Here is a 143877-nt window from a genome sequence, read left to right on the forward strand (position 1 = left end):
CACTTATGCAAGGGAAGCTAAGCGCTGTTAACGTTGTTCATTAATAATGGTGCAATGCTCCCCAAAAACCTGTGAAGCGTTCCTTCAAGGACTACTCACGCGCAAATGATGCAGCCATAATAGAACATATGGAAACATGTCTCACCGACTTTAACGACAGTGATGTGACAGCACTCTGGCACCGTTTTAAGAACATGTGTGAGTTCTGTATTGATAAATTTGTGCCTGATAAATACAAACTAGTCCGCAAACAAACACCGTGGATGACACGTGATATTATCCATATGACCCGCAAGATAAAAAGGTTAAAGAAAACACGATTACAACCTGATCGAGTTAAAGAAATGAAAGAAAACCTTGCGCGTGCAGTATGCACCTCGAAGGAACACTATTTCAATATAGTACTACCAAACTTTATTGTTGAACAGCCCGAAAAGTTCTGGAATTACTTGAGCGAAAAAAAGAAGCCAGTAGCACAAATCTGCATCGATGGTTCAATCATTACCGATCACAGGGAAATTGCGAGTCACTTCAATTATTATTTTCATAGTGTATTTTCTAACTCTGACATTAGTTCATCTACAGACAAAACGTTTCACCCATCCGAAGCTAATTTTATTTCATACCCTGGCTTAGTTTCGATGCTAGTTAACTTAAAAACTAAATCTTCTTGCGGTCCTGACAACCTTCCGAACATTTTTTTGAAACGTTATGCTGAAACTATTGCAAGGTTCCTTCTTATTATATTCCATGCTTCGTTGCTTGCTGGAAAATTACCGGATGACTGGAGGGTAGCCAGAGTTGTACCCGTATTCAAGAAGGGTGACTGTTCATTGTTAGAAAATTACCGGCCAATATCATTGACATCCTCATGTTGCAAACTAATTGAACATATTATTGGCAATCAGATTAACGAATTTCTAGATAAACATTCAATACTGTCTAATTTTCAACACGGATTTAGAAAAGGCTATTCAACAGTTACACAACTTGTCACCGTAATTCATTCACTCGCCTCATGCCTCGATAATAATGGTCAAATTGACGCCGTATTTCTTGATTTTAGCAAAGCCTTTGATACAGTTCCACATGACAAATTAATACTAAAACTTAGACATTTTGAGCTCCCTGAAATATTAATCGCATGGATAACAAACTACCTAACAAATCGCCGCCAGTTCGTGGAAATTAATCAGCAACAGTCTGGCTGTCTTCCGGTCACCTCGGGAGTTCCTCAAGGAAGTGTCCTAGGGCCGCTGCTCTTTTTACTCTATATAAATGATATTACTACTTCAATCCATCCCAGCGTGCAAATTAGGTTGTTTGCTGACGACTGTGTGCTTTTTAGGGAAATCACTTCAACCAATGATCAAACTGATTTAAATGCTTCTCTAGCTGGCATTACTGATTGGTGCAAAACATGGGGAATGCGACTTAACGCTGAAAAGACGGTCTTTCTTCGCTTCACTCGTCAGAAAGCTCCACTAACCTTTAGTTACACGTTAGGTTCGTTGGCCTTGCAGGAAGTAACAAAATATAAGTATTTGGGCGTCACAATTACTAACAACTTATCGTGGAATTTACACATTGATAATATCTGTTCTTCAGCCTTGCGTAAATTATACTTTTTGCGACATAAACTTAGAAATTCCCCACCTAATGTAAAACTGCTTGCTTATTATTCATTAATTAGACCTAAACTTGAATATGCATGTGTTGTTTGGGACCCGTTTACTAAACAAAATATTAAATGTCTCGAAAGGGTACAAAAAAAGCCGTACGATTCATATATTCTAAATTCTCTCGCTATGATTCCCCCTCACGAATAATGCATGATAATGGCATCGAAGTCCTTCAGCAGAGAAGGCAACACTTAAGAATTCGATTTCTTACCATGCTTATTAATGGAGACTTATCAATTAATCCTGCATCGTATCTGTTCAGTACAACGTCTAGGCCTACTCGACACCATCATCCGAATTCACTAACACCTTATTTTGCACGGACGGATGTATTCAAGTATTCTTTTTTTCCCCGAACTATAACAGACTGGAATAACTCGTTGTTGCCTGTTTCAATTGTTTGACTCATTGTATTACTGTTGTGTCTTACCACCTTACTTGATTGAATAATGCATTGTAATATTGTTGTGTTTAACCACCCTGCTTGGACCTGTTTTAGGTCTGCAGTATGAAATAAATAAAAATAAATTAGTGTATATTAAACCACCACCCTTGCTCTCCCTACCTGTGTGCCTGTTAAATATTTATTTTTTCAGTACTCATCTGCAGCTTAAAGAATAAAAGATTTTGGCAAACAATTTCACCGGCAGCATGTTCCTTTAATCTAGTAATGTGTTTTAATTCTGTGCAATCCCACAGGAAGCGTACTACGCTTCTCCTCTCCCCCCCCCCCCCCCCCTGTTTGCATCACCCCCATAATACCATCATGAAGTCACCAGGGATGAAGTGCCTTCCTGATGATTCTGTCAGATGGATTCTTACATTTGGCTGCTGTCTTCGCTAATTGGGGCTATAACGTCACAGTGACTAATTTACTTTCCCTCTTTTCACTCAATCATTCGATGGAGCTTGCTTTTATTCAGTTCAGGCCTCTGGAGTGTTGTTTAATGTCTGTGGACAACTTTCAAGCTTTTAGCGAGCCCTCGGAAAATTTCTCCAGTAGGATCCATTTGGATAGCTGTACTGCTCGATGGACGATTCCCACATCTCACAACCATAGCCCGGTGCCTGAAATTAAAGAAAAAGAAGTTATGTGAGTCAGATAAAGTGTAAAACAGCGAATGAACAAGGCTTTTCTCGAAGGATTATCATCCTTGCTTCAGGAAGGATGATAATCTTAAAGGGAACACTAAAGAGCAACACTGAATCAGTTTACATTGATAAAATATTCTTGAGGAGCTAGCTCCATTGATTTCGCAGGAATAGGTTGATTATTAATAGAAGAAATGTTGGTCAAAGGTTCATTTTTGAAATTCGTTGCCAGAATCGCAGTGCCAAGACATCAGTATGACATCACAAATTGCAAAGTATCCTTTCACGTTCGGCCATTGTGGTTCCATAAAGGTTCTTGAAGCTTTCTAAGTTCAGTGTTTGGCTCCTGTAGAATGCAATGTAGTTCATTATTACTAATAAAAATTTTAACTCTGCCTAAGCAGACGGCATCAAAATTCATAATGTCACCGTTAGCTAGTGTGGGAATTGGCATCGCCACTCAGGTTTTTTTTTCCCCTGTCTTCTCTGGCTTATCACCCATCTTCTTGTGGCAAGAGCGGCATTTTTTTTTATTATGGAAGGGTAATTTACTAACACAGCTGAAGTAATTTTTTTTCTCTTTCCTATTTCCTATTCAAGTGCACGTGAAGCACAGAAGGGCTATCAAGCAGCAACTCGTGGATCGCAACTCTCACGGATCCATTTCAGCAAAATTTGCTGCATTTGAGAAAGTTGAAGTCCAGCTACTGTAGGAAGCAGAATTTCGATTTAGGGCCTTATACTTCATCGCCGAAAATCAGTAAGTTTAAAAGCAAATCAAAGCAAAAGTTACACAAATCCATCTCTCTACACCAAAAATGGATATCACAGTACTGTAAGCTGCATCTGAAGTGGACAAATTCGATATGCAACTTTACAACTTATGTGAAACTGTTGCATTGCTTACAAGGGTATAGCTAGAAGGCCTGCTGCTCACAAGTTAGTGGTATATTTCAGAGCAGTGTATAACACATAAGTTTTCCCTGCTTCAGATGTCTTAAATTAGATTCTGTTTGCAGAATTGCGATGTCTTTACTTATTACTGATTTCGGAGTTGAAAACTTAGTACTTGTGGTTTCTTTTGCAATTTTCAGTAACATTTGTTTCAAAGTTGACAGCCTAAATAAACTATCTCCTTGCTACAGTCACAAGATTTTAGCTTTGTGCAACAAATGTAATCAAATTGGGTGCAGTGGTCGCGAAGCGCTATCATTTCTCTAGTCAGAGCTTCCTCTTAAGAAGCTGGAAGCTGCAATGTGGAAATTCTTACCTGTGGTGGCATGTAGCAGCCATTTTGAATGAGAACCGGGCTCTTGAAGTGCTCGTGCAGGTGGCTTACGTATTCAATTTCACTGAAAAGTGCAAAATAAAAATAATATGCGAAAGGCGTCGAAGCAAGCCAGGCGATCAATACAATACAATGACTTTGCTGTTGACCATTCCTGCGGTCATTTTTAAGTAGACTTTCGACCTCTTTTCACAAACTTGTGCTAAGTGGAAGACCTGCATGTCTGAAGCTGAGGCCCAAAAGGCGCAATTCACATGAGACGTCAGTGACCCTCAATGTATATATACCAGGTTGCCTGTTTTAATGAAAATGTTGGAAGACTTAAATATTTTGAAGCTGTGTTTCATCAGCTGGATTACTTCAAGTGTCAGACACTATAGTTGGTGACAACCTAAGAATTCGGTACAAGCTGCACCCAAAAAAGCGCAGTGCACCTACCCTTCACCTCTGAAAGAGCATCAAGCTGCATGGATTCCTCTCACAGCTTAATGACATTGCTCTCCTAATGTAAATGCTAGGCTAATTGCAGAGTAAGAGCTCCCTGTTTCAAGCTAAAATATTACCTTCGGCTGTGCACTGATATCGGGATCAGCCATAAAGTTTGACAAGGCATTCAGGTTCCACCCCAGAACTACTGACACAGAGAGATGTGTACATAGACAAAAAAAAGACGTTTTATATTTGAAACACACAAATTCCCTTGGCATCAGGGAAATAAGCAAACCTGGCGCATCTATGCAAATTGCGTTTGAGTTCTTTCGCGCATCTCTTTTTCTAGCACATTCGTAGCTGCGCATGACTATTGGTGCGGCTGAGCGCATAAGCAGCCTGCGCACTTTTTTGGATGTAATCTGCCATGTGTGCAAAGAGTGGGTGTGCTGCGATGGCATGGCATCATGTGCAATGTCTCGGTTGCATAATCTTGAGTTTCAGAGACTCATTGAAGCGAGAGGCAGAATACGCATTCACTCCCCACTTCCAGCGCTTTTGATGATAGCATTGTCTCACTGCGGGCAACACTGTTGGCCACAGGGGTGAAGTTGGCACGAAAGTGTGGCTGGCTTCGCTTTGTATTATGTACCACCACTGTGAAGATATTGTCAACATGGCATGAAACTGTATCTTTCTTCACCGACTCTCAAACTCAACAAAATGATTGTTTTTTTTCATTTACATTTGCTTTTTCCAACTGCTTGGTAATTTGGAAAATTTTGCAGCACCTTCCGTGTAAGAAGAATCCATCAGCGACTGTACTTATCTGCATAAAAGGTCGAAGTTCGGTATAGCGAAATTTCAACATAACAAAGCAAATTGCCAATTTTACCAACTTCGTTTTGTAGTTAGGTTTAACTGTAATACCCAGTTAGCAGAAGTTTTGTGCTCAGCTCCAGCTCAGGGAAATACAACCCCAATGTCTATGACAAAATGCATTAATGTTCGAGTTAACACTGATCAGTGCTCCATTTTCTGCAGCGCTGGTAAGTGTTAGCTGGAACATTGTTGCATTTTGCAACAGGTTCTTTAGGATGTAATTCTAGGCTCGCCCAGAGACTGCACCACCCAGCCAACACGATTGAGAATCAAGATTCAAGCACTAGAACTGCTTCGGCTCAATTTTGTTGGACACTTGGACATTTCCAGAGACCATCAGGGTCTCCAAGACAATCCGAGACTGTCAGGGTCTCTGGGTCCAACTGTCTTGGTCGTATCTAAAACCATCTGGGTTTGCCAAGATCCTGTCTGGGTGTTGGCCTCCTGTAGCATTAGCTGGCCAGTTTGCTAGGAAGTCACAACTCCAACTCGGCTACCATGACCATGCCTGTAGTTGAAACTGGTGCATAATTTGTGCAGCTGGGATTTGTTCTAGACACAGTCCATTTTTGAAGCCATCCATCCAGAGCTTGCAAAAGCTGCACGGATCATTATGGTGTTGTTTCTTGCTCACCGGTTGTCCTTGGTGCCCGAGACAGCAATGTAGTCCCAGAATGACAGGTGTTGGACTAGCTCGCAGAGGCCCACGCCACCAGCATGGGGGCAAACTGGCACTGCATTTGGCATGAAGAATGGTAAGAACTTGGCATTACAAACTCGCGTTTTCAAGTAGTACTAGTGTTTGCCACCCAAAAGCTGTCGTGTTTGCATTGATTTCTTACTGCTACCCGCAAATGTTTTAGTTGGCGTTATATATTGCAAGTCTGAGTTTCTTCTTTTTCTCTTTTTACACAGTTCCGTGAGCATTAGCAATGCACCACAATATTTGTCAGAGCTCTTTCGCTATACTTAAGGTATTGTATGTTGCTTGGAACACTATGGAGGAGCAATATTCTGTGTCTATATTTTTTTTTACTCATGCTCATTGATCACTGACTGTAATACAGTTGAATCTCAATGTCATAAATTATTAGGTATGGTGAATATTATGTTTCTCGATAATATCAGTGTGTAATGAATGTATTTTCGTGTTAAATGCACCTTCAGTATAATGACAGTCAACTTCAGAAGCAGAAGTTTTTGTAACATTATGTTGCATTTAGCCTATGCTCCTTCTCCAGTATGCAGGCAGTACACATAAACTTAAGAGTAAGTTTAACATATTTCCTATCTAGATTAACAAGGTAGTAAATTATGTGATCCTTTCTTAGTGCAGGAACATTGATTTAGATTATGGGTTCCACGAAAACCCGCAATGCAGAGGAAGATTCATAATACGAAACAAAGTCCTCATCTATGTGACTAGCATGAAGCTATGAATGAAGCTTGCCATTGCGGACACCTATGTTTTATAAAGCTCATGTCATCAGGGTGTCAAACCAAAAAAAATACCGGTTCGGTTCGAATTCGACTTCAACATGCTCCAATTTCATTCTATTTCAGTTCCAGTTTAGAGGCACTAAATGTTATAACATTTTGCGAGCCGGTTTGCGAGTCGGTTTAGCACAGTAAACTTTATCTTGTCCTATGATGGTGACACACTATGCAGTGCTAATGACTTGTCCACATGGCACAAGTGCTAGTTTTGTCAGGAGGTGGAAGGAATGGGGCTCTCTGGCTCATGGCTACAGTAGAAATTGATAGAGGGTTCGAAATACTGAAACTTTGTAAGTGAATCAAATACGAATATTCACAAAAAAACTATTTAAAAAGTTAAATGAAAAGTTTCATGGAGTCTGTTCAGCAACAAAAAGGCTCGTTTGCATTATTTCATACACATACACCAGATGTGATACAATATAACCACATCTGGTGCATGATGACAATAAAAGTATTGAAAAAAGCACTAGTACTACAAAAAGAGGCAATGTAGTCACGTTGTATAACGTAGTAGCAAGTGAACCTATAACGGCCAAATTTGGAGCTTCGGCAGAAACGGTGATTCTGTGGAGCCCCTGAAACAAAGTTTTGGCCATGATACAGAACTGGCGTGGTTGAGTTCAGAAGTTCCAAGTGTCTCTACCTAGGTCTACCCGCATCCTCGAGCACAACGCAACTCATGAGTCATAACCATCTCCTAGTGGGTTGTGCCAACTGAAGGAGTAAATATTTCAAAGAATCTATTGAGCATGAGTTGTTTCATGCCAAACTGGTAATAGCCAATATTTTTTTCAGTTCAAGTTCGGTTCGGGTTCAGGCACGTTGTAAGAATATCGGTTCAGTTCAGGTTGAAATTCCCGTTTAGGTACAGTTTTCGGTTCGAGTTCCATTCGACACCCTGCTTGTCATCAAGTGGCTCAATTTTTGCACAAAGAAAGGCAGCGACACTAGCAGTGAATCAAATTCCTAGTATATTACACCAACTTTTAAGCTTCTGGCCTTAATTACAATGAAGGCGCCAAATAAAACAACGGACGAAGGAAGGAGACGCAAGACAACCACGTAGGCACACTAACAACTGGCCTTAGTGTTTGTACTTTTTGAGGTTAGAAGGTCTGCATGCATTCGCATTCTGCACGTCAGTAAGCGGGTCTCACCTTTGCATTTAGCTGCCATCAAGATGACAGCGAGGATCTCGTTGACACCGCCCAGTCGGCAGCTGTCTATTTGGCAGAACTGCATGGCCCCTGACTGCAGGAACTGCTTGAACATCACCCGGTTCTGGCACTGCTCACCCGTGGCGACTCCAATGCCCAGCGGGGCTAGAGCCTGCAGCATAAAATACGCATTGTGTTGTTTACAAGAGCGACAGAAAAGCGTACAGAAACAGGTTCTGACATAATTTCTCATGCTCAAAAGCACGTGGGGAAACATTTAGTGCATTCAGCTTTTTCTTGCTGTGATCCGATGCGGAACCTGCTCTGGGTCAGAGCCAGCGAAAGCATGCCCAAGGCAAACATACAGGCACTCAGCAAAGCAATTGGAGGCCTGAAGCGAAAACAGCATTGTAAGCAAACACAACAGACCAGTGGCACGCACTTGCTGCACTGAAGACGCGGCGACAACAACAGAATTTGCAGCGGCCATGTGACCAGATTTCTGCCACATCTCGGTCACACTCCGAGGTCAAACGCTCCGAGCACTTTGAGCTGGACCATGGCGCTCTGGAAGAAGCAGCCGAGGAGTGCATGATTTCGACCAGGGGAATGTAAAGCATGCCACTGGAACACTCTAGAGTGCTTGGAAGCAACCAGCCAAATGTACCATTAGTCTTAATCATAGCTCACTGTCTCATGCACAGGTGTCGCTTAAGTGAATCAGCTTTTTGTTTTTCTCATGTAAGCTCACATTTCAGCGCCGATTTCAGGTAAAACATAGGTGCTGAAGGGACAAAAAGAAAAGTGCAAGACATCCTGAAATATTTAATTTCATTTTATGTTCTAGGCATCTCGTGCAGCGAACCTTTGAGATTGTGGCGTGACCAAGGATGTCGTCTGGCGACGTCGGCTCCTCAATCCAGTGAATTCCAAAGCCGGATAGTTCCTTCATCCAGTAGATGGCTTCCTTGACATCCCAGTACTGGTTGGCATCTACCATCTGTTTAACAAAAAGTGGTAATAAAAGAAAATAGCTAGCTGTGCTCAATACAGGTTATCGGGAAAAGGGCTGTTCAAATTGTTTACCAAAAGTTCAATTACGTTACTCACTCACGTGCTAACCTGCACCCAGACACAGAGTATGCAGTTCTTATTTTTAGCAAGTTCTTTTACTTATCAGTTGCTGCTAAGCAAGCTATCTCAGTGTGGTATAGTTCATCATGACAGATGGTGCAGCTGAAGATAATTAGTTTATCAACACACTCCCATAGCACATATAATGCTAGTGCTTCTGATGCTCTGATCTTGTAATGATAGGGATATAGAACTCAAATTCGGACAAGCACAGTGACGGGGAAGACATGAGACAACAGGTGGAATTTTCACGCCTTTTATTGCAGACTGTCGTATCAACAGGTGACAAGCACACTGATTTTTCCTCTCACTGTTGTTTTTCCAAATATATGCTCAACATGGCCAGTCGTTAAAGATCACAACCAACTACTTCAATTTTGTGCCTTTTCGAACTCGAGCCTCGATAAAATGAATTATGAGATATAATTAAGCAAATCCACACTGTTTATCACAAATATCAGGACGTAATGAACCAGTTATTTTAACCGATAGCAGCTGTAATAAAGGTATTCTCATGTCGAACGTGATTTCACTATAACGAGGCTCAACTATTGCTTCAGACCAGAGTCGCTATGTTAACTTGGCAACAGTTGCAAATATATTTGGAAATTCTCTGGACGTCCCGACTTGGTGGGTCACTTACATTTGGCATTCATCGTTTCGTAACGTCATTGTCTCGCCCCACACAAATTGCATAGTGCCTCCAGGGGGCTTATTCTGCAAGTGTCCAATTAGTGGCCTGTGCATTTCGACTGCTGCTGAAGTACTGATTGGCTGGGCTGAAGTACGAGTGAGAATGAGGCAGGCCTGCCTCCTCCTCGCTCATACAGCTACAGCCAATCAGCGGTGGCCGAAATGAAGTCCACTAAGTGGACATTTAGAGAATCCCCAACCCCCCTTCCCAGCCTTGAACAATTGATCTCACCAGCTTGCATTTGTCACCGATTGTTGAGCGGACAACTTGCAGCCGCCTCTTGTCATCAGCAAGGTTTCGGCCAACTTTCACCTTGAAGCTGTAAAAGAATAATTTTGTTACTACCTTAGTGCCATTTTCTTTTTTTTTTAACACATGAACTGTACAAATGCCATGTGCTCTTGAATGTACCTTTATCAAAATGCCATTTTACACCTTTCTTTATTTATGAAACAATGAGTACTTTCTTGCAGGCCATATATTCTCTCATATCACAGAAATGCTCTGTTCAACGATGTAGCTGGCAGCTTCTTCTTAAATTAAATATTTTGAGGTTCAATTTGTACATTGAGTACCACTTGTGTAATAATCGCGTTTCTCTTTCGTGGCAGCTCAGCAGTTGTGAAAGACAGCAGAACAAAGGGTGCCTGTTCTATTACCTGCCACTGTGGATGCATGAGGAGCTGTTAAAACTAAGGAAGACCTTTTCTTAAACGTGCCATTGTACGTTGCTTTGACTGTCGCTGCTAAGCAATCATGTATTTGTTTAGGAAGACATCTTAGACAGTCAGTCTTTATGCTCGAGTTTGTTGCAGGTCTTGTATGTTAGGAGAAAAGGGCATAGCTGAAACACTTGCCTCGTGAATCCCTCCTTAAGGGCGTCTTGACACAACTGGAAAGTAAGTATGTATTGTTGCTTAGCACATAATTTCAATCCATATAGCAATAGCAAAAGCAAGTTACATTAGGTCAGAAAAATTCTGAATGTGGAAGTTACCAACGGAACCTTGGAAATGCTGGCTACATATTCATTTGCCAAAGTGCATAGCTGAAGACAATGGAATTAAACAGCATTCAGACATCTTATATGGTACATGTATATGCAAGTTTTTCATAGGTGTGGCACCTCTTCTGTTATCACCTAAGAGAGCTGTACAATAGAAAGTCCTGTAGCTGTAAACTACTAGTGTGATATTTATATCTGTAGCCCTCTTTCCAACCCCTGTATCTCCCACTCCAGTGGAGAGTAGCAAACCGGACACTCGCCTCTGATGAACCTCCCTGCCTGTCCTCACTGTCTCTCTCTCTTTATATTTGTAAGTCCCTTAATTGGTACAGTCAATTCTCCACATAACAAACGCTGATATAACAAAATGTAGGATATAGCGAAATAAATCTAAACATTTTTTTCACTGATGTTAGGTGTAATGAATGCGCACTTATCACAAATTAGGTATTTGCATGTCGTATGCAAATGCAGTGAGGCTCGACTGTAATGTGCAATTGAATGAACCTTCAACTACCTCCCACTGTACCCACCAGACTGGCTTAGTGGGTGTGGCGTGCTGCCAAGCACAAGGTCACGGGTTCAACTCCCAGTCACGGCAGCCGCGTTTCGATGGGAGCGAAAAAACAAAAAACACTTGTGTACTTAGATTTAGGCACACGCTAAAGGACCCCAGGCGATCAGAATTAATACACAGCTCCCTACTTCAGCATCTCTCATAAACTCGGTGTTGTTTTGGAAAATTACAACACCACGAATCAGTCAATCCATGCTCACCTGTTTAATCTTTTCATCTGTGTAGCCAAGCCACCCACAGGCAGTTGTGTAGGCAGGAAAGCCACTTGCCAGCATTTCTTTCTCTGATGTTCGGAAAAAAGAAAAAGAGTTGTGCCAGCTTTTAAGCTCACTGTCGAGGGTTTAGAGGCTCCAAATATGTTACCCCAAAAGTTTATATTTCCAACATTTGCTTTTTTGTCGAGTCTTTACACTATGTTTGCGCTTCAGTTGGCTCTATGTAATGGTATGTGGTCGAGCAGTTCGTTTGGGCATAATGTTACTTCCAGCCCCAAGAGCAGGCGAGACAGTAAGAACAGATGAAACTGGATGCTAACTTCAAATAAGTTCCGGTAGTTGGTGTTTCTGGAATTAGACATTGCTGCTTAATTAATTAACAGGTCTATTGGTCTTTGCATATCAAACTGCAACGCGCTTTCAATGTGGCCTCTTAATGCTGCTGAGAAATATGCCACGTGAAACCTTGATGCAGACTTTTGTTCACTGCACTGTGCATGTAGTTCAGAAAGCACACATCCTTTTGTTGTTATTGCATATTTGCTTGTTCCAGCTAAGTATGTGTAATAAAGCAGTGCTCATGTTGCATCGGTCGCCGCAGTGCAACACCGCCGAGCATTCAGCGCCAGCAATCTTTCTTCTTTGGTACACTCTATTTTCTTGCACCAAAAACTGTTTAACTCTTACGCTTTCTTTTTTTTTATGCAACTAGATGAATTAAATGACTGATAACGAAATAGAACACTATGTGGCTGAGTAACATTCCTTATGTCACACTAAATAATTTTTTATGTGCAATCGTTTGTCTCATGTAAAAAAGAATGGCAGTGTTACTGAATAAATGAACAACAAAGTAATGAAATAGCTGCTACACAAAGATCAGCTACCCAGTTCAGCTGCTCTTTAACAGACTTTTTTATGCCTAAGGATTAGTTTGTTATATCATGTACATTTAAAAGATTTTACTATATACATAGCACTGCGTGTATATCGCTGCTGTGTAGCTACCGAAATAAGGTGTAGGTGTGTGCCATTCTGCTAACTTCAATTTATTATATTTACTACTAAAGGGTTGTTTCAAGAAAAATAGTTAATTGTAGTGGCAGTAACTTAAAAGTGAAAGAAAGCGATGTCAGTATTTCGTTAATGATGCTTACCTCTTTTAACCTTGCCTTGTTGCTTTTCTTCAAGTAGACCTATAGTTATATAAAGCATTATGAGCAGCAGCTATAAAAATTTTACAAAATAAAGACATATATGTAAGATTGGCTGAATTATTACCGATGGCCTCTTCTTTGGTCAGCAGGTCAGAACTGAACAGGAAGTGGAAAAAAAACATATCCTTTCATAAGCCAGCCTATCACGAGCGTGCATTTGCATGTCCCTAACTATAGTAGTTCGCTTCTAACTTACATGTAACGGAAATCAATGAGGGACACTATTTCCTGTGGACTCTGAAAGGCAGGTAAGAACATTCTACATCGACCAACACACTGAGAAAACTGGCCTAAATTGAATTATTTCTTTCATATTGGGAAATGCGATAGTAGCCAACACAGCCGAGACAATACATTGGCAGACATCGTGCTGAAAACAGCCATGCAGACAATCAAATGGTTGTGGACTGGGCTGAATTAGATCATGGCAGGAAGCAGGTTACATGCCGTTGCCATTTGTAAAGTTTCCCACAAGAGACTTAAATTCATTTTATTCTGTCAAAGTCACTGTACAGAATATTATATGGCTCACTAGGCATCAAAGCAAAGCGAGCAATTGGTGAATATAGCTATGAACAGTGCTGGTTGGTTGTTGCTGGTTAAATACTTCTGGGCTGCTAATAAATGCAAATTAACACAAACTACATTGTAACGAGCATGTTGTGGCCGTGTTGCAATTAATATCTTTGTACTTCAGTACATAAACTTCCATTGAAGGAGCATTGAAGCAACGTTTGCGGAATTTCATTTTTCGCTTCACATGAAGGACCTCGAAACCCTATGAAAAAAAAAATACCGACAAGCCTCAGAATGTTCTAAATAATTTGTTATAATTTGCTCTCCTATGAACCGTTTCGGTTTCGTTTCTCAGCAGCTGTACACATAATGACGCTTTCAGTGGCGTTCTGGCATTCAATCCGGCTCGTTTGCTGTTGCGGGGACGCTCGACTGTCACACGTCCCCTGTTGCTATATCGTGTCTCACGTAGTCCGGCTTCCCCGCGTAGCCTTACGCCGCCGGCTGTCGATGTAGTTGAAGAATAGCACTAAAGAGGGCGCGACTGTTGCGCCGCTAATGCCACCTAACGGCGGCGTTACTTCGGGCGAGAAAGTAACGCAAAATCGTGGCAAAATTAAGTAGCCTCTACTTTTGTTTGGTTTCGGCGGTGTGCGCAGACGTCTGGAGCGTTCGCTGGCGCGCTTCGAGGAACCGTCTCGCGAAGGCTTCGAAGCGGGGCGGCACCGGGATGGCCGAACGCGATCGTACAAATGCACCACCGTTCGCGTGACCGTTCACACGAACGATTGGTGTCCAGCATGGGGGGCGAACATATATCACTCGATATACCGTCGCGGCCGTGAGTCGGGCTTCTTCGATTCGTCAGCGCCCATCGGCGAATTGAATTTGTCGCAATTCGGCTAAAAGACTCAATAAATGCTCTTTGGATTGTTTGCACTACTGTGCTGTCATTCCTTTGTCCCAAGAGCACGTTTAAGACCGGACAGCTGCTATTCGTTATAATATGCGGCCCAACGTTGTGACTTCATGACGCGTACACCTGGTATACCGAAACCATCTGTTTTGATTTTGTTCCTGGCCAACCGAAATACTTTGTAAGATGCAGTGGCAAGGCGGCAAAGGTAATACGTGTGTGTGCGTGGCCGCCCGTACGGCAACGCGGCCGGTTGGGCATTGCCAGGGCAATTGACTGACATTTGGCGGGTGTTTTGAAATTCATTAGACGGGTTACTGCCAGCCTCGCACGCCGCCAGATTTCGGTCTATTTGAGTTGCAAAAAAAAAAAAATCTTCATTGTTAACTAAAAAAATTAGGTGGGAAACATTAGGTGGGAAAGCATGGCCGTTGCAGTATGTTCGCTAATTAACAAAAATTATTTAATTAGCTTCTAAGTTACCTGCATGATTTAAAGCCGTGCATGTTGCAATGGACAGTGGAACGTTGCACGAGAGTAGAGCAATTTACGTGATTAAAAAAAAACGTCATCCGTGGTTTGATATTCGACAAACATTCACCATTCTTTTTCTCGCTCGAGCCGATAGCCAGACGGAGCGCTCAAGCAGCGCCGAAAGCGCTGCACACGTGATGCTTTCCCGCCTTGTCATGCGCCTTCTGTCTGATTGTTTACGTCAACGGAGTCACTGACGTCAACGCGTGCGTCGAAATATGATTCGGCTTGCGTAGCGCAGACCGGGAGACGTCATTGGACGTCACCTTGCTGACGTTTGACGTGCACGTGGTTGCTCGCGCTCCTCAAGCGCCCAGTTTCGGTTTCTCAGCGGGAAAGAAAAAAAAAAGAAACAGCGAGAAACGTAGCTGTGCTACATGGATATATTAATTGCATTCCACACTGATTAGCAAGAAAATTAAAACACAACCCGTTTTTTGACGTCCGTGGTTCCCGATAAGCCGGCTTCTAACAGAAATTTCATTTATATATACATGTAGCGTCGCGTACGGCGACTGTCACTGCGTCGCAATGAAGATTGTTTTTATTTATTTTTTTCCCTTCCTTCCTCGGCGCACGGCACCGCACGCAAGTTCCCGCCATATATATATATATATATATATATATATATATATATATATATATATATATATATATATATATATATATATATATATACTTTTACATAGATGCTTCGACCATATATAGGATATGAGAATTCACAATCACGTTAGAGATTTTACACCAGGCTAAGGGGAGGGCTGCCTTATAATTACGGCATAAAAATAAAACAGGAAAAAGAAACTTCTTCATGTATCTGCAGCGGCCCAGCACAGTAACTCTGGTCCTGCCCGCCGCTGCCTGGGAACATTTGTTGAGAACTGTAGACGTTGCTAGAAACGCGATGACGGCATTTTATTAACGGTAAACGCGTTTGACATGCGCAAATGCCGCACTTCAAATATGCGCAAATATAGAGGGACACATTATATGCAGCTGTGGCTTTTTACATTTATGCACCATCAAACGCTTCGGCGTTTAGTAAAACGAGCTCGCAGCCGCCCAAGCTATAAGGTGCAAGCACGTTGTTGCGTGTTACCATGTCCGCGAGTAGCTTCCACACCGGCTTGCCCTCAATTTTCCCCCACAAGTCCCACAGGGCGTTGATGACTCCTGCTGTGGCTAGATGAATGACACCCTTCTCTGGCCCGATCTGGAAGGGAAGAACGCGTGTCAAGTGATTCTGCGAATGGACACGGAGTGAGGGGGAGGGGGTTAACATACGTCCCTCTAGTACTTATTGTAGGAAACCCTGTGGTCAACGGCATAGAGTTTCCTACGTAATTTTGTAGGAAACTCTATGGTCAACGGCGTACGTCTAACTAGAGTCACTACTTCCGCAGCACGTGCCACGACGCCAAGATGACGTCGCTTTGTACTAAGGGAACTCGACGGCGGGAAATTCAAAATGTGTAGCCCGTTTTACCATTTCAGGGGGAGTATTCTGTAAGTGTCCACCTAGTGGACATGTCCATTTCGTCCGCTGCCGAAGATCTGTTTGGCCGGGCTGGGTACGCGTCCGAAGGAGACAGTCACGGCCAGCCAATCAGCACTTCAGCAGCAGGTGAAATGGACTCGCCCACTGGGTGGGCACTTACAGAATACCCCTCCCCTCTTGTGCATACCACATTGTTCAGGACGGCGAATTGTACGCATACAAGTTTTGTAGCGCAGTGCAGTTGCGAACGTGATTATGAAGCAAAGTTACATGTGGTTACGATGAGGTCACGATTATGTATGGAGGCACATTTGTCATATGCAAGGCAGCGCCTCACCCATCGCAGCTGGCTGTCGCTGGTGAGTTTGCGCCAGAACTGTCCGAAGTTCATGTATATGGACTCCAGCGAAACGTCTTCCACGAGTGGAGCCAGAGCCCGGACTGCGGCGACCACTGCATGACGGGGCAGAACGTCGAGATTCCGTATACGTATGCGAATAACGAAAAAATAATAATAATGAAAACAGGCTACACGGAACAGCGCCCTTTTAATTGGTAAACTCTGCTATCATAATAATGATAAACTTATAATCAACGATTTGTTAAACTTGTCCAGGAAAATCTTAAGGTCGGAGTGCTGGCGCACCCGTGCAGCAAAAAAATAAAAATAATAATAATAAAAAAATAAAAGAAATAACGGAAGAATGTAAGTATTAAACAACACGCGAAAAATATGAACAAGAAACGAGAAAAGCTGGGCATAAGACCGCATAACAAACACATTAAATATAAAAGGACAATTAGGGAACGCTATAGTTAATAGGGACATCGTATTAATGCGTGAACAATGGCGTTATAGTAACACGTAAAAATAAGGCCGCATGTCGTGGCCATCTCTCTGTCTCTCTTTTTATTTCTTTGCTGGATCGAGTGAATTAACGACTCAAATGTATTCAAGTGATTTTCATAAATTCATGATTAAGTGAGTCGCTAAACGGACACTCTAGATGAGCTTTGCACCGACGTATTAACTGAAAACTTTACTTTCATTAATTTCGCGGTAACACGTCGATTACAGTCGACTCCCGCCAATTCGACCCTTCCGGGATCACGTGATTTGGTCGAATTATGCGAAAAGTCGAATTGAATAACGACGTCAACCCGATTTTAATTAATCATGTCATAAGAAGCCAACAAACACTGACACCAAGGACAACATAAGGGAAATTACTTGTGCTTAATTAATGAAATAAAAATTATGGGGTTTAATGTGCCAAAGCCACTTCCTGAAATAAATGAAATAAGAAAATGACAAATTAATGGAAATGTAAGTGGATGAAAAAACAACTTGCCACAGGTGGGGAGCGATCCCACAACCTTCGCATCGTTCCCCACCTGCGGCAAGTTAATTTTTTTTCATCCAATTGCATTTGCATTAATGCATTAATTTGTCTTGTCTTTATTTCATTTATTAAGCACAAGTAATTTCCCCTATGTTGTCCTTGGTGTCAGTGTTTGTTGGCTGAAAGTGGATGAAAGAACGATTTGCCGCAGGTGGGGAACGATCCCACAACATTCGCATCGTTCCCCAACTGTGGCAAGTTGTTTTTTCATCCACTTTCATTTCCAAGAATTTGTCATTTCTTTACTTCATTTATAAAGCACAAGTAATTTCCCCTATGTTGTCCTTGGTGTCAATGTTTGTTGGCTCGCTAAGTCTAGGGAAATCCAGTCAAGTTTAGCCTCGGCGTGGCACTCCACGAAACCAGCGTGAACAAATTCACCAAAAGATAAAAAAATAAATTTAATTCGAACAGCTCCAAGCCGTCTGCTGAATTTTCTTGTGTTTCCAAGCTTTTAGTAATCTTCGCGAAAACAAACGCTTACAAGTACAGTTTTTTCCCTCGAACGGTGAACGATTGGAATTTACTTCCCGTTAGTGTATTTCAGTCTAAAGATTTCATGGCTGCATTGCAAAATCATTTTTGTGCAATTAAGTTAGCGATGTTGACGTTATCATTTGTGCTTCTTTAGTGCATTATGTTCATTTCATGTTGCATTGTATACGCTTTTCTGTCTTTTCTTGTTTGTGATATGCCCCTCCTGCTTGGGCCAAAGTATTGGCCTGCAGTATTATTAAATAAATAAATAAATAAAATAATAACCGCTGCGAGCATGACGACGCTCTCGAATTCGAATGAAAGGATTTTTTTCCTTCCATAGCCAATGTATGATTTCTGGCCGGAAATTTCCACTGTTCTCGAATTAAGCGAGAAGTCGAATTAATAGATGCCCGCTGTAGAAAATAAAGAACCAAATTTCAGTATACACATTTGTTTTAAATTTCGCGCCGAAACCTTAATGCCAGACGTACGTCAGTGTGACGTCATCGATTTCTCGCTATTTGGACCGTTGCGCAACTGTGAGATTCTCGAAACTTGACAAGTTCAGTGTTTCACTCCTTTAGAATACTATTTCTGACTATGCAGACTATACACGACACGACAGACTATACACGACAGACTATACTAGTCTGTCGTATTTGAATAACACGTGACTACGCGCGCGCCTACGTGTAGTCACGTGCACGATATGTTTTCATATTTGGCGGGGTTTCGTTTACGCGCAAAAAAAAAAAAAAGAAAGAAAGAAAGAAGCAACGCAGAAGATAACACGCAGCAAACAGTATTTTCGACGGTTCTGTAACACCTATATGTTTGAATATCTGCTGTAACTATAATAAATAAATAAAGTTGGTCGATCGCTATGAACCTATTAATTTGGAAGAGCACAAATACGAGACGCTTCCTCAGGTCGTTGCTCACAACATACAACTATATAGATTCAAGCGTATATACAAGGCTTTGCACGTTTTTTTTAAACCTTGGTGTATGCTTGCTGGGACACCATAGATACCCGTCTGCGAATTACCTTTGTTACAAAAATGTAGGTTCCATTTAAAATCTCTCCCAAATCCCTTTCGCCGCACGCAAAGACACAAGCCGTTACTATGGTCTATAAATGTTCTCTGTTTCAATGTTATAAATGTCCGCTTTGTCACATTCGTGCTTTTACCCGAAGAGATAAAATAGGGCCATCTACCACAATTAAGCGATTTTAATTTTTCTTTTCCCAATAATATAGAATAAACAGCAGCGCTAGTTTTCTTTACCTTAAATAACGCGCCCCACCTCGACTGTAAAAGTTGCTTGTAATATGTGACATTCGCGGGCATTCTCGTTATTTTCGCTGCAGCATCACATATAGTTAGTATAGTAATACGAACTCTATATAAACAGACAAATGCGATGTATAATGCTTACCTATTTCGGTACCCCGTCCAATAGTGAAAGTCAAGCCATGGCCTTGGAAATCAGTATCGGTGCTAATCACGACGTAGGCGCAGGAATAGTCAGGATCCGTGTGCTTTGTGCGTCCGAAGAACAAGAGAGTGTTAAACGTAAAGAATGCGGCTTTTGTTCGGATCACAGATACACAAGAAAGTGCGGCAACAGGAATATTGGGTCCATATTTGAAACCTGGTTTTATAAATGACGTCTGAGCTGACACCTCAGTCTAAGACGAAGAAATAAGGTTGCACATACTGGGAATAAATGTTCGATACATATGCAGCCAATTGACATTTTGTCGCTAGGTGCAGCAACAGATCGCCAGCGCAGATCAGGCCGCAAGTACCTTGACCCCCCCCCCCCACATCGTTCTGACACCAGAAAAAACAGACAGAAGCTGTAAGACGAAACACGACCTCACAATAGCGTAATGTGGCACTCACCATCGCGTCAGAACCGTGACAGCCAAGCGACGTCGGAAAGCGCACATCGTGAACGTCCACCTTGGTGACGCGGCCGGCGACCATTTTTTCTCGAAACCTCGCTCGTCGGAGCCACTGCATCTACTGCGACAGTCAGAGGCGGTGATACTCTACCTCAGCCGAGGGCCTTTGGCCATGATTAGATACGACACGCCGTAGCTGTCACTCGATAGCTCCGAGAGGACAATCAACCGCACACGCAAAAACAGGCCCGGAGCGGCTAGCAGACGAGCGCACTTGGCAACGGCGTCGTCTGCTAGCTTTCTCGGCGTTCCCCTCCCCGCTACAGATAAACGCGAGAGACTCCTTTCGTGCATTTAGTGCCCGTGGCAAACAATAGGTGCACCCAAAATAGACTTGGGAGACGTTCGCGTGACTCGCGAGAGCTTCGTGCTTTATTTTATTTTCCAAGCGTGCGAAAACTAGCAGGTTGCATATCAAAACTCGAAGAAAAAAATGGCGCCACATCAGACTACGATGCGTTTCTTTTGCTTTCGCCAAGATCCTTAATTGTCTTCTTGTGACACGCACCGCAAGGTGAAACGCTGAACATGAGGAGAAAAATAAATTGCTCTCGCTTCACTTCGACGTTTTAATGATAGAAAATTATAAACATGCCTGCAGGCAAACCAATTTTTGCGGCGATCAGCTGATTGTTCCGAAAACGCGCCAATTTTCAACGCCTCCCGCGCGCATCGGTTTCAGCCGAAGGCGGCAGTCGTCAGGCGCGCAGTCGTCGGAGGTCGGTTGGTTTAGTGCTGTGAGGTGTTGTGAAGGTGGCTTGGTGGCTGTTCGGAACGAAAGCATCGTGTTGTTTGTGTGTGTATCGCGAAGATATTGTGACGAAGAGTGCGTGAGAGCAGCACGATTCTACGCGGAAGCGAGCGGAAAGTTTTCCCTCCGGTCCGCCGACTCCGCGGGAATCGTTAGGCCTAGGCGGAATTTGCCCGCGTCTCGCTGGTTATGCTTCGTTCGGCGAGTTGAACATCGAGCGACATGGTTAAGACGAGAAACAAGTCCTCCGCGGCGGAACCTCCGCCGAGGATCGCTACACGGAGATCTACGAAGGCCGAGGTCACCGAATCGCACAATTCAGAGGTGAGTCTGAAGCGCGGCCGGGAACAATGGTTGGTGGAGTGATTGGAAGGCAAGAAAGACGACGCTAGCCCTAACGACATCGTCGAGGAGAACCGCGTTTTTTCCGCTATCAACGCATAGTTTTCCAACGCTGGCACGTTTGTCTAGAGTCACAGCGGACGCTGTACTGCGACGGCGCGGATGTTCTCAGCTTTGTAAAGAATCGCAAACGCCGTGCCCATCGGGTACGTTTTTTGCGGGCATATCGGCGACGAGGAATTTGAGCGGCGCTAGCGGAAAGACCGCTTCTTGGCGCAGAATATGGGTGCTGTTGACCTTACCCGTTGCTCTAAAACGCAGTACTTTTACTGCAGTGTATGGCTTTTTTATTCCTACCGCGTTAATGCACCTAGGAGACGCCGTTACAGCTGACCGGGTTACAAGGGATGCCCGCCCGCTGCCGTCCTTTTTCGCTGATCTACGTATTTCTCCGCGCGCTTGGTCAGATGTTCAGCTGACAAAGTCGAAAAATGGGTGCGTATTGCTTTAAACCTGCTTGTCTTAACCGCGACGCGCCGTCGTCTTGTCACGTAGGAGCGCAGTTTTGCTTGACCGAGTTTGGTTACTTGCGTCATGCCGGACGGTCCCAGTCATGACTGTCGGCTCGGGAAACCCCCCTGCCGTGAAATTGTCTCAAGGCCACAAACTGCAAGCGACCGCTGGCGTTTGGGAGTAGGGACGCTCATTTCGACGGCTGCCTCGATCTGATCGCGTTTAAACGGTGCGCATCGTGCGACTTTTCGCAGTTCTTTCGATGGTCGCGACCCGACCTTCGCCCACTGTTTACATTTTTCGGGGAAGTCACATGGCGGGCATCTGCTTGCGTGTTTCTTTCGCTCGAATCACGTGGTCACTGCCGGTCGTCGCGCTGGAGCGGGGGCGGTGGGGTCACTGTAGGTCAGACGTCAACTCTGCGTCATTCAATTAATTTTTTTTTTCCCGTCGCGAACGGAGCAGCGAGAGCATTTGTAATTAAACTTGGGACAGAGTGTTCGAGCAACGCTAGAGTTTAACGTTTCTTTAAGCCACCGCGACTTAATTCGCGGGGAGGATTTTTTTTCGTATTCCGTTCGGGTTGCTGCCCGAGCGATGCATGTGCGGTCGGTATGCTTCTAGTTTTTAGCCGTTTTGCGTTGGAAAGTTCTCTGTTCACTTTCCTGCGCCTTCGACCCTGGAGGTCAGTGTCTTATCTCCCTTTTACGGGTCTAATTAAATGCGTTTTTTGTTTATTGTCAGTAGAATTTCCACTCATTTTTTCTACAAACGCCGGTACGACAGTTGATTTGTTCAGCACCGACCTGCCTCGTCGGGTCGCTAGCGTGCTTCGATAACTACTTTCATGCATTTGTCGAGGCGTTTAACTTGTTTGAGATAACCACTTGAGTGAGGCGTTTTCTTTTTTCCTAGTTATCTTTGACATTGATCGAAACAACTTTCGGCTCGCAGCTAAACGCAATTAGTAGCTGCAAGGACAGCTGTCCACATTTCAGCTTGCTTCGAACGGTTACTATGACGCTATGTTATGACACATAATTGAGCACTTCTGCACTATGATTAACTCCAGCTGGCCATAATTTTAAGCTCAATTCCGCATCCTAGGCGTGTTTTTATTCTGGTTTAGCAGGTTCAGCCCCAGAACTTGTCATAGACGCACAAATTTGTTGCTGTTCTATGGCATAACCGCGCAGACGTGTAAAATAAATAATTAGCTCGTCCAGGTGTATGAACAAGGGGTTAGAGCTTAGCTTACCAGTGGTCAACTTGTAGGTGAAACTCGCAGGTCCTTTTTGTGTGCTTCAGTGAAATCTACTAGGTGGTCTGCAGGCACTGTCCTTGCAGACACTGTTCGTGACCGGTGCTGCTTTGCTGCATGAAAGCATGCCAGGTGGTAAATGCTTTGCAGTTGTGACAGAATGGGGACACGCGGAGTGTAAAAGCAAAAGGAAATATATTGTGTAGGAGAGTGGCATCAGAGATGCAATAGAAAAAAAAAAGAAGCCTCGTACATATTCGAGCTTTTGGTAGCATAACTGGCAGCTTGGACTGCACTGAGAAAGCATTTTTGATGTCGGGTAAAGTGGCATGTTACTGGTGGAATAAAACAGTACCAAAAGTATATTTTCAATGTGGTGAAAGCGTATCAGCAGCCGGATCCAATTTAAGAGAGCATTTCTGATGTTTGGTAAAAAAGAAACGCAGCATGCAACTGTTCGGCTTGAAAAAGTATCAAAAGTGATTTGGAAGGTGTTGGAAAGAAACTATCTGTGAGGCTTGTGCATGAACTGCTTGTCTTTTGGGTTTTGTGAAGTAAGGAATGAAAAGACTGGTGTGGATCGAGTGAATTCGGAGGTGTGCTTACTCGTGCCAACTCTGTGCGTGGATGACTGCAGCTTTGCTCTAGCTGGCGCTGGAGCATTCTCCAACGGCCAGCTTTTTTTCGTTGATAGCATAGACTCTTTCATTTAGTCCTTTTATATATATATATATATATATATATATATATATATATATATAATGTAGGGCACCAGGATTGCAAGAATCTTGTAAAAGGAAATTTTGGGAAGAGATCTCCAGCCAAGTTTAAAACGAGACTTTGATTTTTTCAATTTTCAATTTTTTTCTAATTTAATAGCTTCTCAGTTGACCTGATACCCAGGTAATGGCATTTTTGTTTGATACATATTTACATGTATGAAATAATTTGTAGAAGCCCCCTCTTCTTTTTTTATCTGATGAACTATGTGCAAGATTCATATTTTGTCTAGAAATTTCACATTATCTAGAAATTGGAAATGTTCACTATTCAGTTAGAAATTGTGTGGTTTGAACATCTGGTGATTTTATTGCAAAATAGTTTAACTGTACAGTACTCGGCGATTGAAATGTGATATCTCAGAACGCGTGGCAGCTGCCACTTTATTTTTGCAGCACTGGTGAGCGCTGGGTGATCGCTGTAAGCGCACATTTATTCACAATGTGTCACAGAGGCTGTCTTCTGTTGTGCACCACACTGCGTCAGCTCTGTGTCCCTAGCACCCATGGCACCCATGCAGAAAGCACCGGAAGCCATGCAATCCCAAGTATCGCATTTAATACGCTGAGCGCCGCATGCGCGTAACCTTAAAGCTTCTCGCGTTTCAACATCTCAAAAGTACATCCCTGCAAATGACCAAATTACAAACATATTTCTTGGAAGAGGCTGATTGCCATTCATACAAAGTCTGAAGCTTTCTGTGGTTAAAAGGTGGGCACAACCAGAAGAATGTATCTGAAATGATGGCTTAAGACCTGTGTTACCGCAGCGCAGCTGAAAGGACATACGATGAGCAGCAAACATCTATTGCTTTTTTTTTTTCTGGGATCACCTGCAGAAGGAAATGCCTGTAGGTTGAATAGTTCTCATGTAAATGCCATGACAGATGCACATGTTCACCTAGCAGTGGAGTGTAAATGCCTGGCCTTCCATTCTTTGCCTCTGCGTGCTCTGTCTGCCACGTTGCCTCATGAACATGCTTGGCAGCACCTGTTTTATGCAACTCGCCGCAGTAGCTTAGTGGTTACGTGTTTGTGCTGCTGAGAGCTCAAGGTCGCGAGTGCAATCTCGGCCACAGCGACTGCATTTTGATGGAGGCAAAATGCAAAAGAATAACATGTACACACACACATTGTATTTAAATTTAGGTGCACTTTAAAGAAACCCAGATGGTCAAAATAAATCCGGAGTCCTTCGCAATGTCATGCCTCATGATCAGATCGTGGTTTTGACACGTGTAAAACCCAAGAAATTCTAAGTTAATGTATTTCATACCCATGTCACATGGGCAATTCCGAATGTGGATCAATTGCCGCTGCGTGATGGTCATTTTTGATTGGGACTGCATAATTTGGATCAAGTCTGTCACAATTCGTGCATCGCGATTCAAGTTTCTCAATCGTAATAGTAAGCTCATGACTGCAGTGCGATTTTTGCTTCTTATTAGGCAAATTTGTGGAATCGGTGATATTTCACCCAGCTTTTGTAGCTGAACAGAACTTGTTGGCCTTGTATCGTTCGGCTCTTGTCTTCCTATAATTTAGAAGTGCTCAGTGTTGTGTTCATATTTTCAGCATTGCTGTCGAAGAAGCAGTTAATCCCGTAAAAGAGGAGTCTTTTCCTTATTGATGCTTAATGCTAAAATTTTACTGCTATTGTCATATGCACTTTTTAAATATGCGAAGTGGAACTTAGATCAGTGCAGACTGATAAAGAATTTTTAAAACTACAATTTCATTGATTTCATGGTAACAGGTTAATTCCTAAAATAGAAAATATTTGGTAGTGGAAAATATTCAGTACACCACATTCATGCTTAGCTTGGAATCGATCCATAAGTTCTTTTATTGTCTGTTCACCTCGCAATCTGCTCTTGATAGATATACTGATATGCTTTAGGTATATACTGATATGCTTTAGACAAATTATTTTTTTGCAGCGACATGATCCATAGAAGCTTCAAGTAAGCTGTAGTAACCTGTTCAGAGATTCCATGAATGACTTGACAGGGATTTGACTGTAGTGTCTAGTCATCTGTTTTTCATTTTCGTATTGTGTAAAGTGAAAACTGATGCATGTTACTTGTGCATTGCTTCTACATATTTGTTTTACTTAATTTTGTGAGTGCAGTCTGTTTTGTACGCTAATACACCGATGTATGCTACCTGTGTTAATGTAGTATCAAGTGCCAAACATGCATGCTCCTTTGTTGAACCTTACGGCGCATTCAAGGTTGGCTGGCTTTACTTCTAGAACTTGGTTCTGGTTAACATGCCAAAGAATCTTGGAAAATATTTTGCCCCTCAAAGCTTTTGACATGCATGCACACATTTATATTGTACAATGGTGCTAACATGTTTTTAGTAGCATGAGGGCGGTGCTGTTCTAAAAACGATTTATTTTTTTGTTTATTCTAGGAGTCCGTTGACGATGAAGACAAAAGGCGATCGTCTCGAAGGTTGAAGTTCTCCGACGACGAATCTTCAGGCAAGTCCTCATTGAAGTTGAACATCAGCTTTTCCACCTCACCATTTCCCTGCAGATGCATTTGCAGGCTGTTTTGAGTTCTTGCATTATATCGTCTCCCTTTCGTTTGTGGTAACTCTGTTTCACTGTTGCATTGTAGAAAACAGTCCAAGGGGTTTTTGGGAGTGGCAGGCTCTTAAATGTAATAGCACCAGCGTCCTTGTCTGGTGTATAATGAAGTGTCAAGAGTAGAAAGAAATGGCAGAATGGCTGTTGTTTCTTTTGTGTTTCAAAAAAAGGGAGTTGAAGCTTCTTTACAGTAACTAACATCCCCTACCTGCCAAGGCATTTCACATCCATGTAAAGTTGCGATAAAGAGAAGGTTTAAAAGTGTCGAACCCACAATAAACTGCTGAATATGCATATCATGATTATTTCTGCTAGAACACCTTTAAGGCGACATAAAATAGTATTCCTTCATTGCGTTTAGGTTTCCATGAATACAATTCTTTTCAAAAATATGAGTAGACTCGGCAATCCGCAGTTCTTTTCAAAAATATCAATAAGCAATTATCCACGAGTTGAAAATGCCTGCTGTATGTGCCGTAACTTGCTTTTGTTAGCAATAGCAAATCGGCCAAATTTCGAACATAGGGTCTCAGTTCTGTAAACTTTCACTGTGGTAATTCATTGTGGTCTTGGGCTAACAAAACGAAGCGCACGGATACTGAGGGCTGTGGACCAATAGCTACAAAACGGCCTGAAGAAGTCCACTGTCCCTTCAACGTGGCACACATAGCTTCAACTTGGCAGGAACATAAGTGCAGAGCAAAAATATTGGCTACCCTTGGAAAACTAGTTATGCTACATGTCAGATGCATGCTAACACAAAGTAATGAAACGTAACGCAAACTATATGAAAGCAGGTATACAGACAAAAAGGAAATCTAAGTATGCTTAGATTTGTTTGTGTGCTTTGTAAGTATGCTTAGATAATTGTTAGTCTTATTGGCCTGCCACATTTCGGCAGATGGTCTGTGGTGTAGCTCTGGAATGCGACAAACAAGCAAATAGTAGACTAACAAGTGAATGCATCAGTTAACCAGGCGTGTTTCGAGTATAGGTTGGCATACTCACCCATGAGTGTACCGACTCGTACTCAATTCAAACATTTCACAATTGCGAGATCAAGCATTAGTGAATGACAAAGAGAGTGAGTGAATGTGAACGGGAGTGAGTGCGGGCTCGTGCGGGTATGAACAAAAGTCTGGGATTTTGAGTGGTTGTGAGTGACTGTCGCCAAGTGTGAGTGGGTGTGAATATGTGTGAGTGCCGGTGAGTAAGTGTTGACGCAAATATTAACGTGAGTGCACACGTGAATGGAAGTGACTATGAAGGCAAGTGAGTGTTGGTGAATGTCAGTAGGAACGGGAGGGGTTGCCAAGGAGTGTAAGTCCACGAGTGAGTATACAGCCTGTGAAAATATTAGTGAGTGTACGTGAGCTAATATCGGCCTATGCCGCCGACCTTTTGTCCAAATCGCCAGCTTTTCTCTGTCTTGCAGCGCGCCTGACGCAGTCGGTAAGGGGACACGTTCACCAAAACCACCTGCTGCCCAACGGCCGGGCACACTCCTCGTTGCGACGCCGTGAACCGCCACCACCACCAAATAATGTGGCTGTCTCAACGGATGACGACATGAACGAGGATGATGACAGCATGGTGCGACGGAGCACACGCCGTCGCAAGTGTATCTATGGCAACCTCAACCAGACATGGATACTAACGTCAAGCCTGCCAGACTTCAGCAAGGTCTGTCATCACTTCCTAGCTGTCATCTGGGCCGGGATTACGTAACAGATCTATTCCAGTGCTATTCCTTTTTGCTCTTCATTGGTTCAAGCAGCGCTCCGCCACCATTGTCAACACGATTTGTCGGCCTTGAAAGGGGGATTATAAGAAAGGAATAAAATAAAGCTATGGAATCGCTACGGTAGGCCAGTTCTTGTTTGGGCTGTAGGGTTTTTGCTGACAATGGAAACGGTTAAATTTTACAAATTTTTCTTGCTGCAAACTGTCAGTCAGTGCCGTGAGAGGCATTCGAAGGGCTAGGTTATTAAGGTTTCATGAAGGTGTGCTAACTTGCCTGCTGCTGAGGAGGGGGTTGCAAGCCCAATCCCCAGTTAGGCAATGTGACCATAACTTGTCTATTTATTTACACATAATTATGTTTATACATACTAATGGGAGTGGAATGAAAGAAAAGATTGCAGGTGGTCAAAATGAGTCCACAGCCTGGTACAGTGACTGTCACAGGCAACGTGTCATTTTTTTATGTATATTGAACCCAAGGAATTGCTCTCCCTCTCATCTTTTACTTGTCTACATGTGCATTACTCTTGACAGAATACTGTAGACATGGGCGGCAGCAGACACATTGGTAGTGCCAGCCTCTGACATGGCGTTCCAGCTGGACATTATAAGTGTTTGTTGTAAATGTTGGTTAGAATTCTTGTCGGGGGAAAAAACTAACAGAGCTGCCACTGTATGGTAATGATTATGCTGCTTTCAACGCTATGTGCCAGCAGCTAATTAGAATAGGAGTGATCACGGCACTGATGGCTCTTTGAGTTCATATAAACTAGGGCAATGCAAGGTATTGTCACCACCTTGGCTGCTCATGTCTTCATCTGCAGTGTTGTGTAGACGTCAAAATGTACACGGAGAGGCTGAAAGTCTCTGAGGCCCATGCTTGGGTCGTTGCTTGCAGCCACGCGTGTCTCAACTGACTGTGACGCTCTATTCTCTCGTCTCGCAACAGTCACCTACGAACCAGTCGGGTGCCGGTAACAAAAAGGACCCAACCGCTTTCCACCACTACCTCCGCAGCTCAGCCAGCCACCACCACAACAGCATGCCTCCTGGCGGCAATGTGAGTGTCAGCTTGCAACTTTATGTGCGTGTTGAAAAGTAAACGGGAAATCGCACGCTGGCCTGCCTAAATTCGCTGTGACCCTTTCAGCTGGTCTTGCTAACCACAGCGTGGTTGCACAACTTAGCTTGGCAATTCGTGCGGGGTTGAAGGCGACACAACATGGTGCTGTACTGCATCACCATGTCGTGTCGCCTTCTCGTGCCCCTGTCCCCTGGTACTTGCATTGCGTGTCGAACCAACAGGCCAACAGAATGCAGCAGCAGGAATACGCAAGCTTCTCGCCTCTGCCAAGAAAAATTGACTGCCTGTTCTAGTGGCTCTAATGGTTCAAACCATTGGAAGCTTTACTTAGCGTGGACATTCTTGATCTATTAAAGTTTATGTCTGCAAAGTCATTGTTCCATTGGAAGCAGCCTTGACTGCATTTATAAAGAATGTTTCATTGTGCCCATGTTCTTTCGAAAATTATGATGCTTGAGTATTGCTGAAAATTAAAAAAAGAAATGTCTGCAGTTGATGTTAGTAGAGCTGCACTAACAGTTTCTGAACACATCCCTCAAGGTGTGAAGTTAGGAACGTCAACATTTGGATTAAACAGAGCAGTATTTTCAAGCCGTGTTCGATACCGGTCTTGCAAGTGATTTGGGAACAAGAGCTAGCCTGTAACGGTGCTTGGACAGAGGACATCTAAGTGTCCAGCTAACATTACATGGCATCCTAGGTCCTATGCCCTGCACTTCAACAAAGCAGCAGAGGGCCTTGTATTTATTGTTCCAATATCTCTCAGTAGCTGTCCTTCTCAAAAAGCTTTACAGAAGGTTCACTTTAAGATATAGAAAAGCCTGCATTTTTCTCTATCGTCTCACCTGTAAATACCATTATCAGGCTTACTTGCGCATATTATATTTCTTTTTGTTTTTTCCCACCCTACCTTGCAATCTTTTAATCTACTTTCCTTTTCCTATGCAGAGTTTCATGTCAGCGGCCCTTAGCACGTCAGAAAAACACCTCTGCCTTTAGTTAAAGAGACCCTGACACTACAGTCAACAACCGATTTTTCGGACCCTCTAGGGAACGTAAAAACATCAGAAAATTCAGGCAGTCTGAAAAAATGAATGCATGCAAAAAAACGCACCTTTTTTCTTTTTTTTCTCTGATCTAGAGGTAAAGGGTGAAGTACCAGGCTTCCGAAACCCTGCCAAAGCATCAATGAACTGGCTATAAAAAGAGGCGTTCAAAAACTCTGCATGCAGCCGACTGCCGGTTTATTATGTACATGTGCATCGTCGGGCAGCCGGTGTTATTGCTGCAGTGGTTTGAAGAATTTGTTGTTTGGACAGCGTTCCGGTTACATGCGATCATATTCGTCTCGATCTGAGCAAGGATCATGTCACCACTGTACACTGATGAGAGTCAACAGTGCTCGCGTCAACTCTGCGCTTGTAGGCGGCGCAGGCATTGGCTCCTCATTTTCAACATCGGAGTCTTCTGAATCCCCCACAACCTGACAGACTATTTCCTTGTCAGTCAGCTCTGCGCAGAAGTTGAGCTCGTTGTCAGCGTCAACAAACTGTTCAAAAGTTATTTCCGTGGGCATGGAAACCCCAGCAGAGCGGAGGTCGTTGATCACATTGTCCATGGCGGGCACACGTCAATCGTGTTTTTGGTTTCAGGCAAGTCTGGTTCCTCTGTGGCGAGTACAAAGCCTATGTGGTGAAAACAGTTGCGAATCGTGTCTTGCCTCACTGCATTCCATGTGTCCGCAAGCATTCCAACAGCAGACCGAAGATCAACCGTTGTAGCCTTTGCCGTTTTCCACATACAGCACCATGCGGCTTAGTACCTGCAAACGGTACAAAAGTTTCAGATTGCAGACGCTGCCTTGGTCTATTGGTTGGAGGACTACAGTCGTGTTGGGTGGCATGAATTCCAGTTGGACAGCCTTCAAATTCTTGATGTGACCGTGAGCGGCGCAGTTGTCAATGAAGAGCACGACATGTCTGTTCTGAAGCTCAAACTTCCTGTCCAACCTGTGAACGTAACTTCTGAACAACTGCTGAGTCACCCATGCCTTTCTGTTGGCTCCGTACAACACTGGCAGCGTTGCCCCTTTAAAGCACCTTGGGTTCTTTGACTTCCCGATTACTAACAAGGGAAGCTTCTCTCTGCCAGACATGTTGCTGCCGATGAGAACGGTCAGCCGTTGTTTACTGTGCTTGCCACCATGGCGTGGGTCACCAGCAAAAGCGAGCGTTCTTTCCGTCAACATCTTAAAAAACAAACTAGTTTCGTCGCACTTGAAAATGTTGTCAGCAGAGAACTGCTGCAACAAAGACTGAATTTTTCCCTTGCGGTACTGCTCAATAACTGCACTGTCGACGGCGCCGCTCTCACCGCACATCTTCTTGAACTTGAGGTCATTCCGATGTTTAAAGTTCCTCAACCATCCATCAATAAATTTAATATCCTCAATGTCTATTTGAACCGCGAGAGTTTCTGCTTTTTCTTGCAAGATGCAGCCCGAGACCGGCAACCGCTTTGATATCATCGAATTAAGCCACACGGCGAGAGCTTCCTCAAGCTTTGGATGAACACCTTGGCTTGCATTCTTTTTTTTTTTTTTGGGGCACCAGATGGTTTTTCGGCCGCTTCCAAGATCTTGCCCTTGTTCTTGAGGAAATCCGAAACTGTTTGCTTAGTAATGCCGAACTCCTTGCTCCTGTCAGCCTGCGGTCGGCCGCTCGCGACTTGCTTAATAATGGCGGCTTTCTTCTCCATTGTTAACCGTTGAACTGCTTTCCGCGCTTCGATGCCATCGGCGAGGACGACGAAGACGGAGTTGGGGCCATCGAAGGCAAGCGAAGTCCCCAAGTTGCGAACAGTGGAGTTCGCTGACGAGCGTCGAAGCACCTAGGCCTAGCGTCGCGGAGCCCACTTGACACAACAGCACAACCACACACCACGCTAGCCAAAACGTGGCCTGCGCAAACAAACGAAATGGTGCCACTCCGGAAACTCCTCCGGAGACGGAAGTGCAACGGTGAACATAGCCAGCGTGGCCAGACCAAATCGGTGTGTGATGGCTAGATTCAGCTAGTTGTGATTCAAAGCGATGATATGCTTCGGTTGCAAGTCGATTTCCTTCGCAAGGGCGCTGCGCAAGGACCCAAAGGACCTTCAGTTGCATCAAAAAGTCCGGAAAATTGGATGGAGGGGGGTTCGAGCATCCGAAACTTCAGATGTCCTTATACATTGATTCTATGGGGCTCGTGGCGGTGCCGCGAAGACGTTCGAAATATCAGGCATGTCCGAAAATTCAGTTGTTGACTGTATTTTGACCATTTTGTACAAACATACAAAGTTCTTGGGGTAGGTCCTTCTGATCATAGACACAGTTAAGCGCTCCGCATAAAGCTTGTAATATGATTTTTTATATGTGCATCGCTACTGATAGCAGCGACGCTTCGCTCCCCTGAGTTTTCAGCCACTCTGTCCCCTGCTAGATATAGCGGGAGGGCGTGATGTCATTTGGTCAAGCTATCCGATGGCTACCCATGTTGTGTCATCGGGAATCCTTCAAACATGTCGCCATATTACGGTTATCTTTAATAACTTACGTATGTGTAGTAACTTATTTTGTATGCCCTTAAAAATAAGTACACAAATGTAATAAATCCAGGCGTTTCTTCACACCAATGGCTCACTTCCATGTGAGAATGTAGATCGTTTGCTGTTGCTCTGAAAGTGGGCAGCAGATGGGACGCGGTGGGGTTGTCACATGAGAATAGGAGCAGCGATGGCTTCTTTAGCAACAGGAACATCAATGGTAACTGCGCTGTATTACACCTTCGTCGGACAGCCAAGTTTTGCATATAATTTGTCCAGAATAATAGCAGAAAAAGACCATAAGAAGCAGAGATCCGGCAAAGAAAATTGTTGCGAAGGAAATTGAATGTGCTTTACAACTTGTCATAAGGTCCGTCAGAAAGCTACCATGTTGAGTTACATTGGTGTAGTGGTATTGTTCCCGCCTCCCACGCTGAAAGTGTGGGTTCACTTCCCGATTTGCATACCTTTTTTTTGTATCCATAACTTCATTCTTCTTTTTTTTTTTTTTGTAGAACTGTAGAGTAGTGACAGCATTGTTAACAGTCCATTTCGCCACATTCACAAGTTAGTGGCAGCACTTTTATTTTCTGCTAACGGCTACAGAGAAATCTTGCGAGTGTCATATAGCGACAATCATAAATGTACGTAATGGATATTTTCATATTATCAGGTGATTATCAAACGAAAATAATACCGAAACCAGCTGCATTTTATTTAGTTTGTACATTGCATATACGGTTGGCAAACGCCCACGGTGGCATCCTTCTCTTTTTGCTTCATGTGGCACTAAAAAAAGGGGGGGGGGAAGCCAGCAACATTGTAGTGCTGCCGCGCGCAGTTCGTCTTTAAACTTTACTCCATGTAGCCCAGGCTTAACAATAAAAACTGCATAAAAAACAGATGCGCGAACACACAGTTCAAATCAACCAAATTCAAAAAACACTGACGTCTCTGCTTGAAGGAGCTGCAACATAGCGACGGCCACACGGTATAAATGTTGAGGGGTGTGCAGCGGCTTGAGGGGGTCGTAATGTTCAACCACTCGTACCTGCGTTATTACGGCATGCTGATACAAAATTCTTGTGAGGAAGCATACTTCGAGAGATGCCCTCTATGTCTAGGCATATAAAAAAAACCGTTTCAGGGACCCTTTAAAGAGCTCTCTCTCTCTCTCTCTCTCTCTTTGAGGCTTCATGGCCAGTAAGAGCATTGCGAGATTGGTATGAAACCGCGGCTGTCTAGTTTTCATGGGCTTGCATTTGCTCACTCCAGGACTCTGAGACCTTAGACGGGGACAATGAGGACAGCCTCGAGTCAAAGCGGAGCAACGAGAAAGGAGTGAATGCCGAGCTCCGTCGTCTCGGCCTGTCTGAGATGCAGGTGAGCGCTGTTGCTTATCAGCTGCCGCCATGCGGTCTTGTAGGGGTGGGTGCAAATGGCAAATGTTAAAGGGGCCCCGAAAAATCTCATCTCGAATCTTGGCAACACTCTGGAATGAGGCCGATGTGATGTGTTTTAAAGAATATGTTTGCCAGGAAAATTATTTGAAAAGGAATTGGCATGCACGGAGTTGTAGTGGGGTCTCATATGTGATTGTGACACAAAGAACGACAACACAATAGTGCAAACACTGAGAAGAGCATTTATTTCGCCTCTTATTCGATAAGGCCAGCTATTTGAATCACAACCAATGGGATATACTGATGGGCATGCAGCTAATTGAGGAAGTCCGACTTGCCACGACAGGATATTAATAGAATATGTTCACCCCTTGCCAGACACCAACGCCTAATCGTTCGCTGGGGAACGATTAGGCATTGGGGAAACAACGGTGTGCCATTTGAACGATTGTGTTCGTTCATCCCGCAGCCCTGCTCTGAAGCTTCTTGCGGGACAGACCCGCAGAACGTACTGATATGCGTACAAGTCCGCACGCTCTGCTGGCCCCTAGCTAGAAAGGAAGATGCTCACTCCCTTTTGTGTCTGAGTAACCCTGCCGTTTCGTTGTGTTAGTAACACAACACTCACGCCATCTCTTATGCTGTTCTGCAACTGCTGGTGGCACGTAGCTATGCGGGGAAGCTGGATTAGAGGAGAGATGGGAGCCATGTGGGAAAAACATCAGGGGACGCGTGAGAATCGAGCGTCCCTACAGTGTAAAGAGTGCTGTGTTTACTTTTCCCCTTTTCTCTTAACTGATTCGTGGCCCTAAGCTGACCTGGCACCGATTGCAATGCCCTGTTTGTGGCTTTGTTTATCGCGTTCTTGTTTTCACAGTATGCTTACGATAACCCTTCGAGGTTGGCAACTGGCAAAGATGCCCTAGGGCGACAGAAAAGTGATGAACCGGATAGGCAGTATGTGTTAACAGTCGCTTTCCCAGTTTCCTCCAAGGTCTGAAAAGTGTGCGCTTGTGTTCGAGCAAGCTCTCGAATAGTAACTCATGGTCATAATCACCCAGTAGCTGGTGTCAAGCCGTCACACCTGCTGCAACATTATCACTGACGTCGTGTGAAGTGGATAAAAGAAAAACTTGGGCCTCAAAAGTCGGAGGAGAGCAGCTTTTACGCATGGTTTTAGGTTGCTCTTTGCATGGAGCAAGAATATTTGGCATGCATCTTTACGGAAGCATTTTCTACAGATTGGAAATGTTTTATTTAATCTTTTAGAAGTGTTTTAGCGCCTCTTATTACGCAAGTATCTTTGGAACAGTGTTCTACTGGGCAGCTTGTAAATTGGCAGGAACTAAAAGGTGAAATGAAAGGCTGACGCGGTTGCTGGTCCTTCTAGCAATCATGGCTAGAACAACCAATCTAGCAATCAGGCTCTAGCAATCACGGTAAACCCGATATATTCAGCCGTAATCAGTATTTGAAGGAATCAAATATTAAATTCCCGTGTCAAAAGTTTTGATTTGAAACGCTAGTGTTGAATGCTAGTATTCAGCACTGTAGTATTGGGCTAGGTTGAACTCATGGGCCGCCAAGGTGCCATTGCACTTGACAGCTTCTGTTCCTTGCCCTGCAGCATTTCTCGGCAGACGACATGTATTCACGGGTGAAGCGGACACGCCAGCAACACCAGGCGGCGGCTGCAGCGGCAGAAGAGCAGCCGTTCTTCCGCACAAGGAGCTCCCGTCGTGCAGCTGCGGAGGAGCGGCGCGGCCGCCGGCGAGAGGCAGCCGCGGCAGCGGGAGTGGCCGCCAGCGACTCGGAGCCCCGTGGTGGCAGCTCGGGAGTCTCTGGGGACAGTGACGTTGACGATGAGGAAGAAGAGGTGCAGCTGCCCGTGATGAATGGCTACCACCTCCGTCCCAAAAAGCCCGTCACGGAGCGCTTCCAAGTGCCTGTTGGTGAGTGCATCTCCTGTCAACTTAAACCAAAGAGTTTCATCCTGTAAGTCGTACATCGTGGAAATCATTGGCAGAGAGAGGGGGGGGAACATTATTTAATACAATGAAGCCTCGTTTCAAAGCTGGAGAGGTTTAACAAAATAGGATATGTATAGCCAAGTGACGTTCCCTTAGAGAGCTACATATGTTAAACCTTGTTTTAACAAAATAAGTGCTTTGCTAATGGATATAATCAACTTCATTCATCTCCTAAACCCAAAAATCCTTCACCGTCAGTGCGGAGTAAACACTTGACTGAACCTGAGGTCAGCAGCATCCTTCCCTGCATTCAACATTCTCATTAACCAGTGAACGTGATTGACATATGAAGCATTTCAAATGTAATGCTAGCAGCCAAAAGCGTAGCCCAATTATTTCTTATATCACAATCTGTTTTCTTTACGTAATAATGCATCCCTGCCATAAGCCACCAAGTAACAGAGACACACTGGGTCGTGAACGACCATTGAACAAGGGATTAGTTGTGTATAAAAGTAAAACATCAAGCATCTTCCTGTCGAGTACCGTGCTAATTGCAAAGCATGGATGACCTTGGACATATTCCGTGCTTGTCTGCAGGATCTGAATCGACACATTAGCGCCAATGAACGCAAGGTGCTGATGATAGTGGACAGTTGCACTGCACACTGCAACATTTTGAATCTGGGGGCAATCTGGCTTGTGTTCCTTCCTCCCAATGCTTCTGCTGTCCTCCAACTAATGGACCAGGGAATTATCCACTATGTCAAGAAAAGTTTTCGTAAGCAAGTGTTGGAATGCATGCTTTTCTGCATGGACCGGAAGCACCAGTACAACATCATGCTTCTGAGTGCGATACATGTTTTGAGGGCGAATAAGCTGACAGAAGTGGTGGCAAACTGTTTTAGACATAGTGGATTTGTGTGGGAGGAGACATCTGAAAGCCTGGAGTCTGCAGCGCCAGAAGACGGCGGCGGCGATGAGGCATTCGTTGGCATGCTCCCCTACGAAGTTCAGCTTGCCGACTATGTTGCAATTGATGACGGCGTCGTCGCTGGCCAGTTAAGTGATGATCAGATGATGAGCAATGCCCTCGGTGTGATGGATGAGGTGTCCAATGAAAACGACCCATGCGAAGAAGTTATATTACAGTCTACTCTCGTTACAACCGGATCCTGGTAATCTGATGAAAAACGTCCCCTTTTATACGAAGTCCGCACTATCCGAGGCGCCTTACTTCTGAAACTTTTGTTGCGATGTCTAACAACTTTAATGCAAAGAGTGAGTGACGAACGTCCAAAGTAAAAAACAACAACAACAAAAAAATAAAGTAGCAGTTTCGCCTGAAAGGTGAAGCGTTCATTGCAATAGCAAATTAAGCAAGATAAGTGTGGTAGCAGCAGCGAGCGAATTGACCTTTGTGCTCTCTCTTGCTTCAACACGAACTAAACGTTGAAAGCCCAGTATATACGAAGCTGCTGGCACTGGGGCGCACTTTGTCCACATCGCAGATCGCTTTCAAGATAAGGCGACTGCGCCATAAGCAGCAGCAGCCGGAGTAGAATGTCCCTTTCTCTCGCCTCCCCACCCCATGCCGCGCACACGAAATAAGACAGTGCGTTTCCACTCCGTCTTCCTACCTTGCGCGTGCAGTATTGAGCCTTGATCGTAGTGACCGTGTGACCTTCGCAAGTCAGTTGTCAGCTAGTGTTCACATGGCAAAAGTCTGTTTTGTACACCCGATTTTGAAATAAAATTGCCTCTAATTTCGTCCGGTGCAGCCGATAGTCTGTTGTAAGCTGGTCCATTAAAAGCGAACTTTGATGCATTAATAAAATAGGTGGAACTGACTAAGGTTGAAACATGGTCTGTTATATCCGAAAGTCTGTTGTTTGTGGGTCTGTTGTAACCAGCATAGACTGTACTCGTACTGCAAAAGAAGCCACAGATTCTCTCGCTGTTTTAGAGGAGTTCTGCCATGATGCTCCATGCAATACGCTTGCGCTTGAGGGATTGTCACACATGCGAAAACTAGTTCTTTCCGCCCAACTATCCACGAAAAAACCAACGAGCATCACTGACTTCCTCGCAAAGTGAAGGTATGCAATAAATGAATTGTAAATGTACCATTTTTGTTGTTCATTCGATAATTCAACAATTGGGTTAATTCGGATATATATATATATTTTTTTTACTCCCTTGATATCCGAATTAACAAGCTTTTACTGTACATGGATTCGCCTGAACTTCGTCCATCTGACTTTAAGTGGCTTTGTGACTTTGTAAACTAGTCCTTTTCAACAAAGTACCATGTAATAAGTAATGGAATAGACATTATTAAAATTGTCTGACGACAGGATTCACACACAGGAACTCTAGCGCAGAAGCCCAATTTTGAAACTATTATGCTACGAACACATGCATTGACAAGCAGCATAGAACACCCCTATGAATTTCTCGCAGGCAAGCTACCGTGTTTTACACTCTTGGTGTGTTTCACTTTGGCCACCTTGAGCGGCTGAACTGCTGCAATTAGCAGCGTTTGTGCATGCTTGCAGAGTCCTCTTCACTTTGTATACTGAAATTTAGGACAATGCCTTAAAGGGACACTAAAGCGAAACAATAAATCAGTTTAGACTAATTAAGCATTGTTTCAGAACCCTGCAGGCAGTCATTTAAAAAAATAGATTGATTATTAGATGAGAAAATGAAGGGCCAAGTATCAGTATTTGAATTTTGCGCTGAAACCCCAGCGCCGGTACGTTAGCGTGACGTCAGGGATTCCGAAGTATGTTTTCGCATTTGGGCTCCGTTGGCTGAGTAAAGGTTCCCAAAACTTGCCATGTTTAATATTTGGTTCCTTTAGAACACAATGTAGTCAATCTGTACCGCTATATGTAATTAGTAGGCCCTAGAAGATGCCATAAAAATCCATGACGTCACAGCCAACAGGTGCGGGAAGTTAAGTAGGCATCGCCACTCGTATTTCGTTCTTGCGCTTTTTCTGGCTTACCAAACGTCTTATCGTTGTAAGTGTGGTTTTTCTGGTGTTGTAGAAAGGTAATTTACTGATGCAGAAGAAATCATTTTTCACTTTAGTGTCCCTTTAAGGCAGACAAAAATGTAATAAGTCACAAGAAGATCAGGCAAATCCTCAAGCCCATGGCGGCTGGGCGATTGCAGCTGCGGAGTTTCCTCTGGTAATTATTGCAGAAAACTTGATGATCGCAGCTACCAGTTTAGGTCTCCCATTGTGGCTCTGTATGGTTTACTGCAAGAAAAATTGTTCATCTGGTAAGTGGTACTCGTCTCTACAAATGTTCTCATCTCGATCTGTGTGCAGCCGAGACAAAGCGGTCCAAGCGGATAGCCAGCATCTTCCACACACCAAAGCATGATCGGCGGAACCGGTCTTCCTACCATTCTCCTGCCCACAGGAGTCCCATGTACAGAAGGTGAGGATGCCAAAAATGTTCAGTGTTATCGGTACCTTTTCAACATAGTTGAAATTCGTTATACACTGCAGTCCACTTGTAACAATGACACATGTAATGATACCGTCGCCAATGGATTTTTTGGACTGCAAGAATTTGGACTTCAATAGATAATCTGGACTTAATAAATGCATCGTCAGGGTTCCCATAGAGGTAATGCATTTGTGCAACTGATTTTTTTTTGACAAACTTAGGCCCCAAAGTTAGAATTTTCGTATTTCTTCATAGACCACCATGTATTTAGAACCTCAATACAACAAAGTGTGTTTATACAGTTAAACCTCAATATAACGAAGATGATAAAATCAATATGGTTCAACATATTAAAATTAAACTTTTTCTACTAATAAGTGCAGTCGCCAGTGGATTTTTCTTACACGGAAGGGGTTGTACAATATTCAAAATTATCGGGCAGTCGGAAAAAAGTTAATTTAAACGAGAAAAAGATTCATTTTGTTGAATTTGAAAGATGGTAACAAAAAAATACGGTTTCTCTGCCGGCTATATAAATAGTTATTTCTCCCTCTCTCCTGCCGTGTCGATTACATTTTCACATCGGCAATACGAAGCAAGGCCAGCCACTCTTTCGTGTGTACTTTGCCCCCATGGATGACACTGTTGCCAGCATGAAAAGTGCCGGCAGCGTGAAGCCAATGCTTCGTTTACGCGTCTCCGAATCTCGAGATTACGCAGCCTCCAGTGCTAAACGCATGCGAAGACAGTGCACATGATGCCACGGCATTTTGTCATGCCTACTTGTACGTACACGCGGCAGATTACGTCTAAAACGGGGTGCACGGGCTGCATATGTGCTCAGCATCGCCGATAGCCATGTACAGCCATGACTGCTCTTGAAAGAGACCTGTGCCAAACTGCTGCCCCCTGCTTTCTCTTCCCCTTCCCTTGCACCAACTTGATCACGTTACCATGAGTGCGCTCCCCTCTCGCCCTTTCCCCTTGCTCGCGCAGTAAGACTGCACTCATCAAGCCACCACCCTTCTCGGCTCACCCTTGCACGATTTCACTCGCACCAAAGCATACTGCACATGGGGCATGGTAGCATCTTATTGTACTTGGACTTATCCGGTACATGAGGCTGCGCCGTGCTGGCGCTCGCTCTTAGTTGCGGAGTGAGCAACTTGAGAGGTGTGTTCATAAGCAGCCGCTTGTAAATTCAACCATTTGACTGGCTGCGTCCTTGGAAGTTTCCATTTGTTGTCTCGGTATTCCTTAGCAGCGGCAGTGAAATTCTGTTACAGTAAAGGCTCGTTAATTTGAATATCATGGGATTGAAAAAAAAATTTGAATTTAGTTAATGTTGAATTATTGAGTGTACCAAGAAAACAATAAACGCTTACTACGTCAAAACGCTTTTATTTACTGAATGAATGAGCAAATCCTATTTATATTCTGCACAAAAGCAGTGCAGAAGCTAAAATTCTCATCATCTCGTGGCTGGTTGGCTCTCGCAGCAGCAAAGGCCTCCCAGCTTCTGTCGCAGTGCTGCCGAGGCACGCACCTTCATCTGAGTCACGCTTTTCACTACTGTTCGCAAATGTTTTCGTCGATTTTATTTTTTTGCCAGTGAGCTGATCGCCAACAGATTGTCCGTCCATCATGATCTAGTCTGTGCTCTTCCTCCTCTGCAGCTTTGCAGAGTCAAAGCGAAACTGATGTTTACCAGAACTCCTATGGATAAAACCGTGGCCGCTATCGACACGAACATAGACGGCGATCTTGCAGTTGTGAAGACACATGGCTGACAGACGCACCGATTAAGAATGAAGCTGCTGTTGCTGCAACCGCTGTGCATGAAACCATAGTGGCTATCGATGGCGACCAGACAGTTGTGAAGGCGCGCGGCCAGCGTAGTGTTATCTGCGGCGGTAAATGCCAGAATAAAGGCTTTAAAGGAACAGATAGGCAGAGATGGTTCTGGCATTAGCATTCACATACGATTTTCGCTGATGACTATGGCAGTGCGGGCTCCTGCACTTAGTTTCGGTTGGATGCTGGAGCCTTTTTTGCTCATTTGCGGCGCGGCGCGCTCGCTGAGACCCAAGAGTTGTCAGAATTAATGAGAGTCTGATAGCATTGAATAATGCGTGTGCCTGCCAGGACCAGGGGAGGAGTCTTATTTTCCAAATTAGAGAGGGTCGAATTAACAAGGTTTTCCTGTATTTGAAGTTCGTTATGTCAAGGTTTAACTGTATCCGTATTTGCCTTATCGAGGTTCAACTGTAATGGCAAAGTCACTGGCAAGCCCTCTGCAGAATTCGGTAGATCTTGCAGACGCCCGACATTTTGCGCCTACTTGATTATTTCGGACCTCCCCACTTCAGGACGCACGGGGGAACACCGATCAGTTGTAGTTTTTGGCAGTTACAGGGACACAAGTTGCGACAGTCCTCCCTATTTGAAAGCAATGCCGAATGCAGCCTGCGTTGAACAAAATCGCCTCTCCTTCTGACGCAGGAAACGTCACGCTACGCACAACAGCTCCTCAACGAGCAGTTCGAGTGACGACGAGCGGCGTTTCGAGCGGCGCAAGGCACGCAGCATGGTCCGGGCCCGGAACCGGTGCCTGCCGTTCAACTTCCAGGAGAAGGACCTCTTTGAGGGCGTGCTCCGCGACCGAGCCAAGATCGGCTCCAGCCTGGCCGACGTGGACCCCATGCATGTCGACAAGGAGGCAAGTGTCGTACCCTGACGTGAGCCTCCGCTGTGCGGAGTTTCCTACTGGAATAGGTGGTGTTCAAAACGCGGCGACCGTGATGTGCTTCCAACTCCTGCAATTGATTTCGGCGCTTGCAGCATGCTGCAGCATGACCTTTGAGATTGTATTTGTTACTGTGGGAGAGCCATCTCTGGGGTAACCATTTGGACACCACCTGTTACTTAGAGTGAAGTTGCTAACTCTCCCGGATATCCCATAATGTTTGCTAATTTGGGCCAATTTTCTGATTTTACTAATGAAGCGTCAACACACAAAAGATAAATGCATTTAAAAAGAAAAAAATAGAAATTGGGATTGTACCTACAATGCCCCGGAACTATCGTCCAATCTTATTTATTCTCTCAGACTGCCAAAGTGCTCCATGACACCTACGGTGCTGGAGGGAAACCGTCTTTAGTATTCTTGTATATTCTTGTTATATAGAGGAAACCTAATAATTGTTAATAAAGTGCATGTGCATCCGACAGATGTGGGCTCAGTTGAAACTTAAAAAAAAAAAAAAAGAATGCATGCTATTCCCCACAGCCCGCTTCTATTGTGTCTCTGGGATTTTTTATGTATTTTAGCATTCACAAGGTGACAGGTATGCTACTGGCAAAAAGAAAAACGAAACTTTGTTTATCGTCGCCAGAGGGATTTGAGCTCATGTCTCTGCAGCAATGCGCGCTTGGGAGCTGAATGGGCCGACCATTGGGCAATCCCGCAGCTTTGGAATTTGGCAATTTCTACAGGGCTTTGCGCGCCGCAGAGGCTCTAAAAGGGGGGCAACATCTGTGCGTGTGTTTCGTAGGCCACAACAGGCAATACTGTAGCAGACAGACAATCCCATGTGCATCACAAAGTAGTAGTTCTTGTGTTGTGGTGCCCAATGCGAGAATTTCTTGCTGTCGCCAATAAACGAGGTCAGAGCTGATGGAATAGCTGAAGTTTGCCGATTATTATTTTTCCACCATCACTTTTCTCATGGAAGGCAGGTTCGGTGCGTGAAAGATTTAAAACATGGGCCTGAATGTGCAGGTCATGTTTGACCGTGTCGGTGGGCTGGACAGTCACATTCGGCAGCTCAAGGAGATGATCCTTTTCCCGCTCATCTATCCCGAAGTTTTCGAGCGCTTCAAGATCACCCCACCACGGGGCGTGCTCTTCTACGGACCCCCTGGTAAGTTCCTGTGCGTCCCATTGCATGGCAGTGACTCGCTTGTTCTTTATTTCTGACCGCATTGTGCAACACAGCAATTTTTCACTTATGTGCCTGTTTTATGTTGGACTGAGTTACGTGCAGTGTTGCGGAAGCCTAGGTGCTTGCCTATTTGTAGTTCTTTGCGTTGCAACATTTCAGTACAGAGAGAGAGAGAGAGAGCCTTTTAGAAAAAGAAATAAAAAGAGTGTGTGTAACCAGGTAGCATCATGTGAACAAATGTGTGTGGAAAGATAACTACAGTTGAACCTTGCTAAAACAAATTATGGGTGTAATAAGCTCGGTTGAACGTCTAAATGCCATTATGAGCATGTAGCGAGTATACAGTTAGAATGAATATTAGATCAATAAAGGCATCTTAGCATCAGATACGACATTATGATAATGAGGTTTGACTGTAGTAAAGGGTGTAAACTCACTGGTGTGTAAAGCAAGCTTGCCCTCCTGTCATGGCGATAATGATCGGGAGATTATGATGGAACAGTCGGCCTTTAAAGCACCAGGTGGCGGTAGCATACAAAGGACCCTGAGTAATTAGGATGTTTGTGGAGTTATATGGCCACCGCATAAAACAAGTGTTGATCCTCTTACACAATATTGTTTCTTTGTGCTTTGGTACTTGCTATGTTCTCACAGTGCTGATATCAGTATCTACATGTGTGGCCTCCTTGGTGGACGGCCATTTTGATTCTCACTGGCTAAATGTAGCGGCCATCAAGTTTATTGGGCCAACGGCCTTTTCATAGGCTGTCAGAACCCTGGAGAATCACATTGCAAAGGCTCCCATTGCATTGTTTGTAGGCACCCTCCACCACCAGTGCTGTTGGCTCTGTGGTTGCCACAAATCGCTTGCGTATGCATTGCAGGCACTGGCAAGACGCTGGTGGCACGAGCGCTGGCGAACGAGTGTGCTCGAGGCGACTCGCGGGTGGCCTTCTTCATGCGTAAGGGTGCCGACTGCCTCAGCAAATGGGTCGGCGAGTCCGAGCGACAGCTGCGATTGCTCTTTGACCAGGTGAGGCGGTCACTGCGAGGATGCTGCGGAGATTCGAGCACTCGTGACCTGAAATGTACAAATTCTTGCTAGTATCGCTAGACAGAAATGTGGTGCTACCATTATTCCAGCCCGCAGGGAAAACGGCTACTCATCTTACAGTTCTTGGCAGTTCAGCTGTGTTGTGCGCTAGTTGAACAACATTTCCTTGGCGTTTTACATTGACCAGTGCTCACTAAAGTAATTTCGTGACACTTCACAGGCCTACTCCATGCGTCCGTCCATCATCTTTTTCGATGAAATTGATGGCCTGGCACCCGTGCGGTCGACGCGGCAGGACCAGATCCACAGCTCCATTGTCTCCACGCTGCTCGCCCTGATGGACGGCCTCGACTCCCGTGGCGAGGTGGTCGTCATCGGGGCCACCAACCGCATCGACGCCATCGATCCCGCGCTGCGACGACCGGGCCGTTTCGACCGCGAGTTCCACTTTTCGCTGCCGTGCCATAAGGTAAGTGTGTGTGGTAAATTAGTTTGGCAGAAATCCACCAGGTGCTGGAAGGGTTGTGGAAGGGGAAAGTTGTCATCCACTTGGACTCCAGCACGAGGCTACAAAGAAAACCCATAAGGGTTTCTCAAAGCAAGGCTTCGCAGTAGAAGAAAAATGAATCAGGGTACGTGGATTAAACCCTGGGATCAATGTCTTTTTGGGGCTGTCACTTACATATCCTGTGATCCTCTGTGATCTGCTAGCCTGCTGGATAGTTCAGAGGGTGGAGCTACCGCTATGTAAAGGCGTTGGTCTTGGGTTCGATCCTCAGACCAGGGCAAATTTTTGTTCAACTATGAAAGCTGTTTGTGAAAAAAAAACTGTACGGGTTTCCTTTGTAACTTTGTGCTATAGTAAGATTTTAAAAAATTTTCTCTTCAAGCTAAGTACAGTCGCCGACTGATTTGCCGGACTCCAAAAAATTCGGACATGCCCGATTATTCTGTCAGCTTCGCGGCACCGCCATTCTCCCCATAGACCATAATGTATAACAACTGCCGAAAGTTCGGACACCTTGTAACCTCTCGTCTGATTTTTCGGACGCTCCTTGAGCCAACTTGATCGAGAGCACCATGCACCGACTCTGACCGGTGCATGGTTCGACTTGCTGAACGCCATTTTTGTTTTGAATGGAGCCTCCTTGCTGCCCTACGAAGTGGCGCTACTGAAAATCCCCGTTTATCATTATCGTTTCTGCCTGGTTCGATAGAGTGGCTCTACAGCAGTTCCGGTTTCAGCTTAGTAAGCCAGGTCACGACAATCCAACAGCTGATTTGTTTCTTCGCGCAAGACACTGCAAGCAGGCCGCGTTTTTCGTTTGTGCGACTGGTGTCGGCACGGTGATGTTTGCTTTGTGTGCTGTGTCGAGGTTTCGGTGATCCAACGCGGCATACGTAAACATCGCATCAAGGGTCTAATGGCGTCGACAGTGCCCGCGCAGACTGTGCTGGGGAATGCCGGCAAGCGGGTGCCGGGAAGCCTAAGATTTGTCGCCTTACGATGTGCTCCCTACTGACGCGGAAAATGTTCTGCCGAGACCTGCGCAGTAGTTGCATTGCAATTCCGGACACCGTCTCATTTGACAGTTTCATAGGTGCTGGCACTGCTGTATTGACATGAGCAGAACTCGACGACGGCAAGATCATTCGTCAGGTTTCTGCTGCACCGCCGGACGATGACTCCGAGTCGGAAGATGACGCACCATGTGCTACGCTGCCGTCACATGTGGAGCGTGCACAAGCAGTGACTGTGCTTTCAGCCGCCTATAGTGACCGTACGACCCTTTCCGAGATTCAGGCTTATCTGATTGCGCGTAAACGGAACAGCGTGCAACGGCGCATTCACGATTTCTTCAAGCCTACTGCCGAGCCCGAATAAGTGCGTGGAAATAAAGGAATTCATTTTTTTCGTTATTCTGCTTTTTTGGACACCTGTTTATTCGGACATTTCCGCAGTCCCCTTGAGGTCCGAATAAACGGTCGGTGACTGTATGCGAGTGGACCTAATGGTCCTTGCTATCGTTTGTTCAAGACCAAAGTGATTCAGAGGCCGAGATTCCAAAGCTTTATTATGCTCATAAGCACTGTCATTGGCCATTAACTTTCACTAATCATGTGTTTATTTTCAAGATTGGCTAGCACTTGTTCCAACTGTTCCAACTTGCAAACAGCTTTATGAATGCCGGCCCTGCTCTGTATACTGAATGTTGTGCAAGTAATGTACTCGAACCCAGATGGATCAAACCCACATATAATGAATTATTGTATATATTTAACAGCTGTAAAATCCCCTTGAAAATTTTTGTATGAAATGCTTATTTTATAAATTGAATTACCTATTAATCAAACTTTTTTGTGACCCCCTTCAGATTCAGTACGTCCGGGTTTGACTGTATTCGATTATAAGTGGCTCTTTCAGCTGAACCGCTGACTTGGTTGCACTCATATTTAATGTAGGGGTGGCACTTTTGGACGTATACATCTCTTAGTACCATGTCTTGGAAGCAGTACCAGCCATTCTTGTTTGGTATAAGCCCAGAGGAGTAAACATCATTTGGAACAATTCAGAACTAGAAAGTGATTGCCCCCCAGTGAAAGTTTTGCCTCCTAGTGTAGAGCATTTATTTTTGCTTGATTGGACCTCTGTCAATTGATTTAGCCTTTGCCATAATCACCATGAATGTGTTGTGGAATGTTGTTTGTTGTTTTCTCAAAACAGCATTTTCGATGGTGTGCCACTTTTGGAGTGCTGATACCTCGGATTCTAGTTATCTTAACGAAGTAATCAGCCCGAAAGGTAGACAATTGGATAGTGCAGGAGGCCTATAATATGAGCAAATATTACAACAGAAATTTTGAGAAAGTAATATTTTTGTCTAAGGTGTTAATATGGGCTCTCGTTTTAAAAAGGTTGATGTGCTGTAACTTTGACCCAAATCAGTCTGAGCATTGTTATTGTAGCACTGAAAACTCTTATCATTCATCATCATTTTGATGCCCCGTGCACCTTCATAACAACCAGCATTTCAGAAAGAGCTCACCCCCAAACTAGTATGCACAAAATACATTTATTAGTCCTTCGTAAATTACTTGTTACAAAGAAAAATCAATTGCATATTTGAAATAAGCACATCAGACTATTGAAGTAATGCAGGTTTGATAGAAATGCACTCATAAATAAAAGATAAGTGCTATCCCCCTTGAATAATGCCCAGGAACAGACCTGTAATATCAGCCTCAGGTCACTTAAAAAAAAAATGCACTAACAGCAGCTGGAAATAGCAGCTGACATGAAATGAGCCCCAAATGTAACTGGGCCACCGATTAACTTGTCAAGGAGAAGCATATGCACATTTGACAGTAATGTGCACTGTTTTCATTGTTATTACCTTACAGCTAATGTTTTTTTTTTTTTCAAAAGATGAAGTGTCAGCAGTGACGGCACACTAAGAAGGAACAAAGACAGGACAGGGTGCTTTGTCCTGTCTTTGTTCCTTCTTAGTGTGCTGTCACTTTTGATGCTTCATCTTTTGAAAGCTATGAACCAACTAGCCCCACAACGTGTCCTACTGCTTCCAGTTCACTTCCTGTAACCATTTCATAGTTGAGAGGAATCGGGATGCCTTTCGTTCTTGCAGCTAGCAAACCTGGCTGCGATTTCCCAGCAATGCCTTAGGCTCAATTTTGTGCCGCTATCACACACCGGCGGCAGATCCCGTTGATGACGCAGGCAGGGCATCAATCTGACCACTGACGAAGTGTGAAAAGGAATAGCATCGGAAAAATGCATCACTATGAGATCACTGTCCTAGCCAATCAATTAACCATTTAAATGGTTGGGAAGGGATACTCTCTGAGTGGCTGAACATCATCTGTGCTCTACTGGATTTGTAGGGAGTGAGCATCCGGCTCATTTTGGATAGTGAGAGTTTCACAGGACACTAAAGAGAAGCACTAAATCAGTTTGACAGATTGAGCATTCATTTTGTTAACTTTGTGGGTAGATGTTGGGAGGTCTCAAGCATGCTCTTGGGGCCAAGGAACCCCAACACAGTAGTGGAAACAAGCCAAAGGGTGTTTATTGTGCCTTCTATACGCTGTCAGCCAGCTGAATCGTAATTAATGGAACATGCCGATGGGCGATGACGAATCGAAGTCTGACTCACCGCGACAGGATATCAACTGAATATATTCGCCACATGCCTGACAGCAATGCTAAAGTCGTTCATGGGTGCAATCTCGCGAATGAGAAGGTGTCCACAAAGTGCCCCGTCGAGCGCGCACGCAGTCTGTTCATACAGGCAGAGTTCGCGAAGCCAAAGAGGAGTAGATTACCTCCCTGTGCACTCTGGTACCCCTGCCATATGGTGGCATTAGGGAATCAGGTGCCATCGCTCGTAGAATTGCGTAACCGCATGTGCTACATGGGGAAGCTGGATTCTGGGAGACATGAAGGCCATGCAGGAAAAACATCAAGGGAGGTGAGTGAGCTGAGCGCTACACAGGATTGATTGCCAGGAGATAAAGTCAATGTTAAATTTTCAAAGTTCTTTTTTTGTGCACTGAGACCACAGCACTGGTGCCTAAGCTTGAGGTCAGATTTCAGTGTTTTTTTTTTGTATTTGGGCTGTTGGGGTGTAGTAAAAGCTATCGAAACTTGCTGAATTCAGCCTTTGGCTCCTTCAGAGAACTGTTTAGCCCATCTTTACTGATAAAAACATGATGTGCTCGATGAGGTGGCATTGAAATTTGTGATCTCGCAGGGAGCTGGTGCGAGAACTTCAAGGTGGCAGTTGCCTCCCATCTTTCGTTTTTATGCCTTTTTTCTTTCTTGTGGAGCCCTTTCTTACAATAAGAGCAATTTTATTGGTATTGCAGGAGGGACTTCTAACTGATACGTCTCGACTAATTTTTCTTTCGTGTCCTTTCATAAAGCCCCCTCATCCGTATTTTCCTACCTTTCCTGAACGTTGCCGCGCTTTGCAGGCACGCCTCAGCATACTCCAGATCCACACACGCGACTGGCATCCGGCCCCGAGCCAAGCGTTGCTCTCGGAGCTGGCTGCTCGTTGCACGGGGTACTGCGGGGCCGACCTCAAGGCGCTGTGCTCGGAGGCTGCCCTGGTGGCTCTGAGGCGCAGCTTTCCCCAGATCTATGCTACCAAGGAAAAGCTGCAGCTCAACATAGATACAGTACAGGTGGGCGCTTCAAACGATACTGGCAGCCATGCACGACGTGACAATGCCACTGATGGTTGACGAACATTGTCGCTTACAGTAAACCCTCGTTACAACAAAATAGCTTTAGTTGACGCTTTCCTCCTCTCGCGTCACTGCGACTTTCCTTTATGTCCTCTGCGTTTAGCGAGATACTGCTTATGACAGACAGTGTCAATCAACTACTTCCAGGGCTAGTTTGCCGTGCGGCTAATTACGAAGGTGTCCTGTCCCAATGACTTCGCTGTGGGTGTTTTCTTGCATGTGTATCCTCTCCTCTAAATGCTAGCCACTACTACTAATTTTGATAATTTCACTGATACATAGCAAATGACAGATAGTTGGTTATGGAGTGAAACCTTAATGTACGGATGTGAAGTAAATATAAAATGTTTCTCACCAATAAAAACTGTGTGTAATGAATATTTGATATAATGAAGGTAGGACAGCGTGAGGGTCGAAGAGCAACTGTTTTCGGGTCAGTCTCTCTCGCTGCCTCATTTTCGCACTCATGCACTGCTGACCGAAGCAGTGCACGAGCATGACGGGAATACATGCCGACATTTATTTTACATGGCAGGGCAAGTTAGACAAGAACACGACTTGCAGGACATTTCAGTGTGGTCACGGTCAGGTGACGGTGGGCTTGACATCTGCACAACCTTTGCCGATCGCCAGGGTGAATGCCGCCTTAGTCCGGGGTCTGTTTCGTTGCAGTAGCATGCACAGTGGACAACTAAATAAAAATAAAGATACTGAAAGTTTTGTGTGCGAAAACCACAATCTCAATACGAGGTACTCTGTTGTGGGAGACTCTGGATCAATTTTTGACCACTTGGGGTCGGTTCCTTAAATGTGCAGCTAAATCCGAGTAGACTAGCCTTTTTGCATGTCGCCCCCATCGAAATGCAGCCGCCACGGCCAGGACCAAACCTGCGACCTTGAGATCGGCAGCGTAACGTCGTAGCCGCTGGGCTACGACGACGGCTAGCTCGTAGTGGACACATCCCTGTGCCTGCGTCTGTGCAGATCCTGCCGGAGGACTACGACCGAGCCATGCGCAAGATCGTGCCGGCCTCCCAACGCTGCGGCGCCTCGCCGGCGCGCCCGCTGAGCACGACCGTGCGGCCCCTGCTGTGCCAGCTGGTGGAGAAGGCCCTGGTGTACCTGCAGAACGCCTTTGCCGCCGGCCTGCACAAGTCGTCCATTGCGCAGCGACTCACTGGCCAGGACGGTTAGTTGCACGGGCCCCCAACCCGGTGGAGTGCCGGTCAGTGCACCCAGGGCGGATGGTCTCTCTTGAAGCGAATTCTCTGCGCGTCGAAAAATTTCACGGCCAGAAATGACAAATTGAAAGTCCCCTTGATTTATCTGCTTGCTATGTTTTCGTGCCAACGGAGAGTAAAGGGAATTTGTTTGTATTTGGACAAAGATGGCAGCCCTGCGACAGTGGACGGAATGGTGATGCTCAATCCACGAGGTGGATTGCGCATCACTACAGGGTACCTATTACTGTCAGCATACACAATATCCCATGCTCAGTGCCGTGAATTAATGCCCCTCCATTCATGTGCTGTTGCCCCTTTTTGCTAAGTGACACCGACCTTGTCCATCAGTGTCCTAAATGTCTTCAATGTCCGAATGATAGTTTGAAGCACACGTGGCTTTGTTTTTCTGGCTGCTATTGTCCAAATGCTATTGACAAGCATTTGTCCCATAGGTGACCTGTAGCAGCTTGCACAGAGCTGGCAGGGGGCAGGGACAGTAATGGTGACAAAGCAGTAGTCGTAATTAATGTTAATATTCATAAGGGCTGAAATGCAAATGAAATGGTCAATATGATCAAATTTTTAAAATTCCTAATGCATTTCCTTTTTATCATTCTCACTTTTTTTTAATCTCATGGTGGAATATTATAAAGGAATATGCCGAGGAAGTTAAGGGAATCGCACTTCAATGCAACGACCTTGAAACAGAGGAAAATCTATTTTGGGAGTTGCCATAGCACTGCGTACTGCACGACTTTTCGTTGATGCAATGCTGCCACCTTGATATCACCTTTAAACACGACAGGTAGGGGCTTAAGACAGCCACAGTGTGGGATTTTTCCATGTGAAAATCAAATTATAAAAGGCAAATCGCAAAAGGGAAAACTAGCGTTGTGATTCGTTACTGCACACCGAGCATTCCCATTGGCTGATGCAGGTTTGAATCGCTGGTGTGCTTGTTCTTTGGCAGCAGTGAGTTGCACATTTTGTGTGTTACGAAACTGACATTTCAAGATCTGCCTGGTTGTCCTGCACTTCCTTCATTGTTCCTTCTTAGCTGCTGCCCGGTAGTGATCAGGACATGATTTGTGAAAGATAAGAGATCTGCCTGCTTTTCTTGTGGTGGCAAAGCTATTTGATATCGTGGATGCGATCTGATGGGTACAAAGGTAGGAAAGTTTCAATGGGTGCAAAAGACTGAAAGCAGAGGTAATAAGGCTGCCCATGGAAGTGAATGCCACAGATTTTGATGCGTGATGGATGCGCTAGTGTCATCATGACGACATGCTCACATGTGACTGCTGGCTGCTAATAAGGTTTCAAGGCATTTGAAAACGACTGACAAGCCGCATGATACTGCTAAAGAAAGCCATGGATCGCTTGGAAATGTAAAGAAAACATGACCTCACTGGCAAAGGACTGCTGTCCCGGCAGCTTTTAGAGTCTCTAAGGCTTTTTTGTAATCATTGTGACAAATGAAATTTTGGGTAACACTTTCTCAGCTTTTAATTTTTGGCAGTTTCGGTCGCTGATCCCTTCGCCATTTCACAATCGATGAAGCTAGAATCGCTCTGTATCTGTGTGGTCTTTGCGTAGCTTGAGTTCAGCTTGTACATCAAGTATGCTTTCTTCTTTTTTTTTCTTTTTTTTTTAGGCAATCAGAGTGACGACAGCAGTGTGGTCTCCGATGATGAAGCCATGAACGGAGTCTGCAACTCTGCAGTTGATCTCACTGAGCAGGTCGCGGCCACCAAAAGCATCATTCCAAGCATCAGGTGAGAGTAACTTCTTTATTGTAGCATTTCTTGCGTTATGCATTTGATGGAATCTTTATTTCTGTGTTCTTTTCTTGACCAGCACAAGTGTATGTGCATATACCACATTTGCACGAATATAACACAAATCGTTTTTTTTTTTCTTTTTAAAATTTTGGGCCACTCGTCTCGCGTTGTATTCAAGTTGGTAGTGTTAAGCTTACGCATTTATTTTTTAATTTTAACCTGCTCACCATGCTCTCTCTGCCTGCTGCTGTGCATTTTGCGCGGTCTTTCTTTTCCTGATTTAGAGTTGCTTGGTGCTGCGTTAAGTGGTTATGGCTAATTATTGCAACCTTGAGCAAGACTATGGTAGTATCTTGGTGATGTTATCATGCCTGATACGAATTTCCCGTAAGTCCATTACAATGTGGTAAATTTCTAAGGTTCCGAACCGTTTTTCGAAACGCAGCAGATATGACAATTGAGTGCCCACGTGATAGCCGGCAGGGGTAGACACTGGCTGTTGTCCACTTCTGTTGTTAGGACGACCTACGTCACTCTGCCTTGACTCCACCAGCATGATTCCCCTCGCCCCCCCCCCCCCCCCCCGCCCCCAGAGGATGAAGCAATGGGGTAAAAACCCTTTTGCTTAGTGTATTATCACGCAACTTGTTGACCATGTTCAAACACCATGCAATGTTATCAAGAGCGGGCAATCACGTGCAACTCAATCTTGTCGCATCGACAAGATCGTCGGCATTCGCTTCAATGAGTTCAGCTTCAAAACTTTTCTACCTTCGCACCTGTTGGATTGTACGACCTTATCACATCCTTCTCACCATCGGCCAGCAGCTAGGGTGCAGCAGCGAAAGAAACTCGAGGTAACCGGGCATACCTTGAAATGTTGGTCTTGGAACATGTGAAGTTCGCTGGTGCCACAATGTGCGCGAAACAAGTGCACCCAGTGATTAAAATTTGCATTGGACAATAGGAATGCTGCCTACGTGCCACGTGACTGCCATAACGAATTGCAGCACTGGTTTTCCCTTTTCACGCTCGCATTTGTTATTTATATATCTGCATGGATAAATACAGCTGTCTGAATGTGATCTCGTTTTTACGGTGATACCAAGATGGCAGCACTGCTTCAACGGAAAGCCACATTTGCGCAATCAGTGGTGCTATAGCACATCCTAAAGCCCAATTTTCTTTCCAGTTGCTAAGACAGCACACTGAAAAAGAGCAGTTTTCTCTAATTCTGCTACGTATTACTTTCAAATATAGTAGAACTTGGTTGATACATTCCCGTCATGTATGTTTTCCCAGTGCCAGTGTTCACAATCAAGAACACAAAAATGGCCCAATAGAGTTCGTTCATATTTAACCGGTTCATATGTTCCCGGAAAACACGATTTTTAGCACCAGTGTTCAGTACGTAGTGAAACTGGGATCATATGATACATTTTCCGGCCACTAGATCCCATGTAAAGAAGAAAATGCGCTAGGCATGCGCGATCGAGAACAGGACGTAGTCTACGCTCGTTACAATGGACCTGCGTACAACAGACTTTTGGATATAACGGACCATATTTCAGCCTAGTTTGTTCTAACAATTTTATTAATGCAACGAAGTTCGCTTTTAACAAACCGTGCTACATCGGACTATCAGCTACAGCAGACGAAGTTAGCAGCAATTTTTTTCAAAATTGGGTCTATGAAACATACTTTTGCTGTGTCGACATGGGCAGGCAACTGACTTGCGAGGGTCAGCCAACAATTGCGGTTCCATATCGCGCGTGCAAGGAAGGAAGGCGGGGCAGAAATGCACTGTCTTCTATTTCACACGAGGCGAGTTCTATTTCACAGAGGGGGGGGTTCTATTCCGGTGGCTGCTGCTTACAGCGTGGCCGCCGTATCTTCAACGTGATCAGCGATGTGGACAAAGTGCTCACCCACGCGGGCGCTGTATCTTGAAAGCAATCTGCGATGTAGACAAAGTACGCACCCGCACGGGGCCGCCATATCTTGAAAGCGATCTCAACGACCCGTGCGACGCTTCGCATTACGTAAATGTTAAAACAGTTGAGTCTGTGAAATTTGTTTTAGCTACTTCGAATCGTTCGTTTTTTCTCGCATGTTTTTTTTTAAGAGACATAAACGAGGTTCTAGGGTGTTTCACGATGCGATAAAGGAATGTCTTAGGATTGCAGGAATAAAAAGTAAAATATATAGGAAATATTGAGCAAGTTGACCATTTTATAGCTGTGTCATTTCTTAATTACCTTTGTTTTGTTTTTCGAGGATGTGAATTTCAGGTGGTATGAATTCCTGCACCGAAGTTGGGCTTACAATCGCCTGTGCGGTGCAATCAGATACAAAACCAAAACCACCTTCGCAACCTGTGTACACTTTACCGCATAACACCGAGGTGTTGCCCCAAAGCCGACTAAAGTAACCATGTTGTGAAGCTGACCTTAGGGAACCATCTGCCATTGGGCAACAATTTTTCAATGTGTAAGCATTTCTGTGCCTACTGAATGAGAGAACCTGTCCTTCTGTCCCATAAGACAAGATCGCTTTCAAGATAGGGCCTGCAGCACCCAGTGAATTGACCTTCATGCTGCCTCTCGCTTCAATGCGAACCAAGCAGCTAGAACACAGCGCACACGAACCTATTAGCACTCGGTGCACTTTCAAGATAGCGCATGCGCGGCCATGCTGTACCTAACTGCCACCGGAGTACGGTCAGTCACGGTTGATAACAGTTCCACATCGAGAGGAGGCAGCGTCATCGACCACGTCTGTGCACGAGGTCTACCAAACATGACGCTGTTTAATTACTTTACATACTATGGCATACATCGGCCGGTGCTCATCTTCCACAAAGCAACGGCATCATCCAAACGCACCATCGTATAACATGAGTGAACATTGCTATTACTCCTCTTCTTTGTTGTCTAATGATGGTCTCAGTTCACATTTGGGTTTCGGTGTTGTGGCCACGCTTCTCCGTTTCCAGATTCTTTCGTGGTGTTTCTCGCAGTTATGCCGAAGACAGCGGCATACGATGATGAAACCACAGGTGATTTGTAGCAAATGCTTACGCATCATCTAGATAATTCCCGCAGGGGATTGTGCGTGTAACATTTTGCTAAGCAGACAGGTGCGTGTTAGATTTCTACTTTCGTTTAGGAGCTTTAATGTCATTTATACATTAGACACATAGAAAGTGAGCTCAAGTTTGATTTGGAGCCTTGTCGACATTGGGCCAATACTGCCAAATAAATCAGCGGTGTGTTTTGGAATTTTTTCTGCATCTTGTTTAGTTCGACCTGCTGGATAATTCGATCAGTTTTGTCAGTCCAGTCACCATCAAATTAATGGAAGCCAACTGCATATATGCTCTTCTTTTTCTGAGAAATTGAAAGTTCCCCTTCACATTATATCTATGGTTGCATTATTACGCGCAGTTCTGGTAAGTGCATACACACACAGGAAACAAGCAAACATGGTCTTTCGTGTGTTTGTGTATGTGCCTGGAGCGCGAATGTAGAAATAAAATGAAAACCCTCTGTAATCTGGACACTGTTATCCACCCATAATACAGATTGGGGACTATTCCTTCGAAGCAAGCCTGTCTCTTTTCTTGAAAGGCATAATTAAGCAACACCAATGCAGTGGTCACTAATCTCGTTTATTTATTTGCCATTATAGTTCTGTGTGACACTTTGCAACTTTGGCCTGAATAACTTTTGCAAAATGAAGTGAAATGGCAGAGTAAGGAAATCCAACAGGCTCGATATCTTTCTTCTAGTCACGATCATATAAAGGAAACAACGAAACCTAAAAAGGCATGGTCACAATGAACTGTTAACATTTCATTGAAATGTCAGAATAATGATGTAACGACTTGATGCAGGTGGGACCAAAATCCATGCCTCCCGCATTAGGCGGGCAGCGCTTTACAAGTTAAAACTGTTGCGGCAGGTCATTGTCCCGTCAACCTTCCTAGATATTTGTGCGTGTGCGGAAGAATAGGCCCGGGAGTGCCAGCAAGTGCCAGTTACAGCCAAGTGTTGTCTAAGCGTTCAATATTTTGTCTGTGTGCAGATCTCGTTTCGCAGCCAGCCGCAGTGCCAGCCACCGGCCCCGCCTTCTCATTTGCGGCCGCCCTGGCCTCGGCCAGACGACACACGTGGCGCCTGCCGTGCTCCACCTGCTGGAGCACCTGCCCCTGCACCGGCTGGATCTGCCCTCGCTCCATTCTGTCACAGCTCGCGCACCTGAGGAGGCCTGCGCCCAGGTATGGCTTGACCCTTGCCGTTACTTTTTAAGCCGATTTTTCGCTGCGTCGGTGATGGGCAGGGATGTGCAAGTGTTAGAAATTTCGACAATGAGTAACTGTCTTTGTGATTTGACATTGTATATGTTTGTAGAATTTGATACTTGGGAAACTTTTAATGCAGTAGAAACCTTTTCATATACTTCAAGGGGAGGGACCATGATGAAAACGCATTATCTGGGAAGGCTTAAAATCCGGCAACATCGTCAGCCATGTTTAGCTCAAGTCTTAAAAGTCTGCAGCCAGCACCTGCAAAGTGGGGGTAGAGGCAAAGAATGCTTTCCTTCAAAAGACGGACAAGTGTGCAGATCCAGTGACATCTCTCCTGTTCGAATCGCTTGTCCCATCGCCTCTGCTGTTTGCCACTTTCTGAACATCAGCTGACGGACTCTGCCGTTGTCGGTACAGGTGCTCCAGGAAGCGCAGCGGGTGCTGCCCGGAGTGCTGTACCTCCCGCACGTGTGCCAGTGGTGGGAAACGTTGGGCGATGCAGTCCGGGCCACGTTCCTGACCCTCCTCAGCGACCTGGAGCCCCTGACCCCGGTGCTCTGGCTGGCCACGGCCGATGTGCCTTTCAACCAGTTGCCTCCACAGGTGAGCGGGGGCCTTTGTTTGATCATCGAGAGCGGCGATTCTCGAAACTTGTGCGCGAGAAGCTTCCTTTACTGTAAATAAAAACTGTCTTGGATTTAGCATAAATTGTGCTCCTTAAACTTCGGCAGAAGAAATTTGGAGAAAGGTGTTTAAGGGGGGACGCGGGGATCAGATCGCGAAAATCGCAAAAAATATCGATTTTTGGCAACGACGCGTTTCGGTATCTGCAATGCCTAATCTACATTGTATCAAAATGGTTTGGCTGAAAACGCACTAAAAGTGCCCGAAAAAAAATAATTTATCAGTGTATAGGGCGAGAAAGCAGCTTCAAATCGCGTAAAATCACCGCAGTTCGCGGAGCCCTAACTCGTCTTTCCCGCCACCGAGCGCCGCCATCTTGGTATCGTTCGAAAGCTCGAAGTTTCGCCGTTCCGTTTCTGAATTCTTCGGTCGTCGCCATCTTGTAACAAACACACAAACACAAAAGAAGCGCGGGTCTGCTAGAGGCTGTCACACGGGCCCTGCGATGAAAGCGGGCCTCCGATTGGTTCCCGCGCTGAAAGGCGTCTCGCCATTGGTTGCTGCTGCGGCAGCGGGCAAGCTGGCAACCACGGCCGGCCGCAGTTGTCTGCTTTGCAAACCACGCCGGCGTTGGTCTTCATTTGACACTCGCAGAATTCGGATTTCTGAAAGCTCTCAGATCAGTGATGGATCGTCGCTCGTTCGAAAAGAAATTTTTGACGAAGCACGCCTTCGGAAAACGGAAGCGCAAGCCTCCTACGGCGAGAAAAAGACGGCGGCCAGCGGGAGAAGCGGAGCACCCTACTGAACACGCGGATAACGTGCCGTGCTATCTTGCACCGCGCGATTCCAGCAGCGAAGCCGACAATCGCCCTGTGCCATCTACCCCGATAACCAAGCCACCGGAAGACGTGCCAATGGAGGCTCTCGCACCTGTGCGTACGGCCGCGTGCGTCAGCAACAGAGATCGCGTCGTTGGAGGTGACGCGGGTCGAAGATCACCATCGCCAGCCGAGACGGTGTACCCTGTTTCCGACGCATCGTGGGACAGGGACGCGCAACCTGCGAGTGAGCCCCAACCGTCGACGAGCTACAGTATGGTGACTCAAGGTTCACCAGACGAATCTTCGCCCGAACGTTGCACGATTCAGGCGCGCCTCGAGCCGCATTTCGTCTCAGCAGTGACAGCAGAAGCGCAGGCGTGCAGCGTTCGCCACTCCCTTCGCGCAGTGTCCGCAACTGAGCGGAAGTTCAGTTTGATGGACCAGCAACGCCAAGAACAAATTTCGGCCCCTTGTGACAGTGAGTACATTATTGTGCAGTTTTCCGCGATTAACTCTTTGATCGCCAAAACTCTGTGCACAAGATGCCAACAGCGTTCTGTGAGTGTGCACTGCGATACTAGGCTCGGTCTGGCAGTGAAAATGGTGCTGTCATGCACTACTTGTGGCCCTATTGAGTCCCAGTGGTCCTCTCAAAGGAAGGAAAGTGCAAGGGTGTTTGATGTAAACATTCGCTCAATGCAAGCTGTTCAAGCAATAGGCAAAGGGCAGACAGCCCTGAACGATTTCTGGGCCACAATGAATGTGTCCCATCGTGGTTTGCACCACAAAACATTCCAGGGCCACTTGAAGGGACTGTTCAAGCCTGCTGCAGGGGAGGCTGCCAACAACATCTTTATAGATGCTGTAGCTGCTGTGAAGAAGGTGTACAGCGAGATGGAGGTTGGCTTCACTAAAAATGTGACCGTTATTTATGATGGCACTTGGCTCACGCGTGGTCACGGCTCCCACATTGGTGTTGGATGCATAACAGAATTTCATACAGGGCTTGTGCTGGACAGTGTTGTCCTGTCAAACTTCTGCCTTGGGTGTAGCCTGGGCCCAGCAGAGAGTGACCCCACATACCTTCAGTGGAGGCAGCAGCACCAGTGTCAAAAAAACACTGAAGTTGGCTCTGGGCGAATGGAAGTGGAGGCCGCATTGCAGCTTTTTGGCCGTTCATTGGCCAAGAACGACCTGCGATATACTGCAGTCATCTCTGATGGAGACAGCCGTGTTTTCCAGGCATTGCGAGACGAGCAGCCATATGGGTTTATAGCAGTCACAAAAGAAGACTGCATAAACCATGTGAAAAAAAGAATGGGCACTGGCCTTCGCTCCATTGTGAGCAAGGCCAAGAAAGGGGAACCACTTGGTGGCAAAGGTGGGCTCACACAACAGTTGATAAAAAAGCTCACCAACTACTATGGCCTGGCTATCAGCAAGAACACTAATGATGTTGCTGCAATGCAGAAAGCTGTCATGGCCACGTATTATCACGTGTCATCTACTGACAGTGACCCCCACCATGAGCTGTGCCCCCCTGGCCCTCTCAGCTGGTGTGAGCAGAGAGCAGCAGAAGCGAAAAAAGAACCACAGCCTGCTCACAAATACAAGCTTATGAGCAGAGTTTCCCAAGCCATGCTGCCTTTGTATCAACGTCTTTCAGACGTCCACTTGCTGGAGCGCTGCAAGGGTGGAAGGACCCAGAATGCAGCTGAAAGCTTGCACTCAGTTATTTGGTCAACATTGTCAAAGGATGAGCATGCCTCACGTTTTGCGGTAGAGACAGCAGTAAACGAGGCAATTTTGAAATATAATTCAGGGAGCCAAAGAGCTTACTCAGAAATGTGTGCTACCTTGGGTGTACATCCTGGTGCCCTTGCCGTCCAGAGGGCTCAAGAAAAGGATAAGGAACGCTTGAAGAAGGCATCCAAAGCCCACCAAACAAAAAAGCAAAGGTGCAAGAAGATGCCTGGCAGCAATGAAGCAAAATATTACAGCCCTGGTGCTTTTTAATAAATTTGCAGTGCTTTTAAAACTTTGCAGCCAGTTATCTCTGTTGCGTATTTTTTGTCAATGACCTCGCTCGTGGAAAGCGTAGCACAACAATGGCTGGGCCGATTTTGGTCCAGTTTGTTTTGCTGTGATCCATAAGCTGTGCTGTACTTAAAGACAGTCTTGAAATGTTTCTTTATCTTTCCATTATTTAATTATTTCACAATTACTACATGGCTCCATGCAGTGAAGCACAGTCAGGTGCGTGTTATGTTGAACAAAAAATTATTAGTGCACCAAAAAAAAAATCGAACACTGTCTTGATGTAGATTAGACATTTGGGCAAACATGCAAAGTATTCCTAGCTCCCTATCATGTTTCGTTACTGTGCCAGGCTTTCCACAAGCAAGGAACTTATAAATTCTTATAAAACAAAAACTAATGAAGATATCTTTATGAAATTTTAGATTTGTCTCTTTCTAGCAGTATGCAGTGTGTGTGCCAAATTTCAGCCCTTTCTGTCAAGAAACAAGAAAGTTAGTTCCGATCCCCTCCTCCCCCCTTAACACGTTACAATTTATAGGATTTACATGAAAATAAGCTGCATATTTTCGATTGACCTCTAAGAAATTACTTTCTGAAATTTTCATCTTCCTAACTTGAAAAGCAGAAGTATATTATATTTTATTCATAGACCCTCTTCTTTCCGTAACAGCCTGCCTGTGACATTGCTGGTTATTTATAAGCTCGCGCTCCTGTGTTAGGCTATCAAATCTAATGCGATCACGTCATTCAGAGAGTTGCGTCGTGGGTTGCTGCTAAGGGCTGGCATCACTTCCTTGTCTCTTACAGGTGCAACAGCTGTTTGGACCGTCGGAAGTGCTCGAGATGGTGCCCCCGACGGAGGCGGAACGGCGCAGCTTTTTTGCACCGGTATTCACCAAAGCGGCCACACCACCGCGGCCCAAGCGACCCCCTCCAGAGCAAATGCCAGCCTTGCCGGCAGCCCCTCCGCCCGAGCCTCGGAAGCTGACCCCCTCCGAACTGGAGCGCCTCCGACAGCAGGAGGAAGCAACGTAAGAGCAAAGTCATCCCAGTCACAGATGTGCCGAATCCCTTTCAGGCTTCAAATGTGATCAACTGCCAACAAGTGAATCGGAGTTAATTTTACAGTCAACGACCGATTTTTCGGACCCTCTAGGGAACGTAAAAACGTCCGAAAATTCAGGCAGTCCGAAAAAATGAATGCATGCAAAAAAACGCACTTTTTCTTTTTTTTATCGGATCTTGAGGTAAAGGGCGAAGTACCAGGCTTCCGAAACCCTGCCAAAGCATCAGTGAAGTGGCTATAAAAAGAGGTGTTCAAAAACTGTGTATGCAGCCGACTGCCGGTTTATTATGTACATTGCATCGTCGGGCAGCCGGTGTTATTGCTGCAGTGGCTTAAAGAACTTGTTGATTGTTGTTTGGACGGCGTTCTGGTTGCATGCGATCATATTCGCCTCGATCTGAGCAAGGGTCATGTCAGCACTGTACGACGATGAAAGAGTCAACAGTGCACGCGTCAACTCGGCGCTTGTAGTCGGCGCAGGCATTGGCTCCTCATTTTCAACATCGGAGTCTTCTGAATCCCTCACAACCTGACGGACTATTTCCTCGTCAGTCAGTTCTGCGCAGAAGTCGAGCTCGTTGTCAGCGTCCACAAACTGTTCGAAAGTTATTTCCGTAGGTATGGAAACTCCAGCAGAGCGGAGGTCGTTGATCACGTCGTCTATGGGCGCCGAACTCCTTGCTCACGCCAGCCTGGGATCGGCCGCTCATGACTTGCTTAATAATGGCAGTTTTCTTCTCCATCGTTAACCGACGGTACTGCTTTCCGCGCTTCGGTGCCATCGGCGAGGACGACGAAGACTGAGTGGGGGCCATCCAAGGCAAGCGAAATCCTCAAGTTGCGAACAGTGGAGCTCGCTGACGAGCGTCGAAGCACCTAGGCCTAGCGTCGCAGAGCACGCTTGCACAGCACAACCACACACCACGCTAGCCAAAACGTGGCCGGCGTAAACAAACGAAATGGCGCCGCTCCGGAAACTCCGCCGGAGGCGGAAGTGCGGCGATAAACATAGCCAGCGTGGCTAGACCAAATTGGTGTGTGACGGCTAGATTCGGCTAGTTGTGGTTCAAAGCGGTGATATGCTACGGCTGCAAGTCGATTTCCTTCGCAAGGGCGCTGCACGAGGAACGAAAGGACCTTCCGTCGCGTCAAAAAGTCCGGAAAATTGGGCGGCGGGCGGTTCGAGCATCCGAAACTTCAGATGTCCTTATACATTGATTCTATGGGGCTCGTGGCAGTGCCGCGAAGACGTCCGAAATATCAGGCATGTCCGAAAATTTGGGCGTCCGAAAATTCGGTCGTTGACTGTATTCCAATGCGGCACAGGTTTCATTAAGCCTTTCCTGGGTTAAATAATTCCTGTAGTAATGTTATATCCATTATTTTGCTATGTCCCGTTTCATTATTATTAGGTTACATTGCACTTTTATGGTAATGTATTGCGCGTTAAGCATACAGTAGATTTCGGTTAGTACGATCTCGGTCGAAGGTCCCGGCTGGTGTCCATGCATTTCTATGGGCCCAAATTTTCATTATTTCGATCCTAAAAATTGGCCTTCCTTGGATAAGTTCAACTTGATACCTGTGATAACTCGAATTGTAACACTTACTAGCAGCGTCTGTCTCAGCAGAGCTTAGGGGACAGTGAACGTGTTCAGCACATGTCATCTCTTGTTAGCCTATTTTCGGCCTGTCCTAGGAAGACTTTCAAGCAATAACGGTAGCTCACGTCTGGTTATGGTATTTACCAGGTTATAACGAGTGCCTGTTTTTCCCCACGAGAAGTGAAGTGTTCGTGATGTTTGTATGCTTTGCCACATAACGCCACTGTAGTACAGTGAAGCTGACATCAGGAAACTGGCTGCCACAGTGCACCGAACACATATTAAACCCTTGCCCATTTTCTTGCTAAAAAAAGTCAGCTGCACGTTAAGTTACTATTTTGTTTAGGAGCTTTAATGTCATTCCTACCTTAGCTTTCTGCTTTGGACACGTAGAAAGGAGTCACGTGTTTGATTCGACGTCGTGTTAGAATCGGGCAAGTACTACTGCCTGATGAATCAGCGGTGTATTTTGATATTTTTTCTGCATCTTGTTTAATTTGACCCACCCGATAATTCAGTTTCAGCGGTCCCGTCAGGATCGAATGAACGAAAGTAGACCCATTGTACTAATTGTGTAGCGAGTCTTATGTTACACCTCCGTACCCAGTGTCCCTCACAGGCCCCTGTAAGGTACACCAAATAAATAAGTAAAACTAAATACTGAGGATATCTGCACCAGTGAGCGCCGTATGCAAGTTCCCACTCCAAGAGGCCTGGAAATGCAGGCCTGAAATTGTATGGACCTGAAAGCTTGCAGATGGCATAGTTATAGTTGCAGTTGCAGGCATACCATACCGCCATGTTTGCACAGCGCCAAGGACGGGGACTGAAGGAAGAACACAACACACGCGCTGTTCTTCCTTCAGTCCTCGTCTTATGCGCTGTGCAAACATGTCGGCGTTGAAACACCAACTCGCCCAAGCTTCCGTCTCATCGTGTAGGCACACGTTGAAGCCCTGGAACCTTGTCTTGCGCAGGCTTCGGGAGTTGCGCCTGTTCCTGCGGGACATCTTGACCAAGTTGATGCGCGACAGGCGGTACAGCATGTTTGCCAAGCCCGTGGATGCGCTGGAGGTGCCTGACTACCTGGAGGTAATCAAGCAGCCCATGGACATGGAGACCATGATGGTCAAGATAGACCTGCACCAGTACCAGACCGTGGCCCAGTTCCTGCAAGACATCGAGCTCATCTGCTCCAATGCGCTCGAATACAACCCCGACCGGAACCCCACGGGTGCGTTTCTCTTTGTCTCTCACCGCTGACCCAACCTGTCGGTAACGTGTTTCTCATGTTGGGCGGTGTACCTGCTGACAACTTTCTGTGGTGACGACGAGAAAGCTACAGAGCCTAAGCGCGTGCAAATAAATGTACTCTTGAAAAAAAAAAAAAAAGTCCCACGTTCTCAAGAGCATTAGTCAAATTGGCAAAATTTTCAATTTTCCGATTAATGTTTTCTCGTGATCCTTGGACCTTTATTTACTTCATAGTGAAGCGTTATAACAAAGTACGGTAGATAGAGAGAAAACGGCACTTTCGTAGAGTGCTGTCATCAAAAATTGCGAAAAAATCGGGGTTCGAAAGGCGCAGTCACACCGTCGTTCGCTCAGCTATCCGTTGATGCAGCTCCGCCATCTTGGCATCATCATAAAGAGGAGAGATCGGAGCTCAATGTGGCCATAGCAACGTATTTCTCCACTGAAAAATAAACCAGCAAACACAAACAAAAGAAAAAGAGGCAAAAGCGGCATTGTGATTAATCGAAGCCACCACCACTGCCATTTTGATTATCGTGCTGCCTTGAGCCGACGCTCTCGCACGCAAATCCGCTGGCAGCCGTAGCCACACCGTGGCAACGCTAGGCCTAGCTACTTCGACGTTCGCTACCAGGCTTCTTGCTGTTTGGTGCCGTGTTTATTGAAACAATTCGCTGCTGTTAGCAATGGCGCCGACTCCGCCTTTGTAATCCTCGCCGATGCCTGGGCGCGCGTTACACAATACCAGTTCCTGAAAGTCGACTTCGCCCCGATACAGCAGTATTACGCGGTGAAACATACCAAAAGTTCGAAGGGGCAATTGTCACGAGGGCATGGTGTTTTTCCTTTAAATATACACACGTGCACTCGCCGTCCCCTATCACAGTACAAGCACTGATGCGACTAATAACTGAGTGTAATTTGTAAATATGTGTGAATAAATCTTGTGGAAATTCCCACTTATGTGTTAGCTCAGTGCACATGCATCACTGCAGGTAAGTCCTCCATTCAGTTAGCTCCCTTTAATGCGAACTTCCTTTTAATGCGAACTTCCTTTTAATGTGAACTTCCTTTTATTTCGATCAAATTTTCGGGCCCCTTCGAGTTCGACTTATCGAGATTCGACTGTACTTGCGTTGCAACACGAAACTTGGCTAAGTATTCTGTTTAAGTGTTGTAATGTGAATGAATGTGTTAGCACGGACTTCATATTTGGCATTGGATTTCTACTGCTGACTACTCTGCGTTTTCATGGCTTTCAGGGACCTCATCTGCTCAGCAGATGAAGAGTAAGTACACATGCCATAAGGAATTTCTTTAATGAACCATCTGGCGACTTTCTAAAGACATGGGGTAAATTTTGGCTACCTTTTGAAGCACTTGCATCTCAGCATCAATTTCTGCAGTCTATTTGCTCTCACTTAGTACTTTTACAGCGTAACAACTAGCGGTATGTCTTGGTAGAATCTGTGGTTTGTTTAGCGCTTGACAGTGTCAGCATTTCTTGGTTAACTTTCATGCAACCTTGTAATTAGCATTGTTCGCATGCCAATGTATCGGCATGGCATGCTGCCGACCGACCATGAGAAACGGTAGGAGAACCTATTGTTGGGCCTTCAAAGTGAACACACGTAGGACTCTGTCCTGATCTTTTTTTTCTTGCCCTGACAAAATCAGTGTGGCTAATAATGAAGGTATACAGTTGAATGCCTTTGTAATGCAGCAAGTGGGATCCAAAATAACTAGGGGTGTGCGAATACAGTCACCGACTGATTTTCCGGACTCCAAAAATTCGGACATGCTCGATTATTCGGTCTGCTTCGCGGCACCGCCATTCTCACCGTAGACTATAATGTATAACAACTGCCGAAAGTTCGGACACCTTACAACCTCTCGTCTGATTTTTCGGACACTACTTGAGCCAACTCGATCGAGAGCACCATGCAACGACTCTGACCGGTGCATGGTTCGACTTGCTGAACGCCATTTTTGTTTTGAACGGAGCCTCCTTGCTGCCCCACGAAGTGGCGCTACTGCAAATCCCCGCTCATCATCATCTTTTCTGTCTGGTTCGATAGAGTGGTTCTACAGCAGTTCCGGTTTCAGCTTAGTAAGCCAAGTCAAGACAATCCAGCAGCTGATTTGTTTCTTCGCGCATGACGCTGCGAGTAGGCCGCGTTTTTCGTTTGTGCGACTGGTGTCGGCATGGTGGTGTTTGATTTCTGTGCTGTGTCGAGGTTCCGGTGATCCAGTGTGGCACATGGAAACATCGCGTCAAGTGTCTAATGGTGCCGACAGTGCCTACGCAGACTGCGCTGGGCAATGCCGGCAAGTGGGTGCCGGGAGGCCTAAGATTTGTCACTTTCCGATGTGCTCCCTACTGACGCAAAAAATGTTCGGCCGAGACCTGCGTAGTGGTTGCATTGCGATTCCGGACACCGTCTCATTTGACAAAGACCTGCGTAGTGGTTGCATTGCGATTCTGGACACCGTCTCATTTGACAGTTTCATAGGTGCTGGCACTGCTGTACTGTCATGCGCAGAACTCGACGACGGCGAGATCATTCGTCAGGTTTCTGCTGCACCGCCGGACGATCACTCTTGAGTCGGAAGGTGACGCACGATGTGCTACGCTGCCGTCGCATGCGGAGCGTGTACAAGCAGTGACTGTGCTTTCAGCCACCTACAGTGGCCGTATGACCCTCTGCGAGATTCATGCTTATCTGATTGCGCGTAAACGGAACAGCGTGCAACGGCGCATTCGCGATTTCTTCAAGCCTACTGCCGAGCCTGAATAAGTGCGTGGAAATAAAGGATTTCATTTTTTTCCCCCCTTAATCTGCTTTTTCGGACCCCTGTTTATTCGGATTTTCGCTGTCCCCGTGAGGTCCGAATAAATGGTTGGCAACTGTATTTGAAAAGTTCGAATATTATCGAATATATTTTTAATAGTCATATTCAATTAAAAAAATATGTTCGGATGTGTTAGAATATTTGGTTGGATACGAATATTCGGATCAAATCGAGTATACTGTTGGGTGTGCGGGAGCAAACACGGTTCTTAGCGTTTGTTTCTATCAAATGTAAGAATATTGGGGCAATTTTGTGCTGAATTTTACGATTAATGCTACTAGCGAAATTTCGCGTGTAAAGTGCACTCAACCATTAAACGTCTGCACTCTGCGGGAAAGCCAGCTTCTCATTAGCAAGGGGCACGGGTTTGCAGACAGCGAGGGCATACTCTTTTTTTTTTTTTTTTTTTTCATCACCACCCCCACTTCTGAGCTTACTGCTTGACATCAAGTGCGATGAGTGACGACTGGAACAGGATCAAATGCCCTGTTCCAGTCGTCATGAGTGCATGGGCATTTGATGTGGTATTATAAAGCACAGGCTGGTGAGGACAGCTAGTGGGAATTGCAAAATTTTCCAAGTTGGTGTGAGCCAAATACACAAAGTTTAAGTATAACAGCTTACTAGCATAATGGCTTAATAAAGGTTGCCTTCCTACCAGCACCTAGTAAGTAAAAATGAACACGCTGGTATTAAGCAAAACTGCCGTATAAACCAATTTAAAGGCTGCACCCATGTAAAGGCCGCACCCCAACTTGACAGCCCAAAATTTTGAGAAAGAAAGAAATTCTGAGAAGCAATCGTGTTTGGTGTGCTGATGCCACATGCACCCATCACCGAAGTTTCACGCACTGTTATTGGGTGGGGGAGAGGTGTGCTTATACCTCTCGCAGACGAAGGATGACCTCTGGCATCTGTAGCGCAGCCACGACTGGCTTCCTTGCGTTCCCCCGTGGCAGCACGCAAACGGCGTGTTGTGAATGAATGGAATGAATGAATGACTGAATTCATTGTGAAAGGGATGGTGTTCGCTTTTGCGGTGGTGGGTGATCATGGAGTATTACGGCAGATTTCGTACTTGCGGTAAATATTAGACTGAATGACGTTTAAGCGCCACACCTTGTCAAAATCTGGGAAAAAGGGGTGCCTTTAAGTGTGTCTGCAGTAAAACTTTGTTAATGCATACCAACCTAATACTACTATGTTTATTTGAATCTGGGCCGATAGTTTTCTTCAAATAAACATATACTAAACTCTAGGGTCGGCTCAGATTCGAGGATATTAAAAAACTTGCCAGTTTGTAGTTAAAGATAATAAATACGGTGCCATCATTCTAGCGCCATCTAGAAAAGTCAGTATTGCAGCCGCTATAGCCGCGTCAGTAGCCAACTGAAGTACATGAGCGACGTCGCTATTTTGACCTGTGTCGTACCGGTGTGTGGCGTGGCCCATAGCGTGGCGTTAGCGTAATGGCACCAAACAGGCGATGTTTTCAAATGAACAGTTGTCCTAGCTGCAGAGGCATTGTCAAACATTCAAGCCGGGCGGGACTAAGGCATCGATGAGAAAAATGCACGTCGTTGGAGGGGGCAACGGGGGACGCTTTCCGCGAGTGTTGCATTGAGGGCATGACAGCGATAAGGAAAATAAAACCACGATAACAGAGAGGAGCTGTTCATCAAGATCGCGCCGTATTTCGATGCGTGCGAGCTGTGCCGCACTGTCTGCGCATGCAAAGGCGCGCCAACACGAGCTTGCGCGCGCCCGCAAACGTTCCCGCAGGCATGTTCATATTGAATACAGTGCCGACCGTTTATTCGGACCTCACGGGGACTGCGGAAATGTTCGGATATACAGGTGTCCGAAAAAGCAGATTAAGAAAAAAAAAATCCTTTATTTCCACGCACTCCTTCAGGCTCGGCAGTAGGCTTGAAGGAATCGTGAATGCGCCGTTGCATAGTGTTCCGTTTATGCACAATCAGATAAGCCTGAATCTCGGAGAGGGTCGTACGGTCACTATAGGCGGCTGAAAGTACAGTCACTGCTTGTGCACGCGCCACAAGCGACGGCAGTGTAGCACATGGTGCGTCATCTTCTGACTTGGAGTCGTCGTCCGGCGGTGCAGCAAAAACCTGACGAATGATCTCGCCATTGTCGAGTTCTGCACATGTCAGTACAGCAGTGTCAGCACCTGTGAAACTGTCATATGAGATGGTGTCCGGAATCGCAATGCAACCACTGCGCAGGTCTCGGCAGAACAATTTCGGCGTCAGTAGGGAGCACATCGGAAGGCGACAAATCTTAGGCCTCCCGGCACCCGCTTGCCGGCATTCCCCAGCGCAGTCTGCGCGGGCACTGTTGGCGCCATTGGACACTTGACTTGATGTTTCCCTATGCCGCGTTGGATCACTGCAACCTCGACACATCACACAAAGCGAACACCACCACACCGTCACGCTGACACCAGTCGCACAAACGAAAAATGTGGCCTACTTGCAGCGTCGTGCACGAAGAAAGAAACAAATCAGCTGCTGGATTGTCTTGACATGGCTTACTAAGCAGATACCGGAACTGCTGTGGCCACGAACCAGGCAGAAACGATGATGATGAGCGGGGATTTGCAGTAGCACCACTTCGTGGGGCAGCAAGGAGGCTCCGTTGAAAACAAAAATGGTGTTCAGCAAGTCGAACCGTGCAACGGTCAGAGTCTGTGCATGGTGCTCTCGATCGAGTTGGCTCAAGGAGTGTCTGAAAAATCGGACGAGAGGTTGTAAGGTGTCTGAACTTTCGGTAGTTGTTATACATTATGGTCTATGGGGTGAATGGCGGTGCCGTGAAGCAGACCGAATAATCGAGCATTTCCGAATTTTTGGAATCAGAAAATTCAGTCAGTGACTGTATATGCTGTTTTCCTTTGTGAACGCTGCTCTCACTTTTTTATGCGGCCTACATTTGATGCAAGCTTTTAAAAACTTTTGCTGGCTTCGAACATTCGGGGTTCAGCTTTGAATCGGGACCGGCCTAGATTCGAGTAAATGCGATAATTCCCGTATATAGTAGCGGTGAATCCCCTGCCTTGTCGCCATTGAAGTATAATGGCTGACCGCTTGTCGCTATCACTCTGATCTTTTAACCGAGTTCTCATTGCTTTCCGTAGGGTCACCGACTAGACTTGCATTTTGCCGACGCAAAGTATCAACAAAGGATTTTGCAGATGCTTTGTTCTGACTTAGGTTTAGAAGACCAGAATCTGACAAGGATGCGTAGATTATTTAAACAGGCAAATTCATTGTAAAATTCTTCGTTGTGATGGTAGTCACAATGCAGCTGTTAGATAGAAAGTAGGCCTGGCCGTTACACTGGTCACTTTGTTGTGATGGCATCTGACTATATTTGCATTGGATGCGACTGCTAATAACGAAGTTTGGCTGTGCCACCTTCTTTGTTAGCTCGGCCATTTCTCGTTTGCCGCTTACTCTGTACTTGCGCATTCCTGTTCCTCCATCTGATGGCCCCTTTCTCCTGGCAGACAAGAACATCCGGCATAGGGCCTGCGCCCTCCAGGACGCGGCCAACGCGCTCGTGGACACCGAACTCGACTGGGGTTTCGAGAAGATCTGCCAGGACATTGTCCAGGCCCGCAAGGAAAGAGGCAAGTGGCTTTTCAGTCTCTCGCAGAAGTCTTGGGAACCTCTGCTCAAGCACTGTGTTGCTGTGATGCCGAACTCCGCTTATACTTGAGGGATTCGGAAAAAAATGTGTGCGTTGGGAGTTTCGTGAGGCAACGTCCGTTAATAGTGAACCCATTCTAATGATTAGTTATAAAAGTGTATCAATGTCCCGTTAGTATACAATGCAGTCCATTTTTGCTGATGAAAAATGAACTTGGTTTGAGCAGACATAGTGGAAATCCAATGCGTCAAGGCAAGCTGGTGGGGGGGAACTTGAAGGGCGGCATCGCTACCAGCCTTTAGTTTTTGTGCCTTTGCAAGCCTTGTCTCAGAGTGAGAGGAGCTTCTTCTAGTTTTTGTCGAAGTGTAATTTACAAATTCAGCTCAAATAATTCTTATTTGTAGTATCGCCTTGGCGTATCAGCACTGCTTAGGTAAGCAGCCCTTGCGCTAAAGGATAAAAGAAAGGTAATTGCCATTGTTGCTTCCTTTCCTCAGGGGAGGAGCCAGTGCCTTATGTTCCGAAGAACTACCACGTCGCTCCGCGACCTGCCCCGGGGAACTCCGATGCTCCAGTACCTGATCTGCCCCAACCCGAGGCGTCTAATGAAGAGGCAGGCCCCAAGAGGTTTAGTCGGAGACTTCGGGGAATGGTGGTCGTCGCATCTGATGAAGAGGACGCTGCGGAGAACGGCATGGCCGATTCAGCTGCGGGAGACAAGACCGAAGTTCCTCCTCCCACACAGACGACTGCTGCTCAGGATGGTGCGGTCGAGGTTCCAGACGCGTCGACACCAGACAGCCAGTCGTCGTCCATGCCTTCGTCGAATAGCAAAGGTAAGCACCCATTGCAGCGTGTTTGATTGTGCAAGTTCGTGATTGGATAGCCAGGGGCTGTGGTGTTACTGCTTATCTTCAGGTGAGGTTACTGGGTCAGTAGTATCGAGCATTCATTCAGTAAACTACAAGCCTGATTGCAAAGACATACAGTGCCTAGAGAGTGCTTTACCCTTTACTGAAATATTATTCCTGCATATTTTCACGAACAAGTGTTGCTAACAGCGAATTGAAATTCGATAGGGGCCAAATGCAAAAATGTTGTGGATCACACATTGGGCGCATTAAACGTGGTCAATATTAATCCTCCACTACAACATGCCTCATTACATATCGTGGTTTTGGCACATAAAGTCCCTGGATTTAGTCTTTCATTGAAGTTGAAATGCTTCGCTCAACATAATACAGAGTGGCAGACAGTCCCTGTATTGCATAGAGGTGCGCATGAAACAAATCATGATGACATCATTCATTGTTCTGAGAAATTATTGTCAAGGAGGCACGTGATAATGTGGCAAGCCGTGTAATGTTGTATGGCAGATGGCTGACAGCCATCTGCCATACAACAGCTTGCCATACAGCTTGCCGTAGAGACGAACGGAGCAGGAATTTGTAGCATTCCAATGACCCTGTTTGCCGAGCATCCCAAGAACCCCTATAAGGTAGGATGGTGCAAAGCTTTTGAGAGTAGTTATGAAAACACAGTGACCAATAACAAGGAAAGGAACGTGGATTATTGAGTCAATTTTCTTATTTCCGAGACTCCTAAAGTTCTATCTGAAACCAAATGCACGCTGCATCGTGCATTAGCACAGCAGTTTTGTTATTTGCAAGCCAGATCCTATTCAAATCAGTGTTGGTGCCAAAAAGATTCAGTGCAGAATGTCGCTTTGCCATGTGACAATGGTTTTCAAGCATTTTTACTGGTGCCCGCCGTGGTTGCTCAGTGGCTATGGTGTTGGGCTGCTGAGCACGAGGTCGCGGGATCGAATCCCGGCCACGGCGGCCGCATTTCGATGGGGGCGAAATGCGAAAACACCCGTGTGCTTAGATTTAGGTGCACGTTAAAGAACCCCAGGTGGCAAAAATTTCTGGAGTCCTCCACTACGGCATGCCTCATAATCAGAAAGTGGTTTTGGCATGTAAAACCCCATCATTTCATTCTTACTGGTGTGCTGCATATAAAATTGCAGTTTTGTGACCATATGGACATTTCTTTCCCAGCAAGCGCATGTTTAAGAGGATTTTGCAAGTGGGCAAGATGAAAAATCGCTCTGTCATGATAATCTGGGCATGCCTGTGCCAATAAACACTTTCGACTGCAACCACTTTAATATATGTGCAAGATGCAAAGCTGCTGTGTCATGACGGGGCTGCAATCATGGCTCCATTTTCATAAGGAGCCAAAGGTGTTTGTACTAGGGTCATTACGTTGTAAAGGGGGGTGAAATACAAAATTTAGGGGCATGTTCAAGCATGCCCTGTGGTCAAAATATATTTGGAGCTCCTCTGTGGCATGCCCGTAACTGGATTGTAGCTTTGGCACGTAAAACCCAAGAATTTAATTTTTTTTAATATTTTTTAAAGGCTTTTCTTAAACCATTCTCAGCCTTTGCCATTGGCTTTCACACTGCCGCACTGCAGTTATCTACGGGATTGGTTGGTCACGGCTACAGGTGGCAAGCAAATAATGAAAAGAATCGTTAAAAATAGGGCCCTTGGCCATGTTTATAGTCGTCAGGTTTCCACCACCGTGTTGTTGCTGCTGTGAGTGTTGATCTGTACACACAGGCACGCAGAAATTTTTTGCAGTAAAAAAATTTTGTTGCATAGCACATTGGTTCGTGTACCCAAATGAAATAAATGCTGATAATGTATCCACGGAGAATGTGTGCTTGCTGAATGTAGCAGCGTAGACCGCTGTGGCCACTCCGTGCTTTGCTGTGTCTGTACATTTTTTTTTTTTTTTTTGTGCAACTGGTTCTTTGTCAACATGCCTTTTAGCATGTCTGTGCTACACCTGTTCAATATGATATTCAGGGTGTCTAGCAAGCGGGTACAAGTGGGAGGACAGGGAATTGTTGGGAGGGAAATTCCAAGCATTGCGCGAAATGCGAAAACACCCGTGCACATAAATTTGGGTGCATGTTAAAGAACCCCAGGTGGTCAAAATTTCCGGAGTCTCCCACTACACCGTGCCTCATAATCAGATCGTGGTTCTGCCACGTAAAACCCCATAATTTAATTCAAAGCATTACGTTGAAACATCGTTGAAATGCCGCAATGATGTGTGCAAAAAAATGAACTGTGCCAGTGAAAATAATGTGAAATGGGCATCAAAATGTGACCATGCCATACATTTCGACATAAAGCCGTGCTGACATGTTTATTCTTTCCATCTAGAACTGCCTTGTAATCTAGTCATCGTACTGTCGTTTCAAGATTCTAGTAGGTTGAAGTTAAAAAGTTGTGCATAGTTAAACTAAAGAGAAAAATAAAACTATTTTAGCTAAGTTAGTAAATCAACCTTTCACAATACTAAAAAAAATAGGGGTGTGCGAATACCCTGATATCACTGAAACGAATTGAATACCGAATGCTCGAATAATTCGATTCACGAATCAAATATTCACTCTTGAGGCCCACATTGCGCCATATGTCACATGTGCCGCAGAGCCCCTCATGCTCAATGCCGCACAAGCGAACGCAGAGCATAGGTCACGCCGGTGGGCACGCTCACAGATTTTGTTGTTTCTGCGAGTGCTTCTGCCTTACGCGTGTCCCCGCATTGGCCCAATACAAGGGTTTGCACAAACAGCACCTAAATGCCGTAATCTGCAGAACGGCACCGCGATGGCTGCAGCCACCTCTGTCAATAGACCCAGGCCAGTAAGAGTGATCGAAACTATAGCGCAACGCAGGCAGAGGGAACGGCAGCAACAAAAAAAGCAGCGCATATTTCGGGAAGTGCAAAAGGTCATGTGAAGATTGGGCTAATTAGACGCTGGAAGGCATGCAGATTGTGTGGGAAATCGTTCCGCGTTGAAAGGTTGTGTTCGAATGATGCAGAAATAATTCCATGGGCTAGTCCTTTTCACTGGTATGTATCCATGTGTGTGTCAGGATCCACGATTCAAACGAACAAAATTCCTCACTTGCCTGCCTGTCTTGCCTGTGTTACAAGAGGCACTAATAAAGGAGCATTCGTGCCATCTTCAATCACGCCTTTGTAAATACAGTGAAACCTCGTTAAACCGTAGTTGGCCAGAGCTCGGAAAAAGTATGTACTAAACGGTAGTGCTGCTTAACTGAAATAGCATGAGATCACCCACTTATTTGTCAAAAACGGAACTCTGAGAGAGTGCGATGAAAGGGCAAAAAGACATGCAGTATTCACTTTGCGCGACAAAAGTGTTATTTTCGTTTGATGCTGTGGCGGCCTAGCAGTGACGACAGCGGCCTCAAACTTACTGAAGCTGCGACTCAGCTTTTCAGCCAGCCTCCTCTTCTTGGCAAACACTCGCATGGTAGATTCCTCATTGGTGTTGCATGTTCTTCATGCACGGCAGGCGGTAGCACTGCAGAAGTCACGGTGCGCCATTTTCATTGTGGGGTGCTGTTCTCGTCGCGAAGATTGCATTCACGAGGATGACGTAATGCTCAGCTTCTGCAACTGTCGGGCCTGAATCACCCTTGCTGTCACTTTCCGTGTTGTCCTCATCACTTTCGCTAGTCGACACTTCGGCAACAACAGAGGCTACGATGACGAAAAGTCGAACCTCGTAGCCGACACAGCCGACATCTCTTCGCGGTCACAGCAGCGCTGCCGAGCAACTTCTTTGCATTCCAAATGCCACACACCGTAGTCAACAGCAGATCCCTGTCGCGTGCCAGCGCTGACTTCTTTGTGTCATGTTCGATAGCACGAACAATGTCTAATTTTTCTTCTATCCTGAGCACCCGGCGTCTTTTTTATCTGAGATTCGGCATGACGCAAGCCCTTGTTTGCATGATGCCACAATGCTCTCTGGCACGGTGGCATGGTGCTGAAATGATGCTGATGTTGATGTGGCTTCATACGCGAACGCACAAGGCGCTTGGAGGCTGTTCTGATCTGAGGCTTGTTGTTATGCCAGGCCGCCCGATGGAGACGACCTACCGCCGCATTTGCGCAACGAAAAGTGGAAACTCTACGTGTTAACCGATACGTACGCAATAAGCTGGTACAATTTGTGCGGATACAAAGCACATTATGTTCAATGGCCACTAAGTCGGGGCTTTGACTACTAATTTTAAAATGAAACTACTGTTTAAGCAGGTACGGTTTAATGAGGTTTTGCTGTAGCGTCATGAACCGGACTCTGCCATTGTGTAACTATCGCATGGGTGTGATTGAAGTTGTGGATGCAAGAGAGCTTTGGCGGTATTCCTGGGTAATCACTTTCGGAGACATGTTCACTTTAGCGAGATTTCATGTGACCAGCACTGAATGTGTTGGCGTCTGTGGTCAAGAGCATTTCTGCCACATGGCCAAGACAGTGCGGTCGGCATTGTACGAGGAACGCAGATGCATCTAGTGCTAGTCACATATCTCATTAAATTTAAGCTTGACTAATGTAGTCCGAGTCAACCTGAAAGGGTCATGTTATCGGGAAAACTGGATTTGCTAGACACCCTGAGGGGAGGTTGCTTGTGCTCGTTTGGCCCACTCTGGTGCGGTGGCTCTTGCCAGACCACTTTGTGGACCCATGCTTAGCCGCTGTGGCTTGTCTGCAAGGCGTTTGCGCTGCGGCGAGCGCGCCCTCTGGCAAGGGCGTCGGCGCGCGGTTTTTAGCTGCGGCGGTGTTGTGACACGTCTAGTGTGCGGGTGGTGCCCAGGAGGGGAGACGTCTGGCGGCGACCGGCGGGCATACCCCGTGGTGCGCCGTCGCAAGTCGCTGTGGTTTGGCAGCTACCGTCGCCACGTGACGCGGCACGCCGCTGCTGCTCTGCCCGGCCGCAGAAAGACGCCCGCTGTGATCGGTAGGGGTCTCCCTCAGAACCCTCGCCCCCCAATTTCTCTCATGTTTGCTGGGCTGTGCTTGCACGGTGTCTGGAACGGCGTAGATTCGGGCTTCCTTCCCTGGTGGTGGTTCAGTAGGGGAAAAGTTCTTGACAAAAGAGGCTTGCTGAAAAGTTAGGAGCTGTATGAGATCGTGTGGGCCACGAAAGAAGCCAAGGATGACGGGAAAGAAAGATGCTACAATAAGGCAGGGAGGGGAAAAGGATTTACGAGTGCAAAATTGCTATCACGAGTCATTGGCCGTGCACAGGTAAAATGGCACTTGCTTCGAGCTCTATGCCTGCTTGCTTGGGATTGCGACTGCACCAAGTTCTATGTGTTTTAATTGCATGCCCAGTAAAATGACAGCATCTAATTTATCGATTGGCTGGTGGTCCACTACTGAGGTCATTTTGAGACGAAATCAGAGACCTTGCCTTAGTGTTCGAGGCAATGGTGGGGTGTCTTCAAAGCAAGGCTCGAGTATTTCTAATGCAGTATGCGTTTTATGCGAATCTGCAACCCCTTGAACAAAAGTGCCGGTCACACCGGCATCTGCATCCTGTTTAGTTCAGCTCTGGATGCAAAAAAGGAAAGTCAATTCATGGTATCACTGAAACTTAAGATGCCAGAGCTTAGCACTCGGAGCGTTTGTGGTTACAAGGCTATAGGTCATCTTGAGACCAGAGGGGCGTTCTGATTCCATTGGCTTAACGCCCATTAAGCATTTCTCAAGCCTGCAGTTGCACTCTGGCGTATAGCTTAAGCTGTCCAGAATGCCATGTTCACAGCAGTCGGCAACAATGCACCTTTAGTTCAGATGGGCTCCTCACTAAGAATGCAGCAAGCACGTTTTTGATTACCGCATCCACTCTAGTAAGGGCCGCACTCCAAACTTGGCAGCCCAAAATTTGACAAGTATGCAAGCTTGTCTGCTCTTGGATTCTGAGTGCGTGGCATGCGATGTGTTGGGCGTTGTTGTGAAAAGCTTTAAATCAGAAGCACATCTAACGTCTTGGATGGCACGGAGAACAACTGTATCCACAAGTGTGCTGCACCAATCGGAGCCCGAGTAGCCGCGGAAGTGAAGGTGTTGAGGACTAGGTGGGCACCAGGTGCATGCATGCGTGGAGAAATTAATCCATTGTGAAAGCAATAGCATTCACCGTTTCTGGTGCGAAGGTATCTCAGGGATTGTGAACAGGGGTGGACCGTTTCTCCAAGGGCCGCACCTTGTCATGATTGCGGGTTCGGGGGGAGGGGGGGGGGGGGCAAAAAAAAAAAGGGCAGCATTTATGTAAGTGTATTCAGTAATGCCATTGGCATCACATTGAGGCTTTCTGCATAACACTGCATACTGCATTGGGCACCCTTTGCCAGAGTGGAGTGGGCCTTACATTTATTTTTATTGATTTTCCTTTCTGGTCCAGCCGAGACAAACCACGTATATATGTTAGGCTTTTTTGGGGAGACTGAGCTCTTTCTTCTGTCACCCGGCACGTTGCCTTTTTCGGTTAGTGCTGCACTCACTGTCTGTTCTGTTTGTAATTTACAAACAGAATGAAATAACTGTTAAAGGATAGAATGGCAAATGTAGCCCTTTCAAGGGATGAAAATCTGGCCATAACAGAGGGACGTGTGATGGTGGTTGTTGTGATGAAGGGCCCTGCTTCTGGGTTCCTTGCTATTTTTATCCTGTATAATCACTAATGTGTTGCAATTTTTTGTTCATGTGAACAAAATCATACCAACTGCTGAAGTTTCACAAAAATACTTCTGAAGCATGGGAAACTTGTGGCTGTCAAGCATTACATTATTTATGTAAAGGGGCTAGGAATACAGTTTTACATTACATATTGTTTTATGATGTTCTCGCTTTCTGCTTGGTGCGGTGCATCATATACTGTTGCAATACCTGCATTCAAAAGCGATCTCATCTTCTCAGCGAAATTTTCAGTGAATGCGCACATTTCCCTTTTGTGCTACCTCAGAATTTTATACTGTGGGGCAGCAAATGAGTAGCAATAATTATTATGATGCCAGTAATGGGCCCCTGGAACTGGTCACACCCAGATCACCTGAATTTTTGCTTGGCATCCGAACCTGATCTGTTGGCTGGTCAGGTCAACTACATATGATGTCTTTATCTGATTCTGCTAACCAGAACTAATATTCTTGGTCTAAACTGTGGCTAAAATTGGAACTGGCATTCCTTGTCAATTGCTTGCAGCCATATCTCCATAATGTATACTCAAGGGGACGTTTAACGTTCGTGTTATGGCCGAATCGAGCAGAACTTAAGCTGCGAGACTCGGATGATAGTTTAATCTGAGCCTAAGCTTAATCCAAACAGTTGTCTGCCAGTCGGCAAGCGCTAGAGCTTCCACTTGCACATGAAATCGTGGTTCACTATCGAGTTGTAGTCGGCCACTCGGTTGTTCATCGTCCAGGGTTGTTTGACCGCATTGAAACTGCAGTGTCTGTGCCACATTCACAACTGTGTCATAAGCCAGGGCATTGTCGCCGCACACAGCCACCAGCTCGACATGAACCTCCTTGGCGTTTGTGTCCCTTCAAAAACAGAAAGCAGATCATTCCTCATGCTTCAGTTAAGTTTCTTGGTGAACGCTGCCATTTTTGTTTCAATGCTGTAGCATTGCTTCGCGATACTATGTAGATCAAAATTTTTATATTCTCCTGCAACTAAAGAGACTTGCACTCATCTTGATGTGCATTGTTGTTCACTTCTAAATTTGTGGTGCCGGTAATACGAACTTTATGAATGCCCCTCGTAGCATCTGATAGCAACAGGTACGGCCCGTTTTCAAACTGAAGCTTTTTTGTCGTGCGTTCTCTTTTTTTGCCCAAAAAGGCAACAAAGGAAGCCAGAAGTATGTACAGCTGCTGAAAGTAGAGACTCCGGCAAGCAGCGTTGCAAACATTTTGCTTGAAAGGGGAGATGCTTTATGGCCAAATTTTCACCATTTGCCAACTTTTTCTTTTTGTAGGCACCAAGGTATTTTTCTTTTAAAAGAAAGGTCTGTCTTCCTGCATGAATGTTCGAGAATTACCTGCATGAATATGCAATTTGTAGCAGCAACCTTTTCTTGAACCAAACTAAGGAATTTTTAGTTTGCCCCAGTAATAGTTTGTTGCCAGGCACTGTGAAACGCCAGAGCGCTGTAAATTAGTTGCCATGTGCCATGTAGCTTTTCTTTCGTTGCAAATCTTTATAGGCTGAGCAGATCGTCTTGGCATTGTGGCTCAATACAACGGTGTGGCATAACAACTTCGAATTTGGTGCAGATAAAGTTGCGCCTAGAACTTCAGCTAAGCGACGGCGGTCGTCTTCCGATGGAACGGGAAAGAACTGCAACACGCCACAACCAGCTGCCAAGATTGCGGCGAAGGACAAGTCTCCGTCGACGGAAACCAGGCAGGCAGCCACACCCACGGGGTCAAAGAAAGTTGGTCCTGACGCTGCGGAGTCCAGCAGATCACCACAAGAAAAGGTGAACAGAATGCTTTCACATACTCGGCACTCGATGCCATATTGGTGCACCTATGTGGCACTTGACGAATTGTGGGATTGGGCAGGAATGATTGTCTCAGGTAACATTTCAGCGCCTGTCTGTTGCCCGACTTCTGAGTGAGTTTCACAACGGTGCTGCTACCACGAGGCTGTTCACGGTCATCGTTTGTCGAGGGATGAGCTTAGAAGCCATTAATAGAAGCACGCGATTTGTTGAGCATGGCAATGGGCTTGGCGTTTTGTCCTTCTTTAGCAGAAGTGGCCGTCATGACTCAGTAAAATCGGCACTCAGAAATGTTCAGCCGTGTTTGTAAGAGTTAAAGTTCGTGGAACTCAAGTCTTTCTACTGGAAAGAAGGTTTTTACGTCGATCACTGTTATTGGCACTCTTTCCCATTGAAACGATAACGACATCAGCAGTGTGGTGCCCAGCTTCACACAAATTAGTCGCTGCAGTGTTATCAACAGGTAGCTGCAAGTTTATTTTTAAAATACAGCACTTTTCAAAAATGTTCTGTGAAATGCACAATTCGACCTTTCTAAGTGGATTATCCGAGGAGGCAGACATGCACAGAAAATTGCACTGTTCATTTAGTATTTTCTCTGTGGTTAATATCACCCTAAAATATTAGAGGGAGGCTTTTGGGAAACAGAAATGAGAGAGATCTTAATCAGCAATTATTCTTAATTAGCTATCTAGGCATTGCAATTTGCTGAGCAAGTAATGTCCACCTTTACAGGCACTTTGCCTGAACCAGCCGAATTGTACACTTTCATAAGTGATTAAAAAAATATGTATGTAAAATAAACAAAAAAAATTCCGTATACACTAAATATATATACAAGAGCCCGCTAAGGTTTTCTGCATTTGTGACTACTACTGTGCTGTTATTTACAGAGGACTGATTTTTTGTCTTGTCATTATGTTGCACCTTCTGAGTGACTTGCTTGTTAGCAATGCTTTGTCTTTACTAGCAACTGGGCAGTGCTGTCAGTCATTTGTTCATTTTTGTTTTGTTTATCATAGGTGGCACGAGTAGAAGAAAGTGAAGCAGACGATGTGACAGAGGATGCATCCTCCGTTGAAGGTGAGATTACCTCAGTGAGGCTTAATAGCAACAACAGCATTTATCTGGAACAGATTGCTCTTCGAACAGATTGCATTTGCTCACCTAATTTCCATCTACTGTATCGAAACCTGCAACAAAGTAGTGTAATTTTAATAGCAGAAGCAAGCACTTTGAAAGTGTCCCCTCAGGCAGTGGTATTTCACAGGAATTCCAGCATGATTGATGACAGAGCCAATGTTCTACTCCAGAATACCAAATTACTTTTGCTGTTCGCTCCTGAAAACTTAATTTTTTTTTACCCTTGAAAATTGGACATGTTCGCTGGACGTGGGTCACTGCAGTTATTCCCTATGTGCAGGTCTTTTCTACAGTGCGTAAGCGACATCATTGCTTAGAATCGACGGTGAAGAAATGTCTCGTTGCTTGTGGTTTCACAGTTCATGGCACCATCTCGATGCAAGGAAGTTTACATGGGGCACAACTTACCGCTGACTCACCGATGGGTCATCACGCACAGGAATTGTGACTTGAAAGAAAAAAGTAAAAGGCACGCAAAGAAAAACACCAAGATTGAGTATTGGAAGGGTAGTCGTCACCATGACCTGTGTGGCCTGTCTGTCGGGACTGTGACAAATGATGGAATTTACGAACTGTTCACAAATACTTAAATTGGAAAAAAAAACAGCGACAAGAAAACCAGCTTCTATGTAGCATGATATGTCCACCGAACTAACACATGGAAAAAGAAATAGAGCAGGGCTGTGTAGCAGTCAGAAATAAAACTTGGCAGCCATGCAGTTAGGGCTCAAATCGATTCCAACTGTGTGTACTTTTGTCAGGGTGTTCATCGGCGCAATATATTGAAGCCCGCTCTGAAACTTCCTCAATGTGCTCTTCTCGTCTAAATGGTGCTGGCCCGGCAGAGCCCACCACAATGGCACAGGTGCTGCAGTTGAACCGGGGCTGGCTGGAGGAGCTCGAGGACAGGACCGTGAACCAGACAGAAGGTGCGACCGTGGAGCAACTTGAAAGACTGTACTGCGCATTGCTCAACGTTGTGCGCCGTCACCGACGCTCCTGGGACCGTAATGTCATGCTCCTGGTAGGTGGCGCAAACCCCTTTTACTCCCTTTCAACCTGCTTATTCCGTTATAAGGTTATCACACGGGCACTTTAGATCACAGTCGAGACGGATTGGGCCCAAATTTCTCGACCATGGCGGGCTCCCCTCTGCAGCTTGCGCGAAAGATCCCAATCACGGTCGAGATATTCAATCCCGTTCGGGCTCAAAAGTGCATTTGATGTGCATCACCGTATTTTTGCGCGTATGACCCGGACCAAGATTCAAAAAAATTTAGCAGTAAAATGGGGGTGCGGGCTATACGCGCATTTCGCCTTAAAGTGTGGCTTCAAGGCAAAGTTCTCCGCTGTGCAAAGTTTCGTCCTTCCCTAGGGAACCCGACCCTCTTCCAACCCTTGCATGTAGAAGCTCCCTTGTCCCCTCTTTCATGATTGCCCATTCTCCTCTTTAGAGGTCGCCACTTTGTGTTTAGTAGTTAAAGAACAGCGCACGCGGCGCTGACAAACTCGTATGTTGCCTGTTACCACGGCACTCCCTCCGTCCGTGCAAAGCACTTTGTGATACGGCGTTGAGCCAAATCTCCATTGTGATTTACGGCTCGGTTGTGTTTACTCCGTCGCCGTTGCCAGTGCGAGAGCTTCTCAGTCAGCGCTGTCATCCACTGTCTTGGGAGTGCTAGCGGTGAAATGATCCGAATCACATTACATATTGTGTGACTGATTTGTCCACGATATCGTCTGGTGTGTGGATCCAGTTTCGTCAGCATCATCGAAGAATGGGGGAACTGAGCTGCTGGCTGAAGATATGACATGGACGAGTCGTTTATCTGCAAGTGGCGACTGTTTTTGCAATGATTTGAGCGTTGTTGTATGCAGTTATTTCCACATATTATACGCATGGATATATATATGTATATATATATTTTTTCCCGCACCGTTGTAATTGGGAATGTAGGGTTATATGTGGTAACAGATTATATGCAAAAAAATATGGTACATGAGTTCAACTGGTACATTGTGTGCCATTATGGAAGGGAACCCCATGTTTGCACTTAGCCAGCACTTCTGCTTTTTCTGGCAGTGAAATTCACAGTTATGTCACAAAGGGTGGTGAGTGCAATTCTAAATTATGCTTTGCAAGAACTGCTACTTGGAACACATATCACATCTGTGCAGAGCGCAAATTTGCACGGTGTTTTAAATGCAGCATGAGAGAGCACATGCCACCATTACCATTGGCTGCACGAGCTGGGGCTTGTTGTTTGCAAAGCTGTTTTGTCGGCAGTGGATGCTTGCACACTGTTTGTCGTCTGCTGCAAGCCTATTAACTGCAAATTCAGCACTGGCCTACTTGATGTTCTAGATCTGTCTATTGTTCTAGCTCGCCTTTAGATTTTAAAACAAAGCTTTCTTTGCCTCCACTTTGTGGGTGCTTGCCACTACTTGTTGAGTAGATCCACTAGCCTTGCCACTGTGCGATGGGATAGTCCCATAGATGGCAACAAGTAGTGGCTTGCCTCCACTTTGTGGGTGCTTGCCACTACTTGTTGAGTAGATCCACTAGCCTTGCCACTGTGCGATGGGATAGTCCCATAGATGGCGCCACAGTGCGGTGGCAGCTTTCGGTGTCTGGTGGTGCAGTGCATTGGGGTGCAATGAGCACTGAGATGCTAACAAGTACTTTGAGAAAAACTTTGTGCAGTGAAAGCAAGTTTGGGTTAATGTGTAATGTGCGCAGAAACCGGTTCTGGTTCTAGTTGGCAGTTTTGGAGTGCTGCAAATTCACGTTGAGTGAAGCATTTCCAGATGAAAAAATCTCCAGCTTCGTTGTGGGGTCTACTTGCAAATTGTTTCTAAATGTTATCGGCATTTCTTGCAAACGCCTATTTTTGCTTACTGAACCGATTCCTATGAAGCATGGGGTGCCTACAGGTTAGCCACTGGATGTAAGGGGGGGGGGGAGAATAAATAATAATGAAAAAAATTAAAGCAAATTGTTAGCGATCAACTTGAGATAAATTTTGGGCAATAACTTAGTTTTTAAATTGTCCCATTCAAAGCGTCTTGCACTTGAAATTCATGGTAGCTTCTAGCTTGTGAATGCTTGTCTTTTTTTTTTTTAATAGTTTGCTGACCTGTTAAAATTGAAAATAAATTCTTGGAATTGAATCTGATTGCCTTGGTCCACCTGCTTGCAGGAGATGGCCCAACAGCTGGATTCCTTCAAGAACCTGTTAAGCTGCCAAACACGAACATAGCAGCGGCTCAAGCAATCTCACTGCCGCGTCGTATTTAATGCTAACTGGTGCGAGAGAGAGGGAAGGGACTGCCGTAGCGCCAGCCTGTCGCGACGAAGCTGTGGGCAACGCACTACCACTGCAGCACTGCCAAACCAACGGGTCCACCTGCGCCGATCAAGCAGACAAATGCAGCAAGATGCGTGACAAGACATTCTTGCAGTTCAAGACCACATCATTTCTTCTTCTGAACTGATGCCTTTTTAGTACACTGCCCTGGCCGTTGAGAATCTTCTTTTTCTCTCCGGTATGATGCAGATGGACAATATTAAAATATGCTGCCGTAGTTCTTTTTCTTTCTCCCAACACCATGCCTATGTGTGTGCGTGCCTGTGTGTGTGCGTGTACGAATGTGGCACCTGGGAGCCTTTTCCTCCTGTGGTGCATACCATATCTGTCGTGATTGTGTGTTGAGAAAACTTAACATTTTCATTGTCATCTCCTTGTTTTCTCTTTCTTTTATTTTCTTTTTACCTTGTGTCTGTGCTGCGACCAGAAAGTTTGCCTCGACTCTCAACAATTAAGCGGACACAGCCGAGTGGTTTGACTGTGTCGTCATGGCCAGATAAGATGAAGTGCGCCGGGGTTCTGCTGGTCCACGCTCCTACGTCAGCGGGGTGTGACTTTTACGTCTTGTTGCCACCCCAGTGGCGGCACGGTCAACCATCTCCGCACTGTGGTTACTGTAAACTGGTTCCTCTTGGTGAACAAAGTGGATCTTGCCTTCGTAACACCTCGTACAGGGTTCGAGCTGGATAGGGAAGGTGCAAAATTGTACCCCTGCGCTTGTTTTAGGCCAGTCACAGGCATTGGGAGAGCAGCCGGCTGAGCTGTACGTAAGGTCTGGAAATGTAGGCCTAGGCTTGTGTGGCTATACTTTGAGTGCCTATTTTGTTTTGTTTTTCTTCGGCATTCATTCTGTGTTGGGCACCACATCCTATTTGAGGGGTGGAATTAAACAGTTGTTGTGGAATTGACGTGACAAATAATGCACGTAAGGAAGACATAATGGCGTAAAGAAAGATCACATAAAAGAACGTAAGAACTTAGATTCTCCTATGTGATCATCTTTGTTCGTGCTGTTATGTCTTCTCTATACGTGAATTAACTAGCCTGGAAAAGAGTTCCATTAATTAATGCATACCGTGATTAGTAATCCTAGATGTGTACCTGCAACCGGAATTACCGGTTTGGACCGTCTTGACCACTTGGCGTTTTCACTGCATGCTGAAACGCTTGCAGGCCATAGTAGGAGCACAGTTATTTCTCGCGTTGTGTCTGTGCCTGTTAATGAAATGTGTTGTTTGCTCAACGTGTCGTTTCTAGATAGTATACACATCATAGATGCCTTTGGTATGAAAGCTTAGTTTACCAGACTTGTCTTAGCTGTGGTTTTGACGCGAAGTTGACGCTGGGAACGAGTGTGTTGTCGTGCCTGGATGTTTACTTGGCATTAAGACGCAACTAGTCGGGCACACCTGTTTGTTTGATAGTTGGAGTTCTGCGCATTGGTGGTACTCGGGATGTCAAGGCTACAAAAATGGGCCATTCTGGTGCACTCTTCGTGTGTAAAGTTCTGTGAACGGTGTTTGGCGTCGATTTTATTGTGGGAGGTGGGCTGACTGCACTCGGGATTCATTTGTGACTGTTATTTTCTGTGGCATGCGTACAGGGGTAGTGAGAGATTTTACACCCTTAAAGGTGTAAAAAGAGGTGCATTTGAGTTGTCCCATGGCTATCACTTTTACTCTTAAGGGTGTAACATTTTTGTGTACACCTTGGCGTGGCATAGTCTGAAAGACGTTGCCAACATGCTAGCATGAAGGTTTCATCCTGAAGGGTATTGAACGGTGCGACCCTAGTACATTCAAGTTCGGTGCTAAATTTAAGGATGCATGGCAAACTACCTTTTCTCACAAAATGTTGGGCAAGGCCTTCTGTTCTCTTTATTCCCAAGTAAACATTAAAAGCAAGAGCTCTCGTGAAGGATTTCCGTGATGGTTCATACGAAGTTGCTACCTGGTATCAATTGTCATGGTGTGCTTGATGGTTGTTTATGGTAATAACTATGATGAAAGTGTGAGTGTCTAGAATAGAGTTAACAATGCACATCTGGATTCAGAGGAAATAGAATCGACACAGTGCGTGCGCTGGTGCTTAAGCGAATGGGCTGTGAAAGTCGCCCACCGCCGTGCGTTGGCGAAAGTGTGATTGGGCAGCATTTACAGCTACACGTGCGAATGTTTGAGTGTGTTTTTGGAACTGCTGTGCATGTTGTCGATATTCCTTTGCTACATTATCGTTTTCATGAACTTTTGCATCTAGAAGGGGGGCACACTCGCTTATACTGCTAGTGCTGCTGGGTGGGGAATTTTAAAAAAAAATATTTTTTTGTGTCGAGATGAGCTGGGTGCATTCCTCACTTTGATCTTCAGCCCTCTGGACACTATTCATTTTGTAGGTCTGTTCGCGATTCTGTAAAAGGTTCTTATGAAAATGTGGACTGTTTCTTAAGTAGTGACTGTTTTCTTTCATAATTTGCAAGAACGGCTTATTTCTGCTGTGCATTTGCATAGTTACGTTGGTGCAGCTTGTTTAAGTTTCAAAAGTGAAACAAGTTCTTTTTTTCTTTCATTTTCTTAAGCTTTCTGAGACTTGATTGCTTTTGATTGTGAAGTACTTCATTTATTTTTGGTCAGACATTTTGTGTCGTTGCCAAAGAAAATAAACACATAATCTAAAGATACCATTTTGCAACACTAAGAGATTTGCTGCTACACCAGCCACACGTAGCATGCTTTGTGATAGGACTGACGTGTAAACTTACTGCTGTAAATTGTTTCTCAAAGGTGGTCTTGTGAATTGTGTAGTCTTGAGGGAGGCTGCATGCTGTAACTTTGATTTCATTATTATTTTAAGTATTTCCGTTACATTCACTAGTGTGGCAATTCACTCCTCCAAGAGCACTTTGTTTTGCCGAGAGAAGGGAAGCACCTCCATTACTGGGCACCATCACTGGCTGCAGTTCTGCAACGGAATGCCCGTTGGGACTAATTTAAACACTCGCACACTGAAACTGCCTTTTCCTTGATTCTGTATAAAGCTTGCCAGCCTGTGTTACAGACGCGAAAACTGGAGCCTTACAGCCAAGCCATTTCAATGTGGTTGCGAGTGGTGTACTGATGCCCAGCAGTAAACGTGTCGCATATGTTGCACGAGCTGGAATCGAAGGGCCAATAGCGTTATCGACATCTGGTTTTTTTGTGGAGGTTAAGGTTTAAACACTGCCACGAACTTATTGAGCCAATAACATTATTAATGTTCAAATGCTGCTGGAAACTGGTCAGAGAAATGGTGCCACTGCCAGCATTGCCATTTGATAGGGCCGTCTACCTCGTGTTGCAAATGAAAGGGTGAATAAAGAAATTGAGTCTTGTACATGTGCAAGTCTTTCTCTAATTGTGTTCAAAATATTGTGATTATGTGCAGTGAATTGATGTGCCAGAACTAACCAAGGAAGTCGCAGACAGTGGCTTGGGGTTTATTCCATCTTTCAAAATAGGTGAACAGTTAATATCATACTCTAAAGCAAACTGGTTTTTGAATTTGAGCATTGCTGCTGAATTGTGAGAATTTCACATGTGATTTGATACAAGGTTACAAAAGTCTTTGGATGCCAGTAGATGTGGGGATGCAAACTGCAGCTTTGCGCTAGTATGTTTGGTCATATTGAACTAACAGCATGAAGATAAGGCATAAGGGAAGAAACGAACATGTTCCTTCCCTTTTGTTCATGTTCTATCCTTGCACTGTGTAATAGAGATAGTTCGGGAAGTTGGACACTTGAGAGCATAATTGCCTCTACTTGGTAACATTCCATGTCCTCTTTTAACCATATTGGTGCAATTGTGCTGCTAGTGAACTGTGTTTGCACAGAGCAAGCTCCTTTGTTAGCAATTTAATCATGAAATGTCAGATTTTTCAGAGCTTGCTTGCAGTTTTGTAGATTTCATTGATACCCCAGTTTTCCATTTGCATCCAGTTGGGGCAATACCGATGTCAAAAAAAAAAAAAATTCTAATTCTCAGCGATTGTTGATTTTTTTTGTTTGCGTGCAGCACTATGAGCTATTTCACAGAACCAATGTATAGTAGTAGCCAAATGTTCAGCCATGTTAATGGCACAGATCACTATTACTCAGCAGAGTACACGTTCACAGCACAGCTGCAGAACAAGCTATTTTTTAAACAACTTAAGTAATAATTTGAGAGGCTTCGACTGCATTTTTTAAAGTTTTAAGGTCTGCTTAGAGTATGGTAGGTAGGGTTATCGTGTACTGGCATAGTAGTGTGTCGGGTGGATCGCTTTTTTTAATCCAGTGAAGCGCTTCCTTGCGGCAAGCTTACGTGCTTTCGGTTTACGTTAAAGAAAGCCAGGTTGTGCAGGCTAGCCCTGATTTCCTCCACTACAGCGCTTCCGTAAACCGTGAGTTGCTTTTGTGACCATTTCTTGGATGAAGGAAAAAACCAGTCGCAAAACACAAAGGACAAAAGGAGAGGCTCACACCACAACGACTGTACTATCAGCTGAGCTTCATTAGCTCAATTGATAGTTGAGCTCCTTTTATCCTTTGTGTTTTGTAACTGGTTTTTTTCTCTTTCAACTATGTACCAACTGGCCCGGATTCCAACCCTTCTGCAAATCGTTTCTTGGAGCGCGACGGTAAGTTTCGGTTTTCGTAGGCGTCCGGCAGGCGTCGTTTTGTGACTAACATGGCGTCGAGCCTGCTTCCGTCAGCTGCTACAGCGTCTGCGATGGCTTGCAGGCTGGCGGGGTCGCAACTTTTTGGCGCCTTCACGCGCGTTCACCCGCATCGCAGTGCGCCGTTGGCACTGCTGCGATCGTTCTGCGTGTCCGCCTACAGCAATGGCGTCGGAAAGCACACGGGAACGCACGAAATCATTCTCACCAAGCAGCGCGCCCAGGACTTGATCGTGAGGCTCAAGCCCGAAGAGAGGAAGATTCTCATGGAAGAACTGACGATTCACGTTGAGAAAACCGAGCAGAGTGAGTGTTATTACGTAGACGTGCTTGTACTGCGACTTAGTATTTGTGCACGCCTTGACATACGTCGAGCGTGCGGAAGAAAAACGCGTCGCAACAGGTGTCCTGTTGCGAATGTCCGTCGACATGCGATGTTGTTCTCCGTTCTTTCTCTGAAACCCATTCGGATTGAGTGATCATGTGAACGGAGCGGGGTAGTCACCGTATTAGACAACTCTTAGATGGGGATTTTATTCGTGTCCATGGGACTGAAGGGCGAGTTCAACTGCGATATTTACGTACTCGCGCGCCTCTGTCACATGCACAGCATGTGAAACCGTTTCGTGTATACACTTACTTCGTTGCCGTTTTTATTGATTGCCTCGTCTTAGCGTGGGCTGCGAGTGTCCGCGAAGTCGATATAACTTTAGGAATGTGCTGCACAACGACGATAGAAAGCGGGGAAAAAAGGTTATTGTAATCCGGTACGCGACTACCATTCGCTCAATATATACGTTTTTCTGCTGCGCTACATCATTAGCGCTGTTTACGTTCCCATTTCGTGCGTTTATCCTCATGGTTCTTTTTCCGGCAACGTATAATAAACCGAACCTTCTCTGCAATGCGTCTAAGTTAGCGCGACTTTCGCCAGTCTCCTCAGGCGGTGCCTTTATGGCGGGCCAAGTGAATGCTTGTTGGCGTTTTATTGACACCCTGATACGGACGGCCAGAAAGTAATGTGGCCTTACTGTACGTTCAGGATCACGTCATGAGAGGGCGCTACAGTGCTTTAATTACGTACCGTGTGTCGCACTGCAAGCATTCCTCCTGGTATGCTGGATTTTTTCCCAATGCACCTACGCTTGAGAATAAAACAGCCTGTCCCGAATTTTTATCTTTCCAAGTAGACTTGCCTACAGACAGAGTCTTAATTGTAACCTACATGCAGTGCGTAAAGTCAGGGGGCCCGAGGTGGCCCGCTTCCCCCTCTCCCCTCCTCCAAATTTTAAGGAGGGGCTCGGCAGGCATCCATTCGACAAGCGCTGGAGGTGCTTTTATTATGCTTTTATTATCAGTAGTGCCTTGTGTGGGACAATTTGAATTTTGCAATTTTTCGATTAATGATTTTATCCCTTGATGATTAATCCCTTGATGCATGTGCAAAAACAGGAAAGGCGGTACTGCATATTGCAGTCGCCACCCTTATTTGACTAAGGTTCTTGGCACAGCATACAATTTCATGAGCCACTCGAGCGTGGAGGTATGAAGTACGAAGCTTGCTGCTCACTAACTTCTGTTGGAGTTCTGTCGTTTCTCCATAAGCAAAGTACAAAAAAAACCACATTGTCGCTACCTGATGCCTATTGAGAAGCATGTTCTGTCAAAGGCGGCAAAGTGCAAAACAAATTGTTTAGCCGCTTTCTTAATTTTTATTTACACATGTGTAAACTGCACTTCATTCCTTGCCACTTCATATCCAGTAGATATAATGTGGCAGGACAGACTGAAACAAGTCCTCAACCAGCACTGAACTAAATGTCATTTATGTGGCATAAAGTGCAAGCAAAAGCACAATCAAGTGCACTTCGAGATACTTTTTTCATGCTTGACTGGTCCACGTGCACATTGTTTTTGTACTTTGTATCTCCTAATGGTGCTTTCGTGCCAGTGAAACGACAGGCTGCATTCGCAGCATTACCACACTGAAAATTTATATAAACTATGGCGGTGTCTTGTTACTTCACTATCCTAGCTATAAAACCAATACGAGAGAACTGCCGCAGAATGAACTCTGCTCTGGTCCAAGTGGGCTGGTTGCAGCGGCATCACGACGATCTCAATGCCAGCTGTGCCAGAGAACCGCCACGCCACTCATATACTCCATTTCACGTTTAGCAGGCAACTTTGGAAGCTACCCAAGTTAGTGAATCATAGATGTCTCACTCTGTGCATTTCACATTGCTGTTCTATTTGACCTACGATGCTATCTGTAGGATGATTACTTCATGTAATACAACTAAAGCTTGTGGACTTAAGCTTTAAGCATCCTTGTGAGGTGTTCAAGAAACTGCTAATTTGCTCTGAATTGCCGTTGTCATGTTAGTAAGACTGAGAGGCTTCACAGTTTCTGATGGCGCTTTTATTTGTTTTGGCTGGCTATCAGATGGGAAAGGGACAATGCCCACAGCTGCCCAGCTGAGAATGATAGCCATTCACAATGCCCTGCCATTCGTGGGATTTGGGTTCCTTGACAACTTCATCATGATTGTAGCGGTAAGTACCAGCCTATTTGGTCTGTGTATGGAAAAAAAATATGGGGAGTGGAAGCCTTCAAGAAGCAAAAATTATTTTCCTGGTCATCGTCTAGCATGTGAGGTTACCTACCGTCACGGAGCAAGAAACATTTAGGAGTGGAAACTCCGCTGTTTGCGGCGACCAGAAAAAGTCTCATGCCCGCGGAGCCATTATCGTGCTGGCGGCGCCTGGCGGCCCGGAAAGAAATCACCGCCGTTGAGAGCGCGCTGGAGTCGCCTGTCTGGGCGCTGCATTTTTTTTTTTCGCTGCGGCTTCCACGACGCGCCGCATGGCGCCGCCACTGTATATGGCCCCGTCGGCGCATACAACAATTGTGACCTTATCTGGTCGCCCGCGCTCGCTCGCGCTGACGGGAGTTTCACCTCCTTAATGTCTTACTCCGTGCCTATCGTGGAGTGTTTGTGGACTGTGATGTGAATGATGTAAGGTTTCCTTCCCGGCCAGGTGTAAATCATGCAATTGATCATTGCACACTGCATCACAATACACAATTATTAACTAAGTTCAGCTTAATAATTTTGATTACTTTAGTGTGCTCGATGCAATCCTCTTGTTGAAGCTAGTCATTGCTCAGTATATGTCATGAGTCATGGCATGACTATGGCCGATCAAAGTTGGATAGGCTCCCTCATTCGCACACTTCACCCAGCTCTGGCTTGTTACCCAGTTCCCTATAAGCTCTCTCCTCTCCTGCTTAAAGGGGCCCTGCAACACTTCAGGAGGCCAACATTTTTAGCATTTCAAAGAACCAAGAGCAAAAAAAATTATAATAATGCATACAAACCGGCGTTATCGGTCACAGAAACTTCAAAATACAAGCAGAATTATAGTTACCATTAACTTGAACTTTCAAGGCTCTTGATGCCACATTTCAGTCTCCCATGTGCTAGTGTGGAACCCAATAGCCACAGAGCATCGGTGTTACATAGAGTAAGTTGGCATGCCATGGTTGCCAAGCATTCTCAGCTCATTGATCGCGTCAACATGGCCTCCACGATCAGGTGGTATGCGCTCTGATCTCTGAGGCCATGGCATCACTTCTGTGGTTGCAATTGCTTCCGTGAGGCAGCCGTTGGTGCCATGTGCTCAGCTTGTTGGTGTGTTGTTCCCTTGGTTGTGGCACCTTGCTTATGGCTGTGTGATAATTGGGCAATAATTCAAATGGCTTCATATGCAATGCCATAGCTTTTTTTGCAGCACTCTCAGTATTGCGTGAATGTAAACCAAACGTTACATTTTTGACCAGTGATCATAGTGCCACACATCGACGTCACGTCTTGTCACACGAGGTGCACGAAATAGCCACATCGTGAGGATGCTCTCGTTGCTACCCAACAAGCTTTCTCCAGAGCTTTGCAGGGCCCCTTTTATATGTTGAGATAAAGTAGACATTAAGAGGAGGTGAGGGTCACAAAATTGCATTGAAAAATGATTTTTAGGATTTTGGTTCAAAACTTACACTTCAACATGTCTAGGTGGTGAGCTATCCTGGTGTAAGCACAAGCGAGTGCTAGCGCTGGCTGATCCGGTGCAGCTCAGTCTCCAATTTTCACTAGTACTCGGGCGAGGGCCATGCTTGCTACGTATGATAGGCTGATCGACAAAACGCTGTCGTCTTGCTGTATTCAGGGCAAAACCTAAAACACAGATGAGCCTTTCAACAGCGAGATTTGGTTACCGTGCCCTAAAACAAGATTGATGGTTTGATCGCGCCATCTGTTGCCGCTATGGCAAATGCTGCGTTTTTTCGTAGCGGCGAGAGATGATGCCACTGTATCTTTGCAACAAAATCTGCATTTTTTAGTGGTTGCATTTCTGACAATATGCGCTTTGGATTTATTGTGAATGATACATCCAAAGCATGCCTGCAAATGTGGTATTGAACTGAACCTGCCATGAAACGGTACCTTTGCATGAAATTTAGATGCTAACAAACCAGTGGTTTAACTAGAAGGGTCATGTGTTCCTGCTGCCCCTATTTACAGATCACTTGGTAGGCCCCAAATTAGGCCACAGTGGCCCTGCTTTGTGGACTACTTGGAATGAATTTTATCTTATCTTTCTTTTTGCATGTGTGCTAATGTTTTCTTGTGATCTTAACGTTTATGCTTTTTTTTTCCTTTGTTCAGGGTGACTACATTGACACCACCATTGGCATTGGACTGGGCATTTCAACAATGGCAGGTGCTAAAGCCTTCCTCTGTTATTTTTTTTTTGATTCTATACTCTGGATAATTAAGTATCATAGCTCGGCTTGTACTAAAGCATTGTTGCCTCCTTGTAGGCCTGCTGCCTGTTTGCTTGATAAGAGAAGCTGAGCTTTGAGATCACAGGTGCAACTTTGATACAAGAAAGTGAAAGTTTCATTATGTGTTGCACACATGGTGATGACTATGCACAAAACAGTTCAGGCTTCCAAGCCCTGAGAGTTGGTATGCTGTTCCTTGATTTTCATGGCTCGCTACACTGAAGTAATTTAGCACTTCTTAAAAATTTCTTAGCCTAGCACAGTTGCCTGTAGAGGTGCTCTTTAATGAGCTATTCACTGTTACATGCTTTCAGAAATAGGCATAGTAGTCTTGGCAGTCAAAAATATTAAGTAGCTAGAGATGATTATGGCAAGTGCTCCGAAGGTCACTCAGTGGAGGAACCCATAAATGCATTTTACAGTTGCTCAAGATGCAACTTCTGAGAATTACTAGTGCTAGACAGTGGTAACTGAGCCAGTAAAGATGTAGGAAGAAATTCATAGTGCTATTTCAAATTTTTTGAAGAGTGTGCATCAGACATTTGCAGTGTCATCAAACTATCAAACTGTCATCAAAATACACCACTACCCATGTCTTTTTCTTCCAGCTGCTGGCCTGGGGAATGCCATCTCAGATGCTGCTGGAATTGGGTAAGACTTTGAGCCAGCTTTGTGCTAGACTTCAGAAATACTTCAGTCTTGGTGCCTTATGTGAACAATAATACAAACAGAGCAGGTTTTTCTGTAACATAGGCATTCTTCAATGCTATGTTAGATTTAATAAAAAACATGGCCTGCAACTTGAGACGGCACAGTCTGCCACATGGTTTGCATTTAGTTTCAAGAGGACATGCTGTGCAAGCTCACCGACTACAATTTGTAAATAGAAATGTGTGCCGTAAAGTAATAAGTTAGAAACTTAATTAGTGCAGATTTGTTGATTAGTTGATTATGCAGTTCAATTTCTCTTGCAAGTAACGCCCACTGCATTGGCTAATACACCTCAAGAACTAGAATCGTACTCTCTACCAGAGGCAGTTTTTTAGAATTCTGTATACTAGTGTAAAAACATTTGCGAGGCTCAATTGTAATTGACGTTTGCTTGTGATGGCTTGTAAAGAACAATTGTATGAACAATATCTGTGGATCCCATTCATTGTGGGAATATGTTTGAGAGAAGTTTGCATTAATATTTGTGAATAAAGGATGCTGTTCGAGCCTACTGATCATTTGCAAGTAGAGACCACACAACCCAGTTCAGCACATTTTCACTGGGATCCACTTTGCTCAACATAAGCTTGTACTCGACCATTGACATGCTACACAGGGCGATGAAGGAACGACGACGGAGTATGACGACTGTATGACGACTGTATGACAACGACACAATGTGATGACCATGGGATGACGATGATGGTATGATGTGTGGGGTTGCCCCACGTTCGGCGCCAGATGTGAGAGTATGACCTTTGCTCTTGGGACTAAGGAACGACAACACAGTAGTACAGACAATCACAAGGGCATTTATTGCACCTTTATACACTAGTGCCTGCTGGCCGACTCACAACATATAAAACATGCTGATGGGCGCATGACAAATTAAAGAAGTCCGACTCACCGCTACCAGATAGCGAGCGAATATGTTTGCTCCATGCTAGACACCAATGCCTGGTCGTTCGCGTGTACGGTCACATGAACGGTGGCCCGCTCGAACGATCACGGTCATCCGTTCCAGTGTAAGGCCTTGCAAGATCGTCTTGCAGAAGCATGGATCGGTGCACGCGCGGAACGTCCGTGCCACTTGCCGACCACGAGCCAAAAAGGAAGAGCCTACTCCCTGTCGCGCCCGACTAACCCTGCCGTTAGGTGCATTAGCAGCGCAACACTCGCGCCATCTCTCGTAATGCACTGCAACCTGACTGACCGCCGCCTGCACTAAGCTATGCAGAGAAGCCGGATTACAGGAGATGCGAGAGCCATGCGGGGAATGCAACATCAGGGGACGCACGAGAGTCGAGCGTCCCCACAGATGACAATGACAGCAATGTAATGGCGATGGTGGCACGAAGACACTGGAATTGCTATGGCAAAATGAGACGCTGAAACAATGATGGAAATGGCATGACGAAGATGTGACGATGCTGGAGTTACGAAAATGACATTACGACAATGTGCTGCAGTTGCTAGGATGATATCAATAGCATAACAATGGCATGACGAAAACAGTGTGACAGAGGGAATTACTGCATAACAACGATAACTGCATAACAGCGATATGATGTTGCTACAATGTTTACAGTGGTATGACAACAATGGTATCATGCTGGAATGACAACAATGTGATGACGATGCTAAAATGATTGCAATGGTATGGCAGCGACGGCATAATGACAATGGTATGATGATGCTGGGATGACTACAATGGCAATAACTACGACAAAATGGCGATGAACCGAAGATGATGAAATGATGGCGTTGGCGTGACAATGACTGTGTGTTGAAGCTCACGTCTGTGCTTACTGCATCATCTACCACTTCAGGCTGCCTCGATTCACACTATATCCAGTGTTTGTTTGCACTATGTCTGGTACCAGCCAGTTGTCCAATTGTCAGTTGGGTGCATAATTTTATACTGCACTATTACCGAAATAGCCCCCCAAATATGGTGAGAGAAGCTGCACTCAGAGAAGAATGTGTCCCATTAAAGAAAAATACTCGGTATAACGTTGCAGACGCATTGGTAGATATGTTGCACATAGAAGGAGATTGAGAATGATAAGCGTATACAGTTGACTGCCATTGATTTGACCCTTGCGGGACTGAAATATTTGGTCGAATTATCGTAATGATAGAATTAACTAACGGTGGCAGAACGAATGACTTCGAATCTTTTTTTAAAATCAAGGGAAAGATCCTGACAACTTTTTTTACTTGACCTTGATCAACATAGCTTTGCAATTTACACGCGGCGCCATGCTGGACGAATGAAGTGGACTGCTGAATATGGGGCCATAACAGTAGAGAAAACAAGCAGTAATGGATGGCCTCATGGGTGGAAGGAGTGTGAGCCACTAACAGATAAAAATAAAACTGCTTCACACCTAGGGAAGCATTCCACTATCTGCTAGATTTCTTGTGTTTTCAAGCTTTTCATAACTGCTGTGAGTATAAGGGGGCACCAGTGTGGTCGAAAAAACTGAAACGGTATGCTTTCGTGTTAAACTAAATGCATTTTCCTTCCATGGTATCATATTTCCCAAATTCTAATATGACCCCAGACCTAGCGTGCATCCAAATTTTTTGAGGGCTCAACGTAAGAAAATAAAAGTGCACCTGAATATAATACGCTCCCAATCAATAAAAGAAAAATATAGTATGCCCCCACATTTGCGATCATTAAAAATTAGGCATGCAGAATTACCTTAACAGACGGGAATTTTTTTTCGTGACCTTTTATAATGGAAGCCGTGCATTGTTGTCACCATTTGCGCTTCGTTGGTTACAGATGCCAAGCACACAGAGGCGGTACTCTCGAGCGATCACATTTAGAGATACTGCTATCAGTTTCACAAGACTTTGCATCTGATTTGTCAAAGTATGCATCTGACAGCTTTCCTGGCATTGTGTGGTAGAAACACTGGGGCCGATTACGTAGATGCATCCGGTGCCAATTGGCACAGAACTTTGTGAAACTCATAGTATTTCTAAAGTTATTGCCAAAAGTACCGCTCAGCATTGTAGTTGAGCACAAAATGAACCAACAGCAACCTTCACAAAATCGTGCTCTGTCACCATTTCGTGATGCCGATAATGCTGCGTCTGGTGATTCTGATGGCAAGCTGTTGCCAACACTGCGAACATGGTTTTGGTTTCATATATGACTGTAATGTGCCAGCAATCTTTTAACCAATTTTTTCAGAAAAAAGGTGCCACATCGCAAGGGCCTCTCGAAATGCTCTTTTAGCTTCTTTGACAGGCTGTGTAAGTTCTGATAAATGTGGTAATGTATGAATTCTTGCCGGGACCTTCCAGTGAGTCCGAATTAGGCGAAACGTCAAATGAACGGGTGTCGACTCTGTTAACGGTACTACGAGAAAAAAATATTTATGCTTATTCCTGCTCGCAGTTAGGTTAGGTTAGGTCTGACTAGGTTTTATAACTGCAGAGCTGCGCATGTTGCATTGTGTAAAAAACAGTAAGAACCTCCTCTTCCACCACGTAGGTCTGCCTGGTACGTGGAGAAACTAGCAGTCAAGGTTGGTGTCCAGGCTCCGAGCCTGAGCCCTGCTCAGTTGGAAATGGCTGCCACCCGATGGAGTGCCAACATTGTGAGTGTGGCTGCATTGACACCAGCGTGTACAGGGGCTGTATTTTGGAAAACGTCTTACGAGTACATTGCTTTCAAGCTACAGCCAAACCTCCATATAACTAACATGCATATACTTAGATATAATGAGTATTGGATATGAAGTAAATATAGAATGCTCCTCACCAATACCTGGGTAACTAAAGTATTCTTACAACAAATGTAGGATGTAACAAACTTATTTTCATGTCATATGCGACTTTATTGTTATGAATTTCGACTGTATACACCAATTGGGTAAACTGGCAGAAACAGACGTATTATCGCACATGCATTGTTTTGCTTTTTTTGACAGTGATAGTTTTTCTCGGACTGTCAATGTTGTCACTTTCTTGCCTGGAGTAACACACATCGACTGTATGAGAAAATTACATATTGAATGTACTTGCTGTTATTGTTGTTCTTTGAGTGTTGCTTGTTTTTCGGGGGACAAGTTCACCCAATAACAAATCAAGTTCTTAACTTACACACTTGGAAGTGCTTGGTCCTTCACCATCACTACAATGTGGCAATATTAAGAGAGGTCTGTTGGTAGGAAATGCAGGAACGTGTGAGCTTTGTTCATTGATCTAAAAGGCTATCACTTCTAACTGCAGAAATGTGCTGACCTTTTCTTTTTATTCGCTGAATGTAAGGGATGAACACTTGAATTATGTCCTGTATCCAATTTTGTGAAGCTGCATTCGTAGAAGGCAGTTTCGAGTTTTCAATCCTTTGATCAGGGTGGTCAGAGTGCAGTCACTTCACAATCGCTTCACCAGATGCCCTTTTAGCTTCTTTGACAGGCTGTGTTCATCAATGACATGCCTGTAAACCTGAACTTGTGCATGCCATTAAATTCTTTCAAGGGTCCCTCAGGAAGTCTGTGAGCCATAGTTTCAAAACCACCAGTGTAGAAATTCACAAATGACTGGAGTCATCCACAGTATGCCAGGAAAACACCTCCAGGTGGATGTATTTGCATGTGAGAAACGTGCAGATCAATGAAGTTATAGGAGAAGGTTCACTTGAACGCTCTACACGTCCAGGTGGGTTCTAGAATTTGAACCAGCCGTAAGTGTCTGCAATGTTTTGTGCCAGTAACCATGGCAATGGGAAGTTGGTAGCAACATTTACAAGCTAACAACAAAAACAACAAAAAAAGCTTTGATCAGTTAGGCCTTCAGCTAAACAAAAAATTGGGCGAATCGGTATAGTTCGACCATATAAAGAACCAGCACACAAGTACATTAAGGTAGATCTTACGGCAACACTGGCTGTTTTACTCTGCAGGGAAGAGCTGTTGGTGTCTTCCTGGGCTGCATTCTGGGCATGTTCCCGCTGTTGTTTCTCTCGTCAAAAGAGGACATGAGGCAGCGATCAGAAGATCGGCAGTCGCAAGACAAGAAGTCTACCAGTTGAGCTTGCCTGCCATCTCGCACCTTCTGCCGAACCTCCTGCCAAAGAATGTTGACTTCCTGAACGCTGCCTAATCTATCCGGCCTGCACGTCCAGCCTTCCTTCAACTGGGAAGCATATAGACTATAACGCACCTCTCTGCCTTTCTTCTTGGCTGCTGGTGCCTCGTGGGCTGTGGGAGACCGCTGACTGCGAGGCATGCCGTAACTGACATTGTCTATGAACTCTCTATGTTTAATAACGTCTTGTGATCTCTGTGACAAGCCGTCTTGATTGCGCACGTGTTTTATGCACCCACACATACAGTGACGTTGGTAACCCGTCAACAGCCAGCCTTGTCTCCGAGCTGCTGTCGTGTGTTTGATAAGTGCAACTCAGTTGAAGCTAGCTCTTGCAGGTCTCATTGGCGTAATGCTCCCGGCCGAGCTGTTTTTTCCGCGAGTTGTTCAGAATGATGATGGTTAATCTCACTCACAAAACAGGCGTGCCTGTTGCTTGGCCGGGCGTGCGTTAGTTCCATTGTGGTAGCCGCTTGCATGGGGTGACGGGTTGTGGTTTGCGCTGCGCAAATTGTAATGCGGTGATATTTGAACTGTAGGCTTTGAGCTGGTGTGTCATCTTATGTGTTGTTGAACACTGAAGCTGAACATTTTCCACCATTGCATGTACTTAAAACATGAATGCCTCTTGCAGACTGCCTATCATACTGAATTGTTGCACAATTATGTATGTGCTCCACAAGAGATGTTTTGTTTCTCCAGACAAGGTTGTGGCGCTGTTAGTTAACCAGTAGAATAATCAAACCTAGGCACCGACATAGAACAGCTTAGTAGAGGTAGCAGGAAGAGGTGCGAAGTCATGAAACACCAGATGCTATCGTCTATATTTTACATATTTCCTCATTCTCTGAGGGCCACTGGGCAGTCAACCTCTTAGGCCACTGGTGTTGCATTAAGTACGCTGAGTGCGGAATTGTAATGCCATTGAATCCAAAGCTGTGCCACATCTAGAAGTAATCATCAATTTAGGTAATCTATAGTGTAATGTCGAGCATGTTCTCTTAGCTTATGTGACCAACTAGATATAGCTATTAGCTCAGCTGCACTTTTGACTGTAATGTTTACCATTCATGTTCACCTGTTCAAATCATATTTTAGGTTTCTTTGTGGCTTGCATGTAGAAGGCCACTGATTGATTGGCCCATGTATCCTAGTGGTAACAACTGCACTAGTCCTTTACATATTTTTTACCCTGTAAGATATTTGGGCTGAATCGGTCGGCAGCCCTAGCTGCCATCTAAGCGACGGTGTGAAACTATCGTCAACTATACTGACTTTTAAAAACTATTCCAAGAGACACCCCGGCTAACACATTCTCAAATGTGGTGGCACATGGCTGCTATTTTTGTATTGCCTTACGATTACTTCTGCAGTGTACAGGAACAACTCATTGATGAAATGTGCATAAAAGCTATTGAGATTCCTGGCATTTGAAAGAGCAGCATATGGTTGTTTGAGCCACTGATGCATTTGTGAGGCTCAGACTTAAGTCTGTCGGTTCTTAACTAATGTGACTTGTTGGTTGGGTGTACATCTGTCATATGAGTAGGGACATACTGTAACCAGGGCTGGTATTTTCTAGCGATGCTTTTTTCAATGTTATTCCTATTTGGACTTCGTCAGTGGTCGGAACAGTGCTCTGCCCCCTTATTGTCAGTGGTATCAGCTGGCCATGAACAGGAGATGATAGGTGCGGTAAGAATCGCTAGAAAATTGTGGCCTACGCCTCTAAAGGTCATCCCATTATAAACATTTCATGTAGGACCAATACTACATTAAAATCTGACAAGCTTATTCGATAAAAAATGTAAGCAGTGTTGTGAAATGTCGCCTCACCTGGGATTCAAGGAATGAGGCAATTAGCATTTGAAGACACATCAGAGCGACAGACTGAAAGTTGTTTCTTGTACATAGAAGGGCACTCTGTCTGTTAACTACTTAAAAGTGGTCACAACTGTGTGAAGTTTTGCAACTTGTACAGGCTACTGCACATTACATTTTCCACATGCTGTCACATCTCACGAAGTACGCCAGCTACAGTAGGTTGCCTCAATTTAGATATGGAACACAGCATGAAATGAAGAGGATCAGTGCCCATTCTCAATATTTCATGTTGTATTTCATTTTTAGCACGGAAAACATGTCAAACACCTGAGCGTACTTCTTGTGTTCGCTCATAGGCTGTTTTAGGTGCTTGCTTTGAATATTTAGGTGACACAGGTAGATGGATATTGCAGATATATGACATTATAGTCAAGTGTAGCCCATAACGGGTATTGATGGACATTATGGTTCTTGAATAAAAGGCAACAGGTTCTTGTTTCTCTTTATAGAATTAAGCTTAATGGCACACGAAAGATAACTGCTAAATTAGCTTATACTGGTCAGTTACTCATTAAAAAATCTGCTTGTCTTTCCTGCTGAAATAATAAATGTAGCTAAGAAATTGCAGCTCAAACTTAGCTTTTCGAGGTTTGCGCCATTACTGGAGCAGCAGTAATATCAGTGTGATGTTGTAAATGTCACTGCATTTTCACATGTTTTGGGTGCTTCCATGCAGAAGGAAACAAGTTTGAATGGTACACAATCATTCTTTATTTTTAACCAATGCCTCCTTTACTAGATGCCCGCCGCGTTGCTCACTTTCCCATTGTAGCGGCGGTTCCCTTAGTTGAAGTTAGTTCAGCATAAATTCCGTGAGGCGGCGCTCATTGCCTTTTCAACTTCCGGCGGATGTGGCAACGGCAGCTGAATGCATCCGCCGGCACGTTATATGCGCGAGCGTCTGTTAGCGAGCGTTATCGCGGGCCTTCGAGATGCTGACAGATGCCATGTCAATCTCAGAGGCCGCAGCATGTGATTGCAAGTTGCGGGCGTTTGCCATGAGAGGCGCTCGTTGCCCTTTCGCGGAGGAGAGAAAAGGGAGAGGGCCCGGAACCGAGCTACCGGACAACGCGGCAGGCATCTAGTAAAGGAGGCATTGTTTTAACCAACAAGCACCTAGCAGGCATTGTCAGAATCTAGAACATTACATGGAGCTGATGCACAAATTGCACAGTTGTGTTGTCACCCATGTTTTGATTTTGCATCCTTTCCACCCTGGCTTTCCATCCTGCTCCCAGTAGGACTCACCTGTTTGGTATTCCATGAGAACTTGTTCTTGGTCAAACTGGTATTTACTGAAAGACATATTTACTGCTAGAAAGACAAATACGCAGGAAGAAACAGACAAATTTGAAAATTACTGCCCATGTTGTTTATGTTTTATACTGTGTAGTATTCCTCCCTCTAGCCACAAGTACGACCTTTTGTCTTCCAGAACTGTAATCTACCAATCCTGCTTTACCCTACAAAGCCCAGCCACCATTCCTCATCAAGAAAAATTAGGACAATTTTTTGACATTTATTCCTGGTCATGGAAGGTGCAGTTCTACAAAAAAAAAATTTTTAATGTGAGTAGACAATAATTAGTAATTGGCTTCCTGAACTGTCACATGCTGAAAACTCACTCCAGCTTATCAATATCTTTCCCTAGCTCATTCCTCAGTTCCGCATCGCCATCATTGGCATCGCTATCCGCAGCACATCAATTGTGAGAAGTGCAAGTGATGCCGTGTGTGATTCCATCAATGAGAGAGGAGAGTTTGGTCATGCGAGCTCGGATTGCCACAACACCACCAGATAGAATGCCTTCCCCCCCCGCATCAGGGGAAGCGGAACTCACTAATTATACCTGTAGTATCGCACAATTTTTGCTGTGGTGCGGTCCAGCCTCGAGGGCCTTTCCCTTCGTGAGTTGGAGGCAGCGTGGAGTTGGCCACGGCGTGCGTGTATCTTTTGACGGGAGTGCTGGCGGCGATGGCTTGCTCAGCGAGCACTCCAGCTTCGGAAAGGAGTGTAAGTTTAAGCCAGCATGCTGTAAAACGTCCTTTAACCTGAAATGTCATAGAGGAAGCAGGACCTTCAGACCCTCAAGCAGTTTGGCAAGCTTACGATCGGGGAGCGAGAATGCTTAGCCCACGCCACAGCTAATTTTAAACATTTGTGACACACTCGTAACTGCCGTCTGAGTTTTGTTAACTTTTTCATGCCATAATGAAAATGTCGAGGTGTCAAATTCAGTATGCTAAAATGATGCATTGGGCTCTGTGGGGTCAAGTTGATATTTCTGTTTAGTGCCCCTTGAACTTGTATAGGCCTAATGCGAGTGGTCCAGGGTCTCCATGCTTGCGTGCTCTGTGACTGCAAGCAAATCAACATTTATAATGCTCAAAATCGCATTCAAGTGCACAAGAAAGAGTTCGGTGCATCAGAGCTGACAGCATGTGATGCAGTAAACATACCTAAATGTGGTGGCAGCTAACCAGCTACTAACTTGATTTACTGGTGCATTAAGGTTTAACTTGTTTCGATGTCATGTTACGCTGGATCGTTGTTTCGCCATTTCTGGCAGCAGTTTCGTTCTATGCATTGAATTTCTACCATACTAGGGGCCACACCGCTGATAAGACTACCGAGTGATAGCCACACAGAGTCATGAGCTGACATACACATTTCTCTCAAGCCCACATTGCACGGAAACCTAGAATGATCATCCCTAGGGATGTTGCAAGTTTATGTAGCTATTTATTGTGTTCTCACATATTCCTGTAATGTTTAGTGTAGTGTGTAGATGTGTTTGTGCATAGATCGAAGCTCATGTCATTTGACATTCTTAGGCCTGCATTTTACGGTAATCTTTTATTACAATGCCTGCTCAGCTATATTGCAATCATTGCCATGTTTTGGCTCAAAGGGAACACTTCAGAGCTTGAAGAGGCTTAGACATCGTAGCATTGCATGACGGTCTGTCTATAAGCAGAAAGATGCCAAGTTAAGCTATAGGTGAGGTGGGAGAATAGAGTATGAGGACGTTTAGAATACTTAAGCAACGTTACTATTCCAGCAAGCATCTTCAGGAATTAGAGCCAGGAGGTTTTTATAAAACTTGGTTAACACAACTCAGCGTAATTTAGGTAAATGTAGTCTGAAGTCTGGTCGGTAATGGTCTGTTTGGATTCGGCTGCTCTGTGCACATAAATGCCTATCTAAGAACCAGCATTCTAAGCAGTGTGGGTGCCATGTTGCCCCAATGCTATAGTTTACAGACAAAATGGAAAGCTGTGTGGAAGTGTGGGCTTTTCTGCATTTTCCATCGGTGCTGTATGACTGCTTGAAAATAACAGTCTATTTGAAAGCAGATGTTCCTTGCATGTTGGTTTGTTATTGTTCCCACATTGATGAATTGTCCCAGTGATTCAATCTTGATGCTGTTACAGAATTCAGAGTGTAATTCTGTCCTGCAGTACTCAACATTGTACCTGTGCCTGTTCGCCTCCTCTGACATGTATGAAGTGCTTTCCTGTCAAAAGTTGCGGACATGCATGACATGTAGGATAAAAATTACTCCTTGGAGGGTGTAATCTTGTTGACACTCCAAAAGGTGTATACCTGTAAGGGCGCAACATTTTTATGAATGCTTATCATTGTGAGATAAAAATTGTTGCCCAGAGTGTAATCACGTTCACATCCCAAAAGGTTCAAATGCTACACGCATAAGAATTTACTGTTTTTATCAAAGCTTGTGAAGATTTTGGAAATACTGCATCCCAGTGTTGTACTGACCATGGCCAAGGTGGCTTTTGTTGTGTTCCAGTGTGCACCAAGATTTAACAGTGCCTCTCTCTTGTATTGTTGGGAGACACTGCAATGAGATTCCCATCACAACCTTTGTGATAAACAGGGTTCTTGCCAAGGAGATACCTGAAAACCCTACCGGTATGCATTCATAGCATTTTTCTGAGACGCTGTGACGTCCAGACGTTCACACTGGGTCACAAGTTATGGGACTGCATGCTGTAGTATTTGGTGGTACAGCGTCTGTGGGACGCTTTTTCTTGGTTAAAATTTACATGTGAAAAATAGATGCCATTTGCAGTTGCTTGTGTGGGCTAATTATTGATGCATTGGTGTACTATAATTTTATAATTGTTTCATCTAGACAGTTTTAATTGGTACTCTGTATTTAGTAGCATATCTCCTATTGCAAGTCATGAAGCCTGTCAGTTTTGCGCCATGATCTTATGTTCCAAGTCCCACATTCCTGAACATATAAGCTTGCATTGGGAGTGGGCACTTGAGCTTACAATTTTTTGTCAGGGTCGTTATTATGGAATATAGTGGAGACTGCTGTATTTCATCTATATTTAAAGCTGTCCTTGCAATCGCTACCTAATCAGCCTGTGAGTTGTGATATCTTTTACCTGTGCTTGTTAATATATGCAGTGTTCACCTATTTTGCTGCTAAAAGAAAATTATAGCATTGTCCCAATGCTGTACGACGCGTGTTTGACAGCAATATACCATGACCAAACGTGCATCAGAATTCTGGTGCCTATTCTCTTGTTGACACTATGTAATTGTATGTGTTGTTATTGTTATAATGTATTTACCTCCTTCATGGTTATCATGCACTCATGGCTCCATTCTTGGATAACAGTCATTTTTGTTATTTATTAAAAAACTTACTGTGAAAAAAAGAAAAGAAAAACAAGACGAAAGCATACAGATTTATGAAACGTATAGCAGCTATTTATAAGGTTACACCTGCAAATTCTGTTTTTGAAGTTCAGTGCACTGATAAGATGATGTATTACCAGTGTGACTTTCATATTTTTGCATAGGCAATTGACTTTCTTTTTCTGGTGGATATTGGTAGTTTCTTTCTACATGTGTGGATTTAAGAAATAGCCTTTTGTTGGTCAAATAACAAAGTTTACAACTAGAAACAACAGTCGGCCTCTGAGGTGAGGCGCACTTTTATCGCTACTGTAAAACACAATAAAGATGTATCAACATTTGGGTAGCATTCTTCAACAAGTGCAGACCTAAAAGGACTGCAGCGCTTCTGGAGAAAATTTAGCCATGCACATTAGGTGGAAAATTTTGGCCCTGCGGTGTATATTGTGAACCCACTACCGGTGAGACTGTGATTAAGTGCAGCTATACTTGGTGTCTCTGCGTGGAGCGCGTAATTAGCCGCACGGCGAACTAGCCCTCGAGGTAGTTCACTATCCATCACTATGCACTGTGTCCATACTACGTAGTAGTTTATGAGCAGCAAGAAAGTGAACATGAGGTAAATCCCACATTCAAATTAAAACTGTGTGCTGCTAGTTTTTTTTTTGCAGCATGACATTGTCGCGAGAACAGGAAAGACCTAATACATCACCTTTTTGCAATGCTAACCCTCCAGACTGAGTTTCATTTTCTTTTGAACGCACAACTCATGCCTCTTCTTTCGCCGACACCGCGCACCTCGTGGCCAGACTTCGCCACATCATCATTGCCCCATTGTTGGAAGTGCACTGGCCAATTGTAATGCGGGAGTCGTTTCTTGGGATGATGTTGGGAAGGCACGTTCATTGCCGTTAAAGCTTTCTTCACTTTTGAAATGTAGCGTCGTTTCAACTCTGGGAATACACCCTCTGTGACTGGAGCCCAAATGCTGTCGAGAAGCAACATACTCCTTTCTTTTTGCTGCACATGGCATTTGTTCACTCGTTAGAGTGCATGTGGTGGTCAATTCTCGGAGGTCAATTCACCCAGCCAAGTATGCTGAAATCATCTTCCATCTTAGAACACCTCAAAGTTGTAACAATGTGCTTTCGAACACGTTGCCAGACTTAGAAAAAACTTGCTTTTGTTTTTTACCTTTTCTCTCTCTCTTTTCTTTTATTTTTTGTGCGCAAACCGGGCTAAAACCTGTACTCTCGTGTGGAGCTGACCTCGGGGAAATCATTGCTGCTAGTATACTTGTGGAGTAAGCCGACTGTAATCATTTTTGTGTTACTGGCAAATCAGCCGAAGTTATGCAGGGAGCGCTAAATATTCCTCTACGGGCATCAGTAGCTTCAAACTTGTTCTACCTAGCTTCTGTTTTCACTGGCGTCTGCACAGTAAGATGTTTTCTGGACTTTATTTCACAGGCAAGTCCAACTTCAAACAACAAAAATTAAACTGCTTGGTTTCTTCTTGGAAGCTAGCTTCTCTACTTGACTTCAAAGGCACCTTGAACTAACCTAGGTACACTCTGCTTGTCTTCTTTGTTAGAGAGAAATGTGGATACTCAAACCAGCTTTGCATTTCAGGCCAATTCAGCTTTAAACACTTGAACACCAATCACTACATGTAGCTTCTTCGAAGCTGGTTCCTTCGCAGCAGGATCGATCTCTTGTACAGACAAGTCTGCTGCAGACATTACCTTTCCTTTGCAGGCATCTGTACTAACAAAGTAACAATATGAACTATTCGATCATCGCTTGATTTCAAAGGAACCTTGAACTAACCTAGATACACCCTGCCCGTCTTCTCTGTAAAAGATAAGTGTGGATACTTGAACCAGCTTCAAATTTCGACATTGTTTTCAGCAGCTTCTTACACAAACCGCATCAACTGTGCATGGGACGGCACTGGCAAATATGTCTGACACATCACATCCGCCGCTTTAAAAGCAGTTCAAACTTGTAACCTACATTCACTCAATGGCCAGCTCTTCCTGGGCCCCCTTCCAGAGGAGACATGTTCACAATAACACATGTGCAAATCTCGTTTCATTCGCCTCTGTTTTACAGGTATGGCCAGCTTTCTAACAAGCAGAGTTGCTTAAGCATTGCTCTGCAAGGAAAATGAGTGCAAAAACAGGCATGCATACACTAGAAAGAGCTCATTCATGTTGCTTCCTAGGTGCACCCACTCTTTCCTGTCTTGCGCTTCTGCCAGCCTTCCTAATGCAAGCTTCAGAGAAAAGGTAGTTTAGGGATAAACCTGTTTAAAGGCTTGCCTTCTTTACAGGCACTTTGAAAAAGCGATGCAAAGTGAATTCACGTTCTCCAGATGAATCTCAAAGCTAAATTGTTCACAATAATAGACCTTGCGGGGTGAAACCAACTTTATTAATTGCCTTCATTCTTTAGGCAAGTCTTCATACAACTTCTAGACAACTGAACCTTGCTTGACATTTGGCTTTGATCATAAATTCTCTTGAATTCGAGGTGCTATCAAATGAGTTTTGCGGAAATCTTCCAAGGAAGAAGTTGGCATTTGCCCGAGACAGGCTTGAAGCTGCAAACGAAACTGAAGAAAGGAAAGCTGTAAAGTCGAAAAAGATATCCTTGTCCAGAGATTGAACATGCCGCAACAGCCATTTCAGGCTTCTGTTATCTAAGCCGACCATGAGACCAGCAGATGGCAAGGCAAGCAGATAGTATTGCTTGACTCTCGAATTCATGGCTTCGCACTACATGGAAACTGTGCTTATTGCAGAACGTCCTCAGTCCTATGCATTTCCAGACAGGTGGTGAATGTAGGTTGGAATCGCCCCGCTGGCTCATGTGCAAGATTTCCCTTGCGGCAGTGACTGCAAGGCATGAAAAAATGTACTGTTTAGTATATTTGATATACGAGTGTATTTAGTAAGAGTAATTAGCCATTGTGCATCATAGAAATGTTTTGTTATCTATACTAGATATTTCACGAAAATGCGTGCAAAATTCCTTAAAGAGTCCCTCACCAGGCCACATAGCGAATTTCGGTTACATGCTGGAAGCTATGTGCCCAGCGCTGGATTAAGGAGGGGGCTAAGGGGGCTCTAGCCCAGGGCCTCACCTCGGACAGTAGGAAAAGGGGGCCCATTTATTCTAACCTGCTTAGTATATGGTACCATGGGCAACGGAACTTCGAGTGACATGTATGAAGCGAGAAAACCAGAATGAGCAGACGGGGCCTCCCGCCTAATGTAACAGCATGCGTTTAGCCTGATCATTTGGGAAGAGCTTGTCGAGCTGCAAGAACAGGAATCCCCCGCCACCCCGGCGGCGCCCTCTTTCTTACGAAGCGAGGTGCGTTTGCTTGGAAGAGTTTTCGTGGTTTCTTGTCAGTCCGTCTATCCAGTGCTGTCTGGAGAGGAGGGGCGAGGGGGAAACACCTAAAACATGTAATGTGAAATGAGGACCTAAATCTCCCTTGCCCCTTGTCACCACCACGCCACCCTCCACCTCTCAAATAGTTCCGCCGCTGTCCTTCTCATAGAAAGGATGTGCTGCAGTACCCAACAGTGCCTCCCATTCGACTTTTCTTTATTATTTATTTATTTCAAGATTACTGCCAGCCTCTGATTAGAGGCCTTAAGCAGGAGGGGTTATATACATGACGAACAATACATTGAGTAAAAGGTGTGAAGCGTGAGCAAAATGAAATAGCACTGAATTTGAAAATGTGAACAGCGTGTCATTTTCGAAAACGTAGCATTTAGCGGTAACAATGTAAAACCATTCCAGAAGAAGAAAATGCAAACTGCTCTTAGCGCTAAGTTGACGAACACTTAAGAGACAGAAAAACAAAAATAGAAGAATATATGTATAGAAAGCATGGCAAACGATTTGAGAACATAAATCCTATCAGACAAACATAATGTAATAGTGTGTATAAAAATATGTAGCAGTGGCAGACGCATCAGAAAGCATGTGCGTTCAATTACGTGGAAGGACAGGCCGAAAAAAAAGAAAAAAGGAAAGGAGGGCAGAGATGTACCCCGCTCATTTATACAATTTCTTTAAGGAGTTTTAAGAATGATTCAATGGTGTCACAGGCAACCACCACAGCAGGAAGTACATTCCATTCCTGAATCGTTTGGGGAAAATATGAATTTCTAAACGCTTCTGTTTTGCAGTAATCTTTAAGCTGCTTAGCGCGGCTAGACCGAGTTGATTGACGAGCGAGAGACTTGGTATACGTGTCCTTGTCGATGCCTAATTTTCCATGATAGAGCAGATACATGTACTTTAATCGTTCTTTATATCTCCGTTTTTGTAGGATAACTAGTTCTGCTGTTTTGAGCATAGCACTTGGTGATGCATACCGGCTAAAGGAATTGAATACAAATCTTATCGCCTTTCTCTGAATTTTTTCCACCTTTTTTATGTTAATATCGCTATGTGGATCCCAGACGACGGATCCATACTCAAGAATTGGGTGGACAAAAGTTTTGTAAGCTAGCAGCTTTATCTCACGGGATGAGTTTCTTAAGCAATGCCTCAAGTAACCAAGCTTCTGTATGGCTTTCTTTTCTATGTATGACACGTGCTCATTCCACTTTAAGTCCGAGCTGATAACTATGCCCAAATATTTATAACTTGTCACGTGGTCTAAAATTTGCCCATCGATCAAATACTGATTGTTTAAAGGGTGTCGTTTCCGTGTCACAGTCATCGCTACAGTTTTTTTTGCATTGATTTTCATTTGCCATGTGCTGCACCATGATTGCACTGTAAAAAGCGAGGTATTTAACAGCGATTGGTCAGCGGGACTACAGATTTCTTGATATAAAATACAATCGTCAGCAAACAATTTTATTTTAACTGGCAGTTCCTGTGCAATATCATTGATGAAAATTAACAAAAATAAGGGCCCAAGCACTGATTCCTGTGGGATTCCGGATAGTACAGGTCTTGAATGTGAATGTGTTCCGTCTATGTTTACAGTTTGCCGTCTCGAAGTAAGGTATGCTTGAGTCCAAGATAGAAGCGACTCATTTTAAGTATAGGTTTCAATTTTATCATGAGTTTGGTGTGTGACACCCGGTCAAATACTTTCTCGAAATCTAGAAAAATAATATCAATTTGCCCTTGCTCATCCAGAATAGCTGCGAAATCATGAATGGTTTCTAATAGCTGAGTAGTGGTTGAAAGCCCTTTACGAAATCCATGCTGCCTGGGGTCGAGAAAACCATGAAGCTCAAGAAAAACTGTTAGATGTTTAAAGATAATGTGCTCAAGAAGTTTGGAACATGTGCGAAGTATAGAAATGGGTCGATAAGAAGAAAGCAGCAATGAGTCTCCTCCTTTTGGCACGGGAACAATCCTTCCAAACTTCCAGTCATGAGGCAACTCGGATATATGGAACAACTTATTAAAAATCACACATAAGAATTTAGAGCACCGCCTGGCATACCGGAACAGGAATGTGTTGGGTATTGCATCGACACCAGAAGATTTTTTTGTATCAATGTTAAGTAATAGCTTTAGAACACCTTCTTACATTATTATAACATCACTAATAGGTGGAACACTTTGAATTGTCGAAGGTATGGGCTTTTCACCATTATCAACTGTAAACACGGAACAGAAAAAGTTGTTGAAGGATTCTGCAACTAGTAATTTGTCCGACACTGGTTCACATTAATGCAGAGGGTGGGTACGGTTGTTTGAGGAAAAATGCCGCCAGAATTTTGCAGGGGACGAAAGGAGAAAATGCTTCATGGTGACATTGTGGTAGTAGTCTTTTGATTTTTTAATGCTTTGGCTTAAATGAGTGCGCAGCGCTGAAAGTTTGCGCATGTTACTTTCAGAGGGGTGCTTCCGAAGTTGTTTTCTAGTCTTCTTCGCCTTTCGTTCCAAGCGTACAATTTCTTTTGTTATCCATGGGCGGGTTTTGCGGACAGTGATTACCTTAGTCGGTACAAAGTTATTCACGCATTGCAACACAAGATTTCTAAAGTATTGCCAAAGATCCTCTACTGAGCATAAAGCAGACTGGGACAGAGAAACAAAGTTGGAAAAAGCTAAGTCCAGAGCATCTAATATATGTACATCATCTGCTTGTGAGAAAACAAGCACTGAACGCTTTTCTTGCTTAACCCTAGCGACATGGTCCAAACACTTCATAAGACATAGCATTCTGTGATCTGATATGCCATTGACGACGCTAAGTCCTGTAACCTGTGGAAGCATACTTCTGCTAACTAAAAAAAGATCCAAGGTAGATTCTGAGTCATTATGTATGCGTGTAGGTTGTTTTACTAATTGTGTTAGGTCATGATACATTATAAGATCAACAAAGGGTTCAGCGATTTGTGCACCTGGCCGAGGAAATTTACCGTCCCATACCACTGATGGAAAATTTACCGCGATGGTAATTTGGGTGGGGGAGGATGAATCCGATAGCAGCTGATGATGAGTCTGATGGCAGAGTCTAGGCAGGAAAGGAAAGAAGATGTCACATGTGCTTTGGGGCGCATGGAATGTTCACTGTTCAGGCTAGGGTTGTGGAAGAGTGAAGGGGGAAGTTGGAGAGCTGGACACAAAGGCCTGTCTCCAGGGCCCATTCCTGCCTAGCGGCTGCACACCCTCGCACGCGCTCGACGGAAAAGGTAGGTCAGACAGGCCGCCGAACTTTCCAGAAAGAAGTAGAAAAAGATGACTCAGAGGCGACGGAGGGCGCGTAACTTCGCCCGCGCTAGGAGTCGCCCTCTCCCCTTCATTCTCGCGCTCGGCATAGACGGTGCGAAAGAAAAATCGAGAACCTTCCAGAACAGACGATTGCTCCTAGCCAATAGGAAGACGAGACCGGAACGGGAGAAGGAGTGAGTTTGTACGGAGAAGGAGGGAATCTGTACAAGGAACTCTGCGTATGTGAATGCCTGCTTTGGCGCTAGTAACAGACAGACGCGGCGCACGTCTATAAAAGGAAGTTGATCGCGGGCTGCGATTCAGCCCCGAGCCGCCGGTTAAGCTTGCATAAGCCCGCCCGCTGAGGAGCTCCCGGGGGACGCACCACTCTCGGCCAGCCACGGAACATCCAGGCAGCGTGCGCCAGTCATCGGGACAGCCACCGTTGGACATCTGCGGTCGCATCGGACTGACGAAATGCCCGGTGAACAATTAGCATCCATTCATGCGAAAATGCTCAGTCGGAAGCATCAAAGTGGTGCGTTTAAACAAAAGGCGACGTTAGAAAGAGAAGAGCATGAAAAGAAGCTACCAAAGATGACAAAGTACCTACTGAATGCAGCTTCCGCGGAGCAGTATGATCACTCTACCCAGAGTCCGTGTCAAACTCCCAATAGTACCGACTGTGTTTCTCTGGATGACTTGCCAACTCCATCACCACGGTTTCCTGGCAAGAAGCAAGGTTTGACTCATCTTGGTTGTCTGGATCCTGTGAAAACGGCGCCAAACTCAGTCGTCCATATTTCTGAGCAACCGACACTAACCGAGCCCTGTCCTGTTCCTGAGTCAGAAGCGTCTATGCTGCTCGGCCGGGCCCCTGCCACAGAGCTCCAGGTGTCCGGTCCGCCATGCCCCATTTCTACTACTGCTGATCAACAGGTGCCAAACCTCAATGATATGAGCCTCCTTCTACTGACGAGCGCCAGGAAACAATACTCCAAAAACTGACTCGCTTGTTTCCTGTTAGTTTGGCTTCAAATAATCATGTTCCCACCCACAAAATGTGCCTTGAGAGGACGAATGGGATGGCTTCTCGTTGCGGCAACAGAGAAGTACAGACACCCCTGCAGCAAGAGGTACATTGCGAGATTTTCCAAAGTGACCCTGCTAAGTGGCCGGACGTTATTCTGACAGCTTTAGGAGTGTATGCCTTGAGATAGGGCCATTGTATTTTCAAAATTGGGCAGAAAATTTTCCGCCTTCCGAAAGGCAATACAAAGCTCAGAAACGCTATATGTCACCTCATCTTTTCGTGCGAAAGGCTGTAAATGGGGAGGCGTACGAGCGACACTGGTTAATGTACTCGGAGTCCAAAGGTTCTGTTTACTGTTTCATGTGCAAACTAGTTTCGATTTCAAGCAACCCCAGTGCTTTCACCACGCATGGCTTTTCTGATCAGAAAAGAGCAGAAGAAAAGGTTTGCGCACATGAAAATGTAGAATCGAGCACCGGAACTACTTGGCAGCATGGCTCGCCCGCTCTAACTCGAGCAGCGCGGTTGACAAGGAGCTCGTTAAGCATCTTATCACTGAGACCTCTTACTGGACAGAGGTGTTGAAGCGCGTAGTCGTTATAGTTAACCTTCTAGCTGAGCGCAACCTAGTGTTTAGGGGCAGTGAGGAGATTTTTGGTTCACCGAGAAATGGCAATTATATGGGAGTGCTCGAGGCCATTGCCAAGTTTGATCCCTTTCTAGAGGAGCACATCAAACGCTATGGGAACAAAGGGAAAGGTCACCCATCGTATCTGTCAAAAACCATTTGTGATGAATTTATCGAGCACATGGCAAAGGCTGTCAAGGAACGTCTCGCTGACGAAGTGGAACGCGCAAAATACTTCTCTTTAATGGTTGATTCGACTCCAGACCTTACATTGATCAGCTGTCAGTTGTTTTACAATACTATTTAAATGAGAAAGTGTACGAACACTTTCTTGGATTTGTTCCAATTGAATCGCATACCGGCTTGTATCTTTTCGATACCGTGATGTCCCTCTTGACAACCAATGACATCTCAATTGATGATTGTAGGGGCCAAGCTTATGATAATGCGAGTAATATGTCAGCAAAATACAAAAGACTGCAAGCTCAAATCAAACACCTGGACAAATTGGCAGTTTACGTCCCGTGTGCTGGTCATTCACTGAACTTAGTTGGCACGTGTAGCGTTGACAGTGGCCTTCAGGCAGTCAAATTTTTCACTGTAATTCAGAGACTGTATGTGTTCTTTGCTGCCTCCCCTAAGCGATGGAGGTATCTTTTGGACAGCATGGGCGGAACTGGCCAGCAGCTTGTTTTGAAAAGTTTCTCTGAGACCAGGTGGGCAAGACACGCTGAATCATGTAAGGCCATTCTGAAAAATTTCAATGCAGTATTGTGTTGCCTTGAAGCTGTATCAAAGAACGAGGAAGAAAACGGTGACACTAGGAACAAAGCGCACTCTCACTTCAAGAAAATGACAAAACTAGAGACTGCATTCATGGCGATTTTCTGGAGTGAAATCTTGGAGTGCTTTGACAAAACAAGCGTAGCACTTCAGAAACCAGGCCTAGACATTTCAACTGCTGTAGACCTGCTGAGCTCTCTAGAAGGCTTTGTTAATTCTTTGTGACCTCTCTTTGATACCTTCAAAGAGAGAGCACGCATGCTAAGTACCAATCAATGTTATCAGGATGAGGGCAAACACATCGTTTTGAGCAAGCACCCGGACGGAAAAAGCGATAGTGTGCTACAAGGTAGAAAAAAGTTTATTGTAGAGACCTACAAGGGGTTGGGGGGGGAGGGGGTTGTACTTGGTGGCTCTGCTTTGCGGGTGCGAAAGGTTCGGATTCTTAAAATAACTGACTGAAGTTGGGAGCGAGGCCTCTCTGGCACAGCAGGCTGAGAAGTTGGTGAAAACCTACAAAAATGATTTGGAGCCAGCATTTTCGGCTGAAATCGTTCAGTTTGCGAACTTTCTGCACAACTCTGTGTGCCAGGACACGAGTCCCCCAGGAATAATGAAGTTGCTGCACGAAAGAAAGCTTCTTGATGTGTTTCCGAACCTTTCTATTGCTTTGTGAATGTACTTAAGGATACCCGTGGCGAACTTTGAGACCGAACGATCGTTTTCCAAGTTGTCACTGATAAAAAATCGCCTTCGTTCGAGCCTCCTTGACGACAAGGTGAACTCGCTTGCTATCATGTCCATTGAAAGTGACCTCCTCCGCGATCTATCCTTCGAACAGACTATATCTGATTTCGCCAAAGCGAAGGCGCGAAAGATGCCATTTTAAAAGAGGACGGTTTGCACTATGCATGAATAGTTCCAATAAGTTCGTTGTGTCGCCTCCCAGCCTCCACGTTGCCAATGAAAAGCTGAGAAGTGTAATTCAAGATATGCAAATCTTCGTTGCTCGTCTTTGTTTGTTCTTCTTGTGATATTTAGCGTACGTGTTCATAAAGAACTGTATTTTTGTTGTTTTTGATAGTGCCACGTTTATTTGGTGTCATCCTTGCTTGTCTTACCTTTAACGAAATTATTTTCAAATAATGTTTTCTGATTACAGTTGGTAATTTTCATCTTTATTCTAGTGCATTTTTATGGTGTTTGTATTGCCTTAAGCATTGTATATATCTATTGCATATTTATAGAGTAACGTGTGTAACGATTGCTGCAGTCTGATGCTTGAATTTGAATAAAGAATGTTTTGGATGCAACCATGCGTCTCCTCAAGGGATTAAACTTAGTGATGCAAACAAAGCCTAGCTTCAGAAGGATCGACATCTGAGCTGTGCTCTCTTTTCTACGTTCTTGTTCGTCTTGAGTGCACTAAACATTCCCTTAAGGCCTATCTTTTGCTGAAAACAGAATGCAGATTAATCACAAAGTGAACATATGTGTTGGTGTTTACAACAGCACGCATTTCAAGTAAGTTTTGTTGTTTTCCTTATAGTAATAACAACAATAATAATCCCGTTGGACGCACTTCATTCTTTTTAGTAGCGTAGCAGGTGACAGGGGGGGGGGAGTCATATAGGGAAAGGGGGCCTGCAAGCGCATTAGCCCAGGGCCCCCCTTTTTCTTAATCCGGCCCCGTCGGGAAAGCATTGCTTTGAAAGGCACTCCACACGACTTCAGTAAGTCGGCGTTCAACTCGTAATCCTCTGGACGAAAGTGCAGCGAGCACACTATGCGATTTTTCGGCGCTTTGTCAACGCGCTGTGGCAGAGGTACGACACTTAACCACTTCGAACGGATAGGTTCACTCGTTGGCACGCAGTGACAAGTAACGTTGGATTCGCCGCTGCAACTGCCCTTGGCCAAGTTCCGCGGACTGTTCGCGCATCCCACGACATCACATGGACGTGGTGTTCTCGCTGCTTGTGCCAAATGCAAGTTTAGCGAGCCAGCAAAACCAGCGCAGCACGACGCGATAACGAAGAAGAAGTATTTTAATGACTGGAAAATGTAGAGAGGTCAGCCGGATAATGGAGCATCTGGCCTGCTACTCCACGTAAGGGAAGGGGACGAGGGGAAGAAAAAGGGTCACAATGGGGGATGATAATGGGAGGAACGAGGTGAAGGACACATTACACAACTGGTATCACAGACGTAAGTCCAGGCCCGTGTCACCTGTGTGTGGCGCTGTAGAGACTATAGAACATGTGCTCGTGGTGTGCCCTGAGTATGCGCGCGAAAGACTGACAATGGCAGATGCCTTGAGACATTTACACAATGGACCACTGTCGGAGGACCTCTTGCTAGGCGCAAGGCCGCAGAGTTGGCAGACAACAGAGACAACGCGTGCTCTTTGACGCGATAACGAAACAACTGAAACTCCCATGGAAACTCCAAAGCAGGCGCGGCGCAGCGTCAAACTAAAGCGAAACCTTTCGACCACCCATACTACTCAAGGGTAACGTCAAAATGTTATTTTTTTCTTAGAATCGAACAGAAGTAGAGAAGTAACATTTTCTTACGTCTTATAACCTAATGAAATGATCTTTTTAATACGAGTAGTTGAGTACTGGTGACGTAAATTATGCTAAAGAGTGCCTTCGTAATCGGGCTAGTACCGGAATGTCGCTGGCGGGGGTCTCAAATCGTGTCATGCATTTACCTCAATTTCTCGGTTACTAAAGCTCTGTTCGCGATTATATTGACGCTTATCACTTTAAAGTTATCACTTTAACTTGACTTTATAGTAACTTTTAGTGTCCCTTTATGAACCGCAGCAGACACCGGCTTCCGGGACATGCGGGGGAACTTCCGGTAGCGTCACGAGCTCCCGCCATGCTATGGTGGCTAGAGGCCCCCTCTAGCCACCGTAGCCATGCTCCCGCCGCGGACAAAGAGCGTGCGCATGGTGCCCCCATATAAGTTATTTCTTTATTCTATGCCCGTATGGTGCGCCGTCCAACCTTTTTGGTGGCGGTCAATGGCATGGTCAGTGGTGTCAGCGCGGTTATCTCATTGCCTGTGGTTCCCTGGGGCTGCTCAAGGCGACATCTCGTGACGGCAGCAGCAGACCATTTGAGCTCTAATCCAAACGGGCGTGTCGTCGTCAGCTCATACCCAGGGTTGCCGGATTTGGCTACTTTGCGCCAAATTGGCTACTTTTTGAGGCTGTTGGCGGGGAAAAAAATGCCTTGGCTACTTGGCAACATTTTTGGCTACTTTCGAAATAGCTTGACTATTGTAAATATTGGATAGAAACTTGTGTAACTCATATTATGCAGCAACATTAGCAAATATTTAGGCCAACGCACGACGACGACACTCCAAATGTTTTTAAGCTGGCCCATCATCATCGTCAATCTGACTCGGGCGCTTTCATTTCATACAAAGAATTTTGCACTGGTGACGTCACAGCGTGTTCCATCTTTGCATTGACGTTCCGCGTCAGGCCTTCCGCACATTGGGCTTCTATTTTCGGAGTTCTGGCAGCCAGACGGCAAACAGCTCGTGCCGATCCTGATGGGAAGTCAACGTGAGGTGGAATCCTAAGACAACCCGAAGCTGCCCGAAGTTAGCAAAATCGAACACTTGGACAGCTGGCCGCGGGATAAACGTAAACATGCTACCAGCATGTCAGCGGCCGGTCTGGCCGGCGCGCTCTCGGCGTAGTCGGTCCATTTATGTGTTCCCAGCTTGAAAATGTACAGCTGTATTCAGGAATACAATCACTTTTTGCGAAATTTCACGCGACTGGGCATCTCACTTTGCAGAGCGCAACAAAAGGCCTGCGACGCGTCTGATGCCAAGACGCAAAATCGCACGTAAATAATCGCGAAAGCGATCGCTCGAGGATGCCTCGAGCGTTGACATTCCTCGAGAAACGTGTGCCAAGATTAACTCAGGCACCTGAACTGGTGCTGTGATTCTGATTTGTGATACTATTCTAGTCATACTGCATGCTGATCAAAGCGCTCTTAGCTGTAGTCATTTATACACGTTTCATAATATTTTTTTATGTTCCTACATTTACTAAAAGCAGCTTTAAGTGTTGGCTGTGATAAAGTCTTCAGAGTTGCATAATAAATGAAAATGCAACGTTTTTCCTTAACGTGGCTACATTATTTGGCTACATTTCTGCATGTGGCCAAAGTTGGCTACTTTTCTGGCTACTTCCCGTGATTTGTTGGCTACTTTTCAAATTTTGGACCTGGCAACCCTGCTCATGCCCATTTCAAAGTTGTTCTTTATTCTGTGCCCATTTCGAAGATGACTGAAGCGACTTACACGTTGTCTGGGTTCGGAAGCTTCCTAGAGCGGCGACGCGTCACCTTCGTCGAGCCGCTGCCCGCCTTTCGAGTGTGCAGCATCTGCGGCGTCGTAACATCCAGCACTCGGCTTCTTCCCTGCTGTCACGTCGTGTGCGACGGCCCCTGCGGCCGCCAGGTTCATGCAGCGGGTTCCTGCCCTCTAGACGGTCGCACTGTCACGACATCCAGCATCGTGCCCTTCAAGTTCGAGCAGTCTGAACTGGAGCAGCTTCTCGTCCGTTGCCTCAACTGCGCCGACAACTGCACTTTCGCCGGCAAGCTGAGCGAGCTCGGGGATCACCTGTGCGCGTGCGAATGCGACGCAGTCGAGTGCCCTAAGTGTGGTGAACGGGTGTGCCGAAACGAGGCAGCAAGCCACTGCAACACGTGTTGTGACTCGGCTACTTCCATGACCCGGGACGCGAGCGGGACGAACGCATGCGCCGCCGTCGAAGAAATTGCGCGAATGAAGCAAGACCTCGAGGAGCTGCGTGAATTCGTGTCCAAAGCAGAAACAGTAAAAGTCGCTATCGCCAACGACGTGAACTCCCTAGCAGAGCGCGCAGAGCGCTTCGAGACTCAGCTGATGTCTGTGGCTCAGGAAGTCGCCGACTTGAAGCGCCCGTTACCTGCAAGAGCTATGAACGCGGGTTTTCCACATGGACTGCACCGCAGTGCCTCCAAAAGTTGTGATTGCGCTCTAACATTGTACAAGATTGGTAAACCGAATTCACAGTGTGGTTCGGAAGTAATCGGCGAACTATGCACGCTGAAAGGCTACACCTTTCGTGTATCGATCACGACACTTGAGAGCCAATATAAATTCCAGCTGTTTTTCTGCAGCGGTCTTTGGGATGACTACGTGGACTGGCCTTTCGCAAGCACTGTCAAATTGAGGATACTGCATCCCAGAGACAAAACGAAGGACGCCACGATTCCAGCAATTCGACTGAAGCCAGAACCTTACTGCTGTCGGAAACCACCACGAGGCAGTTATAACAACGGCATACAGTTCAAAGAGTTATATCGACCGTTCATACACAATGGCAACTACATGCTCGGCGGGAACCTGTATCTGAGCGTCGAATTCTTTGAATAACTGGTAATTGTATCATCGGGTACAGGTGATTGTTGTGGCCTCCGTTTGCGAGGCTCTGCAACAGGCTTGATGTGCTAAATGTGCTTCAAGTGGCATCAATAACATATATAAAGAAAGCTCTATTCCTGCTGTTGTCGTGTCTGTACTCTGATATAGCTTTGTAGCATGGAAAGAATAGACGAGATTGAAGGGAAACGGTATGCATGTGCGCAAACCTTAGCAACTAGCCCGATGACTGTTGGCGTCTTATGTAGAAATGCAGGACCAGCGCAGTATGCTCGCCTAAGGAACCATTAAATATAAAGTATGCACTGTTCAACAGCAAGCACTTTTGGTAACGTTCACAAAAATTGCGCGAACTGTGGTTCCAATAAAAAAAATGTCTTCGCCAAAGGGGCCCTCTCTCCAGTGAGCCCGAATGGGAAGAAGCCCTCAAAAGTCCGGACCTCAAACTCCATCTCAAGGCCGTCCAGAGGGCCCAAGAACAGGCGGAGCGTCACCACGTTCCCGTCCCGACTTGGGCGTCGCCTACGGTTTCGGCCCAAGGAGCTCCCCGCGTGCGATCTCCAACGGCTTAGACCCCTCAGGACCTCAATAAAGTTCTTGACTGACTGACTTCGCCAAAGGAATAGCCCATGTAGCATCGAACTACACAGTGCGTGCTTTCACGTGAAGGCTGTCGATAATATACACCACGAGCCCCGCGAAAAGGTGCATGAAAAGGTGCATTTTCATTTCCCACCCGTCGCGCCGTTCACGGAGTGCGACGGGCGTCCGATCGAGCCATCGAAAAATGGTGAACTGAATGGGAAATGCAGTGCATAGTTCGAAACAAGATACCGCAGGGCAGGAAATTTTATATGCAATATACAGCCGCGGTTCGTGAAGTTTTCACGACAAGGCTTCTGAAGAGCTTGTGCGCTATCTGGCAATGACTGTGCGGTTCCAAGCGGCACACAAGGGCCGTATTTAACGAACCTAAGCGATGGATGTATCTTTTGGACAGCATGGGCGGAACTGGCCAGCAGCTTGTTTTGAAAAGTCTCCCTGAGACCAGGTGGTCAAGACACGCTGAATCATGTAAGGCCATTCGGAAAATTTTCAATGCAGTCTTGTGTTGCCTTGAAGCTATATCAAAGAAAGAGGAAGAAAACGGTGACACTAGGAACAAAGCGCACTCTCTCTTCAAGAAAATGACAAAACTAGAGACTGCATTCATGGCGATTTTCTGGAGTGAAATCTTGGAGCGCTTTGACAAAACGAACTTCAGAAACCAGGCCTAGACATTTCAACTGCTGTAGACCTGCTGAGCTCTCTAGAAGGCTTTGTTAATTGTTTGTGACCTCTCTTTGATACCTTCAAAGAGAGAGCACGCACGCTAAGTACCAATCAATGTTATCAGGATGAGGGCAAACACATCGTTTTGAGCAAGCACCCGGACGGAAAAAGCGATAGTGCGCTACAAGGTAGAAAAAAGTTTATTGTAGAGACCTACAAGGGGTTGGGGGGGGGGGAGGGGGTTGTACTTGGTGGCTCTGCTTTGCGGGTGCGAAAGGTTCGGATTCTTAAAATAACTGACTGAAGTTGGGAGCGAGGCCTCTCTGGCACAGCAGGCTGAGAAGTTGGTGAAAACCTACAAAAATGATTTGGAGCCAGCATTTCCGGCTGAAATCGTTCAGTTTGCGAACTTTCTGCACAACTCTGTGTGCCAGAACGCGAGTCTCCCAGGAATAATGAAGTTGCTGCACGAAAGAAAGCTTCTTGATGCGTTTCCGAACCTTTCTATTGCTTTGCGAATGTACTTAGCATACCCGTGGCGAACTGTGAGACCGAACGATCGTTTTCCAAGTTATCACTGATAAAAAATCGCCTTCGTTTGAGCCTCCTTGACGACAAGGTGAACTCGCTTGCTATCATGTCCATTGAAAGTGACCTCCTCCGCGATCTATCCTTCGAACAGACTATATCTGATTTCGCCAAAGCGAAGGCGCGAAAGATGCCATTTTAAAAGAGGACTGTTTGCGCTATGCATGAATAGTTCCAATAAGTTCGTTGTGTCGCCTCCCAGCCCCCACGTTGCCAATGAAACGCTGAGCAGTGTAATTCAAGATATGCAAATATCTTGTTCGTGTTCGTCGTGTTCGTCTCCTGTTTGAATTAAAATGAAACATGGCATATTTCCAGTAGCGTAGCAGGCTGCGGGGGGGGGGGAGTCAGTATAGGGAAAAGGGGGCCTGCATGCGCATTAGCCCAGGGCCCCCATTTTTCTTAATCCGGCCCCATATGTGCCCTCCAAGAACTGTTCTACCGCAGGAATTTTTTCAAATTCATTCATTAAAGGGGCCTGTACGCTCGGGCTTGGTGAAATGACTCATTCCGCGGGTACGGTCCGCGGGAAACGGAAGTACGTTCCTCTTGCTACGGCATGGAGTAAAACAGACTTGCAGACAATTGGTTTGTAGGTTTTACTCTCTAAAAATTAAACGCCCCCTCACCAGGTCTGGCCATTTTGAGCTGACAAGCGCAGAGTATACAGTGTGCGATAACGATCGTGTCTGCAAAGTATTACATCGCTACGCGCCGCGGAAAGATCTGAAATTGCAAACCGAACGCTGTTTTCCCTCATCCTCGTGGCCGCCGCGCTCCAAGCCAGAGGATGATGTACGCGTGCTCGCGCTGTGGTTTCGCTCGGGGTGACACGTGACTTCGAGAATTATTCAAGCCAAAATCTGTTATTTGTGTGATATGTCGCTAGAATAGACGAATTAAAGCTTAGAGAAATAATAAAACACACAGACCGAATGTCTGCATGTTTTTGTTTTACTTCGCACCGCAGCAAGGTAGATGTGTTTCAGTTTTGTCTGCTTGTCCCACCTTGTGCAGTCGCGCGCGCAGATACTGAAACTATGTCATTTTCTATCGTGTTCCAGGGCGGGATCATGCTCTGTGATCCGCTTTTGTCTGCCTCATTATTCGTGTAGCACAGTCTTGTACCGTTAGTCAGGTGTCCTCGTGCACAGAGCGCGAAATCCTGTGCTGCGCGAAACGAGACAATCGCAACAGCTCGCGCACGACGCCGTCAGCAAAAGTGCGCCGCGCCGCAAAAAAAAAAACTAAAAAAAAATGAAGGCGGGACCTGTGACGCATGCGTCACGTGATACTCGAGGTCCGGTATGGGAGAACGAAAGGAAGGAATTTCGCTTGCGGAGGCTGGACGGGGCAAATGGAGAGAGCGTCTATGTTTGCGGTGAAGCTCGCCTCCTGAAATCATGGGTTCGCGGCACTAAAATATTTCTATCTCGGCTATTAATGAGCCGATTTGAAAAATTTTTGCGGCAGAACTCTCCATAGAAGACACGTAACAACTTCCAGCGTATAACGAAATTTGCTATGGGGCCTGCTAAGGAGCCTCTGAAGTCGGCTATTGAAGCAACAGATCAAACAACTGATGTTGCCTTGAATGATTCCCGAAGTCGCATGTCATTGTGAGTGACGTCACAGCGCTGTACTTGGCCCACTTGTGCGATTGACGTCCACTCTTCGGCTGGGAGCGCGGCTCCCCCAAGAAGGGCGCACGGCGATTGGTTTCAAATTTCACCTCTTTTCGCGGCATGTAGCGGTGTATTACTTTGCGGACATGATCGTTAGTGCGCATTGTATGCAGGTCAGCTCAATATGATCAGACCTGGTGAGGGGTCCTTTAAATATTCACCGGCGATCACGATACTACCTAACGCGAAATTTGAGCGCAGCTCTATACGTGTTTTCATTTCGCGTGTCAATATTTTGTATAATGATTACATAGGTACGCGGTTTATACTAAGAAGAGAACACTCTAAGTAGCGTAGTTGGTGCGGACAATCTGTCTCGTGCGGCACACTGCAAACGGAGCGAAGTATGGTGCGACTACCTCGTTAATCGCGAGAGGCAGCGCGCAGGTGATGCGGGGGCGCGATTCACAGCAGCTGCTGCAGACAGACCTCCGCTCATGCAGCGCTTTGTATCCACACAGACGACACGCGCTACTCTGGCGCCATATCGTGGCCATCGTCGCCGCACACCAAGTCTTGCGCGGCACTACGCTTTTCTTTTCACGCTTTCGTTTCACTAACGACAAGAGCTGTCCTTATATATTGACACGTGTACTTATCTTTATCGAGCAACCACGTTTCGCCGCTTAACAACTGTAATCGCACAGCGAGGGACGCGCCTGCATGTATCCGACGTTTCTGGAAAGTTATCGATGCTTTTACCCGGCTGTCTGTTGTCGCCGAACCTTGCGTTATCTGATTTCATCGCGTAACGCGAATGGTGTAGAACTTTGTGGAAGGCACGCGGGTCCGAACGATTAGTCTGGAACGTTCGACGACTGCTCTATAAAAGCCGACGCGCTTGACCCGCTGATCAGATTTACGACGATCGCCGACTGTGTTCGCCGCTCTCGTTGTGCTTTAAGTGTAGCCTGTTTTGTGGGCACAGGTTCGCCCAATAAAAGCTAGTTTTTGCCTTTCACAGTATTGCTACTGTGTTCTTTGACGTCACGACCACGTGACAATATCGTGCCACCAGTGCCAGCGGCGACAACACCCAAGGGAGCGTCACGTCGAGCCTCACTCGTAACCCTCGTAACCGCACGCCATCGCCTCTTGCAGGAGCAGTGATCCCCGTCAGACAGAAGCTGGTACCGCGGACTGACCTCAGCATCTGACGCCGCAGACGAGCGTAGCCACCCTTGGGAGCGCGGATGAGATCGCCCACGCGGTTGCGGACGCCGTGGCCGCCGGCAACTCGGCGCATGCGCAGGCTATCTCCCCTCCGCTCCTCTTGCGCTTTCCGCCTCATGCTTTCACTGTAGCCTCCTCCTCCGCTTTCCTCCTTGCGCTTTCCTTGCTCCGCGGTGGCGAGAGGTCTCGCTTTTCACTCCCCGATGCGCTCTTTCATCCTTCGCTCTGCTCGTTCGCTCGGCAGAGCGCCGACGCCGCCAAGGTACGCCGACGCGGGAACGGTCCCTTAAGAGCGCCGCACTAAAATGGTAAGATGAGGTAACCAAATAATTTCATTTGTATTGGTTTTACGACAGAGTCATACATTTGAAAATGGCTCGATACAGTCACTAGACAAGTAATTTTGCAAATCGGGATAATTAACTCTTCAACCAAGAGACTGACGCTAGCGGAAGTCTTGAAGCGCGCCATATCAAAGGAAATCACCATTTCCAGAAATGCAGTGAGTGAGTGAGTAAAGACTTTATTTGAAAACAAGGTATTGACGGATGACCTTGTTGTTAGGCAGCCACGAGCCCCTGGGCCCGGGCGGCTTCTTCAGCTCTCTCGATGACCTTGGCCTGCAGGTCAGGGTCGGAGCTGAGCAACACGGCCTCCCACTGCTCAGTACTACTTATTTCGTGATTTGTGTGATTTTCGGCTGGGCACGACCACATAATATGGAATAGATCCGCTTTTTGCTTACAATGCTTACATGTATTAGGGTATTGGTCCGGGTAGTAGTAGTGATAGGCTACGGGGTTGGGGTAGGTGTTCGTCTGAAGTCGTCTCCAAGCTACTTCTTGTCGCTTGTTAAGCGATTTGTGTGCTGGCGGGTACACTGCCCTGGCTAACCTGTAGTGCTGAGTTATTTCCTGGTAACTGACCATGCGATCCCTCCCTGACCCTAGCGTGAGCCGTCCGGTTGCTCGGTTGGCGAGTCCTCGAGCGGCGGTGTGGGCGGCATCGTTGCCGGGTAGGGAGGAGTGTGCTGGTGCCCAAATGATCTGGATTGGTCGTGGGTGTTGGTTTGTGTCTATTATGTGTTTTACGGGAGCCGAGACCCGACCTTTCGCAAAATTGCGTACTGCTGCTCTGGAATCGCTAATAATGTAATGACAATGTGTGGAGGCTATTGCCAGAGCGATAGCCGCCTCTTCCGCTGTTTCGGAGCTTCTGGTGCGAATTGAACCACCAGCGCGTATTTGACCTGAGGAGTCCACCACTGCAAGGGACATACAGTTGCGTTCTATGTATTCTGCTGCGTCGACATAGACTACGTCTTTGAAGGAGTGGAATTTCTGATGTAGGGCTTTGGACCGCTCGGCCCTCCTTTCCTTGTGGAATTCGGGGTGCATGTTTTTAGGGAGTGGATTAATTTTGAGATGGCGCCTCTGATCGTGAGAAATGTCTACTTTAATGCTTTGCATCGACTCGTAGTTGATGCCGAGATTCTGGAGGATGTTTCGCCCGGCGGCACTCTGAGCTAGCCTTTCGTATTGAGATATAAGGTGCGCTTCTACTAGTTCATCGAGAAATGCAAAAAAAGTTTCCGGTGCTAATTTTCACAGCGTAATAAGTTACGACCAATTTCACACAGAAAAGTGAAACTGAAGAGCCCAAGGACGCTATACTGTCCACAGGCGCATCCACCGAGGGGGCAGGGGGGCACATGCCTCCCCCGACATTTGAAAGCGGACACACTGGCGAATCCAACGAAACAGCTGGGGCCGAGCTTTGTTTCATACTAGCGCCCACTTAACTATGCTTTTCTTTATTACGTTTATCTCCTTTGGCAGCCAGGATTGTGTTTCGGGCCCCGCCGCGACGTGTCGTTGCAGATCATGCTTGGCCGGTCGCAATAAGCCTCACTTCGTTCGGAGCCATTTTGGAAAATGCGCTCGCGCGGCTACGCGAGAGTACTCGCGAGAACGTCACGCAGAGCCCGAAGCGCCTGGAAAGCTTCGGGTGCACTGTAAAATAATTTACACCCTAAAAAGTGAAAAAGGGTGCAAATGTGTCTATAACTCACACCCTTAGGGTGTCCGTTATATAGATAACACCCTAAGGGTGTGAGTTATAAGACACATTTACACCCTTTTTCACTTTTTAGGGTGTAAATTTTACAGTGTGCGCGCTCAAGACACCGGGCGAACTACGCGTGCGCACTATACCGCCTTCGCGGGCTCCTTGCATATGCAGATTGTAAGGGTTAAGAGGAAGCTTCAGCTCGGGCCGGACTCCGATGCCGCGTATTCAAATGTGAGACAGTGATTTTCTGAGATAACCCCTGTGCCGAGTTTAATGAAATTTGTTGCAGCTAGAGAGAAAGTTGAATTCTAGTTTCTGTTGGAGGCGGAATATTGATTTAGGGCATGAATCTTTAAATAAAGATTTCCGAAAGTTGTAAGTGAAAAAAGCAGAAGCGCGAAGTTTACAAGTGAGTAACGATCCACCAAGAACAGATATTGCAGTTCTGTAAACCGAGCCCGATAGAATATCCAATAGAAAATTTCGTTTAACAGTTTATATCTTACGTGAAATTGTTACTGGTTTCACTAGGGTTTTGCAAAAGTCCTCGCATATTGGTGGTGTATTCAAAAGCCATGTGCGATATATCAGTTTTGTCCGCTGTTGATGTACTGTTAGATCCAATTTAGGGAAATGCGATATCTGTTTTCATTCCTGAGTTACAGAGTTCTAAACTTGATAGTTTCGTTTTTGAAAATTGACGATTTTCAAAATTTTGTTACAGCTACTTCATGTTTACAACAGTCACTTCTTTCTTTTAAATGCAACAAACCTCATCAAGGTTGGTGCAGCGGTTGCCGAGTAAAAGGACGTCACATTTTCTATGTATTTAGATAGGAGCCCCCGAGCTAAAGCTTCCTCGTGCGAGCCGTCTTTACTCATCGCAGGTCGCTTTCAAGTTGGGGCGCCCGCGCTGCGGCGCTCAGTCGCGCTATACGTAGCCACCGCCGAACTAGCTAGCACGCCCCTCATACCCCCGCCCCGCCCCTGTCTCCTAGCACCCCGTGCCTAGCTTGCACGCGTGTGGAAGACGGCGGGCTTCCTCCCTTGCACGCACGAGATAAGTCACCATCCTCGCCTCACCCTCGCACGCTTTCACTCGAACCTACAGCATACGGCGCGCGGCCACGGTGTTATTGCACTTGGACTTAACCGGAACACCACCGCGACGGCGGGAATGCGCCTGGAGTGTCCATATATAATTGCCATCGCAATAAAAACGCCAGCTGTTAATTTGCTCTCGCGGCGTCTGTTCGTTTCCTTTCCCGCCCGCGTGTTTTGCGAGCAACCCACAGTGCGTATCGGTACGAACTCGCCCAGCTTTCAGTTTACACCAGGCCTATAAATGGTGCACGTAAAGATAGGGAGAAAAAAGATAGAATGAGAGGACACGCTGTTTTAACATTTTACTGCATTTGTGAGACGCGTTTAAATAGTAAACTTGACATTAAACTGTCAACAAGCACGGGTGCCTCCGATTCTAAATATGCATCACGCACTTCTTCTCGGGGTTCATCGCTGAACTCCGATCGCAGTTGAACACGCGCGCAAAATCGGGGCTCTGCCGAAGCGGCACGTTGCACAAGCGCTCGCCGCTTCCGTCGTCGCCGCAGAACAGGTGGCAGCCGAAGACGAAGAACACCTGCGACGCCTTCACGGTGCCCACGTCGGCGAAGAGAGAGGCGTTATTGGCGCGCCTCTTCGCCTCGTCCTCGTACATTCTAAACGCCGTCCCAACCGCCGACACTCCGGCCTGTAGTTCCAGGTCTGGCGAAGTGCCCAGGTTGGGCGTCCAGGCGCGGAGGCAGGCGTGGTTTCTCCTGTACACCTCCTCTCGGGAGGTGGCGTTTCTGTCGACGTAGTCGAGAAAGAGCGCGGCGGCCACCCGCGCCCCGAGTCCAGCGAGCAAGACACCGCGGTGGGCGTTGGGAAGGTACCACGGGAAGCCCAGGTGGTAGGGCGTGAGGCGCCACCTGAAGAAAACCGTGCCGCACTGGCCCGCGCAGTCGACCTGCTGGCCGCCAGCGCCGCCGCTCTCGACGTATTCGGCCGAAGAGGCGCCGGCTTTCCTGATGTGCGCCGAGAGCGCGATCCAGTTGCGCAGCGCGCTGTTCGTGACGTTCGGGTAGCTCGCGTAGTGCGGCCCGAAAAACTCGGGTCGCGACTTCTCCACGACGTCGAAAAGTCCGCGCACGTTGTACTCCGCGGCCCGGGACGAAATGTCGCCCCGAAGCGTGTCGTTAAGTTCCAGGAGCCGAGGAAACCGCGCGCGGATGCTCTCTGCCAGGTTGCGGAACTCTGCCAGCGACGCGGCGGCTCCAGCGTTGCCGGCGAGGAGAAAATGGTTTAGCGCGTGCTCGTAGAACCTGTAGGTTCGAGTGAAGCAGTACTGTTCCTGCTGGCTGGCCGCTTCGCCGGGGGAATCGAAGAACACGTCTCTGAGCGTGGCGCTGGTGTAGTAGATCGCCGCCTGGATGCCCAGGAAGCCGAGCACGTCGCCCATCACGGCTTCCCCTCTGTCGCGGAGAGCCTCGAATATGGCGGCGAAGGAACGGGTGTTGTACACGACGACGGCTTCGAGGTCGGAGAAGTAATACCTCAGGTAGCGTCGCAGCAGGGATCTCCACTTCTCCTCGGGCACGGACGGTGCGTACTGGCTCAGGGACGACACGTGTTCGTGCTCCTCCTTGTCCGCTGCGTCGATGTAGATGTCGAAGACCTTGGTCATCGCGGACAGGGCGCTGACGACTTCGGCGTACCGTGCTCCGTCGAAGGCACCCTCCGTGAAGCTCTTGTAAGCGGCGCGGACGTCTTGCCTAGCGCGGTCCGTCTTCATGTGCTCCCGGAAGCGGCGGAGTGTCTTCTGGAATTGCGAGTCCAAGGGGAACAAAAGGGCGCGCAGTCCGTCTTCGGTGTAACCGACTTCGATGCCGAAGAACACCGGCAGGGCGACGTGCCTCGCCATGAAGAAGAGCGAAGACACGAAGTCCGCGTGTTCGTTGCTGTTCGGCCACGTCATACCACCCTCAGCCAAGACCGCCTTCACGTCGTTTTCGGCGCCAACGCCCTCCGAGAACCCACGTCCACGGCCAACGTCGAGGCAGGCTTCCAGGAACCTCGCCGCCTGTCCCACCGGCTCGTCGTGCCTTCTGAGGGCCGAGACCTTCTCTTTGCGGACACGCTGGATGACGTCGCTTGTGAATGCCTTCCACGCGACCATGGCCGCCGACGAGGCGTGGTTCCGCTTCCAGGCTCCGCAGGCGTACTGGTAGAAGTTGCCACACGGACTGGCGGACGTGTCGACGGAGCTCCGCAACAGCGCTTCGTACCGGTCGACGCAAGGGCTTCCGGAAGCGTCCGCGACGCAGGATCTGGCGCTGCCACCGCGCGCCGCGCTACTGTCGTTCCTGTCGTGGCCGGCGGAGAGGCCGTGTTCTCGGCCTCGTATGCTCCAGGAACCGGTGACAACGCGCCAGGTGATGACCAGCATGACGATGCAGAGCAGGGTGGTGACCGCCGCTATGACCGCGACCGTCAGCAAAGTGCGACCCACCGAGTTGGCTTCGCTCATGGGCGCCTGCTCGTACGCCACTGCCTCGACGCTGCGAGTCTGCGGTTGCATACAGGGTCACACTTACAAACTCGGCATTAATAGCAGCGGTTGCTGACGCAAGACGATGTAGCGTTTTGCAGCGAAAGGCTGTTTATGCCACTTGATGGGTTTGTTTGTTGGAATGTGAAAACCTGGCTACAAGCGCGATATTACCCGTGCGTTGAATAAATTCTCAGCCGCACCGGGACTCACTCCGTCGTTCAAGACGCGACCAAGAGGCGTATAGCTCGGCAGTACCTTTGTTCAACCGACCAGGAAGGGTCGCGTTTGAGAGAGCTCACTGTGCCATAGCAGGTACGCCTTATCGAACTCAAGCTAGGTTTCATCAGGAGTTGTATGGCCTACAAATGTGCAGTATGTTGAAAAATATTCATGATTGCTCCCCCCTCGTTTGACACGTAAAGTGTAAGAGTGGCGTGGAGAAACTCGTCTAGCGAGACGGAGCGATATCCAACCCTTTTGAGCACGCTCGGCGGAACGTGTCCGTCTCCCTAGAGGAACACTTCTACAGGGCTGAGCGAACGTAAGACACGAATGGACCAATCGCTGTCGTCTCTCTCTCTCTGTGTGTTGGCAATGTACATGCTGCGGTGTACGGTCCGTGCTGGCGCCAGTAACCTTCAGCGTAATGGTCAAGATAAATCTGGAGCCCCACAGTGTACTGCACCTCACCAACTCCCTGTTGTGCAGCGAATGCTGTAGGGATCGCGTCGGCCAATTAGTAACGAGAGCTGACTGCGCCTTCGAGAGAAAGGAGAAAACACGGCATCGCCCAATGTGCGCTACTAATCTTTCCGCGACGCTTGTACATGGCCAGCCTATAGAGTGCGGAGGGCGGTCGGAAGAGGAGAATGCAAGATTAGTCATTCTGATTCTCTTTTATGGTTTTTTTTTCTTGCGCAGCGTACAGTTGATTAGGTGGGGTACTTAAACAATTACTAAACAGAACTATAATGAGAATTGTACTAGTAAATTACCCTTCTAAAATAGCAAAAATACACCTTTACTGGGAGAAGAGGCTCGGTGCGCAGACTTAACAAATTATAGCTTACTAAATACTTGTAATCAACATTTTTTTTGTAGCTTTGTAATGGATCGATTACCCCGTTTCTTCGGCAAGGCTCACTGTAATTCAATAACTGTTCCCAGTAACCAATTACACGTAAGCAGTTTACTTTATCGACGAGACACGCTGGTAACAGGCGACGCAGCTTCGAACACTCGAATGTAGTGGTAACTATACAGTATTAGAACGCCCAGAGTTGTGTCATACAGTAGCATCGTGAAGATATCGACGGTGAAGCCAGCGGCGCCCAATGTTTGTCTCCTGACCTTCGCGGAAGGTCGCGCAGCCTGTATTTTCTGCACTGCAGTTTGTGCATCTGTAGAGGGTTTCGCGTTTGTCGTTGTATGATCGCTACCACGCACGTCGGAAAGCTCATGTCCGGCTACCTCAGACTTAGCTTTTTTTTTCATTTGTCATTGAATAGTTCTCGACCTTCGTTCGCTCATTTTTTCGTCCGGTCTGCGTACGTTACGACGACACCCTTCCCTCCAGCGCATATGCCCAACGACGTTGCAGTGTCGCTACCGATGTCCTGGCAAGAAAACGAGGGTAGATGACCGAATAAAATATTGAAACGACATTCTTAGTGAAATTATAAAGAGCGCGTGCTAGAGTGCATATGACACACTGCAAGAGCGAGGTCAGCTCGTCCTATTTACCGTATTCGTGCAATTTTAAGAACAGTTGGCAGCAGTGTAATGTAAGATAATCGATTACGTTTTAGTTTAGCAATTACTCAGTTACTTTCGTGGAGCTTAACTGGTCACCGTAATCATAACAGTTTTGAACGAAGTAATTTTAACTGTAATCGGTTATTTTTCCCCTGAGACTTGTGGAAGTTAGTCTGTAAGCCATAAAAAACGGAAGAACAAAAGACGGGCTGGCGACGCCGCCTCGAAGTTCGCGCACCAGGTCATCGTGATGTCATAGATTTTGACGGCGTGTGCTCGGACTTAGCGTATATTTTTAACGGTTAATATAAAGACTATAATTGCATTCCAAATGAGCCGAACACTGAACTTACCAAGTTCCGAGAACGTTCACTGAGTCGCAACGGCCTAAATCAATAAAAAAAACACTGATATCGGTGACGTCACGTTATAGAGCTTTAGCGTGACCGGTATTCCGACATACGCGACAGCTCTTGCGTAATACCGGGTTACCGGACGCCGGTAGCGACATTTGAGCGCTTTCGCATGGTTAACCCAGGTTCGAGAAGGAGTTCCTATAGGAAACAATGGGAAAACGTGTCACCCAGAACGGACGTCTCGCTGACAGACCCCACCAAGGCACGAATATTAAGTTCGTCATACGAGGCAGCAGCGTACATTAGGGAGTTTTAGTTTGTCCGGTATTCGGGTAAATGCAGGCGGATGAGGGCGTTGGGCAGAGGCCTAAACGGGAGCGGCCTGCATGGTGCAGCCAGCTGGTGGCGCAGAGCTCAACCAGACCAAAAACAGCTAATATTGTCTCAATCAAATGTATTCTGCTTTGCTGCTAGTGTACATTTTGGCACTGGCGTAATCGTGTTGCTGCACAAATTTTCACCCGCAGCAAAGTAAAATACACTTGGTTACTGCAATATTAGCTGTGCTTGTCTGGCTGAGCTCGGCGCCACCAGGTGGCTGCACCGAGCAGGCCGCTCCCGTTTACGCCTCTGCCCCAACGGCCCCGTCCGCCTCCGTTTACCCGAATACGGGACAAGCTAAACCTCTCCATTATCATTCCTAACTTATTGAGCGTTTCTCTACAGTGTACCTATAATATACAGCGTCTCTCATATAGCTCAGGTGTCGAAACTCAATCGATCAATTTTACCCGTCGGCTGCGCTCCTTCAGCCATCGCCGAAAGCCCTTGTCAGGTTTGTCCCCTACGGTCGAGCCCGACAGCAGCTGTCGCTTGGAGAGCTGTGTCAGCTTAGGCCTCGCCCCGGGACCAGTGGGACCGGACATCGTGGTTGCCGATGGAGCCGGTTGCTCGTTCGCATTGTGAGAGCTGCGTGGAGGAGAACCATGGATTTCTTAGCTGTGACCGAGCAAAACTTTATCAGATTAAAAAAAAAAGAGATTAGCGGCGATTTACCGGTAAATGCGAGAGCAATGTGTTAGCATCACGTCGCACTTCTTTGAGGTCCCACATCTGGGATTTAAACCGCGTTCACCACACTGCAAAGTGTTGTTCCGCGAACTCATATATATATATATATATATATATATATATATATATATATATATATATATATATATATATATATGACTTCTACGTTGACACTCCTAATGCTAACGCATAGAAAACAATAAAGGTGTAGTTCCGCCTCAAAATTCGAAGCAGTGAGGGCGATCGTCTACGCAACTTTGTGGACGCGCCACTGGGGCACATGGCCAACATATTGTGAATTCTTGTAAAGAATTAAGGTTACTCTGGAGGCTCAGCACGTGCAATGCGTTTTGAAATATATTCACGTGGGCTTTCGAGACTCGTCCACCACTGCCCGTATCCATATGCTGAATCAGATGCATTTCCATAATCGACGATGGCCATATATTACCGCTTTTGGGATGTCTGTCCTCAAAAATATGCAAAAATGTGATGCATTGGCGTTCAACTTCAAATTATATCGAACTTCTAAAGGGAAGAGTTCGGAAAAATTTTAACTGGAATGCAAATGCTTTTCGTGGCTGATTTTAGGAACGGATGTATCTAAAGTGCGCGCTAGCCTTAGGATTTCTGCCCAACAGCGATGACCTTTCATGTCCATTGAAGGACGGATGCCCGTACAAGAGATTTGCAATTACCCTTGTCTTGCATCAGCTGACTCCATATTTTCTTATTTCATCGCAATACGTTATTCTTGGCCGTCCTTGAGCGTGTTTTCCTACCCTTGGCAGCCATTTAGTAACTGCTGCAATAGATCATCGGTTATCGGCTCAACGCCTTACCATGGGGCTGCCGAAGTTCATTTCTATTTCTTAATCTCAACTCTGATATCAGCCACCCCTGTTTGCTTTCTAATGCGCAATGCCGTGTTCCTGTCTCTGTACGTTACGCCTATCAGTTATGTTCTGTTCAATCACTCGCTGCGCAGTTCCTCTAGCTTCTCCACGAGCTTTTCTTTCTTCTTATTTTTTGTTAACCTCATGTTGTGTGAGAGAGAAGAGAGAAGTTTAATGATACGAAATGCAGAGAGGTCGGCCTGAGGTATATTCCTCTAGCCAGCTACTGGGCGTTGGGGGAAGGGGAAGAGGGAAAGAAAGAGGGAAAAAAGAGGCGCACGATGGGTGGCGATGACGAGAGATGGAAGATGTAGAACATTTGGCAGGCAATTTGGCTTGCTCAAAGCCTACAGTCCAGGCCCGTACTTATTAAAAAGTTCAGTAACGCCTGGATGGCCTTGAAACTCGATTGAGCGTCTGGCCAAGGGCCTAAGATAACGTCCTCCGACAACGGTGGGCTGTTGAGACGCGTTAACGTCATTGTAAAACTTTTGACGCTCTTCCACGTACTTAGGCCAGTCACAAAGCACGTGACCTATAGTCTCGTTCACATCGCACAACTCGCAGTCTGAAGACTCGGTGCACGTGGGGCATAATAACTATCCCCGTAGGTCGAAAAACTACGGCATGTAGCGAAGGACACACGCATCTCAATTCCGCTCGTTGTCACCTTTGAGAGCGGACCATGCTCAGCAGCTTTCCGGTGATCTTCCTCACTCTGTTGGGTACCAAGCCCGTGCGGCCGGAGGGCGCTGATCCCGGAGGCCCTTCAGCGCTGCCCGCGGTCTTGGGCGACAGGGTGGCGGCGTCAGGCTGCATCCAGAACGGCGTGCGCGTGTGTGTAGTCGTCGTCGCGGCGCCCGCAGCGGACTTGGCCACGCCAGCTGCCTTGGAAGGGCTGCCACGCTCTGGGGACTTGGCTGCGCCAGCTGCCTTAGAAGGGTTGCCACGCTCTGGGGACTTGGCCGCGCCAGCTGCCTTGGAAGGGCTGCCATGCTCTGGGGACTTGGCCGCGCCAGCTGCCTTGGAAGGGCTGCCACGCTCTGGGGACTTGGCCGCGCCAGCTGCCTTGGAAGGGCTGCCATGCTCTGGGGACTTGGCAGCGCCAGCTGCCTTGGAAGGGCTGCCACGCTCTGGGGACTTGGCCGCGCCAGCTGCCTTGGAAGGGCTGCCACGCTCTGGGGACTCCCATGCTGCCTTGGGCTTGGACGCGACGTCCTGGAAAGCGTTGTTGAATCTATCAGGTCTATCGAGAACTAGCGCAAATGATCTCAAGCTTTCATATCTTTGTCCCAGTGGGAGATATAGCCGCAGGGCACACTCCTATATGTAGTTTGCATCTTGCGAGCGCTGGGAGCTCCTTTGAGCGAGAGAATCGCTTGCCACATAGCTGTATTTTCAATGATTCTCGTGCGACACCGCGTGCAGATTATTACGTCCACCGTGATCAGCCTTGAGGGGAGTAGGCGTACACTATTGAAAAATTTGTACATCCGGAGAACCAAAAGAGAACCTCACGAGCCGGATGCAGTGAGGAACTCCGTTGCGCAAGGACCAACAGCGCACAACAAGCTAGTCTTCTTCCCTTCTCTGTAATACGCACTCGGCTCTCCTTATACTGATTGGTTGACACGAGCACTGACATTTGCTGCACGGTACAGAGTTTGTGAGGAGTAAACCTCATGCGTATTGTTTCCGGTAAAAAAAGAAAAAAAAGAACTAACATGTTCTCATGGCTTACACCGGAGCGACCGCAATGCGATAGCACTGTGGCGCCCTGTCATTGGATGACTGTCCTCCTCGGTAACCTGATGCACGGAATCGCACTAGCATCCAAAACACTTTTGTTCTACTACGTCGAAACTGCCATTCCCTCAGTTACGCTCCCTTACAATGTGACCTGCTCCACTTCCGCCACTGTGCTACCTTCTCCAGCTGCTCTGCCGCCGCCCAACGCTAACTATGGCGCTGCGATGCCTGCCTCCTTACAGCGTGACTTGTGATGTTCTTTGCCACGCGACACTTGAGCTCTCCAACATAGTTTCCTACTAAATTTACTAATAGGAAACTCTGACGCGTTGATAGTTCAGCCACCATGGGAATGATGGTTATAGCACTTAGATTTGTTTAAACTTCGTGCGTGTGCTAACGAATGCTCTTGTCACGTTATTTATTACGCCTTTTTTTCTAACTTTCAAAGCACTCATAGTTTTCTAAATAGAGCGAGGCAATATTCTGCTGCATGTGATCAAATTTCTAAGTCAGCCGAAATGACGAAGTTGGGGCAAATTTATGCAATGCCCGTGATTTCCATGCTGGTTAGACCGCACCACTTGAAGTTTCCCGTCCACAATTTTTGTAGGATGCCGAAGAATATGCGGCCAGAACACCATGAAGAATAAACAGTCAAACAGTGTCGAGGCTAAAGGAAACAAGGTCCACATACATAGCGGTTAAAATGATTCCATGATTCTGATTCAGTGCTCATTATATATTTTTATTCCGTCTCTCGTCTTTTTTTCGTGTTCATTATTGACTCCCTTAGTATCTGATCAGTATCGTATTTCACGTTCATTTACATTTGCCTTGTCTTCTTTTGCGTCGACACTTGGTCGACTCTTCGTTTTTCTGAACAAGAGACCAGGTGGACTGATCCCGGAGATGTGCAATCTACAATACAATGTGGTTCATTTTCGACTATATTGACGCTAATTACGCTTATACCGTCAATTGTACCTACTCTGATATTAATGCTCTCTTCTTGCGGGCACCACCGAACCTGCCACCCAGACACCATTGCCTCGCACGAGTCCTGCTTAGACCAAGCGAACTCACTCTATTACCCAAAAGTGTTCCGTACGGTGGCTTTGCCTCAACATATCCACATTTATGGCGGTGCACCCTTTACAGGGGTATAGTGCAATGAAGTAAATTTACTATATTGGCGCTCATTAGGCCCGTACCATTAATTTTACTTACTCAGCGACTAATTCTGGGTTTTTGTCTCGTTGAAACTTACATTTATATATCTCTTTCAACTCGCTACAATGCTCTGGAAGCGCTAAAGTGCTGTTGTTTTTTCGGAAGTGGTTACAAGATACCAAAACCCAGATATATGTCTCACCTGTGTGAATTCAGCTAAGACATTGTCGGCAAGCCCCTACGCTCGAAGCGTGAGGGTGTGCGATCAAGAAGAATGACCCAGAATCCCAAGTCATGCTGGCAGAGTGGGTTAACCGCGTAGCGGCTACATGGCCTCCAGGCTAGCTCCTCTGTGCCAGTGTCTCAACTACTAATTTACGCCTCCAATAAAGTTTACTTTTCTATCTATCTATCTATCTATCTATCTATCTATCTATCTATCTATCTATCTATCTATCTATCTATCTATCTATCTATCTATCTATCTATCTATCTATCTATCTATCTATCTATCTATCTATCTATCTATCTATCTATCTATCACATCAGTGATTGCGTAACGCTCCTACCTCGTGGTCTTACCTTCCCTGGCGATCCCTCCTGCTTCGCTGATGCTGTCGCCGCTGGTTTTTTGGCGGCGTCGGTGTGTTTGGACGATCCTCCGCCGGCGTGCTTAGGGGATCCCCCATCTGTGGGCTTCGAAGCGTGGTCGGCCGCCGCCCCTTTCGCCGGCCCCGCTGACTCTCGTTTTGGCGATCCTCCCTTCTGGGGCGAGGCGCTTCCAGCTGGCTTGGCTTTAACCCCTTGGTCCGCTGCTACGGCCGGTTTGTGGGATCAGATTCGTTTTAGGCACGATTGTATGAGTTCTATCTGAAAGATAGCTAAGTTCTGACAAACGGTCGAACTTTTGACGGCCGTGATTGGCTCAGGAGACTAATGCGGTCTCTCCTATTGGCTGAAAACGCCTCAATTGCAGAATTACCCTTGCATGTGTCCTGCCATATCCGTATGTTTCCCGATGACTGTGTTATTTACCGCGCACTTAATACCATCACTGACCAAATAACTCTTCAATCCGACCTTAACCGGGTACAAGAATGGTGTGATGTTTGGCTGATGACACTCAACTCTAATAAATGCAAACTTGTCTTGTTTACCCGTCGTCATCAGCCTCTTCGCTTTTCTTATCGGATTGGCGACGTCACCGTGGAATCAGTGGAATCCTACAAATACCTAGGTATCACCTTGACTAATGATCTAACCTGGAATGCACATGTTACTAATGTTATTTCATCGGCTAACAAGACATTGGGATTTCTAAGACGTCACCTTCGCGTCGCTCCATTGCATGTAAAACTGTCAGCCTATAGATCATGGGTAAGAACGAAACTCGAATACGCATCTGCCATCTGGGATCCGCATCAAGCATATCTCGCCAAGGCCCTCGAGGTAGTTCAAAATCGCGCCACCAGGTATATTCATCCCACATGCTCTCACAACGTCAGCATATCATCTTTAAAAAAAGAATCTTCCTTATCGCTTCTATCCCTTCGTCACCGCATTGCCACCCTTTCCCTCTTCCACAGGTTCTACTATTCAAGGCTCAATCGACCACCATACATTGTTCCCCCAACGCGCCGGTCACGACGCATTGGCCATCCCCAGCAGGTAGCACAACCACATTCACGCACAAATACATTTTCAGCCTCATTTTTCTACCAAGCATCTAAAGGCTGGGATGGCCTTCCTCATGAAATCGCCGCCATCACCGGCTCTTCACAATTTGTTCAAGAAGCAACAACTTTTTATTTACAGAATTGAATGCATTATAACACTTGTTTGTATATGTTGTATTCCCACCTCTTATGTGATACCCCTACTACGGGGTCTTTAAGGAAATGAAATGAATTCGAAAGTATGGCAGACATTTTACAGTGCCCATTAGAATTGCACCCCTGAAGAGAATCAAACCGTGAAAAACGTGCACGCAATTATTTTGTAATCCGACGTGGCGTACCAGCAGTGCCAATAAGCGGGTCCAACGAAGTCCCCAGATATCCGAAAGAATTTTGCACGGTCGACAAATTTTCAGTTTCGGCTAAAAATGAAAATGATGGATTAAGCGCAAGGGCAATTAACTCGGAAATGTGAAAATGGAGAAATCGCATCGCTCGGCTCTCGGTTGAACCGAATTTGACAAGGCTCCTTGCATTCGAAGGGGAAAGCTAAACTCTGCCGTCAGGCAGACGGTTTTAGCTTCGCATTCAGTTAAACGCAACAAACCCGATATCACTGCAACTGTAACGAAAGGCGAACAACACTATTATTCCGCTACCACGAGTTTTAAGGGAAGCTTCTGAGTTAATGCTGCTTATCTCGCGAGGGTTTGTAACTGCCGGCATAAAAAAAAAATTACGTGCCGAATTTGCGATACGATTCTGAAGCGCGCCGTACTGGGAGAATCCGGATTAATTGTGAGCAGGTCGGGTGCACTTAAATTTAAGTGAACGAGCGTTATTGCGTCTCCCTCCCCGTCGAAATGAGGCCGCGCAACGGCCCGGAAGGGAACTTGTTGCGACCTCGAACTCAGCAGTGCAACGCCATAGTCACTAAGCAACTGCGGAGGGTAGCCCTGCCGACCTCGCACGTCGGCCACTCACCACGTTTCGGCGATCCCCCGGACAGTTTAGCGGGACCGCTGCGCTTCGGAGAGCTGCCACTTTTGGGCGACGAGTAGGCGGCCTTCGGCGAGGTGGTCTTATTCGACGGGCTGATGTTACCATACGGAGAACCGCCTTGCGAGGCCATGGTTTCCACTTCTTTTCTTGCAGCTCGATGGTGATGATGATGATGACGACGATGACGACGACTTCAAACCATTGCGCACGCCGATTAACGGGTATGTGCTAAGAATCATGGGGGCGCAGGCAGAATGCATTGAGTATACTTTTAAAGCTCCGTAGGTGAAACTAAGAAGAAAATAACCTGTGTTCAATAGCCGGGCGCGAGTGGTTCAATTTCTGTGTTTTATTTAAAATAAGAAAGATAGAATGCAGGCACCTGCATTGAACGAGGCACGTGCGAAATGTTGGCCCGAAATCGCCCGATTCTCTACAATAGCACAGCCCGATTCCTTGCCGCCCCTCTTTGTAGGTAGAAAGCTAGGATAAAAGATTCGGCATATCTATGTGGGAATCTGCTAAACAAAGCTTTCTATGGCGTTTCCGCAAATGCTTAGACAGTTGTCATGGAAACGTAACGTAACTTCTTCCTCTATACACTCGGCAGCTTCTCTGCCAACTTCTTCACTTTTCTGCATGGCTCATCGCTCAGCGGACGCTGTGGACCCATTCTGTTCACGTTTCCACATTCGGCTGCTTCGGTTGACGTCTGCTTCGCTTCCCTATGACGACATTTTCAAATTTTCGTCGTCGACTTCTTCACGTTCTATTGTTCTGCTTTCCTATTAGGACGCATACCTTTCCAGGGGCAATGAACAATAATGTGCACGTATACCCGGCGTCACGCGCCCAGTTGTACAGACCCACAAAGCTAAGTTTATGCGGGCACATGCCAAGGGAACATACTCGGTGGCACGTACCCAGTCTCTCAATTTGTCTACTTGGCAGGACAGAGCCTTCAAAGTGGGAGGATGAGGGAAAGAACGCTTCGTTTCAAAAAGTCGTCATCCTCAGCGTTACAAAACATTGAACTGTTGAAATTAATTTATTTAATTAATTGCGTACACACAATACACAATACTGTTCGGACCCATAGCCTTGGCGGCTAGTTTGGGGTCCAATAACAAAATAGACATAAGAATAACAGCGTACTTATTGTACGAGACAACCTAAACACATGTTATGAAATCATTTTTACATGGAAAATGTAGAATGAACAAAAGACTATGTCATGACGTCAGGGGACACAAATAGAAAGACTCTGTGAACATTCATGAAATAAGTTTCTTAAGCATTGCACAAAGTTTTGGCTGGTCTTTACTCTGAGCGGGAGTGCGTTCCATATTAAAGCACCGTTGAAGACCAATTGTCTCTGTCCATATAGATTGTGACATTGTGGTAAGTTAATAGAGTTGTTACTAACTGCCCTCGTGTTTCGTGCCGGAAAATAAAGTATTGTGGTACGTAGATGGTTATTATAACGTATTATTGCATTAACTACCTGAACGATTCTTACTTTATGTCTGAGATACCGTTAACTACCTGAGCAACTCTTACTTTATGACTCCACATCTCTTACAGGGACGTGTAGTCCTCCACAACTAGTCCACCGAGCGGCTCATTCACCATGCTTGTTCTACATGCTTCTGACGGCTTAGAAGTCCCTTCTTCAAAAGTTCGCCCAGAAGTTCATCCTCCGACGGAATATAACCGGCACTCCCGTGTGTCCGCTTCCTTCTCCGTAATCTTGCGGGTAGAGAAAGTTTGACTTTTGACGATTCGAGCTGGGGCGGCCCAGACACCTCATATCAGGTGCGTCTATAGGGCTTACAGCCGACACAACTGGAACGTGTCCTAATTGCTCTACTGTTGCGCCCATGGCGCGGATACTCTACAATTAACTTTTCTGACGCCAACTTGAGGTCGCTATGTGCAACTGTGTATGTGCAGCTCTTCAATGACAAAAAAAATCGTGGCAGTGCCCATTTCACGATGCCTTTCGACGATAATGCGTTAGTGCTAACCGAGCTATGTGTGAGGCGTGTACTGATAACATCATCACGTACAGGGAAATCGTAGATCATTACAGAGCCGAAAGAAGAATCTTTCCGCCTCCGCATCGGTCTCTCTCTCTGGAGGACGCTCGCATTT

General features: G+C 45.9%; 4 protein-coding genes across 7 annotated transcripts; 3 read left to right on the forward strand and 1 right to left on the reverse strand.

Moving 5' to 3' along the window:
* Positions 1 to 2580: 2580 nt before the first annotated feature.
* LOC142557225 (mitochondrial enolase superfamily member 1-like) lies at positions 2581 to 20458 on the reverse strand. Its single transcript, XM_075668925.1, has 15 exons — positions 20131 to 20458; positions 19661 to 19763; positions 16675 to 16790; positions 15939 to 16052; positions 13070 to 13110; positions 12938 to 12969; positions 12814 to 12852; positions 11642 to 11724; positions 10716 to 10750; positions 10090 to 10177; positions 8896 to 9030; positions 8031 to 8202; positions 6008 to 6107; positions 4045 to 4126; positions 2581 to 2750 (listed from the first exon to the last, which is right to left on the reverse strand). Exons 1-15 carry the CDS (start codon positions 20248 to 20250, stop codon positions 2655 to 2657), a joined length of 1356 nt encoding a protein of 451 aa, XP_075525040.1. The 5' UTR covers positions 20251 to 20458; the 3' UTR covers positions 2581 to 2654.
* Positions 20459 to 20867: 409 nt separating this feature from the next.
* LOC142557226 (ATPase family AAA domain-containing protein 2-like) lies at positions 20868 to 85343 on the forward strand. Of its 4 annotated transcripts, none has more exons than XM_075668926.1 (25): positions 20868 to 21267; positions 26257 to 26326; positions 27870 to 28117; positions 29127 to 29237; positions 34122 to 34229; positions 35877 to 36201; positions 39563 to 39674; positions 42189 to 42405; positions 43468 to 43609; positions 44515 to 44663; positions 44905 to 45153; positions 49677 to 49889; positions 50937 to 51141; positions 52830 to 52950; positions 57043 to 57235; positions 57683 to 57868; positions 61561 to 61784; positions 64401 to 64657; positions 71060 to 71182; positions 71700 to 72038; positions 76899 to 77060; positions 80386 to 80591; positions 81638 to 81698; positions 82604 to 82782; positions 84959 to 85343. In XM_075668926.1, exons 1-25 carry the CDS (start codon positions 21166 to 21168, stop codon positions 85016 to 85018), a joined length of 4362 nt encoding a protein of 1453 aa, XP_075525041.1. In that variant the 5' UTR covers positions 20868 to 21165; the 3' UTR covers positions 85019 to 85343. The 4 variants fall into 4 exon arrangements, with proteins under 4 accessions (XP_075525041.1, XP_075525044.1, XP_075525042.1 ...); XM_075668927.1 differs by having other exon boundaries at positions 20869 to 21267; positions 76917 to 77060; XM_075668929.1 differs by lacking the exon at positions 34122 to 34229.
* A 4469-nt stretch (positions 85344 to 89812) lies between these two features.
* Positions 89813 to 107383, forward strand: LOC142557227 (transmembrane protein 65). Its single transcript, XM_075668931.1, has 6 exons — positions 89813 to 90124; positions 92265 to 92374; positions 94546 to 94600; positions 95273 to 95315; positions 98887 to 98992; positions 100303 to 107383. The coding sequence occupies exons 1-6, from the start codon at positions 89830 to 89832 to the stop codon at positions 100429 to 100431; spliced, it is 738 nt and encodes a 245-aa protein (XP_075525046.1). The 5' UTR covers positions 89813 to 89829; the 3' UTR covers positions 100432 to 107383.
* Positions 107384 to 120463: 13080 nt separating this feature from the next.
* LOC142558119 (uncharacterized) lies at positions 120464 to 121785 on the forward strand. The gene has a single exon (XM_075670276.1). The coding sequence runs from the start codon at positions 120517 to 120519 to the stop codon at positions 121654 to 121656; it is 1140 nt and encodes a 379-aa protein (XP_075526391.1). The 5' UTR covers positions 120464 to 120516; the 3' UTR covers positions 121657 to 121785.
* Positions 121786 to 143877: the final 22092 nt, after the last annotated feature.

Source organism: Dermacentor variabilis, chromosome 9 (genome assembly GCF_050947875.1).
Source record: "Dermacentor variabilis isolate Ectoservices chromosome 9, ASM5094787v1, whole genome shotgun sequence".
NCBI classification, from domain to species: Eukaryota; Metazoa; Arthropoda; class Arachnida; order Ixodida; family Ixodidae; genus Dermacentor; species Dermacentor variabilis.

What these genes read in the sequence shown, in the direction of transcription:
- LOC142557225 (XM_075668925.1), bottom strand. Translation starts at nt 20,250, where the DNA reads ATGCAGTGGCTCCGACGAGCGAGGTTTCGAGAAAAAATGGTCGCCGGC. An exon ending in GTCACGGTTCTGACGCGATG is followed by an intron (nt 19,764 to 20,130) that starts GTGAGTGCCACA and finishes GGACGCACAAAG; the next exon opens with CACACGGATCCTGACTATTC. An exon ending in GGAAGCTACTCGCGGACATG is followed by an intron (nt 13,111 to 15,938) that starts GTAACACGCAAC and finishes CCTGCCTTTCAG; the next exon opens with AGTCCACAGGAAATAGTGTC.
- LOC142557226 (XM_075668926.1), top strand. Translation starts at nt 21,166, where the DNA reads ATGGTTAAGACGAGAAACAAGTCCTCCGCGGCGGAACCTCCGCCGAGG. An exon ending in GCGACTCACTGGCCAGGACG is followed by an intron (nt 51,142 to 52,829) that starts GTTAGTTGCACG and finishes TTTTTTTTTTAG; the next exon opens with GCAATCAGAGTGACGACAGC. An exon ending in GCCTTCGTCGAATAGCAAAG is followed by an intron (nt 72,039 to 76,898) that starts GTAAGCACCCAT and finishes TGACACGTCTAG; the next exon opens with TGTGCGGGTGGTGCCCAGGA.
- LOC142557227 (XM_075668931.1), top strand. Translation starts at nt 89,830, where the DNA reads ATGGCGTCGAGCCTGCTTCCGTCAGCTGCTACAGCGTCTGCGATGGCT. An exon ending in GGGCATTTCAACAATGGCAG is followed by an intron (nt 94,601 to 95,272) that starts GTGCTAAAGCCT and finishes TTTTTCTTCCAG; the next exon opens with CTGCTGGCCTGGGGAATGCC. An exon ending in TCAGATGCTGCTGGAATTGG is followed by an intron (nt 95,316 to 98,886) that starts GTAAGACTTTGA and finishes TCCACCACGTAG; the next exon opens with GTCTGCCTGGTACGTGGAGA.
- LOC142558119 (XM_075670276.1), top strand. Translation starts at nt 120,517, where the DNA reads ATGACTGAAGCGACTTACACGTTGTCTGGGTTCGGAAGCTTCCTAGAG.